Source organism: Chiloscyllium plagiosum, unplaced genomic scaffold (genome assembly GCF_037043375.1).
Source record: "Chiloscyllium plagiosum isolate Xiang-an unplaced genomic scaffold, Cpla_swu_hap1 HiC_scaffold_26, whole genome shotgun sequence".
NCBI classification, from domain to species: domain Eukaryota; kingdom Metazoa; phylum Chordata; class Chondrichthyes; order Orectolobiformes; family Hemiscylliidae; genus Chiloscyllium; species Chiloscyllium plagiosum.
In genome coordinates this window covers 5,072,176-5,189,090 of record NW_028270164.1, presented here as the reverse complement: position 1 = coordinate 5,189,090, position 116,915 = coordinate 5,072,176, and the positions used below count along the sequence as shown (strand labels likewise).

General features: G+C 44.1%; 1 protein-coding gene across 3 annotated transcripts; it reads left to right on the top strand.

Moving 5' to 3' along the window:
• The first annotated feature begins 4,105 nt into the window (after positions 1-4,105).
• tafa3b (TAFA chemokine like family member 3b) lies at positions 4,106-77,098 on the top strand. 3 transcript variants are annotated; one of them, XM_087973434.1, is made up of 6 exons: positions 4,106-4,789; positions 10,635-10,728; positions 54,140-54,255; positions 64,569-64,721; positions 71,690-71,814; positions 76,130-77,098. In XM_087973434.1, the coding sequence occupies exons 3-6, from the start codon at positions 54,141-54,143 to the stop codon at positions 76,181-76,183; spliced, it is 447 nt and encodes a 148-aa protein (XP_087829560.1). In that variant the 5' UTR covers positions 4,106-4,789; positions 10,635-10,728; position 54,140; the 3' UTR covers positions 76,184-77,098. The 3 variants fall into 3 exon arrangements, with proteins under 3 accessions (XP_087829560.1, XP_043572288.1, XP_043572293.1); XM_043716353.2 differs by lacking the exon at positions 10,635-10,728 and having other exon boundaries at positions 4,108-4,789; XM_043716358.2 differs by lacking the exon at positions 10,635-10,728 and having other exon boundaries at positions 4,112-4,789; positions 75,999-77,098.
• Positions 77,099-116,915: the final 39,817 nt, after the last annotated feature.

Genomic DNA, 116,915 nt, shown 5'->3' with positions numbered 1-116,915 from the left:
TTCATGTGGCCATTTGACCTTTATAAGGATTGTAAACTTGTTGCAGCCCAGAATGAGGCCATTAAGCCCATTGTGTCTGTGCTAGCTCTCTGAAAGAACAACTTGGATACTCTGACTCATCCCCATCTGGCCCTGAACTTATTTTGAGTCAATTGATTGAACCTTCCTCCATCACACTCTCTCAGGCCCATTCTAAACCCAGAGCCAATCACTGAGGTGGTTGCTCGTGTTGCTATGGGCCCTTTCACCAATCTCTTTAAGGCAGTGGGCTCAAATACCAGAGGCCATCTGTCCATGGTTTTGAAAACCACTTTCGGATCACCTCTCGGCCAATGAGAATAATCCCAGCTTCTTCAATCTGTCCACATTCTCGAGATCCCCCCCCCCAACCCCCGACACTTAGATCATTCTCCCACATCCTCGCTGCCCCCCTCTCTAGTCTTCACCTTCTTCCCAAAGTGCAGCCCAGAATTGGACACAATATCCCAGGTCAGGCTGAACTGATCTTCAGAACGTCCTTCGGAATGTGTGTCCATTTAAAAAGACGTTGAGTAAGAAAAGTTTGTTCTCCGATCCATCCCAGCTTTCCTGTAATTGTACTCTTCTGTCATAGATCAATTTTGGAAAATGAGTGAAAATTTTAGAAAAAGTTTTGAAAAGCAATGAAGAGGATTCTCAGTGGTGGCCACACCCAGTTTTTTAATCCATGCATGAGATGAGGGTATCACAAGCTAGACCAGTATTTATTGCCCAGGGGGCAGTTAAGAGCCAATCACATTGCTGTGGGTCTGGAGTCACGTGTAGGCCAGATCAGGTAAGGATGGTCGTTTCCTTCCTTTAAGGATATTAATGAACCAGATGGGTTTTTCCCAATGATCAAGAGGTTTTTATTGAATTCAAATTCTACCATTTGTCATGGCAGTATTCAGACTTGGGTCCCCAGAACATGATCTGGGGTCTCTGGATTAACAGGGCAGTGATAGTGCCACTCAGGATCTCACTCTGTGAGATTTACACACTCTCCTTGCTGCTTGGTTTTTTTGCTGCGTAACTGCTGAGCTGTAAGAAGACGTCTTCCTGTTAAGAGCCTCCAGCCCCTTGAGAAAGGCTCACATCGAGCCAGATCCAAAAGCCATGTTCATTCCCAGAAGCGTTAACTGGCAAAATGAGACACTGAGATATAGAGGGTGATGTGAGGAACGGTCCCTTCATCCAGAGAGTTCTGGGCAATCTGGAACTGAGTTGGGAGACACCAAAACTCTCATCACACTGAAGAAGGATTTAGATGTGCACTCGGGATCCCATGGCAGACAAAGCCATGCGCCAAATGGGGTTAGAACAGTGAGATGGTTGTTTTTGACTGGCACAGACTCAATGGGCTGAAGAGCCTGCTTTTATGTTGTGTGACTTTACACTTTTGAACAGAAAGTAAAGCTTCCTCTACACAGTCCCCATCGAATACAGGGACAGTGCAAGGTTAGATGCAGAGTAAGGCTCTCGCTACTCTTCTAAGACTGAAAGGAAATGGAAAATGAAGTTCCCTTGATGGGAGAGGTGATGACCCAGTGGTATTAACTCTGGATGATTAATCCAGAAATTCAATTAATGTTCAGGGGACCTGTGTTCAAATCCCATCACAGCAGATGTTAGAATTTGAATTCAATAAAAATAAATCTGGAATTAGGAACCTGTTGATGATTAGAAAATTATTGTGGGGGAGAAGTCCATCCATAATGTCCTATAGGGAGGGAGATCTGCCATCCTTATCTGGTCTGGCCTACATGTGACTCCAGATCCACAGTGACTCACTACCAACTGCTCTCTGAGAAATAGATGCTGGTCCAGCCAGTGCTACCCACATCCTGTGAATGAATAATACCATCCAGACCAAGCACTCCCAGCACGGGGTTAAATACAGAGTAAAGCTTCCTCTACACCGTTCCCATCAAACACTCCCAGGACAGGGACAGCGTGGGGTTAGATACAGAGTAAAGCTCCTTCTACACTATTCCCATCAAACACTCCCAGGACAGGTGTATAACTCTAACCTTTAACCTGCAATGACCAATAACATGATAAATGGTTTTGCCCAGGATTTGTATGCCTTACCCAGATGGTGTAAGGAAGCTCCTGAACCTCCATGTCCCTTCAATCCTGAGGCTTCCTGAACAGCCCATTGGCACTGACTGGCCCCACATTCCCACATCACCTGGAATTAAACTGAGGCTCTCCATGTTAACCCCGACAGTTCAGCACTGCCCACTGTCGTGATGCACTCTACTCCTCCCTCACATCAAGGCTATTAATAAACCCCCCCTCCCACAGTATCTACCCCCACCCTGCTCCCTCCCTTGACCGTGTCCCCTCTCCATCCCAACTTGCTGTCTCCAATCTCCGAGTTCCCAACTTCCTTAAAACAGCAATTCCCTTCAGACTGAGTGGGTGCTGAGTAAGGATCCCAGAGTGCAGCCTGGTCGTCTGTGTGTGTGAGAGACTGTGTGTGTGTCTCTGTCTGTGGAAGTGTATGTCTGTGTGTATCTGTCTGTCTCTGTGTCTGTCTGTGTATGTACATGTGTATCTCTCTTTCCAAGTGTCTGCCTATGCCTCTGTATGTGTCTGAAGGTCTGTGTGTGTGTGAGCGTGTCTCAGTGTTGTACTGAAAGTGCCAGTGTGGGATTGAAGTGGACAGTGTTATAAATGGGTCACAGATGTGGCCTGAGCTGGTATCTGACGAATGCTAAGTTTTGTGGATATGGGTCATGTGCCCTCAGAGGTTTGTGCCAAATTGGAGGGTGTGTGAGAAGAGCAGTTGGTGAACTGGTGTTGCCAGGTATCCTCTCAGACTTCCATGTCTGGAATTGTCACCATCCAGTTTCCATCGGGTGGTTGGGAAAATGGGAAATGTTTATCAATGAGGAAAGAATACTCACTAATCCATGTTAATAGCCCTGTCACCACTCATTAGTGAGAATCAAATCTCACTGGTCAATATTCATCTGGAAATTTGGAATTTTTTTTAATAGAGTCATAGAACATGGAAACAACCTTCAGTCCACCCCATGTCAGGGAAAAGATATCTATAACCCTCATGATTTTATTAAGCTCCATAAGGTCACTTCTCAACCTCCTATGTCCCAGTGAAATAGCCCCAGCTGCTCCCTATAATTCAAACCCTCCATTTCCTGGTAAATCTTTTCAGACCCTCTCCAGTTTAACAGTATCCTCCCTATAACAGGGCGACCAGAACTGGACACAGTATCTCAGAAGGAGCCTCACCAATGTCCTGTACAACCTCAATGAGAGGCTGAATACGCTGGGACTTTTTTCATTGAAATGTAGGAGGTTGAGAGGTGACCAAAGAGAGGTTAATAAAATAATGAGGGGTATTTTATGATGAATTGCAAAGGTCCCAACACCTATACTCAAAGGTCTGAGCAATGAGAGCAAGTGTGCTAAACACCCTCTTAACTACCCTGTCTACCTGTGATGCAGACTTCAGAGAGTTATGTATCTGAACCTGTAGGTCTCTCTGTTCTACAACATGACCTAGGACCCTATCGTCAATATAAGCCCATTCCTGTAAGCCCTGTTTTCCCAAAAAGCAGTACCTCGCATTTATCCAAATTAAACTTTGCTCTCAATGTAAAGGGGGTCCTTGCTGGAAATCTCACATTATTTCAGTATTGCCCATGTCATTTCAGGCTGGGAAAATCTTTCCCCTGGGGTTTACAGACAGGCAAACAGGCAAAAACATGCAGGGTGACAGTGAGGATTTAAATGGTGCAGTTCACAGGGCTACCACAGCATGGCAGCAGAGTATCAGGAACCAGAGCCACTTTAACTAGTTAATTTTTAAACAAAGATGTCTAGCCAGCATTAGTTTCTTTTTTTCTTTTCCCTATTGGTTGAACAGCCTTTGCACAATAGGATTAAACAATCAATACTGAAACAGCAGCCTGTTTTACATCTCAATTCCTACTTTCAGTTCCATATGCAGATAAGTCTGTGCATCTGCCTGCTTCTCTCTCACACATACATCCAGAGGGATGTAGGGACTGGAGGAGGTTACAGAGATACAGAGGGGTGCTGTTTGTGGTCTGTCCCATACTCAGGCTCCCGAGGGTTTGTCTCAGTCAAACCCTGGTTCCTGTTGTTCTGTAGGATTCCTTTTGCAGTCTGTGCTTTGCCAAGTTAGACTGAGAGTGGCACTGTTCACCAACGCACTGAATCCAGGGGGTCCCTCTGGAGCAGCATTAACAGCAGCAGCAGAGAGTCGCTCAGCCCAGCCCAGCTCACTCTCCATCTCCCTTTAACCACAGATCACACACATCACTCAGTATCTCTCTCCGACTCTCACCAGCTTATCCTGCTGCCAGTAAACAGCACAGACAGACACACACAGCCTCTACGTAACACCAAGAGATACGTCTACAAACGAACCAAGTTGCTGTTGGAGCCCCTCGTCCTATTCCTTCCCTGACAATAATTGTTACCTTCTCCTTGGAGATGAAGTGAAGAGTTTGCGGATGGTGACAGATTGGGAAAAGTTTGAAGAGTGTTTGTTTTGCAAAGTCACTATCCCCTCCTCCCAGGGACTGAGGAGGGGGAAAGCTGTCCTCAGGTTAATGAGACACAAGGACACTGAGGAAGTGAAGAGAGAGACCAACGTTGCTGATAATCTTTAGCTTTGAAGACCACCACAGGATGCTGCTGCTGCTGCTGCTGCTGCTGGGAGGATTTAAAATCAAGGAGGGTCACTGATGCCTTTGTGTTTAGAGCAAGAAACAAGGTAAGGAGGAGAGAGGCAGAATGATGAACGAGTGCTCTATTTATACTCTTTCTTTCCCGCTCTCCTCTATGTCTTCATTCTACTTTTTCTCCCTCTCCTCTCTTCCCCTCCCTTTCTCTTCTCTTCTTCCCTTCAACCTGCTTTTCATTTATCCCATTTCTCTCCTCTCTCTTTTTCTCCATCTCTCTTTCCTTCTCTGGCTCCTCTCTCTTTCCATCCCCATCTCTCTCCCCCCCCCCGCTCTTATTTCCTCTTTCCCACTCAGTCCTTCTCCCTATCCTGCCTCTCCCATTCTCCTCCCCCCCCTCTTTCTGGTACAATGTTTCTGGGATTTTTCAATAAGGATAAAGTTCAAGACTTCTGGAAACTTGTAATCCTGAGCATGTTCCTCTCTCATCAACCCTCTTCACTCACTCACTCACTCACTCACTCACTCACTCACTCACTCACTCACTCACTCACTCACTCACATTCACACACTCACTCACTCACTCACATTCACTCACTCACTCACACTCACTCACTCACTCACTCACTCATCGACTCACTCACTCACTGACACATTCACCCACTCATTCATTGACACACTCACTCACACTCACTCTCACTCACATTCACTCACTCACTCACTCACCGACTCACTCACTCACTCACCAACTCACTCACACTCACACTCACTCACTGACACACTCACCCACTCACTCACCGACTCAATCACTCACTCACTCACTCACCGACTCACTCACACTCACACTCACTCACTCACTGACACATTCACTCACTCACCCACTCACTCACCGACTCACTCACTCACTCACTGACTCACTGACTCACTCACATTCACTTACTCACTGACACACTCACCGACTCACTCACTCACTCACTCACTGACACACTCACCGACTCACTCACTGACTCACTCACTCACTCACTGACACACTCACCGACTCACTCACTCACTCACTCACTGACACACTCACTGACTCACTCACTGACTCACTCACTCACTCACTCACTCACTGACACACTCACTGACTCACTCACTGACTCACTCACTCACTCAGAGAAAGACTATAATGATATTGATGGGGTTCTTTAAAAGGATACTCTATGTGTATGAGTGCCTTACAGGATGTGATCATGTTAGAATGAAACCTAACAAGGTTCAAATCCATTTTACACTTGACTTTTAGGCTTGCAATTTGTAAGGTGGTCAGCTGAGATTTACTGTCAGGGATGAGTGGAACAGCAGATGAATATCTGGTGAATTGACTCAGTGTCAAATTGAGTTCCTGGTTCTGCACCAGAGGAGGGGCTCAGAGATTAAAATTCAAAAACCCCTCACCCTCATTACCCTGGGTTTCTATCTGCTCTGCCCATCCCAAACAACCTCATGGTTCGGGGCTGGCTGGGGATAGGACGGTGTCTGAGAATTTTTATCCAGTCTGTCATTTGATGTTTGAGGAGAGAGACAAAGTGTGTATTCCCCATATACTTGAGCGTAAGTGTAAGCGTGAGCATGTGTGTAGGTGTGTGTGTATACATGTAAATAAGGATATAAGAACTAGGGTGGGGTATAGGCCATTCAGCCCCTCTAGCCGGCTCCTCCATTTAATACCATCATGGCTGATCTCACCTCAGCCTCAACACCACTTTCCTGCACACTCCCCATAATCCTTCAACCTGTTACTAATTAAAAATCTCTCAATCCCCTCCTTAAATTTACTCAATGTCCCAGCATCCACCACACTCTGGGGGATTCAGTTCCACAGATTCATGACCCTTTGAGAGACAGTTAAAAATCCCACAACACCAGGTTATAGTCCAACAGGTTTATTTGGAAGCACACTAGCTTTTGGAGCGACGCTCCTTCGTCAGGGAGCTTTAAGGCATAAAGAATTCTGAAATGAACCAGTTTGATTATTGTCCTTTCTGTCACAGTTCTAGCCCTGACAAGGCAGAACATGGACTTTTGAAACAGACAGAGTTGTACACGGTCCTTTCAGTGTGAGATGACTTTCATATGGATCTCGAGCTCAGGTACCGGAGGTAGGCGATGGCCTTTCCCTGTTGTGGTTCGGGGTCAGGAGTTGAAGAATGCTCTAATTCCTGTTGAGACTGTACCTGTTTAATGCTGGAAGCCACACGACACCAGGTTATAGTCCAACAAGTTCATTTGAAACCACGAGCTTTCAGGGCACTGTTTCCGCCGTTGTCCATCTCAGTCCAACACTGGCACCTCCACATCCTCTTTACTGCAGCCCTCTATCGCAGGCTTTCTGCTCCTCTTGGCCCCCAGTGCCAGCAGAGGATCCCACTCCCATCCCTCTGTCATACCCGCCCCCCCCCCCCCCCCCCCCCCCGGCACGCTCAGTGATCTGGGCTGTGATTCTCCTCATTCACATGGGGGAGGGATGTTAGTAAGAAGGTGGAAGGCACGTTGCAGGTGGCCAGCCCAGACTGGAGAACATCGAGCATGAGCCAGAGAGTGGAAGTAGGATGTGAGAGAGTGAGTAGGGATGTCACTGTAATGAGAGGGTTGGCTTTTCTGGGATTTGGATGTTCAGCCAATCTCAATGATGGGAGAGGGACAGAACTGTGGCCCCAAGTTCAGAACCGCCTTGTTCAAATCTCATCGTAGTAGATGGTAAACTTTACACTCAATAAGATCTAGAATCAAAAGCAGTCCAACAACAACCCTGTAAATTGTTATTATAAATACCCAGCCAGTTCATAAGACACTTTAGGGAAGGAAATCTGCCATCCTTACCTGGAGCGGCCTACACATGAGTCCACACCCACACCAATGGCATTGACTCACAATGGCTAAAACAAGTCACTCAGATGTAGAGCAATTACTCTGTACCTAACCCCGTGCTGTCCCTGTCCTGGGAGTGTTTAATGGGGACGGTATAGAGGGAGATTTACTCTGTATCTAACCCAGGGTTATCCCTGTCTTGGGAGTGTTTGATGCGGGGAGGCAGTGTAGAGGGAGCTTTACTCTGTATCTAACCCAATGCTGTCCCTGTCCTAGGAGTGTTTGATGGGGAGACAGTGTAGAGAGAGCTTTACTCTGTATCTAACCCCATGCTGTCCATGTCCTGGGAGTGTTTGATGGGGGGACAGTGTAGAGGAAGCTTTACTCTGTATCTAACCCCATGCTGTCCATGTCCTGGATGTTGAACCTCAGTAATTGTGTTGGTGCCTCAGGGTGAGATGCTGCAGACTCTGGTCACTGACATAGTTAATTGCAGAAACAAATGCTGCCAGTGATAGTTGGGTGCAGGAGGTCAGATATTTTACAAGTTTGAAATGAAAGGTCAGAACCCACGCTATGTCTGTGAGGTGATGAAAGAATAGTGTAGAGAGACTCCCAGAGTTTGTATCAGGTACCTTGAATGTGTAACTATTCCAACAATACCTGCCCAGTTCCTCTCTAGGGGAATTGATGCTCAGATCATCAACCTGGGAAAATACCATTAAAATAGACTTGTCAATGATTTATGTAAAAAAGCAATACAATCTGCATATGAGGAGGAGAAAGTGAGGTCTGCAGATGCTGGAGATCAGAGCTGAAAATGTGTTGCTGGGAAAGCGCAGCAGGTCAGGCAGCATCCAAGGAGCAGGAGAATCAACGTTTCGGGCATAATCCTGAAGAAGGGCTTATGCCCGAAACGTCGATTCTCCTGCTCCTTGGATGCTGCCTGACCTGCTGCGCTTTTCCAGCAACACATTTTCAAATCTGCATATGAAGCCAAACAGTGTGCTCTACAACTCTGCATATTTAGCTGCAAATAGATCATACTCTTAAAGAAAGTTGCTTCTACTCTCTGTCTCACAGACACTGACTCTGGTGAAGGGGCAGTGTGTGGGAAAGAGACTGGGGGTCAGTTTGTCCTCCTGCATCAGTATTGATGAACGTGTCTTGTCAGTGATGTTTCGAATACTCCATCACAGTGAAGATAATCCATAACAATACTGAAACAACTGCTACACTCCCCTGATGGTAGGAGCTGGCACCATCTCTCAACAATCTGAAGGCGATTGATAGTGAGTTAAACCAATCTTTTTGTTTTAATTCCATCTTGGCCTCCAGTCATTGCATTTTAATCCTATTAAAGTAATATTTTCACATCTATTCATCTGGAAACAATATTTCAAAGACTAACGGGGTGGATTTCAGCAAAGACTTGGCAAACGTGCAGGGTGCAGCCCTTGAGAGAGCTGATTAACTTTTGGCAAAGATGCAGTTCTGGATCCTGGACTGTTTTCAAGGCTCTGATAACTTCGGGAGACAGGGAAAATTGTCAGAAAACCGTTGTTGATTTTAGATTGTCATGGACGGTCAGAACTGTCAAAATGTAGGCAGATTTTTCAGGGCAGGTTGTTGGACATAGATTAGCCTGGAGCTACCTCAGTGAGATGGCAGTCTGTAACAATTTTGTTTTCAATTTTATAGTTGCAGATCAGCAACTAGGCAGAGAAACGTTCTATATAATCCTAATTAAGGCGGCACGGTGGCACAGTGGTTAGCACTGCTGCCTCACAGCGCCAGGGACCGGCTTCAATTTCCACCTCAGGCGACTGACTGTGTGGAGTTTGCACATTCTCCCCGTGTCTGTGTGGGTTTCCTCCGGGTGCTCCGGTTTCCTCCCACAATCCAAAGATGTGCAGGTCAGATGATTTGTCCATGCTAAATTGCCCGTAGTGTTAGGTGCATTAGTCAAGGGTGAATGTAGGGGAATGGATCTGGGTGGGTTACTCTTCAGAGGATCGGTGTGGACTTGTTGGGCCAAAGGGGCTGTTTTCACACTGAAGGGAATCTAATTTAATTTAAAAAATGCTGGATTAATGCACGGGGCAGACCCCTGTTCTTGATTGCGTGTCTTCTTAATTTGTGTAGCCCCTGAATCTTCTCTTCCCAAATTTCAGTCATATCGTACTTCAGTTGTTGTTTTTTATCCAAAGCTAAAACCTCGCTCACTTACCCTTAAAATCATTAAAATATCATGAATTGTTACAGAAAATTTAAGGAAAGTTGTAGTGGCATTGGAGACAGTTCAGAGGAGGTTCATTAGATTGACCCCAGAGTTGAGCGGTTTGTATGAAGTGAGATTGAACAGTTTAGGCCTACACTGTCTGAAATTTGGAAGAATGAGGGGAGATCGAATTGAGGTATTCAAGATGATGAAAGGTGTGGACAAAATAGACGTGGAGCGGATGCTTCCTGTTGTGGGGCATTCTGGGACGAGAGCTCATTGTCTTAGGATAAGGGGGTAGCAAATTTAAAACAGAGTTGAGGAGACACTACTTCTCCCACAGGGTTATGAATCTGTGGAATTCACTATCCCAAAGATGCTGGAACAGTGAGTAAATTCAAGGAGGAGTTAGATGGATTTTTAATTGGTAATGGGTTGGTGGGTTACGGGGAGAAGGCAGGAAAATGGGGGTGAGGACCATATCAGCCATGATTGAATAGCAGAGCAGATTCGATGGGCCAAATGGCCTAATTCTTCCCCTATATCTTATGAAAATAATCTGAAAGGCCAATAGAATGCTGCCTTTATGTCCAGAGCACTAGGATTCAAGGGGACAGAAGTCGTGGATCTTTGTACATGGCGCCCAGGGTAGATCACACCGGGAGTGGTTTTGGACACCAGAAAGGAGATACAGCAAAGACCCAGAGATTCTGGAAATCTGAAATAAAAACAGACATTGCTGAAGAAACTCAGCAGGTCTGGCCGATCTGTGGAGAGAGAGAGACAAACAGAGTTAATATTTTGAAATCGGCGTTCTGAAGAAGGGGCAATAGACTCAAAACATTAACTCTGCTTTCTCTTCACAGATGCTGCAAAGCCTGCTGAGTTTCTCCAGCAATTTCTGTCTTTGCCTTCAGAGAGCCTTGGAGGTAGTAGGTTTGGTGGAACTGGACTCCAAAGGTAAAGTATGTGAAAAAAAAATGCACAAACTAAGATTGTTTTATTGTTCAAGGCTAAATAAAAAGAGTTTAATCAAGAAGGGAATTACAGGTAAGGTGGTCATTGGATCTCATTGAATAGTGAGGGAACTCAATGTGCCAAATGGCCTGTTCAGCTGTTATATTTTATGGTTTTATTGGAAATTGAGAAGGTGAAGGGGTGACTTTATTGACAATTTCAAAAGAATACAGTGAACAGCTAAGATAGATAGGAATGATTTTCCCTTGTAAGGAGTCAAAACATTACAGCAAGATGGAATTGATGCTCAATTAATTAAAATGTGGAGGTGCTGGTGTTGGACTGGGGTGGACAAAGTCAGAAGTCACATGACACCAGGTTCTAGCCCAACAGGTTGATTTAAAATCACAAGCTTTTTTAAAACAAACCTATTGGACAATAACCCAGGATCGCGTGACTTCTGATTTTGTCAATAAATTAATTCTGTGATTTTCTTCCGTACAAAAATGCATTGAGGGGCATTAGGCACAGGCAGGAATATGGCGTTAGGTCACAGATCGCAGGAACAGGCTCAGAAGTCTGAATGGATTCCTCCTGTTCCAACGCTCCCAACATCAGTTGTTGGAGTGCTGGCTGAGATCATGTTGAGGTAGACCAATCCTAGATGTATGTCAACACAGTATGAAACCTGGGGTTCCTTGGTGTCTCAGTGGTTAGCACTGCTGCTTCACACCACCAGGAACTTGGGTTCAATTCCAACCTCAGGTAACTGGGGGGTAGCCTTGGGGGATCATTTTTCAATATATTGTTGCAATCTCTGTACCTTTACAGGACTCTGCTCCTATAATATGTTAGTTTGCTCTCACTAAAGTTTTATAGAATGGAAGCAGGCCATTCAGCCCATCAAGTCCACACCAACCCTCAAAAGAGCACCCCACCCAGACTCATCTCATCCCTGAATTTCCCATGGCCAATCCACCCAAACCTGTACATCTTTGTATTGTGGGAGGAAACTCACACAGACCCAGGGAGAATGTGCAAACTCCACACAGACAATTGCTTGAGGCGGGAATTGAACCCGGGTCTCTGCCGCTGTGAGGCAGCAGTGCTAATCACTGAGCCAAACATTGTCAGATGTATAATAGAGAGATAATCAAATGGTCCTGATTTGACTCCGCTATCAGACTTAGAAAGATATCTCCATTCCTTCAGTGTCACTGGGTCAAAGTCCCTGGATTTCCCTCCCTAAGGGCATTGTGGGTCAACCCATAGCACAGGGACTGCAGCGGTTCAAGAAGGCAGCTCACCCCCAAAATTCTCAAGGGGCAATTAGGGACAGGCAATAAAGGCTGGGCCCAGCCAGTGACACCCATGTCCCACAAATGAATACATTTTTAAAAAATAGAGATTGAAAGAAGACACCAGCCTGGAATGGGTTTGTGAAGAAGGAGGATTTGTGTTCAGCAACCTGAAATACGATGATGTAAATTGATGCGTATTACAGGTATATCAGAAGTGGAGGAGCCCTATTTAAGATTAAGAACTCAACAGCCTCAGGTATTTAGATTATGCTGGCAACAATATTAGTTACAGGAAAGTGTAGAATGAGCTGCGAATGGCCTGGTGGGGACACTGAGGAAGCTGGAGCGTTAGCCAAAAGCAGGCTAATAGTGCATCTCTTTAACCTGCAAGAGTCAACAACTAACACAGTAACAGAGGAGAAAGGAGGCAGGGGATGACTTTGAGTCAAATCAGGTGCAGAAAGTGAAATGCAGTGAGGGAAAGAACGATTGGATGAAGAGAAACAGAGAGAAAATGAGGCAGAAGGAGTAAGTGACTTCACAGGCTCTAGTTTCTGGAAAGAAAATTCTGAGCTTGTTCAGTCATTCCTGATTGTTACAATCTTTCTCCATTTTAGTATCTCATGAATACCACTCATGCTTAACAGGAATCAGTCTCGGATGTTTATTAATTCTGGTGGATTGCCAAAAGATAATATATATTTCTAACGAGAAGCCACTCGATCTGAATTGTTAACTCTGTTGCCTGATCTACTGAGTTTCCCCATCATTTTTTGCTTTTTAATACTGTAGCTAGCTGAAATAAGTATTAAACCCACCTGAGCAATAAAAACAACCCAATAAATAATCCAAGGCGGTGAAAAATGTTATTCTCTATCATGATTTGTTTCATCTCATTTAGCATGTTGGGTTCCAAGTGCCAGGAATATTATTCAGAGAACAGAGAGGGTTGCTGACATTGAACGTTCAGATTAAAGGCTAATCTTAGGTCCAGAGTTGATCTTGAACTAAATCCTTCTGAATCCCATCACAAGCCAACGATGGGGATATTTGGCCGAATTGTTTCCACACAGAGGGAGCATAAGACCAGGGGTAGGCCATTCAGCCCCTTGAAACTTTTCCATCATTCAATAAGGTCATGGCTGATTTACTACCTCAGCTTTATCTTTACACATCAACAAAACGCTACTTGGCATACATTTGTCTTGAATGTACTTCATAGAATCCCTACATGTTGGAGCAGGCCATTCAGCCCACATGGGCCCTCCAAAGAGCATCCCACCCACCCTATATTTCCCATGGCTAACCTACACATCTTTGGACTGTGAGAGGAAACCCATTTAGACACAGATTGTACACAGCTAGTTGCCTGAGGGTGGAATTGAACCCAGGTCCCTGACGCTTTGAGGCAGTAGTGGTAACCACTGAGCCACTGTGCTGGCCTGGGATCAGGGACGGTTCCCTAGACTCAGTCCGGAGCTTAGGGCCGAGATTGAACCATGTACCTGGTGCTCTGAGCCACTATGCTAGTCCCGTGCCGCTGAATGTAGAAGGTTATGGTCTCGGACAAGTGGATAATAATACATTTACAATCACTGAGCCTGCACAGTGTTCTGTGATAGGAAATTCTTGAGATTCACAGCTCTCTGAGTGAAGAAATTCCTCATCCCAATCCTAAATTATTGATCCCTTCTACAATTCTGTATTCAGCAAGGAGAATTATTTTCTCAGTATTTATCTTGTCAAGTTTGTTAAGAATTTTTATATATTGCAATTAAATCTCCTCTCATTCACCTAAACTTCAGGGAATATAGAATGTTGACTCAATCTTTCTTTATAGAACCATCCTTTATGACACAATATACAAGTGAAAGAATTATTGTTGGGGGGGGGGGGGTGTCTCAACGTAAACAGTGACTGGGGAAAAAACTGTACATTGTTCAAAACAGAATTAAAAGAGTGAAAAGCAGGAATATTAAGCTATACAAAGGAAGGACAGGGACTGGGAGTAGCTGTGTTTGTAGAATTAACACATTTGTTAGATTGAAGGACCGTGTGTTGTAGAGTCTCCCCGATGCAGTAACTAAATAATATTTTGTGGATGGTCAGTTTGGTGTGACATTCCCTTCTCTGCTGTTTTACTAGACTGTCATTCGTTCTGAAATAAATCACAATGAAAGGGGTTAAAACACTGACTGGAGGGTCATGTTAACATGCAACATTTATTCACTAATTCCGCCAATAATTTCCAGCCATTATCTCCTGCTTCAACTTGCTCTTTCCCAAGAATCCAGGGGGGCCCTCAGCTTCCTCAATCTATGGATAACACACATGAGCTCTATTCCAATCCTATTGTATTCTGGGCGTCAGTGAGCTGCTTGTAACACAGAGTGACACCAACAGTGTGGGTTCAATTCCCACACCAGGTGGTCACCATGAAGGTGTCACGTCCTGAACCTTCTCCTTCACCTGAAGTGTGGTTAAACTGCCATCAAATGCCTCTCTCTAATGCAAGAGTGTGAGGTTGGGCCCCTCTGTTCCTTCTCTAACTGGTGGCTTTGGTTTTCTCTGGCGTATTCCTGGCGGGTTGCATTTAGATTAGGTTTCAAAGCGTAGAAGCAATCTCCTTGACATCAGCTATTTACTGTGCTTCAGTCCACGTATTTGTAAAGCATCACTGGGAGGAGAGAAATATTGCCGTGGCTTTTTTTGTTTTCTACAGTTTAAACTGCAGGAGAAAAGGCGAGGGGGAAGATAGATTCTCAATGACTGAGGGGATGAAAGATTATCGGCGATATCCAGGAATGAGGAGTTGATGTGAAGGCTGGATCAGCCATGATCTTACTGACCATTGGAACAAGCTCTAAGGGCCAAGCAGCCTTACTCTTCTTTCTTGTCCATATGTTTATTGGACGCGGATTATGTGCAATTCCAGTCTCCTTCCTATTGGAAAGATGTTGTGAAACTTTGAAAGGGTTCAGAAAAGATTTACAAGAATGTTGCCAGGGTTGGAGGATTTGAGCTACAGGGAGAGGCTAAACAGGCTGGGGCTGTCGGAGTGTCAGAGGTTGAGGGGTGACCTTATAGAGGTTTACAAAATTATGAGGGGCATGGATAGGGTAAATAGGCAAAGTCTTTTCCCTGGGGTCGGGGAGTCCAGAACTAGAAAGCATAGGTTTAGGGTGAGAGGGGAAAGATATAAAAGAGACCTAAGGGGCAACTTTTTCATACAGAGGTGGTACGTGTATGGAATGAGCTGCTAGAGGAAGTGGTGGAGGCTGGTACAATTGCAACATTTAAGAGGCATTTGGATGGGTATATGAATAGGAAGGGTTTGGAGGGATATGGGCCGGGTGCTGGTAGGTGGGACTAGATTGGGTTAGGATATCTGGTCGGCATGGACGGGTTGGACCGAAGGGTCTGTTTCCATCTGTACGTCTCTATGACTCTATAAATTATTGTGATCATTTGTAATTTGGCATTCTTGCATTTGTCCTGATGAGTTCAAGATTAAAAAAAAGTCTCTCACCAGCATTCAATTCTGTATGTTCTGTTCCCTGTACTGTATGCAGATTGCTTTAATCTGAATTTTATTTATTGTTAAAATGATACAGAAAGCCATTTGGCCCATTGTGTCTGTGCCAGCTCGATGTAAGAGTTGTCCAATAAATCTCATTCTCCAACGCTCTGCACATTCTTCTGTTTCAATTCTTTAACATTACTGTTAAATTCTTTCATCATTATTTTCAGTTCCTTTTGAATCATAACAATTCACGAAGTTAACAAAACAACTCTCCTCATCTCCTCATCTCCTGTCTGGTGCTTTTGTCAATTATCTTTCTTTGGATCATTACACAAGTTCCTTGGGTCTTGCTTTCCTTGTATATTTGTTTATGATTAGGCTGCATTCCATTAGAATTTCTCCCACTGACAAGAGAGAGCCCAATTATAATCCTTCCACTTATCACACTGGGAGGTGGTTCTGGCTTTATGTGATGCACTAACAGACAGCAATAGTGAATTGGGAGACCATATTATACCAACACAGAATATTTATTTCTGAAATTACTGTGTATCATGTCTCAAATTCTTAGAATACTGTAAACTAAAATATAACTTTCACAATGAGATCAAATTAAGTTGCCTCTGAGTGAATTCAATACTTACCTCATTTACTGTCTCCCAAGGGTGCAGTCAGAAAATACTCAGTTCACATCACAGTTCCTTCCAGTCCAATCCTTCCAAGGCCCATTCTGAGATGAGGAGGAATATCTTCAGCCAGAGGGTGAGGAATCTGCGAAACTCATTGCCGCAGAGGGCTGTGGAGGCCAACTCATTGAGTGTCTTTAAGACAGTGATAGGATCTTAATTAGGAAGGGGATCAAGGGTTACAGATAGAAGGCAGGAGAATGGGGGTTGAGAAACATATCAGGCAATATCATGCATTTTGGGAGGTCAAGTGCAAGAGGATGTATATTGTAAATGGCCGGAACGTTAGGCGTACTGATGTACAGAGGGATCTTGGGACCCGAGTCCATGGCTCTCTGAAAGTGACCACACAAGTGGATAAGGTGATGAAGAAGGCATATGGCATGCTTACCTTCATCGGTCCAGGCACTGAGTACAAAAGTTGGTAAGTCATGTTGCAGCTGCATATAAGGCTTTGTTTAGGCCACATTTGGAGTAATGTGTGCAGTTCTGGTCGCCAGACTATAGGAAGGATGTGGAGGCTTTGGAGAGGGTGCAGAAGAGGTTTACCAGGATGTTACCTGGATTGGAATGTATTAGGTATAAGGCGAGGTTAGACAAATTTGGATTGTTTTTACTAGAGCACTGGGGCTGAGGAGTGACCTGATAGAGGTCTATGTGGATAGGCTGGACTGTTGGAGTCTTTTTCTCAGGGTGGGAATGTCAAATACCAGGGGGCAGGGGTTTAAGGTGAGAGGGGGAAAGTTTAAAGGAGATGTGTAAGGAAAGGTTTTACACAGAGTGCAAGGCCCCTGGAATGTGCTGCCAGGGGAGGTGGTGGAAGCAGATACATTTAAGAGGCATTTAGACAGACACATGAACAGACAGGAAATAGAGGGACATGGACCATATACAGGCAGATGGGATTAATTTAGAATGGCATCATGTTTGGTACAGACATGATCAGCCAAAGGGCCTCTTCCAGTGCTACATGTTCTGTAGTCTATGATAGACATGGCAAATATCCCAAAGTGCCAGCAGTGGTCCTTTGGGAATACACAAAATGCAGGAACATACAGTAAATTAATTTGATCTGACACTCCCTTGTAAGGGTTTATTAAATTTTCTTTCCAAACAGCATTAATGTTTGGAGTTTTCTTTGTTGATAATTAGCCAGAGTTACACTGAAATGCTCCGACTGCAATCCCAAGCTGTAGTTACAGGAATAATGACATTTAAATAATTCACACGGGCAGATTGTAATTATCTTAATAATGTGACTGCAGTTAGTTTGGGAGAAAACCTTGCACCAGTCCTGATCTCAGAAGGCGATGAGTTGTTTTCTTCCAATTCCTTTCAGTTCTTTGCTGATCTCAGGAGGCTGTATGCACACCGATACACAGTCTTTGATGATGTCAGAAGGCTGTATGCACACCGATACACAGTCTTTGATGATGTCAGAAGGCTGTATACACATCGATACACAGTCTTTGATGGTGTCAGAAGGCTGTATGCACACCGATACACAGTCTTTGCTGATGTCATAAGGCTGTACACACACCGATACACAGTCTTTGATGATGTCAGAAGGCTGTATGCACATCGATACACAGTCTTTGCTGATGTCATAAGGCTGTACACACACCGATACACAGTCTTTGATGATGTCAGAAGGCTGTATACACATCGATACAGTCTTTGCTGATGTCATAAGGCTGTACACACACCGATACACAGTCTTTGATGATGTCAGAAGGCTGTATGCACATCAATACACAGTCTTTGATGATGTCAGAAGGCTGTATACACACCGATACACAGTCTTTGATGATGTCAGAAGTCTGTATACACACCAATACGCAGTCTTTGATGATGCCTGAAGGCTGTATGCACACTGATACACAGTCTTTGATGATGTCAGAAGGCTGTATGCACATCAATACACAGTCTTTGATGATGCCTGAAGGCTGTATACACACCCATATACAGTCTTTGATGATGTCAGAGCCTGTATACACACCGATACACAGTCTTTGCTGATGTCAGAGCCTGTATACACACCGATACACAGTCTTTGCTGATGTCAGAGCCTGTATACACACCGATACACAGTCTTTCATTTGCTGCTTGAGGATTCGTCCTGACTATGCCTCTGAAAATGTGTCTTTTCCCCTTTCCCATTCAGCGGGGGATTTGCAGAGGGAGTGCTTACAGAAGCAGCTGGCTCCAAGGGATGTTCTTTTACTTCTGCACACTGAACAGAGACAGAGATAAGAACATAAGAACCAGGAGCTGGAGTAGGTGATCTGGCCCATCGGGGCTGCTCCACCATTCAATAAGATCAGGGCTAATCTTTTCATGGACTCAGCTCCACTTACCTGCCCACTCCCCATAACCTTTAATTCCTTTACTGTTCAAAAAGCTATTTATCTTTGCCTTAAAAACAATCAACAAGGTAGCCTCAATTGCTTCACTAGGCAGGGAATTCCACAGATTCACTACCCTTTGGGTAAGTTCCTCCTCAACTCTGTCTGAAATCTGCTCCTCCTTATTTTGAGGCTATGCCCTTTAGTTCTAGTTTCACTCATCAGTGGAAACTGTTTCTATCTTATCTATTCCCTTCATAATTTTATATGTTTAGTTTAGTTCCAGTGTATTCCATCTCTCCTCATAAGCTAACGCTCTCAATTCCAGAATCATCCCAGTGAACCTCCTCTGCATCCCCTCCTGTACCAGTCCATTCTTTCTCAAGTAAGGAGACCAAACCTGCACACAGAACTCCAGGTGTGGCCTCACCAGCACCCTATACACAGCTGCAACATAACCTCCCTGTTTTTAAGATCAATCCCTTTAGCAATGAAGGACAATATTCCATTTGCCTTCTTAATTACCTGCTGCATCTGCAAACTGACCCTTTGTGATTCATGGAGGTGGAGACTTTCACTTCAGAGATAAAGTTAAAAATCACACAACAGCAGGTTATAGTCCAGCAGGTTTATTTGGAAGCACTAGCTTTTGGAGCGCTGCTCCTTCATCAGGAGGTTGTGGAGTATAAGATCGTAAGACTCCACAACCTCCTGGTGAAGGAGCGACGCTCCGAAAACCAGTGCTTCCAAATAAACCTGCTGGACTATAACCTGGTGTTGTGTGATTTTTAACTTTGTCCACCCCAGTCCAACACCGGCATCTCCACATCTTCCCAGATAGCGTGTTTCTGCAGTATTCTTCACAACCACGGCTGTGGTCTCCTGCCTTAGGAGCCAATCAAGTGATTGTTACTACGCTGCACGCTCCTGAACCCACAACAACTAGTCCTGATTGAAAAGCCAATTGAAAGACTGTCTGTGAACAAACACGGGCAGTGTCCATTTGTCTACAATTCTCCAGCATTACTTGAATAAGGCAACAGAGAAAGCAAAGTTAACATTTCAGGCCCAGGGACTCATCTTGCAACTTGCTGTTCCACTAATTTGGTTTTAAAACTGCAACCATCTTCTCATACATCTTTCTTGCTTTTAAGGAGTAACTCTTCCCATTTTACTCCATAGTCCAAAGAAAAATGGTCTTTAGGTTGGCAAGAAAGACTCAATCTGGTTTGATCTTGAACAAAATTTGTTTAAACTTGAATATCGGTTTGTGATTTTCTGGTGCTCTCTCTGTGGCAATACCTCTACTAATCAGGTTTTACCAACCAATCAGCACCTTCTCCTCGTTCAATGTAAATTGTTGCTCCCTTTGAGATTTGGTATTCTTGGTATTCTGTGCCGATGAGTGAAGCTTAGTACCCAAGTTCTGTACCAATAAAGAATGAATAAACATTACATTTTAGCAGATGACTATAGATAATCTAAGTTTATGTACTCTGACAGAACTGAATGGGATCATGCAGCCCACTGCATGTGTCAGATCTTTGAAGGTGGAATAATCTGCCTTTAATCTATGCACATTAGTCAGGACCATCTTCATATCATGAGCTCCCCCTGACTACAGCCAGTTAAGATGTCGTCAATGGGACCCCAGTCCAATTGAGGCTCCAACTGTTGGCTCTGGGGTTGGGAGTTCTGGGGAGAGGGAGTGCACTGTGGGTGGGGGTGAGGAGAGGCAATGTGGGCTGACTGATGGGCTCGGCTGCAGCCAGTCTGCACTTGGTCTGGCACTCCATGGAGGGACCCATCCCCACTTGGAGATATGTGGCTTACATTCTGTGTGATGCCCACAAATATTTTGTTTTTATTTCATTAATAATGCAGATCGGCAACAAGGCATTACATCAGTGACCCAATACTTCTATCTCAGAAATCTCTCCTTCTCTCACTCGGATACCCACCCTCAGACTCAGAAAATCCCCAACCTGAAAGTTCAATCCAACTTCTTCAAATCGGCTGCTGCTTCCCCATCATTTTGCTTAGTTTTCCTTTTCAAGTTTAAACCTAATACCCTTATGGAAGTTTCACAAAGTGGGCAAACAAAAATCCCTTTATCATTCACAACCAAAAATAGAAATGGCGGGAGAAGCTCAGCAGGCCTGGCAGCATCTGAATGGAGAAATCAGAGTTAACGTTTTGGGTTGAGTGAGTCTTCCTTAGACCCTGAAAAACTGGGGTTGAATATGATCGATTCAAGGGCAGTTGCAGATCACCAACAAATGCCGCCCAGGTCCATGGAATGATTTTTAAAAAGTGTTTTGTAATTCCGACCAGGTAACCTGCAACTCACTAATGGCTTTCAAATGAGAATCGAATAAATATTTGAAAGGGAAACGTTTGCAGGACAATAGGGAAAGAGCAGCTGATTGAGACTCATTGGAGACTGTTTCAAAGAGTTAGTATAGGCATGAGGTATTGAATGGACAGTTCTCTGACTGTCAGATATCATCCACAGATCTGAAAATTTTGTGTTCAACCAACATTCGAGAATTCAAGGCTGGTGGAAGTTTGGAATGACCTTTAGTCCTGCCCTTAAAGATCTGATTGCTACACATTGATAATCTCCAATCCCAATTAAGAAGCTGTCTTGTCGTTTAATGTGTAAATGCTGACAAGGCAACACTGTGACCTAAACACTGGTGTCAGTTTAAACACTGAGGGGAAACTCATACCTCAGTTAGTCAGCAGTGGATGTGAGGAAGAATTACAAAAGCAGATGTATTCATGCAATTTGAAGATTAAAGTTGTACCTGTTAATTCATCGCCCCCACACATTCTGTTCAGAAACAACCTTGAGAACTGCATTTTCACTGCTGCCGCCAGTAATCCCTGTTCCCAGGAAAATATTCAACAAGGATGAGGCCCCTGCAGTGATGCCAGTGCAGATAATGAGAAATGTGGTCATAGAGGAAGGTGAAAAGGCTGTCTTAAAGGAGGAGGGAGGCAGAGAGTCGGGAGATTTCGGGAGAGACTCAGGCAGCACAGGGCTGCATGGAGCGATTAAAATCTGCAACACTGCAGATCTGCGAAGGTTGGAATTAGATGTTTTGAAGGACTGTAGTGATAGGAAAAGCTAAGACAGTGAAGAGAGAGGCCGTGGAGGCAAATGAAACTGAGGATGAGAATTTTAAAATGTTGATATTTCTAATCAAGAGCTGGTGTAAGGCAGTGAGTGCTCATGAACAGGATACAGCAGGAGTTACTGCAATGAGTTTTCAGTGAGGACATCTCAAAAGTACTGACAAAAACTACTTTGCGAGTGCGGGCATCACTTGGCCAGAATTTACTGCCCGTCCCTAGTTGCCCCCTGAGAAGGTGGGGATTAGCTGCCTTCTTGAACTGCTGCAGTCCATGTGCTGTAGGTAGACCCACAATGCCCTTAGGGACAGAATTCCTGGATTTTGACCCAGCGACAGTGAAGAAGATATTTTCCAGTCAGGAAGGTGAGTGGCTTGGAGGGGAACTTGTAGATGGTGGTGTTCCCCTGTATCTATTATCCTTGTACCAGACAGTCGAGGTTGCTTGAATAATGCTGTTGAAGGAGCTTTGATGAGATGCAGACCACCTTATCTGTGATACACACTGATGCTATCGTGCATTGGTGATGAAAGGAGTCAATTTTGATGGTGGTGCATGTGAGCCAATCAAGTGGCTGCTTTGTCCTGGATGGTGTCAAGTTGCACCCATCAAGGCAAGTAGGGAAGATTCCATCATCCTCCTGTCTTGTGCCTTGTACTCGGAGGACAGGTTTTGGGGAGTTGGAGAAACATAGAAACTAAGTGCAGGAGTAGGCCATTCAGCCCTTTGAGCCTGCCCCACCATTCAATACAATCATGGCTGATCATGCAATCTCAGTATCCCATTCTCACCCTCTCCCCATCCCCCTTAATCCCTTTTAGTCCCAGGGCCATGTGCAGCTCCCTCTTGAATCTATCTAACAAACCGGCCTCAACGCTTCCTGTGGGAGAGAATTCCACAGGTTCCCAACTCGCCGAATGAAAAACTTCATCCTCATCTCAGCCCTGAAGGGCTTACCCCTTATTTCTAGATTGTGACCCCTCATTCTCGACTTTCCCAACATTGGAATATTCTTGCCCCATCTACCCTATCCAGTCCCATTAGGCTTCTATATGTGTCTATGAGATTCCCCCAATTCTCCTAAATTCCAGTGAGTACAAGCCCAGTAGATCCAGTCTTTCCTCGTCTGTCAGTCCTGCCATCCCGGGGATCAGTCTGGTGAACCCTCGCTGGACTCCCTCAGGAGCAGGAATGTCCTTCCTCAGACTAGGAAACCAAAACTGCACACAATCCTCAAGGTGTGGCCTCACCAGGCCCTGTATAACTGCAGCGAGACATCCCTACTCCAATACCCCAATCCTCTCACTATGGAGGCCAGTATGCCATTAACTTTCCTCACTGCCTGCTGCTCCTGCATGGCAACCTTCAGTGACTGTTCCACCATGACACCCAGGTCTCTTTACACCGGGCCTTTTCCTAAACTGCCACCATTCAGATCATAATCTACCTTTCTGTTTTTGTGATCAACTTGGATAACCGCACATTTATCCACATTACATTGCATTTGTCAAGTATTTGCCCACTCAGCCAGTCTGTCCATATCTCCCTGCAGCCTCTTAAGCATCCTCCTCCCAGCACACACTGCCACCCAGCTTAGTATCATCTGCACATTTGGAAATATTACATTCAGTTCCTCTATCCAAATCATTAATGTATATTGTCAGATAGTGAATTATTCCCTGCAATATGCCTAACCACTGACCTGCTCTTGTAGTCATTGTATTTATACAGTGGAACCAGTTCACCTTCTGGCCAATGCTAAGTCCCCCGGGATGTTGATAGTGGGAGATTAAGCCCTGGTAATGCCATTGAACATCAAGAGGCCATGGTTAAATCCTTCTTTGTTGGAGATGTTCATTGCCTGGCATTTATGTGGCGTGAATGTTTTTTGTCACTTGTCAGTCAAAGCCCTGACATTATCCAGGTCATGCTTCATATGGCCATTTACTAGTTCATATGTTTCATTGTTTGTAGATCACTTTGGGAATTCCAGATGCTGTAAAAGACACTATGGACATAAAAGTCATTTCTTTCTAGCAAAACTTCTAGAAACTTCCAGTTTTACTCAGATGAAACTTTCTGGGACATGCCTGTCTTATGTAAGAGTTTATTTTCTTTTATGCGAGTTGTAATTGTTTGTTTGAGATAAGTCAAATGTTCCCAGGTGTGAATCCATTAACTGGATTTATTTGACAATACCTCTCCTGGCACCTTGCAATATTGCCAAAGTTTGGAATGATGATAGATTTTACTCAATAATGAAAAAAATGATGCTACAATTCACACACTGTGGCAATAAAATGCATCCCTGAAACCAGGTGTCAAAACTTCAAAATGTTCTGGGAGCTGTCATAAAAAAAATACCAAATCTGATTGCTTCATTAATTTTCAGTTTCCAGAGTCAGTGATGATAGTGTCACCGTTTTGTTACTGGGAAGGTGAGACAGAATCTGAGAGTACCAAATGCACGAGAGCATTTGAATTAAGATCAAAACACCTGGTAATACAGGCGGATTTACAGCACAGAAACAGACCAACCTGCCAGTGAGCATGCTCAGGATTTTAACATCTGGCTTCACAGAAATCAACGACAAGTACTCCTGTCAGTTCTGTGCAGGTTAATGCAGCACGCAAAGCAGCCAGCACATTTACTTGTACATCAGCCAGCAGTCACTGGTATCAATAAATATAGCCTTGGTCTCTCACTCTGTCTGTCTCTGCCTCCCACCTCTGCTTCCCACCACTCTGCTGATCAGCTTCATGAGTATTAACCTTAAAGCCACACTCCTTGCCAATTTGGACAGGTTCTGATGACAGGTCATTGACTTGAAACATTAATTCTATTTCTCTCTCTCTCCGCAGAGGCTGCTGAGTCTCTCCAGCACCTCCTGCTTTTACTTCAGATCTCTGGCATCTGCAGTTTTTTGATTGATCGTCAAAGTTAAGAAGCCAGAAGGCTGGAGGATAGCAAATATTGTTCCCTTATTCAGGAAGGGGAGTAGAGACAACCCTGGAAATTGTAGACCAGTGAGCCTTACTTCAGTTGTGGGTAAAGTGTTGAATAAGAGATAGAATTTATAATCATCTAGAAAGGAATAAATTGATTATGAATAGTCAACACAGTTTTGTGAAAGGTAGGTTGTACCTCACAAACTTTATTGAGTTCTTTGAGAAGGTGACTAAACAGGTGGATGAGGGTAAAGCTGTTGATGTGGTGCATATAGATTTCAGTAAGGTATTTGATAAGGTTCCCCACGGGCTATTGCACAAAATACAGAGTTTCAGGATTGAGGGCAATTTAGCGGTTTGGACTAGAAATTGGCTAGCTGAAAGATGACAAAGAGTGGCGGTTGATGGGAAATGTTCACCTTGGAATTTAGTTATCAGTGGGGTATCGTTAGGATCTGTTTTGGAGCCATTGCTGTTTGTCATTTTTTTAAATGACCTAGATGAGCATGTAGAAAGATAAGTTAGTAAATTTGCGGATGACACTAAGGTCGGTAGAGTTATGGATAGTGACAAAGGATTTTGCAGGTTACAGAGAGACATAAATAAGCTGCAGAGCTGGGCTGAGAGGTGGCAAATGGAGTTTAATGTGGAAAAGTGTGAGGTGATTCACTTTGGTCGGAGTAACAGGAATGCAGAGTACTGGACTGATGGCAAGATTCTTGGTTGTACAGATGAGCAGAGAGATCTCAGTGTCCATGTACATAGATCCCTCAAAGTTGCCAGCCAGGTTGATAGGGTTGTTAAGAAGGCATAAGGTGTGTTACTTTTATTGATATAGGGTTTGAGTTTCGGAGCCATGAGGTCATGCTGCAGCTATACAAAACTCTGGTGCGGCCCCACTTGGAGTATTGTATACGTTTCTGGTCACCACATTATAGGAAGGATGTGGAAGCTTTGGAAAGGGTTCAGAGGAGATTTACCAGGATGTTGCCTGGTATGGAGGGAAGGTCTTACAAGGAAAGGCTGAGGGACTTGAGGATGTTTTCATTAGAGAGAAGAAAGTTTTGAAGTGACTTCATTGAGACATATAAGATAATCAGAGGGTTAGATAGGGTGGACAGTGAGAGCCTTCTTCCTTGGATGGTGATGGCTAGCACGTGGGGATTTGGCTGTAAACTGAGGGGCAGTAGATATAGGACAGATGTCAGAGGTAGTTTCTTTACTCAAAGAGTAGTAGGGGCATGGAACACACTGCCTGCAACAGTAGTGGACTGTTTAAATGGTCTTTGGATTGACATATGGATGATAATGGAATAGTGTAAGTTAGATGGGCTTCAGATTGGTTTCACAGGTCGGCGCAACATCAAGGGCTGAAGGGCCTGTACTATGCTGTAATGTTCAATGTTCGAGGTTCTATGTTATTGGGATTGGAGAGATTCTGTGCCAATGATTGTCACTGTCACAATGAGGTAAATCCTCCATTGGTTGTGAAAAATCCCTCACATATCCAGCACAAAAGCAGGCTATTTAGTCCAAACAGTCCGTGGCAGTGAAAGTTCACATGCTTCATTTGGGTCCACCCTATCACCATTTGCTATTCCTTTCTCTGTCATCTAACCTGCCTTTCAGTATCTTATACTCTTTGCACTAATACCATTGCTGAGCTCTGTATGTCTTTGAGAGGAGATAGCTGTCCATGATGTTGTCACAGATATTTCTACACACCTCTGGAACAGGTGGGACTTGGAGCCTAGCCTCCTGGCTCAGAGGCAGGGACACTGCCACTGCATCGCTAGCATCCATTACCATGCTGTTATGAACTGATGAACATTGATTGATATTTACACAGTCTGTGTGGTAGTCTGCAACAGACCTATAGCAGAATCTTTCCCACATTGTTTCCAATAACATGTGATCTGACGTTGTTCTCTAACAATGAGCATAACAGCAATTAACCCCTTTCCACTACACCATTCACCTCCACCACTTGCGATGGGAAAAGGTTCCATGGTCTGAGTAAGAACTTACTCCTGAATTCTCTTTTGGAATCATTGTTGACTATCTGATAATTAAGACGCTTTGAACCATAGAATCCCTACAATGTGGGGGAGCAGGCCATTCGGCCCATCAAGTCCACACTGACCCTCCAAAGAGAATCCCACCCAGACTCACTTCCCTATAACCGTGCATTTCCTGTGGCCAATCCACCCTAACCTGCACGCCTTTGGATTGTGGGAGGAAACCGGAGCACCTGGAGGAAACCCACACAGACACAGGAAAAATGTACAAATTCCACACAGGCAGACACCCGAGCGTGGAATCGAACCCAGGTCCCTGGTGCTATGAGGCAGCAATTAAGTATCTTCATTACTTCCACCCGATCAAACATATTCATAATTTACAAAAACTTCTTTCAGGACACCTTCAACTTTATTATTTTGTTGAGAATGTAGCCCCAGCATGATCAGTATCTCCTAATAGTTCTCACCTCTCTGTTCTAGCATCATCTGGATAAAGCAGCTACCATAATAAATGCTAACGTCCTCTGTAAACTCAGTGGAACAAATTGGGCTCTTTATAAGCTGAAGGCATACGGTTGGTCAGTTAATGTAAGCATGCTTTTGGTAATGAAAAGGGAGCTCCTGCTCTGGCCTCCCCTGCAGATCATTCTGTGTATGGCAACATGACAGTTGCGTTGCTAGAATAGTAATTATTTCTCAAGGTTCAGGACTGAGCATGGCTGTGATGGAGTTTAGGATCAGCTCATTCAATAAGTTTGAACCAAAACACAAGCTTCAGCGATGGTTACTCTGAGTCAATTGACTTGCTTTGAAAATCCAGCAGGTTCACTAATGTCCTTCAGGGAAAGAAATCTGCCATTCTTTCCTGGGCTGGCCTACCTGTAGCATGAGAGCTGCAGCAATGTGTCCACTCTGATGTAGGGGAGCGTGATATTCTGTTGTCAAATAGTTCAAGGATCTACACCTTTTCAGGGACATGTGTGAATGGGTGATAAATGTTGGCCTTACCACCACCTTCTCCACCAGCTATACTGTAAACATATCTCATGGATAAATACAAATAAAAATTACAAATCAATAGGGGCCATTCAGCCCCTCGAGCCTGCTGAGTCATTCAGTAGGTTGCTGGCTGATTGTGAGGAGAATATATTTCCCATATCTTGGGAACAAATAAAATGATGATGGTGGTGTGCAATTATTGTGAGGGTCCAGAAATGGGTTGTGCGAATGTTTCTGGGATGCCGGTCTGCAGTCACGGGAATAGATTGGAGCAGTTTAAAAATGTTCTTCTTGGAGAAAAGGAAATTACGAGGAGATTCGATCGAGGGGGCCCAGAGGGAATAGATCGAGATTGACTGATCCTATTGTTGGAACAGGCAAAAAACAACAATATTTTAAAAGTATAGTTTGTTTGCACACAACATGAACGTAAACATTGCTAAAAGAGGACTGTTGGGGAAAACCTTTCACCGAGATCCTGTTGGAAACCGGAAGCAAGAAATCAAACTTTGAAAAGGAATACTAACTTACACAGCATGAGAAGGCAATGCTGATTGGTTGGCATGGAGACAAGCGATTGATGAGAGAAATGACATGAAGGGAATGATTTTTAGGCAGCGCGTGGTTAGGATCTGGAAAGCACTGCCTGATAATGTGGTGGATGAAAATTCAATCGCAGCTTTCCAAAGATCGTTGTCTGAGGAGGAAGCATTTGCCGGGTTGTGGGGGAAGGTAGGACTAGCTGACTTGTGTTGGGCTGAATGGCCTCCTTTGGTGCTGGAATCATGCTGTAATTCTAGAATCTAGCCTTGAGTAACTTGGAGCAGCCTCTGGCCCTGGAGTCTTAAACAATGATTGCTGCTTTTCCATTGTTTGTTTGCTTGTTTCCTGAAGAAGGGCTCATGCCTGAAACGTCGATTCTCCTGTTCCTTGGATGCTGCCTGACCTGCTGCGCTTTTCCAGCAACACATTTTCAGCTCTGATCTCCAGCATCTGCAGTCCTCACTTTCTCCTGCTTGTTTCAACTAACTGAGAGCCTTAGGCTATGGACAGGTTGCTAACTCTTTATGGATTTATCCTGGAGACCTCCTGCCTTTGACATCCCCACCACTATTTAAACAGCCTTTACAAAGTTCCAGGATTTTTAGAATGAACAAAAGTATTTTAAAAGTATAGTTTGTTTGCACACAACATGATCATAAACATTGCTAAAAGAGGACTGTTAGGGAAAACCTTTCACCGAGATCCTGTCAGAACCTGGAAGCAAGAAACCAAACTTTGAAAAACAATACTAACTTATACAGCATGAGAAGACAATGCTGATTGGTTGGCATGGAGATGCCATGGGAATTGTAGACTGTTAATTATAGTTGAGGGTGTGTTGCTGGGAAAGCACAGCAGGTCAGGCAGCATCCGAGGGGCAGGAAAATCAACATTTCGGGCCAGAACCCTTCATCAGGAAAAGTCGATTCTCCTGCTCCTAGGATGCTGCCCGACCTGCTGTGCTTTTCCAGCAACACACTCTCAACTCTGAACTCAAGCATCTGCAGACCTCGCTGTCTCCTAACTGTTAATTATAGCTAACTAATTAACCCTAGCCCATTCAGGTAGGCTGTGATTAGTTAGAGAGTTGCCATGGGGAAAGGGGCAGGGATTTGAAGTCTGAATAGTTCTTTCCAGGATTGAATGTTTACAATCGCCTTTAGCCTATATAGAATTTGGTCATCTATGTGATTATGTATAGCCTGTAGCACACATTGCAATTCGACTGATAATCTTAAATTGTCATCTCATGTAATTCTGATCACAGTCTGGATTACTTACTAAGTGTTGTCCAATTGTACAAATAGATCAAGTGTTGGACATTACATTCTACATTTTGCCAGGTCTGTCATTCAGCTTTGTATCACTTTTTAGAAAAACTAAGAAACAAAGTAGATTTTATTTAAAATGAACCTGTTACTTTTCTCCTGGATCTCTCCTCACATCATTGACTCGGAGATGAATCTTTAATTCTTGGAGACTTTAGGACAAGCCTGGAGAGCTGCCAGCCCTACTCAAACTTGGTGAAGAAATTGTTCAAAGCTATTGGCTTTGTGTGATAATGAAAATAATGGGATTTCTTTTTAAGTCTTCTGCAATTTGAATTTAACAGACTGAGCTCTTCAAATGGTGAGTCAGGAGCCAACTAAACTCATATCGACTTTTTAAAATCTGGCTAAAGTTAAACAGAATGTGGAGGTTAGTAATCTTGGTGCAGGAGTAGTCCAAAGATCTGACAGACTCTTGCTGTAGTATAAGCCATGGAAATAAATTTCATTTTAAGACATCAGGACATCCTAAAGTGCTTTACGTCAATTAAGTAGTTTTAAGGTCCAAATACATAGGAGACATTGTAGCCAATTTGCATGCAAATAATTAAATGTATACAGCACCGACAGAGACCATTGGGTCCATCTTGTAGCTCTGTAAAGACAATTCAGCAATTGCCGTTCTGACCTTTATGCTATCTTGGTCATATTGTTAGCAGTTAACTGTCAGTCATCATCTAACTGGTGCTTTCTCTGTGGCAACACCTCTAACAATCAGAGCGCACGTGTTGACTAATTAGCATGCTGTTATAAAATATTATACATATTAATACATGGAATATATCAGTTTATTATGTTTTTTCCCACCTTACACTTCTTTTTCAAAACACATGAAAACTATACTCTCTGGTTTATCCTGAAGAGCAAATTAGATCACAATGAAATCCAGGTCCTTTCTAGAGATGATGCTTGTGTAAACAATGTGAGAAGGGTGATGGAATACTCCCCGTTTACCCTGGATGGGGGCAGCCCCAATAACACACAAGAAGCTCGACACCATCCAGGACAAAGCAGCCTGCTTGATTGGCACCACATCCACAAGCATCCACTCCCATCTACACCGACACTCAGTAACAGCAGTGTGTACCATCTACAAGATGCACTGCAGAAATTCGCCAAAGATCCTCAGACAGCAGCTTCCAAACCCATGACTGCTTCCATCTAGAAGGACAAGGGTAGAAAATTACATGGGAACACCACTCCTGTAAGTTCCCCTTCAAACCATCCTGACTTGGAAATATTTGAAGAGAAAATGAGGTCTGCAGATGCTGGAGATCAGAGATGGAAATGTGTTGCTGGAGAAGCGCAGCAGGTCAGGCAGCATCTAGGGAACAGGAGAATCGACGTTTCGGGCATTAGCCCTTCTTCCTGAAGAAGGGCTAATGCCCGAAACGTCGATTCTCCTGTTCCCTAGATGCTGCCTGACCTGCTGCGCTTCTCCAGCAACACATTTCCATCTCTGACTTGGAAATATATCTGGATTAGTGGTGCTGGAAGAGCACAGCACTTCAGGCAGCATCCAAGGAGCAGTGAAATCTGCCTGAACTACTGTGCTCTTCCAGCACCACGAATCCAGAATCTGGTTTCCAGCATCTGCAGTCATTGTTTTTACCCCCTTGGAAATATATTGCTGTTCCTTCCCTGTCACTGGGTCAAAATCCCTGGAATTTCCTCCCTAAGGGCATTGTGGATCTACCTACAGCACATGGACTGCAGCGGTTCAAGAAGGCAGCTCACCCCACTTTCTGAAGGGGCAACTAGGAATAGGCAATAAATGCTGGGCCCAGTCAGGGTTGCCTGCATCCCACAAGTGAATAATAAAGGGTTCTGTCCCTACTCTGTCTCACTGACATTGAGATTTTCACTGGCTAAAAGCAATATAGCCAGACTTCAGTGATATGATAAATCACAATGCAGGATTTTTAACACATAGATCAAACTCTTCTTCAATAAATTTGTCTTTGAATAATGTCCTGAGCATATCATAGAAAGGTTGCCTTTTAACTAGAAAGTCTTGAGATGAATTTTTAAATATAGGACATCTTTTACATTGCGGCTGGGAATTGTGAACGGGTTTTGTTGGATGTTTGATAAAGAACGACCAGTTCAAGAGGTAAGGGCTCAATTTTAACAAGTTAAGATAGAGTGAAGGTTCTTTACATAGTGCTTCTCACACCCTTGAAAGATCTACCATCAAGGCAATACTTTGGAAATGTAGTCACCATTGTTACACCAAACACAGTAGTCAATTAGTACACAGCAAGTTCCCACGTCCATCAATGAGATCTGTTTCTGTAATATTAATTGAGTGAAATGTATTGAACACAACTCTCGGGTGAAATCCCTTCCCCTGCTTTGAATAAAGTCATGGGACCTTGTACACCCACCTGAGAAGGCAGACGTGAATATTAACAGAAACAGAAATTGCTGGAGAAACTCAACAGGTTTGGCACAATCTGTGGAGAGAAAGCAGAGTTAATTTTTCAAATCCAGTGACTGTTCTTCAGAACATGTACCTTGTTTTAACATTTCGCCTAAAAGAAGACACCTCTGATCCTTTAACAGTGTGGCGCTCCCTCAGCAATGACTCTCCGACAGTGCAGTACTCCCTCAGTACTGACCCTCTGACAGTGCGGCACTCCCTCAGTACTAACTCTCTGACAGTGCGGCACTCCCTAAGTACTGACTCTCTGACAGTGCGGCACTCCCTCAATACTAACTCTCTGACAGTGCAGCACTCCCTCAGTACTGACCCTCCGACAATGTGGCACTCCTTTAACACTGACCCTCCAACAGTGCAGTACTCCCTCAGCACTGACCCTGTGACAGTGCTGCACTCCCTCAGCACTGACCCTCCGACAGTGCAGCACTCTCTAGCAGTGCAATATTCCCTCAACTCTGATCCTCTGACAGTGCGGCACTCCCTTAGTACTGACCCTCTGACAGTGCAGCACTCTCTCAGCACCAACCCTCTGAAGGTGCAGCACTCCCTCAGTACTGACCCTGTGACAGTGCTGCACTCCCTCAGCACTGATCCTCAGAACGTGCAGCACTCCCTCAGCACTGACCCTGTGACAGTGCAGCACTCCCTTAGTACTGACCCTGTGACAGTGCAGCACTCCCTCAGTACTGACCCTGTGACAGTGTGGCACTGTCTCAGTACTGACCCTCTGACGGTGCTGCACTCCCTCAGTACTGACCCTGTGACAGTGTGGCACTCCCTCAGTACTGACCCTGTGACAGTGCAGCATTCCCTCAGTACTGACCCTGTGACAGTGCAGCACTCCCTCAGTACTGACTCTCATTAAAAACACAGAAATAGAAAACACACACTGGATCATCAACGCCACAATCACAGGAATCCGATTCACTAGAGAGGAAGAAAAGGACAACCAACTCCCATTCCTAGACGTGATGGTACAGAGAACACCGAACGGAGAATTCACCACAAAGGTATACAGGAAAGCCACACACAGACCAAGTCCTGAACGACGAAAGCAACCACCCCAACACACACAAAAGAAGTTGCATCAAGACACTGTCAAAAGGGCCACAACACACTGCAGCACACCAGAACTGCAAAAAGAGGAAGAAGAACACCTCTACAATCTATTCGCCAAAAACGGATATCCTCGCAATTTCATTAACAGATGCCTAAGGGAAAGACAACGGAATGAGGACATGCCGCAACCCAAAGGACTAGCCACGTTACCATACATCAAAAACATTTCTGAACTGACAGCCAGACTACTGCGACCACTAGGACTCATAACAGCACACAAACCAACAGCCACCCTCAGACAACAACTCACCAGGACAAAGGACCCGATACCCATAGTGTACAAAATCCCATGCACGGACTGTACAAAACACTACATAGGACAAACAGGAAGACAGTTAACGATCCGCATCCATGAACACCAACTAGCCATGAAACGACACGACCAGCTATCCTTAGTAGCCACACACGCAGATGACAAGCAACATGAGTTAGACTGGGACAACACTACTATTATAGGACAAGCCAAACAGAGAGCAGCCAGGAAATTCCTAGAGGCATGGCACTCATCCACAGATTCTATCAACAAACACATCGACCTGGACCCAATATACCGGCCACTGCAGCGGACAGCTGGAACTGACAGCTGGAAGCAGCAGAGACAAATCACTATAAATGCCGGAGGAAACATCAACAGAAGCGCTTCACAGGAGGCTCCCAAACACTGAGGATGTCACCTAGACAGGGGACGAAACGTTTGCAACACAAATTCCCAGCCCGGCGAACAGAACCACAACAACGAGCACCTGAGATACAAATCTTCTCCCAAACTTTGAACTGACTCTCATGACAGTGTGGCACCCCCTCAGTACTGACCCTGTGGCAGTGCAGCACTCCCTCAGTACTGACCCTGTGGCAGTGCAGCACTCCCACAGTACTGCACTAGCTGTGGTGGCTCTAATTTCTGCTTAAGCCTCTGGAGTGATGCTTGAGCCCACAATTGTCTGAATGGGAAGTGGGAATGTTTCCAACTGGGTGAAACATAAAAAAAAAGTTGTGTGTGACCTGATTTCACATAAAACCAAAAATTTCTCTTTATAGAACCCTCGTGTATAAAGTTTAGCTTTAACCCAGCAGTGTTAGTAACTACAGTCTAACTATTGCTCACTGTTAGTTACTCTACCTGTGGTTCCAGGAAATGACGTCACCAACCAAAGAAACCCAAACATATAAATAGAAAGCAGGAATTTTCAGCATTGCTTTGCCTGAGGCCCACTGATAATGTTACCTAATATGGTGATGAAACGTCTGGAAATGAACCTTCCAACTCAGCGAGCAAACCTACATCCAGAACCTCAACCTGAGCTACAAATCTTCTCAAAACTCACAAAGAGATAGTCACTCAACAGCATGAGTCCATGTTTACAAAGGCTGCTCCTTTCACTGCGGTGCTAGTGAATTGTGGGGCGCATTCCTGTAAACTGGTGTCCCTGAAACCAACCCCCAGGGAATCTTTAGCAAGCACTTCCTGGTGAACCCCTCACCCTGTTGTGTATACCTCTTAACACTCATTCCTGCCCCATACTGAACTGATACCTCTGGGATTTGTCCCTGTGATAAATAGCTAGTAAATCAGGCAGCATGTTCCATTAATTATCCACAAGTTGGACAGTTATTTTCACTGCACGGTGGTCTGCAGTTAAGTTGTGAGGTTTCTATCTTTGGCTGACAATGGAAATATATCAAATTACATGAAATTCTTGTCCAGATATCAAAGATGCAGAATAACTTTCTCACTGTAAGATATACCATTCCAGTCTATGTGCATTCCTGAAGAAGGGCTTATGCCCGAAACGTCGATTCTCCTGCTCCTTGGATGCTGCCTGACCTGCTGCGCTTTTCCAGCAACACATTTTCAGCTCTGATTTCCAGCATCTGCAGTCCTCACGTTCTCCTATGTACTTATGTAGTTATTGTTAAGCTGCAATAAGCCTTAATTATTGCCAGATAAGCTCTCAGGAGAGTAAAAAATGATGTTTTACAAGTGTGAGATCTCATTCTGTCCAAAGTTAAATTTTGTTACAGATTTCAGAAAAATATTTGAATAAAGTTGTGAATAAAATAAAATAAAATGAGTTTTTTTTCACTGTAGCGTAGGAGATCAGAGGATGACCATATATAAGTTTATAAAATCATGAGGGGTGTAGCTCAGATGAATGGCAGGTGTCTTTTCTGGAGGGGAGGATTTCAAGACAAGGGGCATACTGTTAAGGTGAGAAAAGAAAGATGCAAAAAAGGCATAATGGGCAATTTATTTACACAGAGAGTAGCTTGTGTGTGGAATGAATTTCCAGCGGAAGCAGTGGATGCAGGCACGATTACAACGTTGAAAAGATATTTAGGTAATACATGAAAAAGAAATGTTTGGAGGGATATGGGGGCCAAGTGCAGGCAGGGGGGACTAGTTGAGTTTGGGGCAATGGTTGGCACGGACTGGTTGGACTGAAGTGTCTGTTTCTGTGCTGGATGACTCCATAACTCTATGGTGAAGGAAGTGCCTGTTGGGGGAGTCTTTCAGGATTTCAACCTGGTGACAATGAAGAAATGGTGACATGTGTCAGAACATTGACTGATTTGAAGGTAATTCCATGTTTGGAGTCCCCATGTAAGTGCTACCCTCGTCTTCCTGGTTGGTGGAGGCTGTGTGTTTGATGAGGTGAATAGGGGAACAGTTATTCACTGAGGTGTCAGTATTTTATATAGGGATGAGCTAAATGCACCATAAACCTCTTGCAGCTCCAGGATTGTTTTCTGACACTAACCAGGTCCTTCTGTTGCTTATTGAAGGTTAGAAACCATCACATGACTGAAAGGCAATCAAAGACCTACTGTGTTGAAACAAGAGCATCTTAAGGGTTAAAATCCACAGACCAATGACAGGCTGAAGTTCTACTGATTGGTCACGAGAAGGTTAAAGACTGGATAATGTTTGCAGCCCATAAACGCTGATGATTAAATAATGATTTGAATGATCATTACTATGACTGAACTGAAAATTAGACATATTTTCCAATTACAGATATTTTTGGCTTCTTTCAAGATTTGACTCAACTGACAGTGTAATTAGTGGAAAGTTCCAATATTAATTTCCCATCTCCTGGAAAAGCTGAAAGGTTGTTTTAATTGATGACTGATTGCATGGCTTGGCTCTGTTTAACATAAACAAGCTGCATAGATTCAACAAACAGAAAATGGAAAGGTTGAATATCTCACATCTTCACAGTGTGAGGCTCATTGAATCCGAGAATCATTCACAGAGGCTATCAAGGAAATCCTCAGCAAATCTGGGTCAACTGGAACTCGTGAGGGAGAAAACTCTCATACCTAGCACAAAGGAAGGCTGTGTCGGTGTCATTGGAGGTCAGTGTGTGTGCCCCGTATACCACAAAGTTTGAAACCAAGATTAGAGTGGTGCTGGAAAAACACAGCAGGTCAGGCAGCATCCGAGGAGCAGGAGAGTCGACATTTCGGGTGGTCAGATAGAGGTAGATGACAAATCAGCCACAATCTCATGGTCAATGAAATAGTCTCAAGGCGTTAAATAACCTACTCTGACTAGCCAGTCAAGAAGGCAGCTCACCACCATCTTCCTCCATGGAACTAGTGGAGGATGATAAAAGTCAGGAGAGTGGTGCTGGAAAAGCACAGCAGGTCAGGCAGCACCTGAGGAGCAGGAGAGTCAACATTTCTGGCAAAAACCCTTCATCAAAACTGACCCAGCTGGTGATGCTCACTTTCTGTGAATGAATTAAAAACCAGATTGAGCCCATTGAGTCGGTATCGACTCTTTGAGAGAGCTTTGTGATTAGCCCACTCCCTTGGCTCCTCCAGTATTTATTCCCTTTTGTAAAGTCGTATTGAATGTTCTTCCACTCCTCTCTCAGTTGCTCGGAAACACATTGGATTGCTGCATCCTCCTCTTCCCTTGGTATTTTCATCAATGACATTAAATCCATGACCTTGACTGACAACCCGATAGTTGGTATCAGTCTCTCTTTCTTTACTCAATCAAAACCTTGTATAGTTCTAAACACTCACATCAAATCTTCTCTTAGCTCTCAGCCGAACAGTTCCTGGTCAATGGTAACCCCCAGGATGTTGACAGTAGGGCATTCAGTGATGGTAATACCATTGAATGTCAAAGCTCGTGGTTAGATTGGCTCTTATTGGAGATGGTCATTGATTGGCAATTACGTGGCGTAAATGTCATTTGCCAGTTGTCAGCTGAAGCCTGGATATTGTCCAGGTCTTGCTGCATTTGAACATGGACTGCTTCGGTATCTGAGGAGTGGCAAATGGTGCTGAACATTGTGCGAACATCCTCATTTCTGACCTTATGATGGAGAGAAGGTCATTGGTGAAGCAGCTGAAGATGGTTGGACCGAGGACACTACCCTGAGGAACTCCTGAAGAGATCTCCTGGAGCTGAGATGACTGCCCTCCAACAACCGGCACTGTTTTCCTATGTGCCAGGTATGACTCTGATACCCATAGACTGCAGTTTTGCAGTGATGCCACACTTGGTTGACTGCAGCCTTAACGTCAAGGGCTGTCACTCCCGCCTCTCGATTTGGAGATGCCGGTGTTGGACTGGGGTGTACAAAGTTAAAAATCACACAACACCAGGTTATACTCCAACAGGTTTATTTGGATCCTTCGAATCCTCCCACGTCCTCCAGACCAAAGGGGTAGCCATGGGCACCCGTATGGGCCCCAGCTATGCCTGTCTCTTTGTTGGCTACGTAGAACAGTCCATCTTCCGTAGTTACACCGGCACCACTCCCACCTCTTCCTCCGCTACATTGACGACTGCATCGGCGCCACCTTGTGCTCCCACGAGGAGGTTGAGCAATTCATCAACTTCACCAACACATTCTACCCCGACCTTAAATTTACCTGGACCATCTCTGACACCTCCCTCCCCTTCCTGGACCTCTCCATCTCCATTAATGACATTTGTTTATAAACCCACCGACTCCCACAGCTACCTGGATTACACCTCTTCCCACCCTACCTCCTGCAAAAACGCCATCCCATATTCCCAATTTCTCCGCCTCTGCTGTATCTGCTCCCAGGAGGACCAGTTCCACCACAGAACACACCAGATGGCCTCCTTCTTTAAAGACTGCAATTTCCCTTCCCACGTGGTTGAAGATGCCCTCCAAAGCATCTCCTCCACATCCCACACCTCCACCCTCAGACCCCACCCCTCCTCTACATTGGGGAGACTGGACGCCTCCTAGTAGAGCGCTTTAGGGAACATCTCCGGGACACCCGCACCAATCAACCACACCGCCCTGTGGCCCAACATTTCAACTCCCCCTCCCACTCTGCCGAGGACGGGCAGGTCCTGGGCCTCCTCCATTGCCGTTCTGTCACCACCTGATGCCTGGAGGAAGAACACCTCATCTTCTGCCTCGGAATACTTCAACCCCAGAGCATCAATGTGGACTTCACCAGTTTCCTCATTTCCCCTCACCAAACCTTACCCCAGTTTCAAACTTCCAGCTCAACACTGTCCTCATGATCTGTCCTACTTGCCAATCTCCCTTCCCACCTATCCGCTCTACCCTCCCCTCTGACCTATCACCTTCATTCCCACCCCCATCCACCTATTGTACTCTTTGCTACCTTCTCCCAAGTCCCACCCCTCCCCATTTATCTCTCCACCCTGGAGGCTTCCTGCCTCTATTCCTGATGAAGGGCTTTTGCCCGAAGCGTCGATATTCCTGCTCCTCAGATGCTGCCTGACCTGCTGTGCTTTTCCAGCACCACACTAATCTAAAATCTGGTTCCCAGCATCTGCAGTCCTCACGTTTGCCTATAAACTGGTGTTGTATGATCTTTAACCCTCCCTTCTGGATTCAGTTCTTTTGTCCATGTTTGAACCAAGGCTGTAATGAGGTCAGGAACTGAGTGACCCAACCCAAAATGTTAACTCTGTTTCCCTCACGTCAGAAAACAGTCGAATCTGTTGACTGTCCCCAGAATTTTCTGGGGGGAAGTAATTAATAGTGTATTTCAACACTGATTCAGAGTTTTATATACACTGATTGGACCAATTGCAATTCAAATGAGGTCCTTGTCAATTTATGCAGAACTTGTCTTTGTTTTAGTCAATGAATGTGAAGCCTAAGCAAGGCGTTGCCATTAACAACTGTGCACTTAGAGCAGCGGAGCTGTTTGTGATGCATCAGCTGAAAGTATGTTGGCCTTTTTAGAAGCAGCTCTGAAATCATTCCTTCCTGTTTATGATTTCATTGTCTATTTTTGTTTTGAGGAGGCAATGTTCTTGCTTGTGGAAGTTTTGGTACGAACTTGCAAAGTAAATGGCAGTTCCTTCCTAGTGTGGGTCTCTATCCATGACAACACTGAAAGAGTGCTGCACTTTCAGAGGTACAGTCAGACAGGATGTTAATCTGTCTGAAGTTTCATCTGATGTTGAAGGTGCATGTGAAAAATCCCATAATGCTAATTTTAAATATTCTCCCTGATGTCTTGGCTAATATTTATTCCTCATCAACATCACTTAAGGAGACCATTGATCTCATAAGAAATTAATAAAATAGGTATGTGAGTAAACCAATCAGCCCTTTGAGTCAGTTCCACCATTTAATGGAATTATAGTTGATCTTCTACTTGAGTTTCACTTTCCCACCCATTCTCGATATCTCTTGATTCTGTTATTGACCAGCCTAAAATCTATTTAAGACGGAGCATCTGTGGTCTTCAAGTTAAAAATCACACAACACCAGGTTATAGTCCAACAGGTTTATTGTACTTGGAGACACTAGCTTTTGGAGCGCTGCTCCTTCATCAGTTGGTTTAATGAAGGAGCAGCACTCTGAAAGCTAGTGCTTCCAAGTAAACCTGTAGGACTATAACCTGGTGCTGTGTGATTTTTAACTTTGTCCACCTCAGTCCAGCACCAGCATCTCCAAATCATAGTCTTCAAGGTTAGTGAATTTCAGACATTCACAGCTAGCCTCAGTCCTAACACCTTACCCTGAGACTGTTCTCCGTTGTTCTCCATTCCAAACCCAGGATAGACTACCTTTCAGTACCTAGCCTGTGAAGAATGGTGTCTGTACAATGAAGTCACTGCCCATTCTTCCAAACTCCAAAGACAATAGACCCAACTCTCTTGTCCCAAGCACTTATCAATTATGCTTTTTTGCTGCACCACTCCATAGCGAGTATGTTCTGTCTTAGATATGGGTGGCAGAACTATGGATGGTATTCATGGTGTGCTCTCACTAAAATCCAATGCATTTGTTGCATCTGATTATTGTTTGTGGGAGCTTGCTGTGTGTATACTAGCTGCTGTGTTTCCTACACTACAGTGAGAGACTGTACTTCAGAAAAAATGGTAATTCATTAATAAGTTGCAAAGTTTTTTGGGATGTTGCGGAAATTCAAAATATTCATTTCTTCCATCTAGAGATCTATAGAAACATTATGACACAGAAACAGGCCATTCGGCCTATCATAACCATACCTAGCCAATTAGCCCCTCCTCCGTACATTGCAGTGCTTCAGAGGCAGATCCAGATTCCTCTTTAATGAGTTGAGGGTTTCTGTCTTAATCCTCAAACTGGGCAGTGAAACCTCCCACCCTCTGGTCTCCCTGTTACAGGAAGGATGTTGTGAAACTTGAAATGGCTCAGAAACATTTATAAGAATGGTGTCAGGGTTGGAGGGTTTGAGCTATGGGGGAGGCTGAATAGGCTGGGACTATTTTCCGTGGATTGTCGAAGGCTGAGGGTTGACCTTATGGAGTTGAATAAAATCATGAGGGGCATGGATAGGGTGAATAGACAAGGTCTTTTTCCCAGGGTAGGGGAGTCCAAATACAGAGGGCCTAGGTTTAAGGTGAGGGGGAAAGATATAAAAAGGACCTGAGGGGTATCTTCTTCATGCAGAGGGTGGTGTGTGTATGGAATGAGCTGCCAGTGCAGGCTGGTACAATTATAGCATTTAACGGGCATCTGGATGGGTATATGAATAGGAAGAGCTTGGAGGGAAGATGTGTTGGGTGTGTTAAAAGATATTAAGATTAGATTAGATTCCCTACACTGTGGAAACAGCCCCTTCAGCCCAACAAGTCCACATCGACCCTCCAAAGAGTAACCCACCCAGACCCCATCTCCCTCTGACTAATGCACCTAACACTCTGGGCAATTTCCCATGGCCGATTCACCTGACCTGCACATCTTTGGACTGTGGGAGGAGACCGGAGCACCTGGAGGAAACCCACGCAGACACGGGGAGAATGTGCAAACTCCACACAGATAGGCTGGAATCAAACCTGGGACCCTGGTGCTGTGAGGCAGCAGTGGTAACCACTGAGCCACTGTGCCACCCCAAGTCACCCCTCAGCACCCTCTGTTCTCAGGAAAACAGCTCTCGCCTATCCACTGTTACATCATCGCTGTAATTCTCAAGCCCTGGCAACATTCTTGTAAATAGGTGAGCAATACTCTGTCAATGAGAGCTTTGTGCTGATTACCTCATCACTAAATATAGGCATGATGACTTGAGACACACTGTCGTAATAAAAGCAGAAAATGCTGGAAGTACTATTGCAGTTCTGGCACTAAGCGTGCGTGGACAGAAACATAGTTAATGCTTCAGAACAGTGACCTATCATCAGATTGTGAAACTGACCCCTTTGATGAAAAGGTCCAGAATCAAAAGACACAGATTTAAAGGAATGGGCAGAAGAAGCAAGAATAACAGTGAGGAGACGTTTTGTACTCAGTGAGTGAGCATGGTTTGGGATTCACCACCAGAATGCAATGGGGCGACTTGACCAAGGGAGATAACTGGATCGTCAACTGAGCAGTAAACAGTTGTGAGGAAATGTAGAGGAGTGCATGTGGGTGAGTTGGTCCTACAGCGAGCCAGCATGGGCCAAATCATCATCTTTTGTAACTGTTTATCGGTTTAATAAATCCCTGCTCAAGCAAAGCACAATCGATGATGTCATGCTTCAGTGTTGCAACATACTCATTCTGGCTGGTTGATTCAGGTTAGATTCCCTACAGCGTGGAAACAGGCCCTTCGGCCCAACAAGTCCACACCGACCCGCCGAAGAGTAACCCACCCAGACCTATTTCCCGCTGACTAATGCACCTAATGCACCTATATTTCCCTGAGCATTATGGGTAATTCAGCATGGCCAATTCACCTGACCCACACATGTTTGGATTGTGGGAGGAAACCCTCGCAGGCACTGGGAGAATGTGCAAACTCCACACTGAGGCCGGAATCGAACCTGGGACCCTGGTGCGATGAGGCAGCAGTGCTAACCACTGAGCCACTGGTTGCTCCTGATGATCACATAAGACCATAAGGAAATAGGAACAGGAGAAGGCCATTCAGCCCATGGAGCCTGCTCCGCCATTCAATAGGATCATGGTTGATCTGACATTCCTCTGTCCACCTCCCTGCCCTTTCCCCGTAACCCTTGATTCCCCGACTGATCAAGAATCTATGTGTCTCAGCCTTAAATATACACAAGGACTCTGCCCTCACAGCTCTCTGTGGCATGGAGTTCCAAAGACTCACAACCTTCTAAGAGAAGAAATTCCTCCCCAATCTCAGTCTTAAATTGGTGCCCCTTTTTTCTGAGACTGTTCTCTCTGGTCCTCGACTCTCCCAGGAGGGGAAATATCCTCTCAGCCTTTACCCTGTCAAGCCCCTTAAGAATGCAGTATGTTTCAATGAGGTCACCTCTCGTTCTCCTAAACTCCAGTGGGTAGAGTCCCAACCTGATTAGCCTTTGCTCATAAGACAATCCCTCCATCTCAGGGATGATCCAAGTGAACCTTCCTGCTCTGGGAGTACCTGGTTTTTGAAATTCTCCTTCATGTTTTCCAATCCGTCCATGAGCTTACCCACCTCCCTATCCCTGTAACCTCCTCCAGCCCTACACCTCTCTGAAGCTTTCTCTGCTCACAGCCCTCCTGTGCATCTTCAGTTTTAGTGATTCCAGCAACGGCAGCTACGCCCTCAGCTGCCTGGATCCTAAGCTCTGCAATTGCCTCCCTAAATGTCTCTGCCTTCTTACCTCTCCCTTCATTTAAGATGTTTCCTAAAACTGACCACTTTGGAAAAGTGTTGACCACCTGGTCTAATATCTCCTTATGTGTCTCAATTTCAAATTTCGATTGATAATGCTCCTGTAAAGCACTTTGGGGGAATTTGTTTTTCTTCTTTGAGGTGCTATATAAATGCAGATGGTTGTTGGCTTGAGGCTTCTTGCTGATCAGATGAGTTAATTTAAGTGCAATAACTTTCCTCATCTGTCGGTGTCCGATGTGAAGTATTGGCTTGGGAAGAATGTAGGAGAAATGTGTTGCTTTTAAAGTTGTGTGTAGAATATTATGGCTTTATTTTGTAAAAGAGCAAGGCAATTCTCTCCAATGTCATGGGCAACACTAAATCCTCAATCAGCACTAAAACAGTTTTGCTGCCCATTACCTTGTTGCTGTTTGACAGGGATGGAAATGTGTTGCTGGAAAAGCGCAGCAGGTCAGGCAGCATCTAGGGAACAGGAGAATCGACGTTTCGGGCATTAGCCCTTCTTCCTGAAGAAGGGCTAATGCCCGAAACGTCGATTCTCCTGTTCCCTAGATGATGCCTGACCTGCTGCGCTTTTCCAGCAACACATTTCCATCTCTGATCGCCAGCATCTGCAGACCTCACTTTCTCCTGCTGTTTGACAGGGTTTGCTCTGCACAAATTGGTTGTTGCATTCACTGCAGTCTCCTGAGACTGGAAATAAAATGTTCACTGGTTAGTGAACACAAAACAGAGAGAAGGGACAAGGGGATCTTTTCAGTTTCATGGGCTGTCATTGGTGGGCAGTTATCAAGCTCAGAGCTGAAGCCTCAGTTGCTTACCATAGATATTAATGTGCTTCTGTTAAAATCTAGCTAAACATCAACTATTTAACCCTTGCTGATTGTCTTCTAAAACCCACCTGGCTCACTAATGTTCTTCAGAGAAGGAAATCTGTCATCCTCACCCTAAAATTTAAGATCTATCGTTACATGTGCTTGAGTACAGAAGACAGCACAGTGAAAAGTGTATAATGTCACGACACACAGCTTCATCTTAGGTACCAACATTCCCAGGTACAAATTAATAACATAGAAAAACAAAGTTAAAAGTACAGGTTGTTCTGCTAGAACGCACAACTCGCGAACATGATTTCACTGTAACGCGACTGATGAACTGGGGACACTGTTTTTAAGCGCAAACTTTTAAAACATGTGTTGGCTGTAATGCGATTACATTGTCAAATTTAAAATGCTGTTTCTAAGGCGCAATTTTTCTATAACACGGGGTTTCACAAGAATGCAGCCATCACATTACACAAGAACTACTTGCAAAGCATTACCGTTGTTCTTAGTGTAATTAAAAAATAAAGAAATAGTTAAAAGTTAACATTAAGTGAAAATATAAAGGTAAACGTTCAACTCTCTGGCCGACGTATGACTCACTGCAACCAGGTTGCGTCTCAATTGTCTTCTGGGAGATTACAGATGGCCAGTTAATGCTAGTCTTGCCAGTGATACTCAGATCCCGTGAATGGATTAAAAGGAGAATTAATTTGCTGTTGGGACCTCAGAGATCTTTTCTAAAGGGCAAAGTGCAATAGGATAAAGGAATAACCTGGATCTAGTTGATGATGGGTGTCCCAGAACATCTACATTGTGGCTACGTGAGAATGGCTCGAGACAGGTGGCCATGACACTGTGGGATGAGGTCTGACAAACATAGATACAAACAGGAGCAGCAATGAAGCAACCCTCTGGGTGAAGAAGTTCCTCAACTCAGTCTGAAATGGCTCCCCCTTATTTCGAGGCTATGCCCCTCTGTTCCCACTCTTGTAATGTATCCACATTTACTGACAATATAGGAGAGTGAACTCTGAGGAGGGCACACAAAATCACTAAGACGCAACAACAAGAAGCTAGGAAATCAAGCTAGCCTTCACTGGTGAGGCCACACCTGGAGCACTGTGTACACTTTTGGTCTCCTTACCTGAGAAAAGATGTACTGGCACTGGAGGGGGTGCAGAGGAGGTTCACGAGATTGATTCCAGAGTTGAGAGAGTTGGCTTATGAGGAGAGATTGAGTAGACTGGGTTTATACTTACTGAAATTTAGAAACATAGAAACATGGAAAATGATGAAGGGAAGCGATAAGACAGAAGCAGGGACGTTGTTTCCAATATCAGGTGAAACTAGAATTAGGGGCATAGTCTCAAAATAAGGGGGAGCAGATTTCGGACTGAGTTGAGGAGGAACTTCTTCACTCGAAGGGGTGTGAATCGGTGGGATTCCCTGCCCAGTGAAGCAAGTTGAGGCTTCCTCACTGAATGTTTTTCAAATAGATTTTTGAGCAGTAAAGGGATTAAGGGTTATGGTGAGCGGGCAGGTAAGTGGAGCTGAGGCCAAGAAGAGATCAGCCATGATCTTATTGAATGGCAGAGCAGGCTCGAGGAGCCAGATGGCCTACTCCTGCTCCTGGTTCTTGTGTTCTCAATGTTAAGAGATGCAGTATGAGAGTGAGAAAGTCTTGAAGTAATTGATTTGGACTTTGATGAAACCATGTTGGCAGCACTGTGTGCAGTTCCCACCTCCTTTAAGGAAGGATATATTTGCCTTAAAAAGATTGCAGCTGAGAGTCAATGGATTCTTTTGGGGGATGAGAGGGTTGTTCTTCATGACTTGGGTTTGGGTAACAATGTTCCTATGTGCTTGGGAGTTTACAAGAAAAACTTTGATATCATTGAAATGTATGAAATCCTTAGAAGATCAACAGTGTAGTTACTTAGACGTACTTTCTCCTGGTTAAATAGTCTAGAGCATGGCATCCTAGCCTCAAGGTAAAGGGGCAGCCATTTCACACTGGCATGAGGAGAAATCTTTTTCATTCAGAGGGTTGTGAATACTGAGAATTCTCTAGAGAGTCGTGAATATTGAGTGGGTTCAAGACTGAGATTCTTAGCTTTTTTGGACTCTAGGGAATCAGGGATATGGGAAGACTGTTGGAAGGGGGATTTCAAGCAGAAGGTCAGCATGAGTGCAGGCTTGATGGTCTGTGTAGTGTAATGATATTTTTACATTCTTATTATTGCAGTGACTACACTTTGAAAGAAGCACCTCATTGACTGTAAAGTGCTTTGAGACATCCTAAGATTGTGAAGGACATTGTAAAATCTTTCTGGCATAATTATTGAATTCAGCTCAACAGCTTGCCATGGTGGGATTTGAACCCTTGCCCTCTCAGTTGTGAGTCCTGCACCATAGCTGCTGACTTACTCCCTATTCAATGTGGACTGCAACACGGCAGATTTCACCATGGTTTTTATACAGCTGCTTTTCTCAGTTTAATGCATATCACAGCTAGTGCACAAGTTCCCTGTAGAGTTTTCCTAATTGAATTGCTTCTTTCCAGATGCACCCATGTGTTTGGCTCCACTTCAACAGAACACTGAATTTAAGCTAGCTAATGTACATTCCTTCAGTCTGCACTGCTAAAGAGGTACAGTGCTTTCAGTTCTGTCTTACCCAATGCATGTTCCATTAATTTCTTGTTGATATGTGCTGGTGGCTGCATCTTTTTTATAATGTATGAAGCCAATATAAATGATTTAAAGGCTGGAGCACTAACTGTAATGTCTCACAATAACTATAGTCGAGCCTTTCTCACAAATACCATTCGTCATTCCTCCTCACTCAACAAAAATCCATGGAATGGATAAATCTCAGCTGCTTCCTTAAGGATTACCAGGATTGAGAGGGGCAGCAAATGGATTTTAGGAAAGATTCCTAAGGTTTTTGGATCAGGAAATCACTTTCTAATCAGGAGAGGTGGTGTCTTTTTTTACGGATTCCTGGATGCTTAGGTCAGGCAGTTTCATTATCTTGACCGTGTCCTGGATTTGTGCACATTGCTGTGGATCCAGTAGAGCCATAAGAAGAGAGACTGTGGTCGTTCAGCAGGTGACGTTGGCAGTTTCAGGCTCTCAGTCATGTTCCTGAAGCTTGCTGCTCACTCAGCACTATTTCCATCACTAGCATTTTTTTCCCCAGAGGGTTGAACATTTTTACCAGTTCTGTAAACTTCCTCCATGCTGACGATATTAAACAACTCTGTATGACAACAGAAGTGATCTCATTGGATTCCTTCATCTGTTTGTGATCCCCCATGATTCTGGGACACCCAGTGGAATCTTTCACTGGATTGTTTCTTGATGGGTTGGTCAATGATAATGTTCCTGGGCCAATGTTTATCATCAAGGAACAAGAGTAGGCCACTCAGCCCCTTGAGCCCGCTCTCCTGTTTTCCCTTGCCTTTCTTTTGAAAATAAGGGATAGGAAAGGCAAGATTCGTGAACCGTGGATGACAGGAGAAATCGTCCAACTAGCTAAGAGGAAGAGGGAAGTGTACATAAGGTCCAGGCAGCTAAGAACAGGTCGGACCTTGAGGAATATCAGGAGAGTAGGACAATCTTAAACAAGGAATCAAGTGGGCTAAAAAGGGTCATGAAATAACTTTAGTGAGCAGAATTAAGGAGAATCCCAAGGCCTTTTATCCATATATAAGATGCAAGAGGGTAACTGTAGAAAGGGTTGGTCCACTAAAGGACAAAGAAGGAAGGTTATGTGTGGAACCTGAGAAAATGGGTGAGATTCTGTATGGTTACTTTGCATCAGTGTTCACTGAGGAGAGGGATGTGATGAATGTTGAGATAAGAGATAGAAGTTTGTTTACCCTGGATCACGTTGACATCAGGAGGGAAGATGTGTTGGGTGTGTTAAAGGATATTAAGATTAGATTAGATTCCCTACAGTGTGGAAACAGGCCCTTCAGCCCAACCAGTCCACACCGACCCTCCAAAGAGTAACCCACCCAGACCCATCTCGCTCTGACTAATGCACCTAACACTATGGGCAATTTAGCATGGCCAATTCATCTGCCTGCACATTTTTGGACTGTGGGAGGAAACCGGAGCACCCAGAGAAAACCCACACAGACATGGGGAGAATGTGCAAACTCCACACAGACAGTCGCCTGAGGCTAGAGTTGAACCTGGGACCCTGGTGCTATGAGGCAGCAGTGCTGACCACTGAGCCACCGTGTCGCCCCCTGAGCCACCATGCTGCCCAATTAAGGTGTACGAATCCTTAGGACCGGGTGGGATCTATCCCAGGTTGCTGAGGGAGGCGAGAAAGGAAATAGCTGGGGCCCTGACAGATATCTTTGTGGCATCCTTAAATACAGGTGAGATGCCGGAGGACTGGAGGGTTGCTCATGTTGTCCCCCTGTACAAGTAGGGTAGTAGGGATATTCCAGGTAACTATAGAGCAGTGAGCCTGACGTCAGTGGTGAGAAAGTTTCTGGAGAAGGTACTGAGGGATAGGATCTATTTATATTTGGAAAAGAATGGGCTTATCAGTGATAGGCAGCATGGTTTTGTGTGGGGGAGTTTGTGTCTTACCAACTTAATAGAGTTCTTTGAGGAAGTGACCAAGTTGATAGATGAAGGAAGGGCTGTAAATGTCATATACATGGACTTTAGTAAGGTATTTGATAAGGTTCCCCATGGTAAACTAATGGAGAAAGTGAAGTCACATGGTGTGCAGGGTGTTCTAGCTAGGTGGATAAAGAACTGGTTGAGCAACAGGAGACAGAGAGTAGTAGTTGAAGGGAGTTTCTTGAAATGGAGAAAGGTGACCAGTGGTGTTCCACAGGGGTCAGTATTGGGGCCACTGTTGTTTGTGATATACATAAATGATCTGGAAGAGGGCACTGTTGGTCTGATCAGCAAGTTTGCAGATGACGAGAAGATTATAGAGTAGCAGAAAGCATGGGGACGGTCAAAGAATACAGGAGAATATAGAGTTCAATCCAGGCAAATGTGAGGCGATGCATTTTGGGAAGTCTAATTCTAGAACGAACTATACTGTAAATGGAAGAGCCTTGGGAAAAGTTGATGGGCAGAGAGGTCTGGGATGCAGGTCCATTGTACCCTGAAGGTTGCTGCACAGGTGGATAGAGTGGTCAAGAAGGCATATGGTTTGCTTGCCTTCATTGGACGGGGTATTGAGTATAAGAGCTGGAAGGTCATGTTAAAATTGTACAAGACTTTGGTTCAGCTGCATTTAGAATACTGTGTACAGTTCCAGGCACCACATTACCAAAAGGATGTGGACACTTTGGAGAGGATGCAGAGAAGATTTACGAGGATGTTGCCTGGTATGGAAGGTGCTAGCTATGAAGAGAGGTTGAGTAGGTTAGGATTGTTTTCATTAGAAAAAAGGAGATTGAGGGGGGACCGGATTGAGGTCTACAAAATCATGAAGGGTATAGACAGGGTAGATAGAGATAAGCTTTTTCCCAGGGTGAGGGATTCAATAACGAGAGGTCATGCTTTCATGGTGAGAGGTGGAAAGTTTAAGGGGGATACATGCGGCAAGTACTTTACACAGAGTGTGGTAGGTCCCTGGAACATGTTGCCAGCAAAGGTAGTAGAGGCAGGTACAGTAGATTCATTTAAGGTGTGTCTGGACAGATGCATGAGTAGGTCGGGAGCAGAGGGATACAGATGCTTAGGAATTGGGCGACAGGTTTAGACAGTAGATTTGGATTGACTCAGGCTTGGAGGGTCGAAGGGCCTGTTCCTGGGCTGTAAATTTCCTCTGTTCTTTGTTTTTCCCCCCATTCAATAAACTCATGGCTGATCTGATTTCATCCTCAACTCTATGTTCCTGCATATCGCCGATAAACATTCACCAGCCGTGGTCATCCAGAATCTAGCTTTTATTTCATAATTCACCCGTGGGATGCGGGTGTTGCTGGCTGGTCAGCAGTTATTGCCTATCCCTCGTTGTCCTTAAACTGAGTGGCTCACTGGGTCATTGCAGAGGGCAGTTGTGGATAAGTAATATTGCTATGGGCCTGGAGTCACATATAGGCCAGACCAGGTAAGGATGGCAGATTCTTTCCCCAAAACGCATTAGTGAGCCAGACGGGTTTTTCTAACAATCGTTTCATGGTATCAGTAGGTCCTTAATTCCAGACTTTTTTTATTGAATTCAAAGTCCGCCATCTGACATGGTGAGATTCGAACCTGTCCCCCCAGAAAGTTAGTTGAGTTAATGGAATAATATTCTAGTGATAGTAGCACGACACCATCACCTCTTCCTCTGCCTCAAGAATATTTAAAGATTCTGCATCCACTGCCTTTTGAAGAAGGGAATTCCAAACCCTCACAATCCCCTGAGTGAAAATAATATTTCCTCCTCCATCTTAAATGGGAGCCTTTTTTTAACCGGGTAGGGAAGGTGATGGCCCTCTAATGGTTTGGCAGGTGGTGGAATTTGAATTCAATAGAAATCTGCAACGGAAAGTCTGATGATGACCATGAATCCATTACTGATCTGGGTCACTAATATCCTTTAGGGAAAGAATCTGCCATCCTTACCTGGTCTGAACTACATGTAACTCCAGACCCACATCAATGTGGTTGACTCTTAACTACCCTCGGGGCAATTAGGGAGGGGCAATAAATGCTGGCCTAGCCAGGGTCACCCACATCCGATGAGTGAATTAAATAAAACCATTACCTGTAGTTCTAGATTCACCCACAGGTGGAAACCAGCTCTCCACATCCACCTGGTCAAATCCCCTCAAGATCTTACATGTTTCAATTAAGTCACCTCTGGCTCTTCTAAACTCCAGGGGAAATGGGCTCAGCCTGTCTAACGTTTCCTCAAAAGGCAATCCACTCATTCCACATATTAGTCTAGCGAAGCTTCTTTGATGTTTCCAATGAATTAACATCATCCTGTAAGTACAGTGACCAGTACTGTGCACAGTATTCCAGAAACCGTCTCACTAATGTCCAGTATAACTGAAATATACCCTCCCTACACGTGCATTCAATTACTCCCACAATTATATGTAATATTCCATTTGTTTTCTGAATTGCTTGCTGCACCTGCATACTAACCTTTGAATGATTATTTGTTTCTGGATCAGTTGTTCTCAAATGTAGAATCCCTACAGTGTGGAAACAGGCCATTTGGCCCAACAAGTCCAGACTGACCCTCTGAAAAGTATCCCATCTGATAACATTCCCCTACCCTATTACCTTACAGTTCCCTCACTGATGCACTGCCCCTCATCTATACATCCCTGGACAGGATGAGACAATTTATCATGGCCAATCAACCCTGACCTGCACATCTTTGGACTGTGGGAGGTAACTAGAGCACCCAGAGAAAACCCACGCAGAAACAGGGAGATTGTGCAAACTCCACACAGACAGTCACCCAAGGCTGGAATTGAACCCAGGTCCCGGATGCTGTGAGGCAGCAGTGCTAACCACTGAGCCACTGTGCCACACATTAACCATGCTGCCTGTTAACATGATTACAAGGTGTTAAAGGGGCTGGTACAGATCGATCCGCTCCCTCTAAATACTAACAGAGAACTTAGCTCCATGACATCAGTGGAATGGGTGGAGCTAATGCAATATGAACATTAACCCCTTCAGGACCATTACCTCATACAACATGAGATATATAAAAAGTATATAAAACATAATCTAGGACAAGGTGAAATATCAGCAAGTTTTGCATAAAATAACTTGAAATTTGGAACAAGTTATTGGTTTGATGAACATGGATTTACAGTAACCAATGTAAAGGAGCTGGGTTAATTCCTCATATCACTGTGTAGAAAAGACAGTAGATTGTTGGGTTTGCAAATCCCACAAGAGATGGCAGACACTGTATTTGCTGCTGTTGTTCATCCAACGTGCGCTCTAACATGTGACTCACATCGATGATAAAGCAAATTGGAAGTGTCACTCCAAGTCCCGTCACATCAGGCTTCTTACATCACTTGTAAATTGTACATCCACTTTTTATAATTTCATTTTGCTTTTGTGAATTGATTGAAAACCTATGGGGAAATGTGGAAATCTCACAATTATTGAACCATGTTGACATAATGGAAGATGAAAGCAGTAGGGATAATGAGCGTGTTGAAAGAGTTGGAATGGTTCTCGGACCCTGCTGAGTATGACATCTGTGCTGAATTAAAGTTTAGAAAATTCCGGTTTTCTCAACTGCTGAAGATTGAACCATGTAGACAGACAAACCCCAGGCCTGAACCTATGGTCAATACATGGTTAGCTGCTCAATGTTGGGATGATGGTGGCGGGAGTGTTGATGCTACAGTTTACATCTGCACTCCTCAGTTAGACAGTGAAACATCACCTTGGAATTCTGCTCTCAACTGTAACCCAAAAAGCCCTGCATCAAGATGGCACGGGGTGCAGGTGCAATGTTTGTCTATTCATGTAGAACATGGGCATTGCTGGCTTATTACTCCTCTCCAATTGTCCATGAGAAGGTGGGAGTGAGCTGCCTTCTTGAACACTTGCAATCCATGTGTTGTAGAAGGACAAGGGCAGCAGATACATGGGGACAACACCCTCTGCAAGCTCCCCTCCGAGCCCCTCACCATCCTGACTTGGAAATATATCAACGTTCCTTCAGTTTGCCAGATCAAAATCCTGGAATTCCCTCCCTAATGGTGTTGTGAGTCAACCCACAGCACATGGACTGCTACTACCCAAGTCAGGACGGTGAGGGGCTTAGAGGGGAACTTGCAGAGGGTGTTGTTCCCATGTATCTGATGCCCTTGTCCTTCTACAGAGCATGGACTGCAGCGGTTCAAGAAGGCAGCTCACCCCCACCTTCTCATGGGGCAACTAGGGATGGGCAATAATGTTGGTCCAGCCAGTGACACCCACAGCCCATGAATGAACAATAAAAAAATGGCATTAGGGAGGGAATTCCAGAATTGTGACCAAGCGACAATGAGTGAACAGTAATATATTTCTAATTCAGAATAGTGAGTGGCTGGGAGGACAATTTGCACAGGGTGATGTTCCCATGTATCTGCTGCCCTTGTCCTTCTCAATGGAAGTGGTTGTGGGTTTGGAAGGTGCTGTGTGAGGATCTTTCGTGAATTTCTGCAGGGCAGCTTGTTGGCAGTATATACTGCTGCTACTGAGCGTTGGTGATGGAGGGAGTGAATGTTGATGGATGTGGTGTATTGATGTGGTGCGTTAATGGGTAGGCAGTGGCCAAGTGGCATTATCACTAGATTATTAACTCAGAGATCCCTATCTGGCTTCAAATCCTGTCATGACCAACGGTAGTATGTGAAGCCAATAACAATCTGGAATTAATGACTCTAATTATGACCATCAAGCCATTGCCAGATTGTCAGGAGAGAAAGACCCATCTGGTTTTTAGGCAAGGAAATCTGTCAACCTTTCCTGGTCTGGCCTCCATGTGACTTCACACGATGTGGTTGACTCTCGCTCGCTTTCTGGGCAATAAATGGTATCCATGTCCTGTGAGTGAATTTAAAAGAATGTAATTGGTTCAGCATTTACACTGCACCAACTCACCAATATCTTATTGGTAGCACCTCCCAACCTCATGATCTTGACCATCTCTAATTCATGCACCATCCTGAGTTGAGCATACGCCTCCTGTAGACATCTGGAATCCCTTCGCTAACAGCTCCATGAGCGCATCTACAATCCACACCACTGTGCAGCTGCTCAAGAGCGCAACTCACCCGAACTGAAATTCCATTTGTACATTGAAGAGACATGTTCAGACCAGTTCCATCCTTTCCAACCTTTACTGCTTATTCCTTCTGGCACCCACCTTCTCAAGGAGCAGCCAGGGCTGAGCAATAAATACTGGTCTTACCCATATCCCAAAGCTTCATTTCTGATTCCTCCCGTTGTTGACCAGTTGGTACAGAATTCATTCCTGGCTTTGCACTTGTGTGAGGTTGTGGAAAGTTCCTGGGTGTTGCAGAAAATGTAACCTAATAATTGTTAGTTCCTTCTGGAGAGGAGGGAGAATTATACAATGCATTTTCATGTTTGTTTATGATTTTGTTGCAGGATGAATGGGAGCTACTTCCAAAACGTGGACAAGTGGCTAATCCTGCTGACTGTGTGCCTGATAACAATCTGGGGACGGGTAAGCCTGGCCTCAACTCATCATCGGAGCCACTCAGGTAAGTACTGACATTTCCACTGGGGGCTTCAGTTTCCTCCCACTGAACAAAGATGTGCAGGTTAGGGTGGATTGGCCATGATGAATTGCCCATAGTGACCAGGAATGTGCAGGCTAGGTGGATTAGCTGTGGGAAATGCAGGGTTACGGGGATAGGGTGGGGGAGTGAGGCTGGGTGGGATGCTGTTCGGAAGGTTGGTGCTGACTGGATGGGCCGAGAGGGATTTTATCATTCTAATGTATCAGCTCCGTATTTCCTCAATGTGTATCACCAAACGTTCTAGATATGATCCAGGTACTGAAATGCTTTAGTTTCACAGAACCCAACAGTGGAAACATTTTCTCTCTGACCACTTTACTGAAACCTTCCACAATGTTACAAACACCTGTTAGGTCAGCCCTCAGTCTCTCTTACTAAGAGAAAAGTTAGATTCAGGAAATGCTATTCAAGATTTCAAATACACTCCTCTCAGGCAGATGCTTTCAAATAAAATTATTGGACTAGGCCAGATCACTCAAAATATTCTTGAGCAGGCAACCCAGACCATAACTTTGCAATTTGTTTCAGTAAGTGTACAGTGAGAATTACCAAGAGTGGGGTAGCTAGGTTGACTACTAGATTTTGCAATAGACAGAAATTTATTCATAAAATTACATAATGAAACACAAAGAACAGAATAAAAAACCCCTACAAAACCCAGTCTATCCAAACTAGACTTAATTATGTTGTTTCAAATATACACAACAGTCCCTATATCAAACCCCCTTAAAACATAATTAAGAAAAGGAACAGGTGCTTCCAGATTTGAAACTAGAAGGGGAGAAAGAAGGAGAGAGAGAGAGAGAGAGAGAGCCTATTTCCACACAGATCACTGTTGAACTCCCAATCCGTTCTGGACTGAACTGCTCAGCTAGAGAGCTAACCACTCCCTTTTCATTATACAGGTCATTTCTAAAACATGACCACTTTGGCCTGAAGTCTCATCTGTTTTCGTATAAACAGAAACGTCTCACAATCTCTGTACCAAACAAGTCTAATTAGCACCCGGTTTGACCCCTCTGAAAAAAGTAATCAAGGACACAGTATCCTTGAGAAAAGGAACACCTTTTAGAAAAAACAGACCAGCTTTGTGACACCACCCTCCTTAAAAAAACCCATCAATACCAAAAGATGGCTTCATTTTTAAAACCCTTCAAAACAAATTGGTTAGTAGTCTAAACACACACATACACTACTAACTATACACATGCACAACATGCACAACCACATGCAAATTCAGGCTGTGGCACATCAGCCACCGAACACCTCCGTGTCTCATTCTGGTCTCGATAATGCATCGGCAATCACATTTCCTTGACCTGCCACCTGACAATTGTCAAACTGAACGGCTGCAACAACAAGCTCCATCTAAACAGGCTGCATTTTTATACTTAAAGTTCTCCACAAATGTCAATGGGTTATGATCAGGATATACAATTGTCTCAGCTGCATTGCTGGTAATATAAACACTGTAATGTTGTAATGCCAACACCAAGTTTGAAGTCTCTTTCTCCACTGTTGAATATTTCTGTTGATGAACGTTCAACTTCCTGGAAAAATACCCGATGGGTCTTTCTATTCCCTCGTCATCCTCCTGTAGGAGCACCGCACCGACACCCACATCACTGGCATCGATAGCCACCTTAAAAGACTTTCTGTAATCCAGTGAGGCTAATATTGGGGCAGAGGTTAACACAGTTTTTAGGTTGTCAAATGCCTTTTGACAGTCTACTGTCCACTGAAACTTCTTGCCCATTTTTAAGTTTGGTGAGTGGAGCAGCCACACTGCTAAAGTTTGGCATAAACTTCGGTAAAATCCACTCAACCCCAGGAACCATAGTACTGTCTTTTTGTTGACAGTGGGGGAAATTCCCCAATTGCGTTTGTTTAGACACCCTGTGGAGCCATTTGTCCAGGTCCAATAACATGGCCCAGGAAGGTGACTTGGGCTTTGGCAATTTCACTTTTAGCCAGATTTACCACCAAGCCTGCCTTCCGAAGTCAATCGAACAAGTCCGATAAATGCTGTAAATGTTCCTTCTGTGAGTACTTAGAAATTGCCAGGTCATCAATATACACCACACAGTTGGGTAATCCAGCAATGACCTTATTAGTCAGCCTCCGAAATGTGGCTGGAGCGTTCTTCATACTGAATGGCATGACTTTGAACTGATATCGTCCATTTGGCATTAGGAAAGCCGAAATTGCCTTTACTCTCTCTAACACAATTTCAAGTTATTTTACGCAAAACTTGCAGATATTTAGCCTTGTCCTAGATTATGTTTTATATACTTTTTATATATCTCACGTTGCATGAGGTAATGGTCCTGAAGGGGTTAATGTTCATATTGCATTAGCTCCATCCATTCCACTGATGTCATACAGAGACTGTGGGTGGAGCTAAGTTCTCCGTTAGTATTTGGAGGGAGTGGATCAATCTGTACCAGCCCCTTTAACTCCTTTTAATCATGTTAACAGGCAGCATGGTTAATGTGTGGCACAGTGGCTCAGTGGTCAGCACTGTTGCCTCACAGCATCAGGGACCTGGGTTCAATTCCAGCCTTGGGTGACTGTCTGTGTGGAGTTTGCACAATCTCCCTGTGTCTGCGTGGGTTTCCTCTGGGTGCTCTGGTTTCCTCCCACAGTCCAAAGATGTGCAGGTCAGGGTTGATTGGCCATGATAAATTGCCTATAGCGTCCAGAGATGTGTAGATGAGGTGCTGTGCATCAGTGAGGGAACTGTAAGGTAATAGGGTAGGGGAATGTGTTCAGATGGGATACTTTTCAGAGGGTCAGTCTGGACTTGTTGGGCCAAATGGCCTGTTTCCACACTGTAGGGATTCTACATTTGAGAACAACTGATCCAGAAACAAATAATCATTCAAAGATTAGTATGCAGGTACAGCAAGCAATTCAGAAAACAAATGGAATATTACATATAATTGTGGGAGTAATTGAATGCACGTGTAGGGAGGGTATATTTCAGTTATACTGGACATTAGTGAGACGGTTTCTGGAATACTGTGCACAGTACTGGTCACTGTACTTACAGGATGATGTTAATTCATTGGAAACATCAAAGAAGCTTCGCTAGACTAATATGTGGAATGAGTGGATTGCCTTTTGAGGAAACGTTAGACAGGCTGAGCCCATTTCCCCTGGAGTTTAGAAGAGCCAGAGGTGACTTAATTGAAACCTGTAAGATCTTGAGGGGATTTGACCAGGTGGATGTGGAGAGCTGGTTTCCACCTGTGGTTGAATCTAGAACTACAGGTAATGGTTTTATTTTATTCACTCATCGGATGTGGGTGACCCTGGCTAGGCCAGCATTTATTGCCCCTCCCTAATTGCCCCGAGGGTAGTTAAGAGTCAACCACATTGATGTGGGTCTGGAGTTACATGTAGTCCAGGCCAGGTAAGGATGGCAGATTCTTTCCCTAAAGGATATTAGTGACCCAGATCAGTAATGGATTCATGGTCATCATCAGACTTTCCGTTGCAGATTTCTATTGAATTCAAATTCCACCACCTGCCAAACCATTAGAGGGCCATCACCTTCCCTACCCGGTTAAAAAAAGGCTCCCTTTTAAGATGGAGGAGGAAATATTATTTTCACTCAGGGGATTGTGAGGGTTTGGAATTCCCTTCTTCAAAAGGCAGTGGATGCAGAATCTTTAAATATTCTTGAGGCAGAGGAAGAGGTGATGGTGTCATGCTACTATCACTAGAATATTATTCCATTAACTCAACTAACTTTCTGGGCGGACAGGTTTGAATCTCACCATGTCAGATGGCGGACTTTGAATTCAATAAAAAAAGTCTGGAATTAAGGACCTACTGATACCATGAAACGATTGTTAGAAAAACCCATCTGGCTCGCTAATGCGTTTTGGGGAAAGAATCTGCCATCCTTACCTGGTCTGGCCTATATGTGACTCCAGGCCCATAGCAATATTACTTATCCACAACTGCCCTCTGCAATGACCCAGTGAGCCACTCAGTTTAAGGACAACGAGGGATAGGCAATAACTGCTGACCAGCCAGCAACACCCGCATCCCACGGGTGAATTATGAAATAAAAGCTAGATTCTGGATGACCACGGCTGGTGAATGTTTATCGGCGATATGCAGGAACGTAGAGTTGAGGATGAAATCAGATCAACCATGAGTTTACTGAATGGGGGGAAAAACAAAGGACAAAGAAAATTTACAGCCCAGGAACAGGCCCTTCGGCCCTCCAAGCCTGAGTCAATCCAAATCTACTGTCTAAACCTGTCGCCCAATTCCTAAGGATCTGTATCCCTCTACTCCCGACCTACTCATGCATCTGTCCAGACGCACCTTAAATGAATCTACTGTACCTGCCTCTACTACCTTTGCTGGCCACGTGTTCCAGGGACTTACCACACTCTGTGTAAAGTACTTGCCGCATGTATCCCCCTTAAACTTTCCACCTCTCAGCTTGAAAGTGTGACCTCTCGTTATTGAATCCCTCACCCCGGGAAAAAGCTTATCTCTATCTACCCTGTCTATACCCTTCATGATTTTGTAGACCTCAATCAGGTCCCCCCTCAATCTCCTTTTTTCTAATGAAAATAAACCTAACCTACTCAACCTTTCTTCATAGCTAGCACCTTCCATACCAGGCAACATCCTCGTAAACCTTCTCTGCACCCTCTCCAAAGCGTCTACATCCTTTTGGTAATGTGGTGCCTGGAACTGTACACAGTATCCTAAATGCGGCTGAATCAATGTCTTGTACAATTTTAACATGACCTTCCAGCTCATATACTCAATACCCCGTCCAATGAAGGCAAGCAAACCATATGCCTTCTTGACCACTCTATCCACCTGTGCAGCAACCTTCAGGGTACAGTAGTCCAGGCCAGTAAAAATGTCTTTGTATTTTAGCCTGTGTTTTCCTCATCCCTAATGACCTCCAAGTTGTAGCTCATGTATCACTTGCAGCACCTTCTTTCTATACCCTAGTGGCAAAACAATTTGATGAATCTCTGCCCATTTTTCATCAGATTGAATGTGTGATGATCTCCATTTCCTCATTAAGCCATCTTTTGTTAAGTAATAACATGCAGGGATGCATTCATTCTCCTCTGTATATACCTTTTGATGTAATTGTTTTAAGTTCTCATCTTTCTGCTGTAACTCAATCAGCTTAACAGAGCTAAATATACTTGCATGTTTACCTATATACTCTTGCCCTTTCCCACTTATCTGATCAAAAGAAGTCTTGGATAATGCTATGTCAGCTTCCTTATCTGTGCTTTTTGATCTCTCCTGCTTCAACTTGTGCCTCTGTGATTTGTAATCACACAATCTGGGAGCATTTCTGGATAAACATCCTTCCTGTTTTCAGTTGTCTGCGTCTCCACTGGCTTTTTGACTAAAGTAGGCAGCACGCCTACTGTTGAATCAGCTATATCATTTGCAAGGTCAAATTATATTCCTGGTGCTGAGAGTTTGTCCAGAGCTCCTACCACAATTCTCCACTCTTCTCTAGCCTTACTTTATATAATTGAACACTTCTTGTCTCACCATGAATTCCTGTTACCAGCACCTTTTCTGGCAATAGTCCATCAGGTGTACATATCTCCTTATCATTCAGCATCACAGACTGAGAGGATCCTGATTCCCTTAATAGTGTAGCCTCCTTACCTACTGCTCCTGGCCGATGTGAATAAACTTTACCCTTGCATGTATATTTTTAAGCAGATCTGGCACTTCCTCCTTAATCAACCTCTGATCATCTTGTAAACTCTGAGGCAGTTGTCTAACTTCCTTGTGCCTTTTGTTACTAGTCCAACAAAATTCCCAGGCTTGTCTGGTTTTCCTACCTCTGGCTTTCTCCTAGTCCACCAACACTGTGATTTTGTGTGCCCCACTTTATTACAATGAAAATACTGGAGCTTTTGAACTTCTTTGTCCCCCTCTTTTTGACCCTGTGGTAAGTTCTCCTTATGATCTTCACTGAGGTTCACTATCTTTCCCTTTCCACATGATGGTTTCTCTTTGCCCCAATTTCTATCCCTGATGGACTGAAATTGAAGCTGGAAGCCAAACTGAGTTTTATGGACCAGCTCATAATCATCAGCCCCTTCAGCTGCTAACCTTGCTGTTTTAACTCTCTGCTCTTCCACATGAGTTTGCACTTTTTCAGGCAGTAAACTTTCAAATTCCTCCAAATTAATTACCTCTCTAAGGACATCATAGGTTTGCTCGATTTGTAAAGCTCTTATCCATCTATCGAAATTACTCTGTTTGATCCTTTCAAACTCAATGTAGGTTTGACCAGGTTCCCTCCTTAGATTCCTGAAATGTTGTCTATAGGTTTCTGGTACAAGGTCAAATGCACTTACAAAGGCATTTTACACCTCCTCATAATCCCCAGATATCTCCTCTGATCAGGATCCAAATACCTCACTAGCCCTACTTACAACTTCATTTCGATCAACAAAACCCACATTGCCACTGGCCACTTAATTTGTTTAGCTACTTTTTCAAATGAGATGAAAAAAGACTTCCACATCCTTCTCATTAAATTTAGGCAATGCTTGAACATACTTAAACAGTTTTGCACTGGGCTCCTGACGACCAGGGGCTTGGTTAGAGTGGTGCTGGAAAAGCACAGCAGGTCAGGCAGCATCCGAGGAGCAGGAAAATTGACATTTCGGGCAAAAGCCCTTCATCAGGAATAGAGGCAGAGTGCCTGAAGGGTGGAGAGATAAATGGGAGTGGGGTGGGGGTAAGGAGAAAGTAGCATAGAGTACAATAGGTGAATGGGAGTGGGAATGAAGATGATAGGTTAGAGAGGAGGGTGGTTTGGATAGCTGGAAAGGAAGATAGGCAGGTAGGACAGGTCATGAGGACAGTGCTGAGCTGGAAGGTTGGAGCTGGGTGAGGTAGGGGAAGGGGAAATGAGGAAACTGGTGAAATCCACATTGATGCCCTGGGGTTGAAGTGTTCCGAGGCGGAAGATGAGGCGTTCTTCCTCCAGGCGTCTGATGGTGACGGAGAGTGTCCATGGCAGAGTGGGAGGGGGAGTTGAAATGTTGGGCCACAGGGCGGTGGGGTTGATTGCTCATCCTCACTCTCTTCCTTAATAAGTCCACCCTCAGCCTTTATCTCCAGCCTTTTAAGCTGGCTTTCCATCTAAAGTGTCAGTTTTTGAAGTTTAAAAGCTCTCTTTTTCCCTCTGTTCTGCTTCTAATCATAACTCAAACTGTTGCATTTCTGCTGCCCTTTCCTTATCTCTTGCTTCTAACTCAAGCTGCTTCATTTGTAATTGAATCCTTGCCATCTCTATGGATTCTGATGGTTTCTCCAGCAAGTTTAAATGCTGAGCTGCTGTAATTGTCTCTCCTTTCCTCACAGAAGCAGGCAGCTCCAATTCCAGCTTCTCTGCTAATTCCTGCAGCTTGGTCTTATTCACCTTTTGCAAACCTTCCAAAGTCACTGCATCCACTTCCAGAAAGCTTTTGGCGACTGAAAGAGCCATTCCTATCCCAAGCTTTGTCTACCCAACCAAACCAACTCCTGAAATAAAGACCTTATCACCTACCACTTGCTGTTTAAAATCCTGCAAAGAGCCCCCCGTCTGTCTGGACTGGGCCAGACCACTCAAAACATTCTTGAGCAGGCAGCTCAGACCATAACCTAGTAATTTGTTTCATTAACTGTACAGTAAAAATTACCCGGAGTGAGGTAGCTAGGTTGACTACTAGATTTTAAAACAGACAAAAATTTATTCACAAAATTACACAATGAAACACAAAGAACAGAATAATGAACCCCTGCAGAACCCGGTCTATCCAAACTAGACTTAATTATGCTGTTCAGAACTTACAGAATTATCTGATTGTTAGTATATTGGTGTTTGTGAGAAACTGCTGTGTACACGTTGTTGCTGTGTTTATTGATAGGAAGGAATTTGAATGTCTATCAATGGGGGAATGGAGGGACGGAAGCCTGAAAGTGTAAGAAGTAAACTGGTCAGATCTGAATATTGCAGCCAGATTGTAGAAGCTACAAGACCATACGATGTAGGAACAGCAGCAAGCCATTCAGTCCATCTAACATGCACTGCCATCCAATGAGATTATGACTGATCTGACAATCCTGAACTCCACTTTCCTGCCTTTTCCCCATACCCCTTGATTTCCTTACTGATTAAAAATCTGTCTGTGTCAGCTTTGAATGCACTTAATGACCCAGCCCCGACAGCCTTCTATAGTAAAGGACTTGCAGGTTGACTACCCTCTGAGAGAGTGCAGGAAAATGAGACTTGTGTAGATTTGCTGCAGCTTTGGTAGTATGGATTTGATGGGCCCAAGGGCCTTTTCGAAACTCTGTGATTCTAGAAGAAACTTCTCCTTAGGTCTGTCTTAGACGCACTACCCTTTATTCTGAGATAATGCCCTTTTTCCCACAAGGTGAAGCAATCTTTCCACGTCCCTCCTGGTGAATCCTCAAAGAACCTTGTACAGTTCAATAAGATAATTTCTTGCTTGTCCAAATTCCTGGGAGCAGTGTCCTGTGGATACCTGGGAGCTCAGTCACTGATACTCAGCCTCCACACCCTCCAAAGAAAGTGAAGGAAGGTTTGAATTTATATAGTGTCTTTAACAACCACAGGATATTTGCAAGCATTTTGCAGCATAGTCGCTACTTATCGCGGCAGTTCTTCCTGCACAGAAAGATCCCACAATTAGCCACGCTCATGTTCCAATCATCTGGGTTGGGGATGTTGGTTGGGTAGAAGGATAAATATGGCGCGGACGTCAGGGAGAATTTCTCCTCTCACAGTGACCATGGGATATTTTACATCCACTTGAGATAGCAGTGAGGTCCCATCCAGTGGAGAGGCACCTCTTCAGTCCTGCACTGGGAAGCTGGCTATGATCGAGTACTCAGATCTCTGGGCTGGGCCTTAAACCCCAGATTCTGAAGTAAGGGATCTAGCCAATGTGCCACAAATGGACACTTTTTAAATTCATTCATGTGATTAGGGTGTGGCTGGCTAGACCAGCATTTATTGCCCATCCCTAATTGCCCAGAAGGCAGTTAAGAGTCAACCCCATTGCTGTGGGTCTGGAGTCACATGTAGGCCAGACCAGGTAAGGATGGCAGTTTCCTTCCCTGAAGGACATTAGTGAACCAGATGGGTTTTTCCAACAATCAGTAATGGATTCATGGTCATTATTAGACTCTTAATTCCAGACACGCAAACTCCACCATCTGCTGTGGTGGGATCCAGACCTCGGTCTATATTTCAGAGAACATCTCTGGGACACACGCACTAAACAACCCCACAGCCCTGTGGCCGAATGCTTCAACTCCTCCTCCCACTCCACCAAGGACATGCAAGTCTTGGGCCTTCTCTACCGCCAAATCCTAGCCAACTGATGCCTGGAGGAGGAACGCCTCATCTTTCACCTTTGGTCTCTTCAACCACACGAGATCAATGTCGATTTCTCCAATTTCCTCCCCTCCCCTCCCCCACCTCATCCCAGACCCAGCCTTCCAACTCGGCATCGTCCCTTCGAACTGTCCTACCTGTCCATCTTCCTTCCCACCCATCCGCTCTACGCTTCCCTCTGACCTATCACTATCACCCCCACCTGCTTCTACCTATTGCCTTCCCAGCTACCTTCCACCCAGCCCCACTCCCCTCCTATTTATCTCTCAGCCCCACCAATACACCCCGACCCCACCTCCCCCTCACATTCCTGATGAAGGGCTTATGCCTAAAACGTCAACTCTCCTGCTCCTCAGAAGCTGCCTGACCTGCTGTGCTTTTCCAGCACCACTTTCTCGACTCTGATCTCCAGCATCTGCAGTCGTCACTTTCTCCCAGGATTAATCACCCTGTGATAATACCACTGAGCCATAGCCTTCCCGCCTGAAGCTGTGAGCATTGTGGGGTGTAGACTGCGCACAGTCTGGATACAGAGGGGATTAGATTAGAGATTACATTACAGCATGGAAACAGGCCCTTCGGCCCAACAAGTCCACACCGACCCGCCGAAGCGCAACCCACCCATGCCCCTACATTTACCCCTTACCTAACACTACGGGCAATTTAGCATGGCCAATTCACCTAACCTGCACATCTTTGGACTGTGGGAGGAAACCGGAGCAACCGGAGGAAACCCACGCAGACACGGGGAGAACGTGCAAACTCCACACAGTCAGTCGCCTGAGGCGGGATGTTGGAGGGATTTGCTCCTTACCTTTTGCCTGTCGTTTCCATTTTGCAGTGGTCCATGTTAAAGCAGGCACATGTGAAGTGATCGCTGCTCATCGCTGCTGTAACAAGAACAAGATTGAGGAACGCTCACAGACTGTCAAGTGCTCCTGTTTCCCCGGGCAAGTGGCTGGGACAACACGAGCAGCTCCATCCTGCGTTGACGGTATGAACTTACCCCCAAGTTAAATGAATTTTAAATTAAGTGAGGCTTCTAAGGCTGCGGCCAAACAAAGACCAATGCAGAATTACAGGGAAACAGGCCATTCGGCCCAACCACTCTGGACTGGCCTTAATGCTCCACATACAAACAAGAATAGGCCACTCGGCCCTTCAGGCCTGTTCCGCCATTCAATGAGATTGTGGCTGATGTGATTTTGCTCTACATTCCTGCCTTACCCCAATAGTTTTTCAGGAATCTACCGACCTCTGCCTGAAAAATATTCAAAGAGTTTGCATCCACTGAGGAAGGGAATTCCAAATACTCACAGCTATCAGAGACAGAAGAAATGTTTCCTCATCTCTGACTGAAATGGGTGACCCCTTATTTTTAAACTCTGACCCCTGGGCCCACATTCTCTATCAAGAGGAACCATCCTTTCCACATCACCCCCCCGATCAAGTCAGCTGAGGTTCCCATCAAGGATGCTTCTTCTCAACCTCTCCTCTCTCCCTGAGGTATGGTGGCCCCCAGGTTAAGTCACTACCAATTGTCTCTCTCTAATGAGAGAGCAGCCCCATGGTCTGCTAAGTCAGGCCCCCTTTGTCTTTTCCTTATCTGGTCACTAACTTTCCTGCCAGGGGAAAAGAGTTCTCCTAATTTAAACTGTCAACATTAAAATATTGTCAAAAAGGGACATGGACTTGAATTTTCTTGAATCATAGAGACACGCAGCATTGAAACAGACCCTTCGATCCAACCAGTCTATGCTGAACATAATCCCAAATGAAACCAGTCCCACCTGCCTGCTCCTGGCCCATATCCCTCCAAACCTTGCCCAGGCACGTACCTACCCAAATGTCTTTTATATATTGTACCTGTACACACATCAACCACTTCCTCAGGAAGTTCATCCACACACAAACCACTCTTGGTGTAAAAAAGATTTGCCCCTCATGTCTTTTTTAAATCTCTCTCCTCTCACCTTAAAAAGGTGCCCCCTAGTCTCAAAATCCCCCATCATGGGGAAAAGACACTCACCATTAACTCTATCTACACTTCTTCTTATTTTATAAACCTCTATCAGGACCCAAACGCAAGAAAACCGACACAATGAAAACCTTCACTGTCATGTCTCATTTTGACAATGTTTAAGCTCTACCAAAAAAACCTTTTCAGCAGTTTTAAAACCACTTGCAAATTTTCTTTTAACATTCCCTGCTCTATGGATGACATCCCTGGTGGTGAGCCGTGGGTAGACCCACAATGCCCTTCAGGAGGGAATTCCAGGATTTCAACCCAGTGATGATGAAGGAGTGACTTTTACCTCTGAGCAGGCTTTAGGGAGTCAGGAGGTGAGTTACTCACTGCAGGATTCCTTGTCTCTGACCTGCTCTTGCAGGCACTATATTAATATGATTAGTTCCAGTTCCGTTTTAGGATGTTACGGTGGGATATTCAGTGATGATAATATTATTGAATGTCAAGGATAGGTGTTAGATACTCTCTTGTTGCAATTAGTATTTTATCTATTTGTGGCTCGGAGTTAAGGGGCTGTTTGCAAAACCAAAAGTACAGGATGAAGATGCACTTTATATATTTCTGCCTGGCTATTACAGATTGCAGGATATCAGAATCTGAGTGAGCTACTAAGCATCACTGGGCAGCTCTCACAGAGGAGGAGTGGGCAGGAAGTCACACTGAAAGGAATAAGACTGGTCATGGGAATGGGCGAAACTGAGAACTGCAGATGCTGGAGATTAGAGTCAAGATTGTCTGTAGTGTTAGGTGCAAAAGTCAGAGGGAAATAGGTCTGGGTGGGTTAATCTTTGGAAGGTCGGTGTGGACTTGTTGGGCCGAAGGGCCTGTTTCCAAACTGTAGAGAATCTAATCTAGTCTAATCCAAAATTAGAGTGGTGCTGGAAAAGCACAGCACGTCAGGCAGCATCCGAGGAGCAGGAAAATTGTCGTTTTGGGCAGGAGCCCTTCATCAAATCATGGAAATAGGCTATTTATCCAGAGGCTATGATTTCATCTCTCACTACAGCAGCTCGAAAGACTGGGTTCGGAAATGTGATGGCAGTAAATGTCACCATGAAGCTGTTGGATTGTGGTTAAAGATCAAACTGGCTCACAAATAAAGTCCTTTACTGAAAAACCTGTTACCCTTACCCAGCCAGGGCTGTAAGTAACAGCAGTCCCAACACAAATAACTGCCCAAGGAACGGTGTACAAAAACCTCCCTTGTCCAAGAGTAAATCAAAGAGACTAACCAGCTTCTAGGCAACTGCCTTAAAGGTGAGCTGGTAGTGTGATGGTCGTGTCACTGAATTAGCAATCCCAAGCCCCAGGTAAATGTTGTGGTCACTGGGTTCAAATCCCACCCTAGCAGTGGCAAAATTTTGTTCAAAGTTTAAAAAAACGTCTCGAATTAAGAAGTTAGCTGAATGTGACCACTACTGATTCTCGTTTGATAGCTATCTGGGTCACTAAAAGCCTTTAAGGAGGATAGTCTGCTGTCTTTACCTGGTCTGGACTATATGTGACTCCAGACCCATGTCAACATGATTGCCTTTTAAGACCATAAGATCATTAGACATAGGAGCGGAAGTAAGGCCATTCGACCCATCGAGTCCACTCCGCCATTCAATCATGGCTGATGGGCATTTCAACTCCACTTACCCGCATTCTCCCCGTAGCCCTTAATTCCTTGTGACCAAGTATTTATCAATTTCTGCCTTGAAGACATTTAGCGTCCCAGCCTCCACTGCACTCTGTGGCAATGAATTCCACAGGCCCACCACTCTCTGGTTGAAGAAATGTCTCCGCATTTCTGTTCTGAATTTACCCCCTCTAATTCTAAGGCTGTGTCCACGGGTCCTAGTCTCCTCGCCTAACGGAAACAATTTCCTAGCGTCCACCCTTTCCAAGCCATGTATTATCTTGTAAGTTTCTATTAGATCTCCCCTTAATCTTCTAAACTCCAATGAATACAATCCCAGGATCCTCAGCCGTTTCTCGTATGTTAGACCTACCATTCCAGGGATCATCCGTGTGAATCTCCGCTGGACACGCTCCAGTGCCAGTATGTCCTTCCTGAGGTGTGGGAACCAAAACTGGACACAGTACTCCAAATGGGGCCTAACCAGAGCTTTATAAAGTCTCAGTAGCACAATGGTGCTTTTATATTCCAACCCTCTTGAGATAATTGACAACATTGCATTCGCTTTCTTAATCACGGACTCAACCTGCATGTTTACCTTTAGAGAATCCTCAACTAGCACTCCCAGATCCCTCTGTACTTTGGCTTTACGAATTTTCTCACCGTTTAGAAAGTAATCCATGCTTCTATTCTTTTTTCCAAAGTGCAAGACCTCGCATTTGCTCACATTGAACTCCATCAGCCATTTCCTGGACCACTCCTCCAAACTGTCTAGATCCTTCTGCAGCCTCCCCACTTCCTCAGTACTACCTGCCTGTCCACCTAACTTTGTATCATCGGCAAACTTCGCTAGAATGCCCCCAGTCCCTTCATCCAGATCATAAAATCATAAAATCATAAGATCATAAAATTTTAACTGTCCTCTGGATAATTACAGGTTGGAAACAAATGCTGGCCTAGCCAGAATCCCACATAACAAGCTACACAATCACTCTAGAGCAATGAGCAGCATGGTCTGCTGTTTATAATAGATATTGACTGCACCAAGTATGGAATCAAGCATTGCTCCCTCAGTCTTTTCAAAGAGTGAATTTACAAGAATTAGATGTGATCTCTTTGAAACATGTAAGATTTATAAAGCGGCTTGACAGGATCAATGCTGAAAGGATGTTTCATCTCATGGGACAGTCTAGGACCTAAGGCCATCATCTCAGAATATAACGGCAACAATTTAAGATGGAGATGAGGAGGAATTTCTTCTCCCAGAGGGTGGTGAGTCTTTGGAAGTTCGTGCCACAGACAGCTGTGGGGGCAGAGTCCGTGTGTATATTTGACTGGTGGAATGAGCCCGAGGGGCTGAATGGTCTCCTAGTGTTCCTGTGTCCCTGAGTTCCTCTGAGTGTTAGATGAGCCATGATCCTGTTGAATGGCAGAGCAGGTTTGAGCGACTGAACAAGCTCCTACTTCTGTTCTTTGATTTCCCCTTGCCTGAATTGGTAGAGGATTAGGGTCTCGGAAAACAGAGGGCCAGAGGATCAGACAGATTGGTCGGGGCACTGTGAAGATGGTTTTGTGGCCAGGGCTTGTGACTCTGCTTTGATGTCTCTAACATTTGGTTGGAAACATGAATAATCATTAATTAACCTTGGTAAATAATAGCATTCAGTAATTAGCAATAATGAATATGGGGTGAATGCTAGCCCAAGCATCATATTGTGAAATCAACCTGGAAATTCCGAAGGTAACGATTAAAAATCAGACATGAACAAGAAAAGAAGCCATTGGATTCATACTGATCCATGGACAGTAACTCTGCTGTAGTTATTAATCTAAGAGAAAGTGTTTGTCACAAGATTAGGGATTCTTTAATTCTACCAGTGACCAGTAGCTAGCTCAATCCACCTCACAGAGTGAATATAAAATGTGTTTGCTGGTGTAGAATTATAGCAGTGACTGAGTGATCAGCAGGTGTGAGGTGAGTCAGCATTGTATTCATGACAGATGATGCTATGTGATCTTCTTGTTAGAAGCACTGTCTGTTAGTCACCAAGAAAACCTGGTGAGACGGAAAGTTCTGGTAAAATCCACCGATTTCTCGGTCTGATGATGACTTCACTCGTGATTGTTAAAGCTCTTGTGTGGTCACTGCTGTTTCCCGACTGGGACTATGATTGTATGATCCTGCCCCACTAGCTACCTGATGAAGGAACAGCGCTCCGAAAGCTAGTACTTTCAAATAAATCTGTGGGACTGTAACCTTGTGTTGTGTGATTTCTAACTTTGTCCACTCCAGTCCAACACCGACACCTCCACATCAAACCGACTGGAGCTATCACAGGTAATGCAGTATTCTGGGAAAATCTGAACTCACGAATGGTAGAGAAGTCAAAGGGTTAGGGTCCATGTTAGGATTGAGGTCAGGGATTTTACAAGCATATGAAATAGGAGCAGGAGTAGACCATTCGGTCCCTTGGGTTTGCTTCACCGATGTATCAGATCATGGCTGATCTGTTTATGTTCCAAACACCACATTCCCCCCTCCACCCTGTTGGCCTTGAGTTTCCTGTCCGACAAGAATCTGTCTGAAAACTCAATTATCCCACTGCCTTCTGAAGCAGAGAGTCACAAAACGTTGCAAACTTCAGAAAGAAAAAAGGTTCTCCTGATCTTGGTCCTGAAAGAGCGATCCTTAATTGTAAAGCATGCTCCCTAGTTCTGGATTAACCTACAAAAGGAAACATCCTTACCGTATCAACACTGTTTGGGACGTTAGACACTTCAATCAATTCACCCTCTCAGTTTTCTAAACTCCAAAGGAAACAACTCCAAAGGTTGTTCAACCTTTCCTTAGAAGATCACGTTCAAAGTTAGGGATAGAGGCAATATTCAGGTTAGAGCTGGAATCAGATTAGGTTTGGGGTCAAAGAGATGGTTACAGCGCGAGGTCATGTTAGAATGGCTTGTGTTGATATTAAAGTGATGATCAGCTTTGAGACCACAGTCTGTCTGTCCAAGATTAAAGTCAGGACCACAAGTACCGTTTGGGTTAAAAGTTACAGTCTGCTTGTGACTGTGCCAGGGCCTTTGATTATCAACCTCAGCTCTATCCCTGTGGCCCTACATGCCATTCATTTTCCTGTCCCTGGTGATCAGTTTGCCAATGTTCTTAATGAGTCTTTTGCTTTGTCCTATGCCATTTTGTTTGGGTTCTGTGTTTATTTTCTCTCCCCAATCTTCCACTTGAGCCAGGGAAACGGTCTCACGGAAAGGTCCGTACCATCTTTATCCCATTTCTTTCCCCTTCCTTAAATCCTCTGATTAAGGAGATTGACAATTGGTCCCATCACTTGCCACATCCACATAGATCCCACTGCTCCTGCTGTGATATCATTGGTTCACATCTCAGCAAATTATGGCAAAGGTATTCATCAAACTGAAATATGACGGCTGGACAGGCTGAAAGAGACTAAAGTCTAGATTAGAGTGGTGCTGGAATAGCAGAGGGGCTTTTGCCCAAGACGTCGATTTTCCTGCTCCACAGATGCTGCCTGACCTGCTGTGCTTTTCCAGCACCACTCTAATCTAGACTCTGGTTTCCAGTCCTTGTTTTTGCCTGTAAGAGACTAGATTCCATCAAATTCTTAACAACTGCCTTTTCCACAACTATCAAACCTTGAGGCATTCATGTTTCAAATGATTCCTTAAAGATATTAAGGAGTGTATGACTAATCTAACAAGCCATTCTTTAGAGTGGTGCACATAAAGAATAACATGCATTTATTTAGCACCTCTGACAGTCTCAGGTTAACCTAAAGGTCAATTGAACCAAAAGGTCGTTTGAGATGGAGACACCATAGCAGAGTAGGAAATGCTGCTATTATGTTGCCCATCGAATCATCCCATGAACACCACTCTGTCAATGACCATGTGAAAAGGTAAAGTTGCCATGTCCACTCTCTGATTACACAGAGGTGAGTGGTGATAGTTTAACCTGAGGGTCAATGCACCTTAGATGTAGGGGTGAGGTAGAGAAAGCGAATCCTACATGGTGAACTCAGCTGGCGCAGGGATTGAACTCACTGTGTTGGCATCAGTCTGCAAGTACAAACCAGCTCCCCGGGCTAACCAATCAGTGAATGTGTTTGATGGGGTGCTGATTGATGGATGAATATTGGCCAAGAAACAGGGGTGTATTCCCCTGTTCTTTCAGAATGAGTTTTCTCTGGATGTGTAGCCCAGTGTTGGGGGTAGTGGGTGAGGGAGAGGTCTTTCTCAGTGCCTGTCTCAATGTGCTGCTTTCTCTTGAGCGCAGCCTCGATTGTGGTTCAGAAATGGTGGTGTCACATGGAACCGTGTTTGGAAGGTGAGGAGTGTAAGGTTCTCCCAGATCTGAGTGGCTGGAGCTGTAGCACCGGAAACAAAGTCAAAACCACCAAGGTTAGTCTGAGCATCTCATTAACATCATGTTTATTTTATAACCTTGTTATTGTCAAATCCTTCCATCATCTTGTCCCCATGCCTCTGCCCCCATCCCCTCTCTCTCCGTTCTTACAACTACAGTCAGTTCTGGTATATGTTTCTTCAACATGATTTGGCGATAACGCAATTGGAGAGTTTAGACTGTTGTTTGTAGAACACGAACTTTCCTTACCTGTATTGGCTTTAACGCCTTCCTGGTCCCAATGATTTAAATGATGCTGTTATTATGTGATTTTCATATATCACGAGATAGAACTGGAACGGAACTCTCATGTTAAATCAGAACAGACAGTATCTCCAAGCACTGCTCTTCCCCAATTCTGAACCTACTCTGACTTTGACTAGAGTTGCACAATATTTTGTCACCACTTTTACACTGGAGTGTTTCTAGAACATTCCTTGCCCATTCCTTCCCATGTTAGAAGAGACTTCAGCAAGGAGAGGACATAATAGGGACTTGCTGCAGTAATTTAAAAGTTATTATAGGTGACCTACAGTGTTACCATTAGACTGTTAATCCAGAGACCTGGTAATGTTCTGTGGACCTGAGTTCGAATCTTGTCATGGCTGATGATGGAATTTAAATTCAATAAATATCTGAAATTGGTCTGATGGTGGCCATTAAACCATTGGTGATTGTCAGGAAAAACCCATCTTGTTCACTAATGCCCTCTAGGCAAGGAACTGCCATCCTTACCTGGTCTGGCCTCCATGTGACTCCAGACCCACAGCAATGTGGCTGACTCTTAACTCTGGGCAATGAGGGATAGACAATAAATCCCAGCCTGGCTGGTGACACCCACATATCACAGAATCATAAAATCCCTACAGTGTGGAAATAGGCCAACTGGCCCAACAAGTCCAGACAGACCCTCTGAAGAGTAACCCACCCAGATCCATTCTCTGACCCTTTAATTCTACATTTACCCCTGACTAATGCACTATACCTACACATCCCTGAATCACTATGGGACAATTTAGCTTGGTCAATCCACCCTAACCTGCACATCGTTGGATTGTAGGAGGAAATCGGAGGAAACCCACGTGGACCCGGGGGGACAATGTGCAAACACCATGCAGACAGTCGCCCTGGGGGTGGAATTGAACCTGGGTCCCTGGCGCTGTGAGGCATAAGGGCCAACCACTGTGTCACCGTGCTGCCCCTGAGCCACTGTGGGGTTGGGGAGAGGATGGGGTGCAGCCCAGCAGAAAACAAAACTCCAGTGATTGAGTAAAAGAAAGAAACTTCATTCACCTATCAGTGCTGATCGACCCATGTTGATGTCACAACCTGCAATGATTTTAAAGTTCTCATCCTGGTTTTCACAGCTTCCTGTCTCTGGGCTTCTCGAGCTGGGGGGTGTGGGGAGGGATAGTGGAGGTGATCTACTATTGCCTTTCCTCCAATCTGGTACCATCCTCCAACCCGAGGTCAGATTAGGCCACTCCAGAGACAGCTCGTGCCACCACTAGCTCTGTGTGTGTCTGTGTATGTGTGTGAATCTGTGTGTGTGCGTCTTTGTGTCTGTGTGTGTATGTGTGTGTGTGTATTTATGTGCGTGTGTATATCTGTGTGTGTATGTGTGTGTGTGAGTCCGTGAGTGTGTGTGTCTGTGTGTGTATTTGTGTGTGTGTATATGTGTGTACATGTGTGTGTGAGTGTGTGTGTATATGTGTGTGTGTCTGTTGTGTGTGTGTGTGTGCCTGTGTATATGTGTATGTGTATGTGTGTGTGTGCATATGTATGAGTTTATGTCTGTTGTTTGTGTGTCTGCGTGTGTGTATGTGTGTGTGTCTGTGTGTGCGTGTACATGTATGTGTGTGTGACTGTGTCTGTGTGCATGTGCATGTGTGTCTATGTGTGCATGCGTCTGTCTGTGTGTATATGTATGTGTGTATGTGTCTGTATGTGTGTGTGCGCGCGTGTGTGTGTCTAAATGTGTGTGTGTCTGTATGTGTGTATGTCTGTATATGTGTGTGTGTCTGTATGTGTGTGTGTCTGTCTGTATGTGTCTGTGTGTGTGTGTGTGTCTGTATGTGTGCGTATGTGAGAGTGAGAGAAAGAGAGTGAGAGAGTGAGAGAAAGAGTGTTTCCAGAAGGGGGAGGAAGGCAGCTTGGAAAACCCTCCAATTGGGTATTGTGGTAGACCCTTCCTACTTGGGCACTCTTCAGCAATGGCCACCTCATGGAGCTCTAACTGCTCCACAATCACCCCTCCCCAGGACCTGAGCCCTGCTCTACCCCTTCCACCATCTGCCCCCAGACCCCACCCACCTGCACCCCCTCTGTCCAGGTCCAGTTGGCAGCCCAGTGACCAATGTCATGGTGACAGGCATGGGCGGCCATATGTAACTAGGACAGCCACTCCTGCAGCATCCAATTCACTGTTTGTCACTGGTAAGGTGTGAGAGAGCACCCCTCAAGTCTCAAAACTGGGTTAGTATCTGCCATTGAGCCCATTGGTGGGACCCTTCAAAACAAGAACGAAACCAGCCCCTTCCCCTTCTCTATAACATCCTCCAACTGTCCATCCCTGTGAGATCTCTGTACCGCAAATCCATTCCCCTGTTATCCCCATCGCTCAGTGATCTTCACTGGATCCTGGTCCTGGCAACAATTCAATCCTAAATTTCTCATCCTTATTCACAAACTACTCTACAGACTCACCCCTCCCTATCTGTTGCCTTATCCAATTCTGCAGTTCTCTGAGAATTCTTGAAACGCTCCTCCAATTTTGACATTTTGGCTGACCCAGTTTTTAATTGCTCCAACATTCTCTATTCTGTCTTTCAATGATTGTACCCTAAACTTTGAAATGTCCTCCCTAATCTCTCTCTCTCTCTCTCACTGTCCCTCCCCTCGCTCTCCCTCCCCCTCTCTCTCCCCGTGTCTGCGTTAGGTTTCCTCTGGGTGCTCCGGTTTCCTCCCACAGTCCAAAGATGTGCAGGTTGGGGTAAATTGTTCATGCTAAATTGCCCAGAGTGTGCAGGCTAGATGGGTTAGCCATGGGAAATATGGGATGGGTCTGGGTGGGATGCTCTTTGGAGCATATGTGTGGACTTGATGGGCTGAATGGCCTGTAGGGATTCTATGAATTGTCGTTTGATGTAAGCAGAGTAAATAGACAAGTTGTAATTAGTCTATTATCAAATTTAGTCATCTCTTTTTAGTTACAATCTAATCTTCTTTCTCCAGAAAAAAGAAGGCTAAGGGGAAAGCTATTGGAGATCTTTAATGGACAGACATAGTGAAAATATTTCTACTTGTTAGCATATCAAAAATAGGGGACCGTATATATAATATTGATCTGCATAAATCCAACAAGGAATTGAGGAGAGAGAGTACTGAGAACGTAGAATTCTGTAACACGTTAATGGTTGAGACAAATAGCAAAAATGTATTTCGGAGAAACATTAATGGGAGTAAGGAATAGAAGGATACTTAATGAGGTGGGATTAAGCAAAGGGAGGATCATGTGGAACATTGATCATAAGTGGGTGAGACAGAGTGGATAAGGAGCAGCTGTTCCCATTTGAAAAAGATTGAAAAACTAGACAGTAGAGATTTAAAGTGATTTGCAAATGAGCAGTGAGAAAACCCTTTTTCATACAGTTAGTGGAATACACTGCCTGGAAATGTGGTAGAGGCATTCCAGAGGGAAGTGGGTGGTTATTTGGATAGAAATGGTGTGCAAGGGTCTGGGCAGAAAACAGGAGATTGGCTATAGGCATTGATGCTTAGTTGAAGAGTCAGTGCAAACACAATGGGCTGAATGGCCTCCATCTTCCCTGTAACCCTCTGTGATAAACATTGGCACGGAACATCTGCAATAAATGGTGTTCTACATGACATTGTGCAGCATTAGCAGTATAGACTTGATGGGCCGAAGGGCCGATTCTGTACTGTATGATTCTACAGTTCTATGACTATTGTTCTTGTTCGTGAGATATCCCTTACAACTGGGTCATGGGATAGTGACCAATAGCCATTTTGAATAGATGGTCATTTGATACAGAGCAGTGGGTTGTGAGGGTGATTTCATCAGGTCAGAGGGTTGGAGTTGATTGTATCAGACAGCTTCTCAGTGATGGAGCTGCTGTATCCCATATTGACTTATCTGTTCACTCTTGTTGTATTCCAGGTCACTCGATAGTCCTTTGGGAATACGGGAGGCAGTGTTTTATTTTTTAAAAGCTGAAAAGTGTTCCATCTTTCAATGAGGGCTCCACAGATGGGACTGGTTAACCTGACTTATAGTTTGTTCCCAAGCAGCTACTTATGTCTGAATGGGAATCTCCTCCGCTCCCAAAGAAACGTCAGAAATAACAAAGACATCCAAGGCACCACAAGGGAGAGAAGCATACAACCGAAGGACCCTGGTAATGGGTGAGCGTTGGGATGTCTACGATGGATTCCTCTGGGTCATACCTGCTGGGATCAATGGACACAGGGTTCAGGGAAAGTTCCACCTTCTTCCAGTGCAATCAACCTGACTTGAGAGGGAGACCTACCCACCCCCTCCACCATTGTCAAAAAAGCGCAGTACTCTCCTCTCCCATCGCCCTGCCCTACATCTCCGATGCATCTCAGCTCACACTGATCCTTGTGTTCTGATGTTAAGCCGTCTTCAAAAGGAAACTTGATCTGAATCTCTCCGGTGAAAACTTTGGTTTTTTTTGCCTCTTCCCATCCAATTCCAGTCAGCGAACACAGTCTTTCGGGTTCAAGCCGCTTTAAGTGGGAGTCTCCCTGGAGGTGTCCCTAACCACCATGGCTGAGGGGGGCAACATTTTTTCAATGTGCAGGCTGCGTCGATGTGATAGCAAATGCTGAAACTCCTGGTCTTGCTGGAGTTATGCCGATCACCAACACCATTACACAGAAAGGTGACTTAACAATTCCATGCTGTCTACACCTGACTGAGTCCAACTCACTGCTCCCTCACAAGGCTTATTGAGCAGTGGGGGGAGTTGTTCCTGCTGCTGTCCACTTCCAGGAATCTACTTGGATCAGAAGCCCTAGCCTCTTCCTTCAATTACTCCATCTTTCACACACACTGCAGCAATGCTCAGCCGTAATTTTATCAGGGGCCTTCCTGATTGGCTCTTTGTGACTCTGTAGCCAAGATTGAGTAGTGAAAATTAATCGGATCTTATGACCTTCTGTAATCCCCTCAGTTAGATTGTATCATATCTGTACAAATTCAGAGTTAATACATGTTTGTGTCTGATAAAGATAATGCCTTGTATGTTTTCACTTCCTAGCAGTTGGTTTCTCTCTGATCAGACCATAATGGGAAAAGATTTGCGGCTGGAGATGGCTCCAGCTATTTCCGTCACGGTTACTGATTTGACTCATGTCAAAGTCATGATTGACGTCCCTTCTAGATCAGTCTGTGGATCTAAGTGAGCCACTCCCCCTTCATTGGCCAGGATGGCACACAGAAACAGAAAGTGCTGGTGAAACTCAGTAAGTGTGGCAGTGTCTGTGGAGAGAGAAAGCAGAGTTTATGCTTCGAGTCCAGTGACCCCAATGAATTGAGAGTTCTCACAAGGGTCACTGGTCCTGAAACAGTAACCCTCTCTCTCTCTCTCTCTCCCCTCACAGATGCTGCCAGACCTGCTGAGTTTCTGTTTCCGTGTGTTTCAGATTTCCAGCATCTGCATCTTTGTTTTATTATAGGCCTGAGTGGGTCTGCTCCTACCTTGAGACATGTTAAAGATGCTGTGTAAATGCATGTTATTGTTGTTACGCTGTAGCAATTAGCTAAAATTATGAATGTGCCTGCTGTGGTTTTGAAACTAATGAACAAATCATATTTGTGCAGTGAAGCACTTGAGGGATATTTTGGTATTGTCATCACTCAACAGCTCCCCACATCCATAAAATCCATACAGTGCAGAAGCAGGCCATTCTGTCTATCTCATCTGCACCACCCCTCCGAAGGGTATCCCACTAAGATCCCCCCCATCCCTGTAAGCCTACATTTCCCATGGCTAATCCACCTGACCTGCACATCCCTGAACACTGTGCGGCAATTTAGGATGGCCAGTTCACCCTGACCTGCACGTCTTTGTGGGAGAAAACCGGAGCACCCAGAGGAAACCCACGCAGACACGGGGAGAATGTGCAAACTCCACACAGACAGTCACCCGAGGCAGGAATCGAACCTGAGACCCTGGTGCTGTGAGGCAACAGTGCTAACCACTCTGCCATCCAAGGAAGGTTCATTCGGGCAGGGAGTTAGGAAGAAAACAGTATCCCATATTTTGTTAGGTATTCTTGACAAACGTTTAACATTCAATAATCTGAGGCACAAACGTTTCTTACTTTTATGAGTAACTTTAATGTTTTTCTCTCTCACATTGTAGATCTACGCAACACAGGGTCGCAAAATATTTGTGGCTTGTCCTTAAGTCAAGCATCAGATCAAGAAGTCTTGGTTGGGGCAGTGATAAATTATAACATACGGTGTAATACAATATTCAGTGCTGTTTCTCTGCACTGACAATACAATTACTGACACACTAAAATGGATGAACATAAAACAGCAAGTATTGGGCTTAAATTCACTGGATTAGGAGCATTTGCAGAGTTTTTCCATCAGTCTAACTTTCTCGTTATCCATTGCAGATAGACCTGTGGCCTATCAAAGCTCTGACTGAGATGTGGCTGAAAGATGGTTGGCAGCTCAACATTCCTGGTTATAGGATATTCAGACGTGATAGAGAGGGGATGTTAAAGGAAAGTGGGAGAGGATGTGGTTTGCAAAATTGATCAGGAATCAAATGTAAAACAAAACTGAAAAACTGTGGATGCTGGAAATCAGCAACAAAAATAGAAGTTGCTAGAAAAACTCAACAGGTCTGGCAGCATGTGTGGAGAGAAGGCAGAGTTAATGTTTTGGCTCCAGTGATCCTTCTTCAGAACTGATTGCAACCAGGGAAAAAGTTGGTAAATATTACTGAAAATGGGGTAGGAGGGAGGAGACAGGTGAGAAGGATAGGTGGAGCCCAGAGCCACTCTTTTTGACTCTGATCTCCAGCTTCTACAATCCTCACTTTCTCCTAGAAGCTAGTAGATAAAACAGTGTCAGAGCAGTGGGAGTCATTCAAGACGGAAATAGGGAGAGTACAGGACAAATATGTTTCCGTAAAGACAAAGAATTGGACAAATACTGGAGAACCCTGGATGTCAAAGGAATTTAAAGGTCAGATTTCAGAATAAAAGAGAAATTTATGGCAGATATGGAGGCTTGATACAACAGAATCTTCAGAGGAATAAAAGTGCAGGAGGGTTCTTAAAAAGAAAAATGGGAAAACAAAGAGAGTTAATGAGGAAGCATTGGCAGGTAGAATAAATCAGAACTAAAGGGGTTTTTAAAGTTTATAAAGAGCAGGGGATTAGTTAGGGAAAAGGTAAGGCTCATCAGGATACAATGTATGTGTGGACCGAGAAGATGTGGGCATAATCCTCACTGAATACTTTAAGTCACTCTTCACAATGGAACAGGACAATGCAGGCATCGGCATCAGAGAGGAGGACTGCGAGATATTAAAAGAAATTAACATCGAGAGAGCGAGAGAGAGGAGATACTGGCAGCTTTAGCAGCTTTGTGAGTTTATAAGTCCACAGGCCTAATTGAGACGTATCCCAGGCTAGCAAAGGAGGCAGTGGAGCGATAATATACTGCCCTGAGAGTAATGTTCCCGCCCTCACTGGCCACAGGGTGAGGTGCCAGCGGGTGGAGAACTGCTAACATTGTCCCATTACTGAAAAGGGAGGAAGGGGCAGACGAGAGACTACAGGCCAGTCAATCTCACCTCAGTGGTGGGGAAGTTATTACAAAGAATTGTAATGGAGAGGATATATCTTCACTTGGAGAGATATGGATTAATCAAAAATAGTCAGCATGGATCCGTTAAGGGAAGATTGTTTTTGACAAATATAATTGAATATTTTGAGGTGGTAACCATTAGTTTTAATGAGGTTAATATATTTAATGTGGTCTACGTGGACTTTAGCAAGACTTTCGAGAAAGTCCCTTATAGCAGACTGGCCAAGAAAGTAAGAGTCTGTGGGATCCAAGGCAAAGTGACACACTGGATCGAAAACTGACTGAGTGTCAGGAAGCAGAGGGTGATGGTACAGGGATGTTTCTGTGACTGGAAACCAGTTTCCAGGGGGGTTCCACAGTACCCAGTGCTGGGACCCTTGCTGTTTGTGGGGTACATTAATGATGTGGATTTAAATGTAGGGGATATGATCAAGAAGTTTGTGGTTAAAGTTATTAAGGTGATAAACAGGGAGGAGGATAACTAGACTACAGGAGGAAATTGATGGACTGTGCTAACAATACTATCAATGGTATGGCCTTTGAACATACTGAAGATGGGAGGGACATTGGTGTACATGTCCATAGATAGCTGAAGATGACAGGGCAGGTTGGGGTTCAGATGGTAAATAAGGGATATGGGATACTTGTCTTCATTAACTGAACTATAGAATACAATTTATGGTCATTACATTATCGGAAGGATTGGTTGCTTTAGGGAGGGTGCAAAGGAGATTGACCAGGCTGCTGCTGAGTTCCGAGGGTCTGAACTATGAGGAAAGATTAGAGAGGCTGGAGTCATTTTCACTGGCACGGCACAGGTTGAGAATGGGCCTGACAAAGGTATAAAGGATTGTGGGGGACATGGATATAATGGATAGGAAGATACTTTTTCAATTAGTTGAGGGGTAAATAACCAGGGTCACCAATTTAAGGTAAGAGGTAGGAAGAGAAGAGGTGAGTCGAGGAGAATTTTTTTTTAACCCAAATAGTGGTGGGAGTCTGGAACTCATTGTCATAAGAGTCATGGAGTCATAGAATCATAATTCATAGAGATCCACAGCACAGAAAAAAGCCATTTGGCCCATTGAGTCTGTGATGGTCACAAACAACCCCCTAACTACTCTAATCCCATTTCCCAGCACTTGGCCCATTGACTTTTTTTTTTAGATTAGATTACATTGCAGTGTGGAAACAGGCCCTTCGGCCCAACAAGTCCACACAGACCCGCCGAAGCGAACCCACCCATACCCCTACATTTACCCCTTACCTAACACTATGGGCAATTTAGTATGGCCAATTTAGCTGACCCTGCACATCTTTGTGCCTGTGGGAGGAAACCGGAGCACCCGGAGGAAACCCACGCAGACACGGGGAGAACGTGCAAACTCCACACAGTCAGTCGCCTGAGGCGGGAATTGAACCCGGGTCTCTGGCGCTGCGAGGCAACAGTGCTAACCACTGTGCCACTGTGCCGCCCACTTGTCTGTGATGACATCACAAGTGCATATCTAAATTCTTCTGAATACTGTCTGCATGTGTTGTTGAATCAGAAATTCTCATAGCATGTAGACAGTATTTAAATATTCACTTGTGTTGCCATGGTGTCCAGGCCAAATGTTGGGATTAGTGTACGGTAGTCAGATCTTTGTTGACTGGTCCAAGCATGATGGGCTGAATGGCCTTCTTCTGTATATGTCCATGAGTCTATGTTTGCCTCAAAATCTTCTGATTACTTTTTCTTTCATGGGATACGGGCATCACTGGCAAGGGCAGCATTTGTTATCCATTGTTAAGTCCTTTTGAGCTGAATGGCTTGCTGGGCCATCGCAGAGGCCCAGCCACGTTGCTGTGGGTCTGGAGTCACGTGTAGGTCAGACCACGTAAGTTTCCCATCCCTAAAAGATATTGGTGAATTAAATGTACATTTTACAACAATCAATGATAGCTTAGTGGTCACCATTACTGAAATTAGCTGTATATTCCATTTCTTTTTAACTAATTAAATTTTATCTCTTCTGGTTGTCAGGTGGGATTTGAACCAATCCCACCTAAAGCTTAGACTTCTGGGTTACTTGGGGCATAGATTTGAGGTAAAGGGCAGGAGGTTTCGAAGGGATGTGAGGAAAATTGTTTTCACCCATAGGCTGCTGGCTCTCACTGCTTGGGAGGGTGGGAGGGACAGTAACTCTCACCACATTGAAGAAAGATTTAGATGTGCCTTCAGGGTGCAAAGGCAGACAAGACATGATTCCTGATGAAGGGCTCCTGTCGATTTTCCTGCTCCTTGGATGCTGCCTGACCTGCTGTGCTTTTCCAGCACCACTCTGATCTTGACTCTAATCTCCAGCATGTGCAGTCCTCAGTTTCGCCCATTCCCATGACCAGTCTTATTCCTTTCAGTGTGACTCCCTGCCCACTCCTCCTCTGTGGGAGCTGTCCAGTGATGCTTAGTAGCTGGAAAATGGAAGAAGAATAGTTAGGGGATTGTTTTTGACCAGCATAAACTTGATGGGCTGAAGGGCCTTTTTCTGTGGTGTAGACCTGTGTGACTCTATGACTAGGTCAATGATACTACCCTGAATACCCTCATGTTGGTGAGAGCGGGAACTGGTAATAGGGTGAGGACAGCAACAAAGGCATCTGTGACCACAGCCCGTCTCTTTAATCCAAGAGAAGCAAGGAGTGAGAAAGAAACACAGAAGGAACGAGTGAGGAACAAATAAGGTGAATGAGATTCAAACCCAGTACAAAAAGAAAAAGAGAGGGGAAAAAAAGACCGGACAAAGGAGAGAAAAAGTCACACACAAAATATTAAAAATGTCTAGGCAGAGTGTACCAACTGCAGGAATGAGCACTCACACTCTCAGGGCTAGAGGGGAACTACACAAGTGCAAATCTTACCATCAAATGGGTACGAGCCCTAACTTTTATGGAATCTCTACAGTGTGGAAACGGGCCCTTCGGCCCAACAAGTTCACTCTGGCCCTCTGAAGAGTACCCCACCCAGATCCATTCCCCTACCCTATCACTTTACATTTACTCCTGACTAATGAACCTAACCTACATATCCCTAAACACTATGAACAATTTAGCATGGTCATTCCCCCCTCAACTGCATATCTTTGGATTGTGGGAGGAAACTGGAGCGCCTGGAGGAAACTTATGCAGTCACAGGGAGAACGTGCAAATTCCACACAGACTGTCACCCGAGGCTGGAATCGCACCCAGGTCCCTAGCACTGTAAGGCAGCAGTGCTAACCACTGTTCCACCCTTACTAACTGCACTGATTATACTTGAGATTCAAACAACAAATGTTGCAATTTCACCAAAACTTACAGATGTTGACAGAGGGGCACCACAAACTATCCGGCAACTTGTGATAATTCAGAACTCACAGGGAATCGTGTTTTGCCCTCCAGAGACAAGGCCCATAATCTAAGGGAATGGAGTAGACTATTTAGGACTGAGATGATCAGGGATTTCTTCCCCAGACAAGTGGTGAGCTTGTGGGATTCTTATCCACCGGAAAATGTTGAGGCCAAAGCATTGAATATTTACAAGAATGAATTAGACAAACACCTCAGCGCTAAAGGGATTAAAGCGTATGGGGAGAAAGCAGGAATTGGATGATGAGCCATGATCATATTGGATGGTGGAGCAGGTTTGGAGGGCTGAATGACCTACTCCTGCTCCTATTTCTATGTTTCTGCGGAAGGAATGGAGAAGACCTCAGTATTCGGGACTTCACATGGAAGATAGTAAAATGAAGGGTATGTAGGTTAGTCTGATCTTAGAGTAGGATAAAAGGCTGGCACAACATCGAGGGCCGAAGGGCCTGTACTGTGCTGTACTGTTCTGTGCTCTATGTTCTATTAGTTTTTTTCTGGTACCTGTCATTTAGTTACATTGCTCAAGGATAAAGGACTCATCTTTTTTCAGATTCCCAAAAGGAGTTGAAAATCTGCTCATGATTCATATCAAACCTGTTGCTCAGTGCCTACAATGTGAAGTCAGTGATGTTCTCATCAAGAATGGACAGAATTCTGAGTGCTCAACATAACAACCCATCAGTCTATGACTCGAGTAATCAATAAAAGAACTATCTCTACAGGTTTGCAGTAGAGCAGAGACAGAAGTTTTATTGAACGGTGGATAATTTAACTGATGTACCACCCTTGACTGAGATCACATTGAGAGGAAGGAGGATGTGAGATACTGATCAGAACAGGCTCTGTTCGTTTATTTTCAAATTGCTCCCTGGATCAGACAGAGATGGTGTTGGAACAACGTCCCACAGAATCTGAGATGCAAATTTCTGAGATTAGTTTGCCTTTCTTATTGTCCCTTTTTCAAAACGAAGAAAGAATGTCAGCAGCAAAGTGAATTTAACAACCTCTGAAACACTTGCCTGAAGTATGGCTCACTGTGATGTTGGAAATGCAGCACACATGGAGCAGATGCAAAGAACAATTCTCATGGTTCATCTGATTGTAACCTCATATCCACATTCAACTAAACTCTGATAACCCTTCACCCCTTTGCTTATCAACCACCTATCTACCCAGCACCTTAACCATAGTCAAGAACTTGTCTTCCACTGGTTTTCCAGGGAAAGAGTTGCAAAGTTTCACTGCCATTCTGTAAGATAAAAATTCTGCTTATCTCTATTTTAAATAGGTGGCAGCTCTAATTTTAAACCATGACCCCTCATTCTAGATTCTCTCACAAAGGGAAACATCCTTTTCATCTTGTCAAGATCCATCAGGAATTCATCTCTCTCTCTTCTAAAGCGCAACAGATCTAACCTTTCCTCACAAGATAACACTTATCCCATTTCCTCCCTCTCATTCTGCCCTGCATCATCCAGGTTATTAGTCTGGTAAACCTTCTTTGAAATGCTTCCAATGTGTTTATATTCTTCCTCAAATCAGGAGACCACTCCGTGCACAGGAATCCGAATGAGATAATGGTTTCTAGCAATGGTATTGGTTGATGAGTGAGTATTGACCCCATTCATTTCTTCAAAGTAATAGTCATGGAATCTTTGCCAGGCGAAAGTGGGTACTGCAGATGCTGGAGATCAGAGTCAAGATTAGAGTAGTGCTGGAAAAGCACAGCAGGTCAGGCAGCATCCGAGGAGCAGGAAATCAGGAACATTGATTTTCCTGCTCCTTGGAGGCTGCCTGACCTGCTGTGCTTTTCCAGCATCACTCTAATCTGGATGGAATCCTCGCTGTATTCCTGAGAGTACTGACATGGCTTCCACTTTACATCTAATCCAAACGACACCACACCCCACAATGTAACACTCCCTCAGCATTAAAACAGAAATTGCTGGAAAAGCTCAGCAGGTCTGTCAGCAGGTCTGTCAGAAATCAGAGTTAATATTTCGGGTCCAGTGACTCTTCCTCAAAGATGATCTGGACCCTAAACGTTAACTCTGATTTCTCTCCACAGGTGTTGCCAGACCTGCTGAGCTTTGCCAGTAGTTTCTGTGTTTGCTGCTGATTTACAGCATCCGGAAATCTTTCAGTTTTTACTCCCTCAGTGTTGCCGAGGAACTTTGTGCTTGAATCTCTGGGGCCGAGACTTGAATCCACGGTCTCCTCAATCAGGGGTGTGACCATGGCCCACTGAGCACAGTTGACACCAGATGATTCATCACTACATCAGCAGCAGTATATTCTGTGTGCTTTGGTCATGCAGTTCAACTGTATACACACACACATTGTCAACCACACAAACTAACTGCATCTCCAGGGCGTAGCTCTGACTGGTTTTGATTGAGTTTGAATTTGATTTATTGTTGTCACATGTACCGAGACACAGTGAAAAGTGTTGTTTTGCATGCTCCATAGACAGATTGTACCATACAAAGTGCATTAGAGTAGCAGAACAGAGTGCAGAATACAGCGTTACAGCCACAGAGAAGCCGCAGAGAGAAAGATCGACATTTCCGAATCTGGGAGGGAGTTTGTTGAGGCTGGGAGTCTCTGCTCAAATCTGAATCTTGTTTGTGAATTGCCTCTTGCAATTCTGAGGAAGGGTCACCGGCCCCAAAACGTTAACTCTGATTTCTCTTCACAGATGCTGCCAGACCTGCTGAGTTTCTCCAGCAACTCCTGTGTTTGTTCCACTGTAACAGCCCCTCGCTATTGCCCGTATCTTATCTTGTACTAAGTCCCATCCCCTTACTATTCTTGTGCTCACTGACCTACATTGACACTCCATCAAGCAACATTCTAAAATTCTCAAAGAACCGCAGATGCTGGAGATCGGAACCAAAAACCAAAATTGCTGAAGAAACTCAGCAGGTCTGGCAGCGTCTGTGGAGAGAGAAACAAAGTTAACGTTTCAAGTCTGGTGATGAAGAGCCACCAGATTCAAAATGATAACTCTGCTTTCTCTCTACGGCTGCTGCCAGACCCGCTGAGTTTCTCCAGCAATTTTGGTTTTTGTTTTAGTACTCTCAGCCTTGTTTTCTACTCCCGTTGTGGTCTCACCACTCCCTATCTCTGACCATCTCCTGAAGCTCCACAACCATCTGAGGCCTCTACTGTCCTCCACATCTGGTCTCTTGAGCACAGCCCATTTTAATTGCCCCATTGGCAGTTGTGCTGTCAGTTGCCTGGGGCACTCCCTTCTCTAACTCTCTACCCTTTGCCATTGGTTAAGAACATTCTTTAACCCCTCCTCCCATAACCGGGCCTTTGTGATTTGACCTAATCACTCATTATCAGACTCAGCATCAGGTTTTAGTTTGTGAATGGCTGTGAAGCACCTTGGGTCATCTATGAACTCCTGAGTTAGGAACAGCAGAAGGCCACTCGGCCCGTCAAACCTGCTACATAATTCAATACAATCCTGGCTGATCCACATTCCTGTCTACTTCCAATAACTTTGATTTTATTTTCATTTGATTTGATTTATTGTAGCCATGTGAACCTGAGTACAGTGAAAAGCTTTGTTTTGTAAGCAGTAGAGGGAGATCATAGCAAACAAGGAAATAGAGACCAAAATGGCGGCGTCAGCATAGCAGTGTATTGCACGTGCTCCCCAGCCCCAGGAGTCCCTTGCTTGTCTGCTCTGTTCACCTTCGCTATTTTCTTTCTATTTTTTAAACATGTTTTAAATATAGTATAACTAATCATCAAATTCATCTCACCTTCATTTTGGAGGCTCCAGCCATGACTGGTGGTTGCTCCCGGTGATGTTTGGCGGTTTTTGTTTTTGGCGAGTTAGTCTCGGCCTGTGGAGTGGTCTCGGTTGGAGCAGTTTGTGAACTTGGCGACTGTCTGTTTACTTCTCGGTCTCGGTCTCGGTCTTCAGCAGTTGCTTCCAGCTCGCGGCTCCAACCTGTCGCCATGTTGTGACGTCTCAGCCTTCCCTCCAAATGGTGTTCTCCACGGTGGTTTATCCTCAGAGGATTTTGGCTTCCGTGGAGTTACGTCCCAGAGTTTCAGTTTTTGGCCGGCTGTGTCATTCACGTTGTGGATCAACTTTATTGGAGACGGACTCAGATAAACTTTGTCATATATTCAATTAATTTTATAACTCATGATTTTTACCATGCCATGATGGGTAATGTATAACACTCATCATTATATTTTTCTTGTAAAAATGCATTATAACAATAAATTCTAAAACTTAATCTAAACCTAATCTAAAGGGAGCTTAGATAGAGTGAGGCATACAGGTTACTATTGCACAAAGGGGCACAAAACAAGATCAACACTAACAAGATCAACATTATTTAAAGATAGAGAGTCCATTCATCAGTCTAATACCGGCAGGGAAGAAGCGGTTCCTGAACCTGCTGATGTATGTGTTCAAGATTCTGTATCTTCTGCCTGATGGAAAAGGTTGTAGGAGATCATTACCGGGGTGGGATGGATCTTTCATGATGTTGGCAGCCTTTCTGTGGCAACAGGCTGTGTAAATGGAGTCCATGGATGGGAGGTTGGCTTCCGTGATGGTTTGGGCTGTGTGCCTCACCTTCTTGTTTCTTACGGTCCTGGGCAGAGCCATTATGCACTCAAACAGTAATTTTTCTATGGTGCATCTGTAGAAGTTGGTGAGGGTCCTTATGGACATGCTGAATGTCCTGAGCTGCCTGTTCCTTCTTAACCATCACATCTACATTGGAAATCCAGGACAGATTGTCAGTGATTGTCACTCCTAGGAATTTGATGCTCTCCACCCTCTCCACCTCAGCACCATTGATCTAAATGGGGGCATGTCCTCCTCCTGTTCATCTCTTGCCTGTTATTAGGTTAAAGGTGCTATATAAGCTTTTTGAGATTGCATGTCAATGAGAGGGTTAGTGCCCAGAGGGGCTACAAGTCAGGGAATGATAACAAAATGCTAATCTCAATGTTTACCAGGATATCTGAATATATATTGGAGAAACCAATATAGGTAAACTCTGGGGCAGGGTTCTGCAGATGAATGACCAATCCTACGGCTGAACTGTAGGTTATATTTGGTTAAATTCCCGGTAATGTTGGGTTAAATTCCTGTTACTCTGGGGGCTGGTTAGCTCAGTTGGCTAGATGGCTTCTTTACAATACAGAGTGACTAACCACAGTATGGGTTCACTTCCCATCCCATGAAGGACTCTCCTCTGCAACTTCTCCTGTTGCCTGAGGTGTAGTGACGCCTCGGTTAAACCACCACCAGTTAGCTCTCTCTAACAAGAGAGCATCCTTCATGGGCTGGTAAGATTTGTAAGGTGTAAATGTGGCCATTTGTCAGCCCAAGCCTGGATATTGTCCAGATCCTGTTGCATTTGAACGTGTTTCAGTATCGGAGGAGACATGATGGTACTGACGTTTGTGCAATCATCAGCGAAGGTCCCCATTTTGGACCTTATGATGGAGGGAAGGTCATTTCAACCTCTGGGTGCAACAGCTACAAGCCCGTGAATGTGTTACTTTTTGACGGTTTCTCCAATATATATTCAGATATCCTGGTAAACATTGAGATTAGCATTTTGTTATCATTCCCTGACTTGTAGCCCCTCTGGGCACTAACCCTCTCATTCACATGCAATCTCAAAAAAATATAAGTGCTAATTATTATTTTAGATGAGCACCTTGGAACTGGAATTGTAAAGGGCTCTGTATGTCTGATTTGTAGCACAGCACGTTCACAGCCTAGGATACCTGAGAGACCCATTAATCGCAGGCCGTCTTTACAATCAGCTCACCGTACAGACTCCAGGACACATGTCTCACCTGTTTCTGCACAGGCTGCTTTACAAGCTCTCATCACAACAACAGAAAGCGCCGGCGAAACTCAGCAGGTCTCACAGCATCTGTAGAGAGAAAACAGAGTTAACATTTTGAGTCCAGTGACCCTTCATCAGAACTAACTAACCACTCTGAAGAAGAGTTATTCCAGACTTAAAACGTTAACTCTGTTTCTCTCTTCACAGATGCTGCCAGACCTGCTGAGTTTCTCCAGCAATTTCTGTTTTTATTTCAGACTTCCAGCATTTGCAAATGTAGTTGTACTTATTGGGATCCTGCAATAAACCTTCTAGTTAGGAGACCAGTGTTTCTCTGTAGATACTCTATTGTGGTGTATCTTCCATCACTATTTACTTGCTAGGTCTCAGGCTGTGAACTACATCAACCAACCCTTACCCAGTATCACATATTGGTAGAGATGGCAAACAACACAAGGTGCCTGGAGTGATCATCTGGGAAATTCTCGGGCCAATATCTGACTCATGACACTGTGGCCAACGAGAGTAATGGAATCAATGCCGTGCCATACCAGTCTGCTCCCAGTTTAGTCATGTTTATCCATTTAATCTAGAATTGAATGGGTGACTGTGTGATTCTGAAAGATTACTAAGTGGTTGTTCAGGGGATAGGGTCCTCAACTCTCAGTCAAGGAGACTGTGTATTGAAGTTCTACTCCAGAGACATGAGTATAAAAATCAACACTAACAATTTCAGTGCATAGCTGACAGAGTGCTACACTGTTGGAGCTGTCACCATTTGAATGACATGTTCAACTGAGGAATCTTCAGTTCCCCTGTGTGGATGGAGAACAATCCATGGCTATGATGTCAAAGAAGGGTAAGAGCGTTCCCATTGGGTCCCTGCCGGATATTGACCGCTCAGTGAGCATCACCAAAACACACCATTCTCATTGTTATCACATGGCCACTTAGGGGAGGTCACTGTGAGTATTTTGAATAATACAATGACAGCTACACTCAGAGTAAAGTTCAGTTGGCTGCAAAATGCTCAGGTACGCCCTGAGGTTGTACAATGAGTTACAGAAGTAAAATATGTTTTCTTTGGTACATGTTGTTTCCTTCTGCTGTTGATCTAGTTCAGCTTCACTGTGATGGGGAACTGTTTAGGATCCTGATCCAGGAACCTTTACTAATTTAGCATCAATACACTTCTGGTGGGGAATAAACGCATCCATATCAGTTTACTATTGGACCAATAGCTGTCCACCAATATCTAGGCTCAGGAATTTTATAAAATTGAGCAAATGATGCTTCTATTATTGATTAGAAAAATGTATTGTCCATCTTCATGGTCCATTAAAAAAAAGTTAAAGATTTTCTCAGGCAGAGCATTTCCAAAAGGAAACATTTGTCTCTGCAACATTCATGTACTTTAGTCATGGAGTGATACAGCACAGAATCAGACTTTTCAGTCCAACTCGTCCATGCCGAGCAGATATCCCAATCTGACCCAGTCCCATTGGCCAGCACTTGGCCCATATCCCTATAAACCCTTCCCATTCATGTACACATCCAGATGCCTTTTAAATGTAGTTATTTTACTTGCCTCCACCACTTCCTCTGGCGGTTCATTCCATATACATATTTTTGAAAACTCTTACAATAAAAATTCAAGGTAGAAAGATTTTTGTTTTTCTTCTTTCAGGGGATGTGGGTATTGTTGGCTGGGCCAGTGAAGGTGAGAAACCTTCTTGAACTGCTGCAGTCTGTGGGGTGTAGAGACACTCACATTATTGTTAAGGGGACAGTGCCAGGATTGTGACCCATATTTCCAAGTCAGGATGGTGAGTGACTTGGAGGGGAACTTGCAGGGGGTGGTGCTCCCATGTATCTACTGGCCTTATCCTTCTGGATTATAGAGATTACCATATCTGATGGTGCCTACAAAGGAGTCATGGTGAGTTCTTGTAGATGGTACACATTGCAGCAGAAGCTGAAGGGGGTAAATGCACAGTGGTTGATGAATTCAATTTACATAGTGCATATTATATTCTTAAGTAATTCTAAAGTGTTTCACCATTAATGTATTGTTTTGAAATGCAATTCTTGGTAGATAGATAAAACAAAATAGTGTTGGGTTTGAATACTGCTGTTCTCTCATTGTAATGGCTTCTTCTTGCATGCCATGTGCAGTTTTACAGTATTTGACATTCCTCTGGTGCCTTGACCCCCTCTTTCGAATGTTCTTGGTTATATTAATGCACAATATCCCATTTGATTCTTTCAGGAAACCATAGAAGAGACCTCATGGGTATTTAAATGTCAATTCACGCTGTTGTTATGAAGACACTTCATATTTAATTATTTTGTGGAAGTGTGTTTTGAAGGATTGCAGATAAGCTGATCTATTTTAAGATATATGTGGATATCTGGATTAAGTTTGATTAAAAAAAAAACTAGTTACTGGCCCTTAGATATTGATTTCATTTTAAGCAAGGCTCTGTAGAAATCATGAGACTTCAGATAATTACATGGACTCACTTCTCGGATGTCTCCTGCCTGAATTTTATGGCTGCCTTTTCTGAGCAGTTTGTATCATGGAGAATTGATCTGCTTCATGTTAGATGGGGAAAGCCTGCTAAGAACGAGCTTCCCAGCTAGAGTCTCCAGCTTCTGAAACACTTTTACGATGAATTCAGTGTGAAACTTGCCTGTTCTGTTCAATCTTATATTTTCTGGGCAATCTGTATGTACCAGAACTCCAGAGAAAACTGTGTGCAATTAGTGACTCGACCACGTATTCATGACCACTGGACTGGCGGTACTTAGGGAGTGCTGCACTGTTGGGGAATATTCAAAATATTCTATGCTTTAGTCTTTTTGCCCTCAAGATTAACCAACTTTGAAAGAAAAAGTTTTTCTTTATAAAGTGAATCTGGTGAGAAACCTACTGATGAGAACAGAAGTGACATTCTCCTCTGTGTTTTAGCCAAGAACTGCTGCCCAACCAGCTGAAGTCTATGACTTGGCTATTTGCCTCAGTATTTGTGTGAGATCCTCCTGTGCCAAAAAATTGGCTGCTGTTTTTCTCACGATATAACAGTGACTGCTGTGTAAAATATCCCAGCCGAATAGTGCTCTGGGCTGTGGATAAAAGTGTCTCAAACCACGTCATTGCCACTCAGCTATTTCTTCAGCAGCCCCTGGATTTGGCCGCATTTCTTTTCTGTTGTTCGAATGCATGTCTCTACTGCCCTGTCCCTTTAATTCCACAACACGCACCGGACAGGGCTCTGAACATGAGCAAAAGGTGGTGAAGCCAATAACTGGGCATTGGAAAGAATGGGACTGTCAAATATAATCGTTTGTAAAAATGATATAAGGTCAGGGGAATGGCGCTATATTGGAATTAATGAGGCGTTTAAAGAATTTTACAACACATTATACATCCTGGAATGTAAATCACACAAAGCAGTTTTTAATAAGTCTTCCCAGGTTAACCTTGACAAAGTATATCCTCAATAGGAATCCTTCTGCACTTCAACTAAAGTCACAAACACAACAAATGTTTCTTAACAATACAACAGGCATCATAGACACATGATTAAGGTACTTATGTAAAGGCACTCGATTCTCTATAAATAGCGGCATGGTGGCTCAGTGGTTAGCACTGCTTCCCTCACAGCGCCAGGGATCTGGATTTGATCTCAACCTCAGGTGACTGTCTGTGTGACATTCTCCCTGTGTCTGCGTGGGTTTCCTCTGGGTGCTCCCGTTTCCTCCCACAATCCATGATAAATTACCCATAGTGTCCAGGGACTTGCAGGTGGAGTGGATTAGCCATGGGAAATGCAAGATTGGGTGGTATGCACATTGGAGGGTTGATGTGGACTCAATGGGCCGAATGGCTTGCTTCCACTCTATAGATTCTATGAATATTCTGGATGGTCTTTTGCATCTACAATGTTGTTTTATTGTTTTGTTAACTTCTTTCTAAAAGAGGTTTTCACATTCATTTCACATCAACTCAAGTCCCCAGAACATGCGCTCATTGGAGTTTAGAAGACCATATCGAAGCATTGAAAGTTCTTCAGGGGTTTGACAGGGGAGCTGCAGAGAGATTGCTTTCCCTTGTGGAAGCGTACAGGACCAGAAGGCATAGTTTCAGAATAAGGGATTGAGCATCTAAGACAGAGATGAGGAGGAATTTCTTCTCTTAGAGGTTAGGGACTCTGTTGAATAATTAACCACAAAGGGCTGTCGAGGCTGAGTCATTAAGGATCTTCAAGACTGAGATAGATAGACTTGAAGGGAATCAATGGTTATGGGGAAAGGGCAGGAAAGTGGAGCTCATTGGATGATGGAGCAGAGTCCATGGGGTGAATAGTCTGTTTTAGCTTCTACAGCAAATGGAGAGGGAGTTTGAGTACTGCTGATTCAGATTTTATCACCAACATATTTCCTCAAAGTTGAAGCCTGTTTGTGAAAATTACAATGTGGCAGATGGCAACTGACTGGCTGAGTGCTCTATTGTAACATTAACATAACATTCAAGGCACATTCTTTCCCAATATTCATGTGTGTGATATGTCCTCCCAGAGTGCCGTGGATGCTGGGACATCGAGTAAAGGATGGTGTTACATTACAGTTCCAAAATAAGGAAGCTGTGCTTCCATCTAGCCCAGAGTCAGGAGATTGTCGTACGTTAGTATCTACTGCCGGAGTTTACAAAAAACTACATACTGTCAATGTCAGTCAGTGTTCAGGATTTGGCTGGAGAACATTGTTGCATAAGGTAGCTAAGAACTGAAACTAACATCACATATTAAGTTCCATCCATCGGGATTGAAAACACTGTTCTCACAAAGAGCTAACTGGAGCTGTACCACAATAAGAGATTAGATTTCATTTCATTGATTATTGTTACATGTGGAAAGTTTTGTTTTGCGTGCAGTACAGGCAGTTCATATCGTACGAAGTGCATTGGGGTAATGGAACAGAGTGAGGAGTACGATGTTATAGCTACAGAGAAGGTGCACAAAGAGAGAGATCACCATTAAATTTAAAGTTTGAGAGGTCCATTCAGACGTCTAATAGCAGCAAGGTGTGTTTAAACGTAATATGTTTCATTTACCTGCACAAGGTCAATAGCCTTGAAGGTTATGATGCTTCAAGTACCTATCCAAGAACTTTTTAAAGTTTTTGAGGTTTCCCTCATTACCACCACCCTGGCCCCCCCCCTCCAAGGTTAAAATGCTGTGTCACCAAATCCCCTCTAATTCTCCGGCCTTTCACTTTAACAGTGTGTCCCTTCATCCAAGGGGGAAGCTGTGTTCCATCCACTCTGTCAATGCCCCTCATAATCGTAAGCACCTGGTGAATGCTGTAACAGTAAAGTGTGTCATCCTTTGAGCATTGCCTGAGGTGTCACGAGCTAGCATGAAGTCAGATGGACTACCAACTAACAATTTAGTAATATGCGATATTCTGTTTATCAAAATTGAGACTTTCTTCTGCCAAACACATCACATTCTTCCTCACTTGCTATCAGTAACACAAACCGATACCAACAAGAAGGACTGGTGACAAGTAATCTACCCGAACCATCCCAGATGGTTTTGGTGGGTATCACTGCCTCAGTAGCATGGTAGCAGTATCTTGGAGCGTACATGTAGCAGATACCTCTGGGACATCACAACCCTGGGACAGTGCTGCCTGGAACCCTGGACCAATATTTATTCCTCAACCAACATCCCAAGAAGATCCGGCTTCTGGAATACTGTGTCCAGTTCTGGTCAGCCCTGTTATAGGAAGGATGTTATTAAGCTGGAGAGGGTTCAGAAGGAATTTATTGGGATGTTGCTAGCTATGGAAGGTTTGAGTTATAAAGAAAGGCTGGATAGGTGGGGAGTCTTTTCACTGGAGTGTAGGAGGTTGCGAGGTGACTTTGTAGAGGTTTATAAAATAATGCACGTTATAGGTAGAGTTAATGGTAGTTGTTTTTCCCTAGAATGGGGGATTTCAAGACTAAGGGGTGCATGTTTAAGGTGAGAGGAGAGAGATTTAAAAAAGGCACGAGGGCCAAAGCTTTTACACAGAAGGTGGTTCACTTGTGGAATGAACTTCCTGAGGAAGTGGTGGATCTGGGTAGAGTTACAACTTTTGAAAGACATTCCGATAAGTACATGAATAGGAAAGGTTTGGAGGGATATGGGCTAGGAGCAGGCAGGTGGGACTAGTTTAGTTTGGGATTATGCTTGGCATGGACTGATTGTACTGAAGGGTCTGTATCCATGCTTTATGACTCTGTGTCTATGAAGATGTTCTGAGGTTGTGAAAGGTGTTTTGTGATTGCTTTGGTGATGGCTGACCTAATGATATGCAGTTTTGAATTCCAGAATGTGCAGCAAAAACAATCAATTCAGTTGTATGAGCAGCATATTGTCCTCAGACACTGTCCTCCCAATGGAAGCACATACAAGGCACCAGCATGAGAACACTGCTCTCATCTCTGTCAGTGTGATTCCCAACTGGGGAATATCCGACAGCATAATTTCCTTCATGGACAGCTTCTAGAGTCTTATATTTTAACATTCTCATTCTTGTTTTCAAATACTCTTGTAGCTTCAATCTCTCTTTCTCTATGCAACCTCCTCCAGCTTTCAGATCTCTACTGCTTTGGGATTGGTCCAATTCTGGTCTCTTGAGTATCCCCGATTGTAATTGCTCCAATATTGATGGTCATACAATCGGTCACCTGAGCTCCGTAAGTCTGGAAACACCACCAAAGAAACCCAAACATCTAAATAGAAAGCATGAATTTTCAGCATTGCTTCGCCTGAGGTCCACTGAAGATGTTACCTAGTAAGGTAACGAAACGTCTGGAAAAGAACCTTTCAGCTCAGTGAGCAAACCTACATCCAAAACCTCAACCTGAGCTACAAATCTTCTCAAAACTCGCTTAGCAGATAGCTCTTAGACTGAGCGTCTGAGTTTAATCTCCTTGTGTCACTGTCAAATGTTGTTCGCTCACATTAAATTCACTGAATGGCTTCAGTTTTTTTTATGATGTTAAAAGTGTTAATTAAATACAAATTGTTGTTATTTCAGTCAACAGGAGAAGTTTGGGAATTTGATTTTACAGAAATTACAGGTGGTCTGAAGATAAAAGTCTCAATAGCTCCACCTACTCATTGGAGAGAGCTAACTGGTGGGGAATTTAACTGAAGGTCACTGCAACTCGGGTGAGATAGGGAGACATGGAGGGTTAAGAAGGTGGGATGCTGATGGTGACTTCTCTAACATAGGAACTGAACCCAAGCTGCTGGTGTCACCATACATTGTAAACTGGCCATCCAGCCATCTGGGCTCATTATCTCCTGCCGGTCTAGCCAATTTAGTCAAGTAGTGGAACTAACCCATGGAGCTGTCTGTCTGATTTGATTGTAGTTGCAATATTGTGCATGCTTGGGATTAGGAGGATACTATTTATTTGCACATGATAGCTTATTTATTAACTTGTATGAATAAGTTTACTTTTTATAGTTAAGTTATCTTGGAGTTGAATTCAATGACTGTGGACATAGAGAGCACACAGGAAAGGAACAGACTGAGCTATCTGTTGATTAAATATCACATTGATAGTTTACAATTGCATAATTGTAAGGAATTGGATGACTTCTCAAATTTGATTCAGTCCAGTGGGGGTCAGTTATATGATCGACATTTCCAAAGTGACATTGAGTGTTGAATCCACACAGGGAACTGTCCTCTGATTGGTGATGAACTGCTAAAGTAATATCTTGATATTTATTTACTGAAAAGACACAATGTTTTTTCAAAAACAGACTGTGAAATAACTCCTTGATTAGCGTTTAATCTAAAACACGTCTGGTTTCTGCTTTGAGTCATTACATTTGACTTGTGACCAATTTTAAGCAACCACTTTGCATGGTTTCTGTTAGAAAGTGACACATTCCCTTGGAAACACACAAACTGTCGGGGCTGGTTAATAACTGAAGAGCAATTAAATAGCAAGGAGAGCTTTAGAACCTTTTGTTAATAAATCATAATTCTTTCTGCCCCCCCGACGCTGAAGCTTCTTTTCTTCATAAATGTTTATGACTGTTTGAGTTAGTCTCAATGTATGCATAATGTGTGCATGATAGTGTGTGTGAGAATATGTGTGTGTGATTGAGTATGAGTGTGTGCAATAAGGTATGTGTATGTGGGTGTGTGTGTTTATCCGTGTGTGCATGTCAGTGTGAGTGACTGTGGGAGGGTGTGGTTGTATGTGTGTTACATGTGTGTGAGACTGTGCGTGTGAGTGAATGAGTGTATATGTCTGTGTATGAAAACGTGTGAAAGTGGAGGAAACTGGAGCACCCGGAGGAAACCCACGCAGACACGAGGGGAATGTGCAAACTCCACACAGACAATCGCCCGAGGTGGGAAATTAACCCGGGTCTCTGGCGCTGTGAGGCAGCAGTGCTAACCACTGAGCCACAATGCCACCCCAATCTTAATATTATCCCATGTTGTATCTCTCTCCTTAATCTTCCCCCACATTCTATCTTTCTCCTTAATCCTCTCCCACACTCTATTTCTCTTCTTAATATTATCCCACATTGTATCGTTCTCCTTATCCTGCCCCACACCCTATCCCTCTCACTCTCCTCAATATTCACTACACTCTATCTCCCAGGTACAAGTCACATGTTCACATTTTTTCATAAATGCTCCAATTATTCTGCTTCTCTTCAGCAGTTGGTGCTGAGAGCTCAGTAGTTAAGTGGCTCCTGTGTTCAGTTGGGATCCCATTTAGGGGACATCTACACTCATTAGCAATTCACCATTAGATACCATTTCCCAAACTGCTACCCATGTGAAGGATTAGAGAGCAGAAGACTAACAAAGATTTGCAAGAGCTTTATTGTAAACCTATAATTTAGTGCAAACACCAGTTTCCACCTTGGTTCAAAGGCCAACTCTCTATTGGGAAGGATCCAATTCTTACAGCTACTTTAACTCAACCTTTTCAGACATATTATGAAACTACTCCTTGAATCCAGATCTTTGGGTCCTGAGGTAGAGACACTACCACTGCTACACAAGCCAGCTCTCAAATATAAAGTCCAGTGTGCATCTCCTGCTCTCAATTGTCTCCAGAGATTCTCTGGCTCATTCTTAAAGGGACTTTCTATTGCCACGAATTTACAGCATAGAAACAGGCCATTCAGCCCAACTAATTCATGCTAGCATTTCCAGTCTGCATGAATCTCCTGTCAAGCTCATGCTGTCACAATGTCCTCCTTTTGCTTTCTCACTCTTAAACTTACCCAGCTCCCTCTTAAATGCACCTTAGAACTTACCTCACCCATTCCACGTGTTAGTGAGTTCCAAGCTCTCAGTGCTGTCTGAGCAGTGTTCATCCTTTCCTGATAGATATCACCCCACAGTTATCATCCTTGTAAATCCTCTCGAGCAGCCCGTTTCCTTTTCAAGATATAGCAACCAATCCCATACCGAATCCTCTGAGGACCGCCTCAGGGCTTGGTACATGTTTAGCCTGGTGTCCCTACCATCCAACTCAACTGCTGCAGAAATAAGCCAACAATGAATCATAAAACATTGGTTTGCAGATGCAGCAGGTAGTTAAGAAGGCAGATGGAATATTGTCCTTCATTGTGAGATGGATGGAGTTTAAAAACAGGGAGGTTATGTTGCAGCTGTATAGGGTGCTGGTGAGGCTACACCTGGAGTACGGTGTACAATTTCGGTCTCCTTACTTGAGAAAAATTGTATTGGCACTGAAGGGGATGCAGAGGAGGTACACAAGGTTGATTCTGGAATTGAGAGGGCTGGCTTATGAGGAGAGATTGAGTAGACTGGGACTGTACTCATTGGAATTTAGAAGAATGAGGGGGGTCTTATAGAAACATATAAAATGATGAAGGAAATAGATAAGACAGAAGCGGGGAGATTGTTTCCACTGGCAGGTGAAACTAGAACTAGGGGCATAGCCTCAAAATAAGGGGGGACCGATTTCGGACAGAGTTGAGGAAGAACACCTTCACCCAAAGGGTTGTGAATCTGTGGAATTCCCTGCCCAGTGAAACAGTTGAGGTTACCTCGTTGTGTGTTTTTAAGACAAAGATAGATAGATTTTTGAACAGTAAAGGGATTAAGGGTTATGGTGAGAGCTAAGTCCATGAAAAGATCAGCCATGATCTTATCAAATAGTGGAGCAGGCTCGGTGGGCCAAATGGCCTACTCCTGCTACTATTGCTTATGTTCTTACGTTGTAACAGCCCTAGAAGGCAGTAAGGACTGCAGTTGCTGCAGAGTCTGAGTCAATAAAGTGTGGTGCTGGGAAATGCAAAGCAAGTCAGGCAGCATCCGAGGAGCAGGAGAGTCAACATTTCAGGCAAGACCCTTCAACAGCCTGGTCAGTTTGCCCTTTTTGGATAGCCTTAATGACCTGCACTGTTCCTCTTCGTCATCTGTCTGATTATCCTTCTGGGACTCCCTTTCTCCCTCACCTAGTCCATGCAATTAGAAATAAAATAATCATTTTTCCAGTAAAATAGGACCACCTTATTTTTCTTGTTGAAATTCAATTCCTCATTTCAAAAAAAGGTACATCAGCATTTATATTACAGGAAAGAAGAAATAAACCATACCCTTTAATAATAAATGCAAACATGAATGTACATTTCTATATCGCCTTTCTTGACCTCAGAATGACCAAATATCCTGCACAACCAAAGAAGTGCTTTTGATGTTCAAAGTAATTGAAAGTTTCAATTACGATTGATTTTTTTTCCTATTTTTGGCTGAATTATCTTTAAGGATTGATCTCCTTCAGAAAATAGCAAACATCACCAAGTAATGTTCCATATCTTTATGTCAAGCAAGAACAAATGAGGACATATGCTTTCACACACATATACACTCATACACACACACTGACACACACACACATGCACACACATATACACTCATACACACACACTGACACACACACACATGCACACACATATACACTCATACACACACACTGACACACACACATATACACTCATACACACACACTGACACACACACACATGCACACACATATACACTCATACACACACACTGACACACACACACATGCACACACATATACACTCATACACACACACTGACACACACACACATGCACACACATATACACTCATACACACACACTGACACACACACACATGCACACACATATACACTCATACACACACACTGACACGCACACACATCTACACTCATACATACATTCAGACACACACAGTCCAAAGATTAGGTGAATTGGCCATGCTAAATTGCCGGTAGTGTTAGGTGGATTAGTCAGTGGTAAATGTAGGGGGGTGGATTGCTGTTCGGAGGGTCAGTATGGACTTGTTGGGTCAAAAGAGCCTGTTTCCACACTGTAGAGAATCTAGAGAATCTAATAAGAAGAGAAATAGTGTGTGGGAGAGGGTTAAGAAGAGAGATAGAGTGTGGGGGAGGATTAAGGAGAGAGATAGAGTGTGGGGGAGGATTAAGGAGAGAGATAGAGTGTGGGGGAGGATTAAGGAGAGAGATAGAGTGTGGGGAGGCTTAGGAAGAAAGATAGTTTGGACGACGTTTAAGGAGAGAGACAGAGGATTTGGGAGAGCAATGAAAAACCAAGGATGAGAAATTTGGATTATTTTGTGATTGTTTTACAGCTGGTAAGCCCCTGTGTTGAGTGTGAATAGTTTTCCTCCATCCCTTAATGCAAGGAGGGACCAACTGGGGAAAGGGGTATATTGTAAGAAGGGTCTTCAAGGAGCTTGGACCTCAGTCAGAGAGAGCACAACTACCAATGATAAAACTGGGACTGATGAGGAGGACAGAACTGGAGGAGTGCAAAGATTTTGTATGTATTTTATTCATTTCTGAGATGTTGGAGCCACTAGCTGAGCCAGCATTTATTACTCATCCCTGCATTCCCTGGAGTAAGGGGTAATAACCTTCCTTTCTGAACCACTGCAGTTCTTGTGGTGTAATGTCATTCAATTTTTGATGTTGAGTTTGATTTATTGTTGTCACATGTACCGAGATACAGTGAAAAGTGTTGTTTTGCATGCTCTACAGGCAGATTGTACCAAAGAAAGTGCATCAGGGTAACAGAACAGAGCGCAGAATACAGTGTTACAGCCGCAGAGAAGATAAAGAGAGAGAGAGAGAGAGAGACAGAGGAGAATCAACATTTGAGAGATTCTGTTCAAAAGTCTGATAACAGCAGGGAAGAAGCTGATATTGAATCTGTTTGTACATGTTTCTTGTAGCCCTGGAAAGGAGACTTTCTGTGGGGCATCTATAAAAATTTGTCAGAGACTTTAAGGACATGCTGAATTTCCTTAGCCTCCTGAGGAAATAGAAACATTGTTGTGCTTTCTTGACCATCACATCTGTGTGGGTAGACCAGGACAGATCACCACTCACAGGAATTTGACGCTCTTGACCATCTCCACCTAAGCATCATTGATGTAGACAGGGGCGTGGCCACCACTCCACTTCCTGAAGTCGATGACCAGCTCCTTCATTTTGCTGATGTTGATGGAGATTGTTTTCTTTGCATCATGCTGTTAAACACTTGATTTCCTTCCTGTACTCTGACTTTTCATTGTTTGAGATCTGACCTATAACGATGGTGTCATCAACAAACTTGTAAATGGAGTTGGGGTGGGATTTGGCCACACAGTGAGTGTACAAGGAGTATACAAGGGTGCTGAGTACACAGCCTTGCTTGTTGAGGATCATCATGGAAGAGGTGCTGTTGCCTACTCTTACTGATTGTGGTCTGTGGGTCAGGAAGTCCAGAACCCAGATACAGGGTGGGAAGCTGCGACATTGGTCTCGGATTTTGGAGATGAGTTTGCTTATAATTATAGTGTGGAAAGCAGAGCCCAGGAAGAGGTAACAGAGAGTGGGCGAGGATGAGGAGGCCATAGAGGGATTTGAAAGTAAGAGTAAGAAAGTTAAAACTGAGCTCTTGTTGGGCTGGGGTCATTGTGGTTCAGAGATGATGGAGAGGGCAGAACTTGGTGTGACTCAGAATATAATCAGCAGAGATCCAATGGAAATAGTGAATGGGAAAGTTTCAATTCTGTCTTGATGGAAAGATTTGAACCCAGGATTTGTCTGCAAAAATCACATCTCTGCTGAAGCTTAATAAAAAAATAAACACAATAAGTAACATGTCAGTAAGCAATTGTACATGAAAACATTTCTCCTTAAGGCTTGATATATTCCATCATGTCAACGTGAAGATGGAACACATTTGAATGTAACTGTAAAGTGTGTAATCATATTTTCTTCTCTCTGTGTGAAAGCTGCATCTGGAATATTGAGTGAAGGAGGAATTTATTGAGAGCTGTGAGCACAGCTCAAAATCTTTGCACTGGAGGATTTGGTGCTTAATCTAATATTATTAGCGTGACCTTAATGAGAATGAAGTCAAACATCTCTTATTAAATGACTGCTAACTGGGAACATGTATAAATTATCTCACACATCACTGCTTCTAAACAACGCCCTCCTTTTTGTTTCATTTCCCACAGCAGATCAGAAGTAACTTAAAATGCTGTGAAAATCAGTGCTGCTGCATAGCTACAGACACTTCATTGCTGTGATCAGTATTCAAGAGGCAACACCTAGATTCAGCATTGCTAAGGTTCACAGAACAGTTCCTGGGTTTAATAAAGTGCCTCTGAAATCTTTCTCTCGCCTGTAAGCTGTGCAGAATTCATCCCTCTTCCAGGGATGTGTAAAGTATGTTGTTCCAGACTCTCCAAAACCCCTCAAAATTACTTCTTCCATTAAGAAAGAGCTCCGTCATCATGTAGCCCATCTGCAATTCTCCTTCCAAAACAATTACTCCCATTGATATGGTGCCCTTGAAATGGTTGCATGTTCGATAAGGCGCTTTGCAAGAACAATATTGAACAAAATTTGACACTCAGTTATATCAGCAGCTATCTGCAGAGGTGGCCATAATTGGTCAAAGAGGTAGATTTAAGGGCGTGTCTTCGGGATATAAGAGTTAGGAACAGGAATAGGCCATTCAGTCCCTCAAGCCTGCTCCATTATTTGTATCCCCTATCAGCTTTCCGTAGAGACCACTCCCTCCGCGACTCCCTTGTCAGATCCACACCCCCCACCGACCCAACCACCACTCCCGGCACCTTCCCTTGCAACCGCAGGAGGTGCAACACTTGCGCCCACACCTCCCCCCTCACTTCTCTCCAAGGCCCCAAGGGAAACTTCCATATCCGCCACAGATTCACCTGCACCTCCACCCACATCATCTACTGCATCCGCTGCAGCCGGTGTGGCCTCCTCTATATTGGGGAGACAGGCCGCCTACTTGCGGAGCGATTCAGAGAGCACCTCTGGGCCACCCGGACGAACCAACCCAACCAACCTGTGGCACAGCATTTCAACTCCCCCTCCCACTCCACCGAGGATATGCAGGTCATTGGACTCATCCACCGCCAAACCACAACAACCCGACGGTCGGAGGAGGAGCGTCTTATCTTCCGACTGGGAACCCTCCAACCGCAGGGGATGAACTTGGACTTCACCAGTTTCTTCATCCCCCCTCCCCCCACCTTGTCTCAGCCGGATCCTTCCAGCCCGGCACCGCCTTCCTGACCTGCAGTCTTCTTCTTGACCTCTCCGCCTCCATCCTACTCCGACCTATCACCCTCACCTTGACCTCTTTCCACCTATCACATTTCCAACTCCCCTCCTCCAAGTCCCTCCTCCCTACCTTTTATCTTCTCCTGCTGAACACTCTCTGCTCATTCCTGAAGAAGGGCCTGTGCCCGAAACGTCGAATCTCCTGTTCCCTGGATGCTGCCTGACCTGCTGTGCTGTTCCAGCAATAAAGTTTCAACTTTGATCTCCAGCATCTGCAGACCTCACTTTCTCCTCCCATTATTTGATACAATCCTGGGTGATCTTATCTCTACCTCAACTCCACCTTTCTGCCCCTCTTCCAGCACCCATTTCTAAACCACAATTAACATAATGCTACAGAGGGACGAACCGGGGAAAGAGGTATATTATAAGAAGGGTCGTAAAGGAGCTTGGACCTCAGTCAGAGAGAGCACAGCTACCACTGATAAAACTGGGACTGATCAGGAGGGCAGATTACTAATTCAAAATCCGTCTAACTCCTCCTTAAACTTAGTCATGATGTGGAGGTGCTGCTGTTGGACTGGGGTGGACACGGTCAGAAATCACACAACACCAAGTTATAGTCCAATAGATTTATTTGAAATCACAAGCTTTCAGAACGCTGGTGACCTGACGATGGGGCAGTGCTCTGAGAGCTTGTGATTTCAAATAAACTTGTTGGACTATAGCCTGGTGTCATGTGATTTCTGACCTTAAATTTATTCAGCGTCCAGGTATCCACTGAATTCTGGGGGAGTGAATTCCACATAATTGTGACCCCTTGAGAGGAGCCATTCCCTCTCATCTCTCATAAATTTGCTACCCTTTGTGCTAAGACTATGACCTCCTGTTCTAGATAGCCCCACAAGGCGAAACACCCTTCCTAAGTTTCTGTTGTGATGATGCTGCTTCTTTAACAAGGTTATGTTGTCCTTGGGTTTTTTTTGAAAGAGGGGCCATAAACACAGAGACTCTGGGAGATCTAGGTTTGAAGGGTTTTAGCGCTAATTATAACTATCAGATACCGCCTCAAGAAAAAGGCTTTCAAGTTTAAAAAAACACTCGTACAATGAAAGGGGGGTAGCCAGTTCTCCCAGCTCAGCTTTTCTCTGGTTTGCTTTGGTTTTAATAGGCAGTCAGTTGTGAAGCTGATGGACCCAAAAAAGTAGGTCCATGCTGATCCTCCCCCTCTCTGATATCTCTCCTGTATGAACCTGTGTTGGAGTTTTCCTTTTTCTGCAAAGGGGTGTTTATTGGGATTGTTACAAGTATTAAGCTGGCAGAATCTTTTGGTTTTTTTTCAGATAGATTAAGTTATTCTGTATTCTGATCTCTTTTGTTTGTGTTTCATTCTGTAATCTTGCAAATAGATTCCGTTTTGTTTAAAACTAAGTGGTTGGGCCAACTGCATCCCTCCTGGAATATCCACTCTACACCTGCTTAAAACAACTAGCAAAGTTAGGGTCTGGGCTACTGTCTTGAAATGTTTTGGGGGACTCTGGCCTGGTCCATAACACTGTTTTTAAGGTGAGATGTGAAGAGATGGGAAAGGTTTAGGGAGGGGATTGCAGAAGTTAGAATGCAGGCAACTATACGTAAAGCCACAATGGTGGAAAGATTCAAAACAGAAATGTTCAAGAAACCAGAATTGGAGGAGCACCAAAATGTTGGAAGGTTGTAGGGCTGGAATAGGTTAGAGAGGAGTGGAGAGCAATAGGAGGAAGTTGGATGAAAATTTTAAAACTGAGACGATAATGAATTCAGAGTAGGTTAGAAATCATGGGTTTCTCTGGAAACTACAGATTCTCCTGTTCCTGTGGAGCTTTCTCAGTCTGTGAAATTTAAGAGAGACCGTGAAAAGGGAAAGACTAATAAATTTGAGAAGTATTGAGCCTCAATTAATGATTTCTATAAACATTGCCATCACTCGATTACATAGCTGAATGAAATCTATTCCTGTTTGGGACCATGAATAGATTTGTGACAAAGCTTCCTAGTGTAAACGGTGAATAACTTTAAAAGTTTGCATTTGTTAAACTTCCAGGCTGATGTGATTTAAATAAGTTCCGAGTGTCTAGTAAAAACAATGCAATCCAGGGGAGTTTGGGAGGTAGCATCAGAGGAATCTGGTGGGAATTGAAAAATAAATATACTTTTCTTGTGTGCAAATGAAAGGCTGAGTATTTATGTGACTATAAATCTAATTAGGCAACTGCGAGCATTATTAATATTCCAGCATCTGTACAGTACTTCCATCAACTAGGAATAATTTAATTTTATTGAATTTAACAAATGCATGACTGGAATAAAGTAGGTGAAAAGCACTGGCTGCCTGGAAAGGGGTTTAATTAGTTAAGAAATGATTAAGAGAGTGCAGTAACATTTAACTCCTTTAACATGGTCTGTCTTTGTTCCTCCTTTATAAAGTGAAAGACCAGAGAGGGTCAAATGTGAAAGGGCATTGGAACGCGGTTCAATAATCAGTATTTGTGTGAGTTATACTCTAGTGAGTGTTCACTCGATGCAAAAATACTTATGCTATCTCTCATAGTATTAGCCATTGGATGTGGATATTGTGATATCAGTGATGTACTGTGAGATCGTCTCTTGTAGATTATACCTTGGAGCGACATTTGCTGAGGTTTTACAGGATGCATGGTGGTCATACGCTGACACTAACTCTTGTTCTTGGTTTTAGCGTTTAGTGTGTGTCAACCTGTGCTACCTTCAGGTTGTGTGATGTTAATGATTGCAAAAGCTTCTGACCATGTTGTACCATTAATAAAGGTTAACAATGTCGGAAATCTGACACAGAGAATGGAGCTCTCTGGGTATGTCTAAACCTACTAACTATTGTGTGCTCTTACCTCCAGAAGTGTACTTCATTCAAAACAGAAACAGCTTTTGCTGAAAAAAACTGAACAGTCTGGCAGCATCTGTGGAGAGAGAAACAGAGTTATTGTTTTGAGTCCAAAGACTCTTCTTCAGAAATGATGTTTATATTCTCCCTCATGTCTGAAGAAATTAGGTCTGAATCTCTTAGTAATTTGTTACAACTAGCTATCATATTCAAAGGTTACGTACACAAGCATCAGTGTCTGGATTAGCACTAAGTCATTAATTAAAACATGTTTCTGGTAGCACGCTATGCTTCAAGTCACCCTGGGGTAAGACGGAATCTGAACCTTTTATACCCCAGGTCACACGCTGTTATATAGTGAAGATATCATGAGTATGTCCTCAAAGGTGTACTGACTTCCCAACTAAAAGACAATAAACTTCAAAAGGCAATTGATTAAATAATTAATGGGAGGAATTTGAAGAGCTACAGGGCAAAAGGAAGAAAGTGGTATAAATTAAATGGTTCCACTTAAACAGCTGGCTCAGGCAATGGTGACTTGGATATCCTCCTTCAATTGAGAGGGAATTAGATTTCCACCTTATTCTCTCTTCACTCCTCACACACCTTGTAATATGTATTTCACCACAGTGACTTTCAAATCACTGACTGCTCAAAGTGACAAAGCTCTTGGCTCTCCAAGTCTTTCCAACCCTGCTGCCTTAATCTCCTGTATTCTACTGACATGCCCTCCTCCCCACAAGGAGCTACAATCAGGCTGTTCTTAGACTGTCTCCCACACCAGCACATTCCCTTCCAAATCTCCAGTTTCAGGGACATTGTTATCTCCCTCAGGTTCCCTTTCAGCTTAAGGCTGACCTCAGAACCACAGAGTGTGCTACAGCATAGAATGAGGCCATTCACCCATTGTGGTGATGCTACACTTTCAAAGAGCTGTCTGATTAGGTGCCATTCTCCTGCTTCTCCCACAGAGCTCTGCAAAGTTCATGCCTCAATTTCTGTTGGGAGAGGTTGAATAGGCTAGGGCTGTTTTTCCTGGAGTGTTGGAGGCTGAGGGGTGACCTTATCTAGGTTTGTAAAATCATAAGGGTCATGGGATAGGGTAAATAGACAAAGTCTTTTCCCTGGAGTAGGGGAGTCCAGAACTAGGGGGCATAGGTTTCGGGTGAGAGAGGAAAGCTATAAAAGGGACTTAAGGGGCAACTTTTTCACACAGAGGGTGGTACGTGTATGGAATGAGCTGCCAGAGGAAGTGGTGGAGGCTGGTACAATTACAGCATTTAAAAGGCATCGGATAGGTATATGAATAGGAAAGATTTAGAATGATATGGCCAAAGTGCTGGTAAATGGGACTAGGTTAGGTTAGGATATCTGGTCAGTATGGACAAGTTGGACTGTAGGATCTGTTTTCTTGCTGCACAGCTCTATGACCACCTTTTCAAACAGATCATTCCCGACCCCACCAACTCACTATATGAAAATCCTTCTCCACATCATTCAACCGTTTCCCATGATACTCTTTATTTTTTCTGTCAATTCTCAGAGTGTAGGTGTTTTGCGAAGTAGTCACCCAGTCTACATTTTGTATCTCCCAGTGTAGAGGAGACCACAATCTGAGCGGTGAGTGCAGCAGACTGGATTGAATGTAGTGAGGGTAAAGCACTGCTTCATATTCTGTCCGCAAAGAGATCCTGAGCTTCCAGCAGCCTGCCACTTCAGTACACCCCCTCCCCACCCCTGGCCAACATCTCTGTCTCAGAAACAAAAAAACAGAAGTTGCTGGAAAAGCTCAGCAGGTCTGGCAGCATGTGTGAAAGGAAATCAAACTTAACATTTTGGGTCCAGGAACATTAACTCTGATTTCTCTTCACAGATGCTGCCAGACCTGCTGAGCTTTTCCAGCAGTTTCTGTTGGTTTTTATCTCTGTCTCAGGCTTGCTGCAGTGCACCAGCAAAGGTCAGCACAAGCTGCAAGAACAGCAGCTCATTTTCCACTTCAGCCTTCCGGACTCCACCTCCTCACCCCCTGCAACACCAATCCCCCCACCCAACCTTTTCCCTGCTGGAAGAACTTTCTCCTGAATGTCCCATCAATTACTGACAAAACTGAGAAAGGAGAAAGCCTAGAAGGAGGCCTTTGGCCCACTGTGTTGGTGCTATCTTTCTGAAAGAGCTAATTCGAACTCTACGTGGAGGTTTATTCAAGACAGTGTGCGGATCGAAATGGAAGAAGGATCTGTCTCAAATCAATAAATACAGAATACAAAAGACAGCCATTTCAGCAACTTTTTACATAGAAATTAAATGTTTAAATGCACACTTAGATAAAAATAAGCACATTTAAAACCCTTTCCTGAAACAGGGTGATGGCAGAAATGGATGTACAAATTTCTCTCTCTGGATTCTACACCAGAATTGTTTGTAGATCAGTAATCAATGCTTATCATGTTCTGATTCTACACCTTTGATTGATGACAGGGCAGTACCTGTTGTACGAGCTTTTCAGAGCACGAGGGAATGGATAAATCATTCCTCTTCCAGTGTCTGATGCCAGAGTTTAATCTGAAGTCTGGCAAGTTCTGTCACCACTGAGATTAAACTCTCAGTTCCTTGGAGATTTACTTCCTATCTAGTACAACCGACTGTAATGCTGCTGAGACTTTATGACTCCTCAGTTGTTGATGAGCTCTAAGCTGATGGTTATTTCAGACAGCTGCTCGTGTGCTGTCAGTGATATGTATTGGATGGGGGGCACAGGGGCACGGCGGGGAGAAGCGAGGTGGGGGAATCTGACACAACTATTGCTGGAACTTGTTGTTAACCTGATTAATTAAGTCTCCAGTAGCTAAAACTTGACCAGCTGCATGGAGTAGTCAAGGTGAAGATCTGACCCTATTTCCTTCTTCTTCCCAGACGGTTGCGGAGATGGGGGATGTCTAGAGTTGTGCTCCTGAGGGGTAGGGAAAGGCTCCACTACTGGGTTCCCTGACACAGGTGGCATTTAGAGAGCTTTAAGGGGGCAGATGCTTGAGTCAATGACACACTTCTTCTGCTGTTTGCACTACACTTCCACCTGGGCCTGTCGGAGACGATTGAGACTCGCTGGTATCTTTGCAGATGCTTCACCCATGTTTAGATGATCCCCTCTGGACGGTGAGGAGACAGCAATTTCTCTCGTGGAGTCTTCAAAAGAAAGCTGGAGAACTAAGTGTCAGAACGGGTTGCTGGGCTGAGATGGGGTAGAATGGGAGGAGGTTGATGTGTAGCACTACACCAACACTGAGCAGCTGGGCTGAATGGCCTGATTCCATGTTGTACCTTCTGTGACATTATAGAAACATAAATAATAGGAGCTGGTGTAGGGCATTCAACCCATCATGCTTGCTCTGCTGTTCAATTTGGTCATGGCTGATCATCCTATTCTGTATCCTGTTTTTATAGAAACATGGAATGTTTGATGATGTTAATCGAGCAATAAATATCAATAAGGACATTGATGAGGAAGAACCCAATTGGTTCTTTATTGACCAGAATCTTTCATCCCTTTCCCAGCAGCTCTGATGATGGAAATAATGTAAATCTTTACTTCTTTATATTTAAAATCGTATATAATTTTGCAGTTCAAGTGAATATTTCAGGAATTAATCTATTTCTCTTATTTGAGTATATGTATCACTGTAATATTCTTGTTCAATTATCACACTATAGGAAAACAAGCTAACCTTTCCCCGGGGTACCTCTGCCTTAGGGTCTGCCTGGCTGGCACAGTGGTGTGGTTAGCACTGCTGCCTCACGGCGCCAGGGACTCAGGTTTGATTCCACCTTCAGGCAACTGTCTGTGTGGAGCTTGTATGTTCTTCCTGTGTCTGTGTGGGTTTCCTTCCACCATCCAGGGATGTGTAGTCTGGGTGCATTGACCATGGGAAATGCAGGGATAGGGAGGACTGGTATGGACTGAATGGCCTGCTTCCACACTGTAGGGATTCTATGAATCTGAGTTCAATAAGACAGTTCCTGTTAAGATTGAAATTTGAGTGAATGAAGTTGTAACTAACTGTGTGCAGATTGCTGCTTGTATTTTCCTCTTGTTGACGGTAAATAGTTGCAGTTTAAACATTAGAATAAATAGATTCAATTAAATGTGAGAGTTCTCACAGAATTGGCTAATAAATACATTCTCTTTTATCTGATATACGACTGGAATGGTGCTCATTAGGAGATTGCAGAGATGCAGTTTCCACTGAAGTACACTTGGAGATGCAGTAGCTTTTTTAATTCAGCAAATGCTGCAGCTATAACTGCGCACAGCAAGATCCCACAAACAGTGACGATGCAATAATCACCTAATCTGGGCCTTTTCTTCCTCAGCTATTGACTTTGGGATAAATATAAACCAGGATGTGAGGGAAACCTCCCCTGAAGTAGCGCAATCAATCGGTTGGATAAGAAAAAAACAAAAAACAAACAAAGAAAATTTACAGCCCAGGAACAGGCCCTTCGGCCCTTCAAGCCTGAGCAGATCCAAATCAATGTGTAAACCTGTCGCCCAATTCCTAAGCATCTGTATCCCTCTATTCCCCACTTCCTCATGCATCTGTCCAGATGCATCATAAATGAATCTACCGTGCCTGCCTCTACCACCTCTGCTGGCAACACGTTCCAAACACCCACCACCCTCTGTGTGAAGTACTTACCGTGTATCCCCCTTGAACTTTCCACCTCTCACCTTGAAAGGCGTGACCTCTCATTATTGAATCTCTCACCCTGGGGAAAAGCTTATCTCTATCTACCCTGTCTATACCCTTCATGATTTTGTAAACCTTGTTCAGGTTCCCCCTCAATCTCCTTTTTTCTAATGAAAACAAACCTAACCTACTCAACCTCTCTTCATAGCTAGCACCTTCCATACCAGGCAACATCCTTGTAAACCTTCTCTGCACCCTCTCCAAAGCGTCCACATCCTTTTGGTAATGTGGCGGCCAGCTCACCTTCTTGAGTCTCAGGGCAGGGAGTTGAATGTACCAACTCATGGACTTTGAGGTGGCACTGTTCCTCTCTCGCCCCTCCAGACGGGGTGGGGGTCAGGTCAATGGGTGTGTGGCTCAGAGGTGACAGCAAATCAATGGCTCCTCTGATTTAGTGACTTGTGCAGCCATTGACCGAATAACGATGAAATCCTCTGTAGTGGTGTAGTGGTAATCCAGAACCTGGTCTTGTAATCCAGAACCTCAGGCTAATGTTCTAGGGACACAGGTTCAAATCCAACCACAGCAGAAGTTTGAATCCAGTAAAAATTTGGAATTAGAGAGAGCTGGGCTACTGGCAACTATGTAACCATGGTGATTGTTACTAAAAACCATAGGGGTTCCCTAATGTCCTTCAGGGAAGGAAATCTGCCATCCTCACCCAGTCTGGATTACATGTGACTCCAGAGCCTTGCAGTTGACTCTCAACTGCCCTCTGGGCAATTAGAGGTGGACAATAAATGCTGTCTAGTGTCAAGAATATTGCGGTGCTGGAAAAGCACAACAGGTCAAGCAGCATCCGAGGAGTAGGAAAATCAGCATTTCGGGCAAAAGCCCTTCATCAGGAATGTCAATGATCCCATGAGGTCCAGTGAGGAATTTTCCTGCTCCTCGGATGCTGCCTGACCTGCTGTGCTTTCCCAGTACCACTCTAATCTTGACTCTGATCTTCAGCATCTGCAGTACCCACTTTCGCCTAATAAATGCTGCCTAGCCAGTGACACCCACATTACATATGGATTAAAAAAAAACCCTTCTCAGTAACAGATGAAAGCTCCAGGAACATTGTTCATGTCTGACATTGTACCTTCTTTCCTAACTGCCTCTGAGATTGACCGAATATCCACAATCCTTCAAGTTTCCTGATCTTCTCTCATCCTGGTCTCCCGTATCTCCCCAGTTTGAATTGCACCACCATTAGTAGCTGTGTTTTCAGCTACCTGACCCCAAACTCTCAGCTCCCTGTGCTTCCCCACCTCTGTACCTCACCTTCTCCCATTATAATGCACCTTGTGATTTATCTCCTTGACCAAACCATTTTGGGTCATCTGCCCCAAGGTCTCCATATATAGCACTCAATGTTACATTTTATTTCATTATGTTCCAGCTCTGGAGCATCTTGGGACATTACAATACATTAAGGGAGCTATACCTAAGTATAACTTGTTGTTGTATCATAGGCTGGCTTTGAGTATTAGAGTCTGGTGCACGTAAGGGACATTTTATTTTCAAGCAAAGACTCAGGGAGTCAATGTGATGTTGCAAAGGTTAAAAGAGACGGTTAGACGAGTCAGGTGTGGAATTGAAAGGAAAGGGAAGGGGAGGAGATGGTTTCAGTTCAGCTCCAAGCTGAGCACTGCTGAGTGGAATTGTGTAGAATGTTTCCAGACACTGACCTGAAACTGTCACAATTTATCAAAACTGAATCTGCTTTTGCATTTGTTTTCATTTATTGGGACATTGTTTCTCCACACATATGGGCACGGCGTTACAGGGATGTGTTCCCAGTGGGAGCTGCTTCTCAGTAATTGTTGATTATGTTCTGTTGAGTCCTGAAGGTAATACAACTTCCCAGGATTAGTGACATTGCTAAGCTTCAACAGACAGCACACTCTGACGGCATTCAGTGTACAGCCACCAGCTGCTGTGTTCTGTCCCTCCCTCAGGACTGCTCACTTTCAGGCATAGGTCCTCTTATTTATTCTTCATTCTTCCACACAAAACAAACACAGAAAATGCTGGAGAAACTCAGCAAGTCTGGCAGCATCTGTGGAGAGAGAAATTGGAGTTAATGTTTCGAGTCCAGTGACCCCTCTAACATCATGAGGGACAATGTATAGGGTGAATAGTTAAGATCTTTTCCCCAAGGAAGGGGAGTCCAAAACTAAAGGGTGTAGGGGAAAGAATTAAAAGGGACCTAAAGGACAACTTCTTCACAAAGAGAGTGGTCTGTGTGTGGAATGAGCCACCAGAGGAAGTGGTGGAGGCTGGTACAATTGCAACCTTTAAAAGGCATCTGGATGGGGATATGAATAGGAAGGGGTTCGAGGGATATGGGCCAAGTGCTGGCAAATGGGACTAGATTGATTCAGGATATCGGTTGGCATGGACTGAAGGGTCTGTTTCCGTGCGGTACATCTCTATGAGCCTGTAACAATTCTGAAGAACGGTTTGAAACATTAATGATCTCTCCACAGATTCTGCCAGATATGCTGAGTTTCTCTGGCATCCTCTGTGCATGCTGCAGATTTCCAGCATCCACAGTGTTTTGCCTTTATTGAAGGAATGAGTAGGCCATTCAGCCCTCCAAGCCTACTGTGCTATCCAATAAGATCACAACTGATCTGATTTTAACCGCTCCCCTATATTCCTGCATATCCCCAATAATCTTTCATCCCCTTGATCATCACCTCCCTCTGCCTTACAAATATTTAAAGATTCTGCATCCACTGCCTCTTGAGGAAGGGAATTCCAAAGACTAACACTCCTCTGAGATAAAAGATATTTCCTCAATTGCCCTCACAATAAACCATAGGCCAGGCTAGGTAAGGATAGCCTTTCTTTTCCTAAAGGACATTAATGAATCAGATGAGTTTCGTCCCCAAACAATTGACTATTCATCTTCATCATTAGGCTTTTATTTTTATTGAATTCAAATTCCACCATCTGCAGTGGCAGGAATTGAACCTGGGTCCCCAGAACACCGTGAAGGTCTCTGGATTAATAATCTAGTGATTATACCACTGGACCATCACCTCCCCATGATAGGCTGAATGGCCCCTCCCACGCTGTCAATTTCTATTGTACTGAGTTTGAACTTGAATGCTTGTATTTGTGGGTTGATAAAATGTGTAAATTGTTGTGCATGCATTCCCTGAGACTGAACAAAGTGCAAAACATTTCAAAAGTCTCATTTCCCCTCTCTACTGGAGTCATGGTTAGGTTTGGTTTTATACTCGCTGAAGAATATCCTCCATTCCCGGGGGAGAAGGTATTGGTTAAACTTGAGTATCTCTTTCTTATTTATTTTCCAACTTACTGCTCCTTTGATCGATTTGATGTTGAACCAATCCCGTCTTCCCTGGAGGTATGTGCACAAAGCATGTCCCAGGAAGAGGAAGGAATTCTTCATCGTGTCCCCAGTAATATTTCTCTGCCAACCACCGTGAAACTGATTACAACTCAAAGCACACAGTTCCTCAGCAGGTCTGGCAGCATCTGTGGAGAGAGAAACAGAGTTCATGTCTCAGGTTGATGAACCTTTCATCAGAGCTGGGAAAAATTCAACGTGTTTCACAGTCAATGAAACTTGATGGAATTAGGAAGGATAGTCAGTAACGGGAAGGAAGGAGGAGGTCCGTGAGAAGGTGGAGGCAGTAGAAAAATTAAGTGGCGAAAAGGTTCATAGTTAATAGGAGCAGTAACTGAACATACCGAAATGCCTAACAAAATCCAGGAAGAGCCAAAATCAGGGAAAAACAAATCAAACAGGGAGTAAAAATGAAGTTACAAGTTACAGCGCAGTTACTGAACACGGAGGGTGAAAGTGAGAACTGCAAATGCTGGAGATTGGAGTTGAGAGTGTGGCGCTGGAAAAGCACTGCAGGAAAATCAACGTGCCGGGCAAAAGCCTTTCATCAGGGATTGGCAGAGAGTTGAACACATACTGAACACAGGGTTGGATCTGAGGCTGTAAGGTGCAGAATCGAATGAAGCAGTGATGTTTCTCGAACTTCATTTAGCCTCATTGGCACATGGCTAGAGGTAGAGGATGGCGAGGTCATTGTGAGCACTAGATGGAGGATTACCATGAGAGGTGACAGGAGCTCTGAGAGTCATCCCATGGTAACCAGTATTCCCACAGTGACCAAAGGGAGGTCGCAGGTAGATAGGATAGTGAAGAAGGTGTTTGGTATGCTTGCCTTTATTGGTCAGTGAATTGATTACAGCAATTGGGAGGCCACATTGCGGCTGTATAGGACATTCGTTAGGCCATTTTTGGAATACTGTGTTTACTTCTGGTCTCCCTGCTATAGGAAGGACATTGTTAAACTTGAAAGGGTTCAGAAAGGATTTACAAGGATGTTGCCAGGGTTGGAGGGTTTGAAGTTTAGGGAGAGGCTGAATAGGTTTTTCCTGGAGCGTTAGAGGCTGAGGGGTGACCTTATAGAGGTTAATTAAATCATGAGGGGCATGGATAGGGTAAATAGCCAAGGTCTTTTCCCTGGTTTTGGGAAGTCCAAAATTAAAGGGTTATAGGTTTAAGGTGAGGAAGAAAGATTTAAAAGGGACATGAAGGGCAACTTTCTCATGCAGATGGTAGTGTGCGTACGGAATGAACTACCAGAGGAAGTGGTAGATGCAGGTCCAGTTACAACATGTAACAGGCATCTGGATGGGTATGTGAACTGGAGGGGTTGAGAGCAATATTGGCCAAATGCTGGCAAATGGGACTAGGTGAGTTTAGGATATCTGGTTGGCATGGACATATTGGACTGAAGGGTTGTTTCCATGCTGTACATCTCTATGACTCTATGACTCATTGACAGACTGAATGGAGATGGTCCCCGACCTGTATTTGATCTCCCTCAATGTATGTGAAGACCACATTGTGAGCAGTGACATTCATAGACTAAACTGAAACAAATACTTCAGTTGTTGTTTGACCTGGAAGGGGTTATTTGAAGTTTTGAAGAAGAAGACGCAAGAATTAAAATTGAGATCTCGCTTCTCTGCGTTGAAGAGTAAGACAAAAAGTTAGAGGGAGACCTTGGCCCAGTACGATGAAGAGGAATGGGGTGGGTTGGGGATTCTTATGGAAACTTATAAAATGACAAAGGGAATAGATAGGATAGACACAGGGAGGTTGTTTCCTCTAGCAGGTAAAACTACAACTAGGGGGCATAGCCTCAAAATAAGGGGGAGCAGGTTTCAGACAGAGTTGAGGAGGAACTTCTTCACCCAAAGGCTTGTGAATCTGTGAGATTACCTCCCCAGTGAAACAAGTTGGGCCTACCTCACTGAATGCTTTTCAGGTACAGAGAGATAGATTTTTGAACAGTGAAGGGATTAAGGGTTATGGTGAGAGGGCGGGTCAGTGGAGCTGAGGCCACAAAAAGATCAGCCATGATCTTATTGAATGGGGGAACAGGCTCGAGGGGCCAGATGGCCTACTCCTGCTCCTGGTTCTTATGTTGTCCTGTGTTATTTTGCAGTCGGTTGTTTCATGGGGAATCAGGCAGGCCAAGGGAGTGGGCTGAGGGTGGGCAGTGAGAAATGGGAACTGGTCAAAGGACAGAGGAATGAGGTTGGATGGTGGAGAGTAAACAATGAACAAAACTATCTCCATCTTTAGCCGCAGAAAGAATTTGCTGGAATAAAG

Excerpts from the sequence above, each read along its gene's own strand:
- tafa3b (XM_043716353.2), top strand. The coding sequence starts at position 4,761 with ATGCCTTTGTGTTTAGAGCAAGAAACAAG. Across the intron at positions 54,256-64,568 it reads TCATCATCGGAGCCACTCAG|TGGTCCATGTTAAAGCAGGC; the intron begins GTAAGTACTGAC and ends TCCATTTTGCAG. Across the intron at positions 64,722-71,689 it reads AGCTCCATCCTGCGTTGACG|CCTCGATTGTGGTTCAGAAA; the intron begins GTATGAACTTAC and ends TCTTGAGCGCAG.